Source organism: Corvus moneduloides, chromosome 6, assembly GCF_009650955.1.
Source record: "Corvus moneduloides isolate bCorMon1 chromosome 6, bCorMon1.pri, whole genome shotgun sequence".
NCBI classification, from domain to species: domain Eukaryota; kingdom Metazoa; phylum Chordata; class Aves; order Passeriformes; family Corvidae; genus Corvus; species Corvus moneduloides.
Window position 1 is genome coordinate 12,623,930 of NC_045481.1, and position 144,179 is coordinate 12,768,108.

Consider the following 144,179-nt stretch of genomic DNA (forward strand, 5'->3'; position numbering starts at 1 on the left):
GAGTCAGGAGCAGCGTCCTTGAAGGAACTGAGCTGGAAGGGAACACAATTTAGGGCTGGAGCATGCGCGTGTGCACACGTGTGTGTGCTCTCAGTGTGTTACAGCCGATGCCAGCTGTGGCCCTTGGCTTTGCAGCTCAGCCGTCCTCAGTGAGCGTGGACAGACACTGTCATTTGTCTGTCGAAGAGAATACTGTTATTTGATCATTTTCAATTAAGATGTGAGTAGTTGCCTGAGACATGAGCAATGACGCTAACATTCATATTTTGCTCCACTCTTTATGAACAGGAATGTGTAATTTGGGTGCAATATACAAGCACTCCCCGGCCAGGCATCCACACTTCCGCGATCTGTAATTGTCAACAGGAATAATGAAACTGCAGAGGCTGATACTGAACCTAGAAACTGATGAATTTCCCTGTTTGAGTTCCGTCGTGCAAGTTAAAATAGTAAAAATAATAATAACAACGATGCTAATTTGTTACTATGGATATACCCTATTTAAATAAAATAAGGTAGGAAGAAGGTAGAGGGAAAAAGAACAAGAATGAATGGGTTGCCGCTCTCTTCTGATGTTCAGATTCGGATTTTCATGATTCACAAGAGACAGACTGGAATGTTTCTGTCATGAGTTCAAGCTGAAGATTTCATTGCAACATTCAGAGCTTAGAGGCCTTTGTTATTTTAAACAATCTAAAGATTTCAAATCCTCTTAAAATCATCTGAGAAGGGAAAGAGAAGAAATTGGTTGAAACTTGCACTTGAAAGCAGAGGAGAGCTGTATCAATCCCAAATTTCAGCTCGTGTAAGTTTTGAGGAACACCTATGGAGGGAGGAGGGGTTCTTTGTCCCTACCACATGCCAGCCAACTTGCACGTGAATCTCCCATGCAAGACCGTGTTATGCATTTCCATAATGGACCAAGTTTTAAAAGTACTTCTTCTGACAAAAATAGCCCTCAATTTCTATGAGGTTTTCAGGGATATATATTTTTTTGGGATGAATTTAGTTCTGGTTCACAAAACTTAGCTTACTGCACCAAGCAATGATGGCATTTGTTTTCCAAAGGCACAAACAATCCTTGGATTGAAGTCGTTAGAAAAGATGTGCCAGCTTTTTTTAAAAAAGCCTCCCCAGCAACAGCGGGTTTTGCCCATCTTCCTTCAAATTTTTTTTCTTGTCCTAAAGCGGGTGCTGTGTGGATGCACAAATGGCATTCATAGTGGGATGGAGTACATGTAGCAGATGGGATGCTTGACTCCTTTTTGTGTTGGATGCTTGTAAAGCATGTTCTCCTCTACCTTTGCCTATTGGCATGTGCACACAGGTGCAGGTGGTCCTTTGCAGGATGAGAGAAGGTGCTGGACAGAATTGTTACCTTTTAGTAGAACTCTCAAGTTACAATTGTAGGGGCAGGTTTGGCTCTCACTGCAATCCCTGAGGTCCTGCAAGTAATTTCAGTGGGGACACAACTGGATCTCTACTGTCAGAGAGTCTGAAGCTTAAAAGAAAGAAAACATGGACCGATCTTGCACTTTATGTGGTTTAAAAAAAGCCCCAAAATAAAAACAGCGTTTTTCTTCTGTTCTGGCTTGCTGGTTCCATGAGGGGGGTTTGCCTTTTTTTTTTTTTTTTTTTTTTGAGAGGTGGTATTGTTTTGCTTTTATCTAGTTTTATTGAAAATAGGTGTAGGGGAAAACTCAGCCCCAGCATTTTGACTGTTATCTAGTACATTTAACACTTGGAAAGAGTTAGAAAGATGAGGGACTCTGTGTGAATTGAAAAAAATACCACCAAAAAAAGCCAGCAAAAGAACTCACAGACCACTGACTGAGGAAGGGACTCCAAGGAAGGCTTAGAATGTAAATGTTGAGAAAAATCTCATTTTCTAAATTCACTCAGAGAAACATCAGCAAGTCACAGCCACCAAAAATAAGGGGACACCAAATGTCTTGAAAACACAGCAAAATCTTCATCTCTTTTGCCTCACTCCAAAAAGTCTTGGGAATGGTGCAGGGGATAATACATTATCCTCTTAAGCCTTCATTTCACTGCACTCTCAAATACACCAGTGTCATGGAAGAGAAAATCAAGTGAATAAATATTGCAATTTATATATATTTGAATAGATAACAAGAACAATTTTACTGTTTGCCATAAATGAAAACCCCACCAAATCATTCCTCTAATTGAGGTTCTGAAGCTCTGTTTATGGTTGCAAAGTGATTTGATACAAAAAAATTACACATTTTGAGTTATTATATCGCCCAGAAATTTGATGCCACTTAACTATGTAATTTTCAGAAATGATATAAAACCACTGCAGAAAAATATTCAGGGAAGCCCAAAAGACCTCTTTTTATCTGTTTTTATGGGTCTAAAATGAGAACTCGCAGAGATCCTTGCTCTGTATGTGAAGGCTGAACTGCCACCTCGGGAGCTTTATTAATATGTATGTAAATATGATCTGGTTAGATCCTGTGTTTCTGTGCCGTTTCACAAGGTGGAGCGGCTAACTAAGCCGAACAGATCAACGCCCTGTGTTTATTTTCTTTTTTTTCCCCTCCCAAGCAGCAACATTTAAAGATTCAAAGAGAATGAGGACAGCAGCCTCATTTATGTCAAGATTGTCTCAAACCTCCTTCCTTCCTTCCTTCCTTCCTTCCTTCCTTCCTTCCCTCTCTTCTGTCCCCCCACCCTGCCCCAACTCCCAGACCTGTATCAAAACCAATTTACTTCTAACTTAGCATAAGCTTTCACATTAAAGACTTAGGAGAAACCAAAATCACATCACACAGAATCTGCAACTACAATTTTTCTTCCACTGAAAAGTTACTTGACCAAATAGGGAGAAAGTGGAAATGCATTCAAAATATGTCCAAGTGGCACATCAAGATTATCCTCCATGAGAATATTGGGACTTCCTCTTTACGCTGAAGCCGCAGTTGTTTATGCATCTACATCCATGCCAAATTTTACCTAAACACATTAAAAAAAGAAGAAAAGAAAAGTAAAAAAAGAGAGAAACCCAGAAGCTGAGCATGTGTGCTGAGAGGTCTTGACTCAGCATGCCTTGTTGTACATAGGATAAAATGGAATATTTGACATCAGATGAGCTTGTTTTTCCCTACGATAAGGACAGTGTTTCTGTATGAGAACTCCTCAAATCCCTTATACATTATGAAGACAGGAAAGATTATTATCTTAATACAAGATATGTAGCGCAAGAGAGTGCTTTCTCCCCTCTAATCTAAAACAAGGGGCCATAGTACTTCTAAAGCTAGTGAAAAACTTGTTTTCTTCTTGCAGATTATGCTCCCATTTTGCTTGGACTTTTTTTCTTTCTTTGGTGATATTTTTGTGGCGTTTTTTGGGTGTTTTTTTGTTGTCGTGGGGAGCTGCGGCCGCAAGTTTGCAGGCTGGTGGCAGAGGCCGGAGCTGAGCCGCAGCTCCAGGACAGCGGAGCGTAGACCTGGGGGGGCTCAGCCCCCTTTGCCGGCGGCGAACGCCCAGCACGGCCGCGCAGACCGGGACAAAGCGGGGCGATGCCGGGGCCGCCGTCGCCCGGGCAGCCCCCAGGGACCCAGGGCCCTCTCAAGGGGCTGCTGCGGCGGGTGAGGGAGAGACAGAAACGCGGGGCCAGCTGCAGATGGAGGCAGGTCGAGGGATAGGTCAAGGTTAGAAAGAGCCTGCTATTGATCTGGCTTTGAACGCGAGACAGGGAGAGCAGAGAGACTAAAGGGGGAGCTGTGAGACAAGACATTAACAGCTTTCAGTGCTAATGATCACAAGTGCCAGACAGGGGAGGAAAGAGAAGACTGAGAAATCACTTTGGAATTTTTTTTCCTCTATTGGGATGTATTTTCGTCGTCGTCGTTGGAGGCAGGCTGGGGGCTCAACCCCCGAAGCCCTGCCAGCAGCTGGAGGGGCGGGAGGGGATTGCGGTGGCCCCGCTGCCCCGGGCAGCTGGGGAGTCCGCCTGGTCAATCATTGCCGGCCCTTATCTCCTGCTCTCAGTGCCCACTGGAAGACACTGGTTAATCAACAGATGATGCCCAGTAACTTCCCGATAAGCCGCGCTCCCAAGGGGTGCAGCTTCCAGCAGCTCGCCCAAGAACGGCGGCGGCCGCCGGCGGCCGGACTTTGCACCCCTCGCCAGCCCCGTGCCCACGGCCGCAGCCCCGCGGCGTGGCCTGGGGACGGGCCGCGCTGAGCGCAGCAGCACAGCCACACAAAGCCTGTCGGCCTCGCCAGCCGCGAGCAGAGCGGGATCAAAGCGGGGAGAGCAGTGCGGGCAACCCCATCCCCGCTGATCGGCCCGGGCGCCTTCCCGCGGGGGCGGAGGTCAGCGAGGGGAGCCCCTTCTCCCCCCCCAGTTCCCCCGCCTTGGTGCCGCATCCTTCACCCCGACTCGGACGCGGCTGCCCCGCAGGGCAGGACTGGGGGCTCCCCCTTGGGCCCCGGGGCGATGGGCCCGTCCCTCCCCGCCCGGCGGCGGGGCCCCTGCTATCACCACGGTCATTTTCCTTTGCAGGACCCCGCAGAACAAACCAAACACACAGGGCGAACAATCGCAGCAGTTTAAGCGCCGTTAATGGTCTTGTACGTGTTTGTCGAGCGTTAGTAGAGGCGGAGGGCCGAGCCCGGGCACGGAGGGCAGTGCCAGGCTGGCCCGGCGCCCACCGGCAGGGGCTGGGGTGCCCGCCGCCCTCGGCGCTCGCCGGGCCGGGCTGCAGGGTCTGGCAGCGCCGGAACGAGAGCTGTGAGCGGGCGGGCGGGCGTGGGGAGGGAGAGGCAGATTTCCTGGAGGAGGCGAGAGCGATGCTGTTTAGCCAAATTCTTCTCAAAGCTGATTAAGGGCACCGAGATGAATTCTGGTCCCCTCAAGGCTCTCATGCGATTTAATACGAAAAATACTCATTTAATGAGGAAAGTAAATGACACGAGTGCAGCGCGGGTCTCCAAGTGGGCTCCGGGTACGGACTGGTTACTTGGGTTTCTGCTCCATCTGCCTCCGAGCCCCCAGGCCTCCCCTCTCCCCGTTCCCCTCGCCCTGGCCAGACCTGGTGCTGAAAAGCTATTTGCACCGAACTGTTTACTTATCGGGGGAGGAGGGAGAGAGAGAAACAATCGCAGGAGATGGGCTGGGAGAGAGGAGGTAGAGGGGGAAAAGTTGGTTTCCAAGAATGTTCCAAGTTAGAAACGCACGCAGTTGAGGGCATTTACCTGCGTGTGAAATAGGAGGACAAGTGCACTGGGATGCGGTTCCTGGGAACTCGGCGTCTCTCCGTTCGTGGCTGAGACTTAATTCCTCCAAGGAAAAATAGTCTCTGCCAGGATTTTAAGGGAAGGGGGGTAGGGGGTTGGGAGAAGGTCGGAGCGTGTGTGCGTGTGCGGATCGAGTGTGCGCGCGTGTCCCGCTACCATCGCACTTCGGGTAGGGAGAGAGGAGGGGGAAAAAATCCCTCTCCCCAACCCACACAGATATTTGTGTTGTTGTAAAACTGTTTGAAGAAATGCAGGGGGAACGCGCTCGCCGCCGAGGAGCTGCGGCGGCGCCTGGAGGGAAGGAAGAGCAGCCCGCGACCCCTGGAGAGCCTCCGCTCCTGGGCACGGACGGCGGGAGCACGACCCAGCGCCGAGCCCGGGCGGCGGAGAGAGGCGGCCGCGATGAGCAGCGGCGAGGCGGCGGCACGGGCGGGCAGCGCGGGACCGGCGGGCAGCGCCGCCGCCTCCCCCAGCGCCCCCGCGGACCCCGGCAGCCGCCCCCGCCCGAGCCGCCCCCGCTGCGGCCGGCGCCGAGCTCGGGGAAGTTTGGCCGTGCGTGAGGATGCAGATTTATTCCTTCCCCCCGCTCTTTCCCTGGCCGCCGGCGCTCCGCGCACTGAAAGCGGCGCTGCACAAAGCCCGGAGCGGCGGCGAGCCCTGCGTGTGCCGTAGTTGGTGTGTGTGCGGTGTGTGTGCGTGTGCGGTGTGTGCGGTGTGTGCGAGTGGCGTTTCTTGTTCTCTTGCAGGGTACAATGTTAAAAAGCCACCGCTAGTCGCCCCCAGTGCTCCTACTCTCTGGGTCTTTTTGTCTCTAGTGCAGATTAAACGTCACGTCCGCACTTGAACTTGAATTTTATCCCATTGTACAGAGGCAGCCCCAGCCATAGAGAGACAGAGCGCTCCCAGAGAACCAGGACTCCGCCATCTTCACATTGCAATATATAATAGTAATAGCCAGCACCAGCCCAGCTGCACTGGGGGCTTCCTTCCTTCCAGTCCCAGTGCCAGGCGAGGGGGGAAGAGTGCAAAGTGGTGCAGGAGCACTGGCAATCCAAAAGCACCAGGGCAAAGCAGTGCCACTTGAACTGGGAAAGAGGAGACACAGTTTCGGCTACCCCTTTTCAAAAAAATTCTCTCTATATATCTACCCAGCAAGGGTCAATCTCTGAGAAACATTTTTTTTTGGCGATTTTTTTTTTGTGTGGGGGCTTTCCCAATTCTAGTACTTTTCTTCTTTTTTTTTTAACTACTGTTTTTTTTCTTTTCTTTTATTTTTTTATTTTTTTCTTTTTTCTTTTTTTTTTTTTTTTTACCCTCCTGGTGGAAAAGCTCACTTGCCAATTTGCCAAGCACTCTGGAAAGAGGGAAAGAGAAAAGTGTCACTGGCGGTGCATATCCTCCTAAGTTCAAGAAGAGATCTGGAAGTCCAAGTGGCAGAAGCAGTGGAGAAAAGACAGTGTGTGAAAGAGAAAGAGAAAAAAGAGCGAGAAAGAGCTTTTCCTGATGATGATGATGACGATGATGATTTTTCATTGAGAGGGAATCCCATCCAGTGCACCACAGCAGCAACAAAAAGGAGGCTTTTTTTCGTTTTTGATTTTTTTTGAAAGAAGAACTCGATAAAGAAGAAGAAGAATAAAGAGGAAAAAAAAAAGAGGAGGAGGATCGGCCCCCAACACATCCCCCCAAACCAGTGCAGCTCTCCAGGCGATGCCAGTGTAAATGCCAGGGCAATGTCCCGTCGCAAGCAGGGAAACCCGCAGCACTTGTCACAAAGAGAGATTATCACACGTAAGTTTGAACTTGGAACCAGACCGAGCCGAAATCGAGAAGCAAAATTAGGGAAGGGGAGGAAGCGGTTGGGGGGGGGGGGGGGGAACTCCAGGAGCAACCAAAGCTGGTAAATGACTTCAGAGAGAGGGAGAGGAGAAGGGAATTAAAGAGGGGAGGGGGGTGTGTGGCTGGGGGGGATGGGCTGGGGGTGGAGGGGGGGAGAAGCCCGAAGTTTGCTGTGCGTTTTTGCAGCGGTGCGGAGGTGAGGCGGGCAGGCAGGCGGGAGGGCAGGCGGCATGGAGCGGGGAAGGAGCTGCCGGCGGGCAGAGCGCGGCGTGGGGCGGCGCGGGGCTCTCCCGGGGAGCGGCTGCATGTGCGGGGGGCGGCGGAGCGGGGCGCGCTGCTCCGGGCCGGGCCGGGCCGCCCCGCCAGGGCTCCGCTGCTCCTCGTTCCTTGCTTCGGGGGCAGCACGGAGCGGTGGGAAAAGTTGGCCGAGAGCCTTGCCTCGGCGTGACAGCCGGGCCGCGGAGGGGGGGGCGGATCAAGGTGGGCAGCAAGGGAGGGAGAAGCGGAACGGCCGGAGGGACTTAGCGGGAAGCACATGGAGACGGCGGGCCGGCGGCGGCGGGGCCGAGCCCCCTGGCACTGGAGCGCGGGGCAGGTAGAGGGCCAGCTGCGCCCTGCCCGCCCCAGGTGCATCGCCGGCGGGGAAAGAGAACACTACTCCGAAGCGCGGGGCAAGGCAGAACCAGCTCAGCTGAGGCTAGAGGCAGGGCAGGGGCTGCCGAGGGGCCGGGTGCGGGCGGCAGTGTCTGTCGGTGGCGGAGGGCACGAAGAAAGCCGAGGCGGGGGCCGGGGATGGAGTGCACGAAATACGGGCCGGGCAGCTGCACCGGCTCGCCTGCGGGGCAGGAGCAGAGGCTGCACTTTGCTGAAGCTCACATTGTAAGTGAAAATACACACATATCCAACCCAGCCCCCCCCCCCCCCCAAAAAAAAAAAAAAAAAAAGAAAGGAAAAAATAAAGCGAGGGGAGGGAAGGAGGCATTCCCCCTCCCCCAGCACCAGAATCCCCCTCCTCCCCGTTCCCACCCCTAAAGCTCTGGTAGAGGGGCAAGTGCCTGCAGGCAGAGTAGGGGGCAGGTCCCCGAGTGGGAGCCCCGCTCCGCCGCTCCGCCGCTCCCGTCCCCGGGGGCTTGTGCCGCGAGGCGGGGGGGAAATGTGGGGGCGCCTCCCGGGGCGCGCAGCCCCCAGCGCTCCGCGCTCCTCCGACGCCTCCGGGGCACGGGGAAGGGGGAGGTCAAGGGGGTCTCCATTTCCCTCCTATAGCATAGGGCCAGTTTGGGGGGGTAGTAAGAAAATATCGGGCACGACGTGGACCCGCACCCGGGAAGCCCGGTCGGACCCCTGCCCCCCCCTGCCCCGCAAGACGAGTCCGCAAGTTGTGCTGCGGGGGGCGGCGGCTCGCACGGAGCCAGCCCGGGGCTGAGCCTGAGCCTCGGCGGATCCGAATATTTATGTTGAGATTTTAAAAAATTTAAATAAATAAATAAAATATTTCCCCGGCTTCTCTCCCCTCCCCTGAAAGCCAAGAATAGGAGCCATCTGCCAGGAGCATTTGGTGCTTGCGAGCTCCTCTCTTTCTTTGTTACCGGTGATAAATTTCTGTTTGTAAGATTTCCTTGGGAATCGAGATATATATATGTATATAATTTTTCCACCTCCTTTGGGATTTTCTTTTCATAGCGGAGGGTTGTTGGGGGACGGTTTGAGTTCCGAAATATAAATTTCTCTCTCTGTTTCTCTATTCCTATTTAAAATATATATATATATATACATATATATACTCTTTTTTTTTTTTTTTTTAATGTGCGTCTTTATTTCTTAAAAAGTACCCTCACCCACCCCACCCCCAGCCCATCAGCTGGTGGAACCTTGATGAAGATGCATCTGGTATTCAGCTTTTTCTGAGGGGGTTGTTTTTTAATTCATTGTTATTTTGGAGCCAGATTTGCATCACCATAAAAGGTGGATTCCCCCCTTCCTCAACTCCCTCCCCTTCGTTAATTGCATTTTTTATTTTAACCATCCGGTTTGGAAAATGTCTTACTGTTTTTGTTGGTGGCTTCTTATTCCCCCCCCCCCCCCTTTTTTTTTTTTTAAATTTTCTTTTTAAAAGAAAAAGCATCAACAGCCACCTAAATCGCCCTGTGTAATTTCTCCCACTTGTTTTCTGTCTCACTAGCGAGGAGATGTGGGATATTGATAGGGGGTGTGTGGAAAATCTGTTTTGTTGCGCACGTCTGAATTTGTTTCAATGAGTGAAACATTTCTTTTCTCGCTGCTCTTGCTGCTGAGGGGGGGGGAGGTGGGGTGCAGAAGAGAGCCAGGTAGGTTTGTTATTCCAATTCGATCTCCTTTTCCTACCGCTTTACTTGAAGGTAAATAATGAGGCAGGAGAGCATTCAAAGGTGCCGAGGAGCTGCGTGTACAATGGGTTTAGCGGGAAGGCTGGGGGAGGAATGGAGAGCAGAGCAGTACGAGCTTCCCTCCCTCCCCTCTTGTATTTATCTATCTCTCCATCCTGAGGAAGCTGGCGGAGAAATCAGGCTGCATACTGAACAGTGGCAGAAAAAAATGAAGGTATCCAGGGGAGGAGGTGGTGGGAGGCGGGGGGCGGGGGGGAGCTGCGTTGGGCTGGGGTTGGGGCTGGGGAGCAGAAGCACAGGCATTTCAGCCCACAGGTCTGAGCCTCAGCTGTAGGTTTGCAGGAGAGGGGGTCGAAGACTGTGCACTCCTTGGGAAGTGTCATTCATGGGGAAAAAGCAGCCAGGCAGAGTGTCCTCTCTAAAGGGGAGTTTGGAAAGCAGCGGGCAATAGAATAGGAATCCAAAGGACTTACAACAAAATAGAGTCAACCCCATGCCAAGCCCCCAAAGCCAGGATGAATTGATACTATTCTCAGAAATCTTGCGTTTATGTCGTGTTTAGCTTGGGCTTTTTTCTCTCTGTCTCCCTTTTTAGCATCTGTCAGGAGAGTTGCATTTCAGGATGGATTGGAGGTCTTTGCCAGGCAAGGAAAGAGAGATGGGGAGAGAGACAGAGAGGGAGAAGGGTCTTCTGACACTGTTCAGCTGGACTTTATTTGGTTTCATGCACTTGGTGTTTGGAGAAAGGTTTAGATTCTGAGTGTAAGACAAACAAACTCAAAAAGGAGAGAAAGTGCAGTGTAGTTGTGCTCCAGAGTTGCAGCATCTCATTAGCACAGTGGTCTTTAGGACTGCAAAACGGAGTGGCCTGCTTGTTCTTACCAGGCTCACCCAGGCAGCCTTCTAACTGTGTACGTGCAGGACAAAAAAAAAGAGATGAAACACACAAAGAGAAGAGTGCAACTCTGGACCTTTCTTCACTGGTGGTGGACAGAGCAAACTTGGTGGCCAAGCTCATTTAAATCAGTGGACAATGCAAAAACCCCGATTATATAAAGAAATGGAGGCTGAAGTGTTGAGCTGCTCTGTGCAAAGAAACCTTATTTTGATTTGATTCAAATTGCTGATTTTCCAGCTTAAGATCTTCCATTTTTAACTTAAGAAATCTGTTTTCAAACTAGCCCTGCATTTTGCATTTGAAGGAAATATGAAAGGCAAGAGCATGTGAAAAGCTCGTTGGTAGCAGTTTTGCAGAAGGCGGCAAAGCAAGAACATTTATGTAGGGCAGCAGTAAAGATTGAGAAGGAAAGGCACAGGAAAATCATACAATTCCAGGTAGGGAACCAGGTTTCCCAAGGCAGCTCTTCAGTACCTGGTCAACAGGTTTCCTAGGAAGAGCAGTAATTTCCTGTATCACTTTGTTTTGTACGTAGTCATTAAAAATCATAACAAAAACCCCTATGATTTTTTGCATGTCAAAGTTTTGCAAATTGCTTCAAGGAGCTTCTGTTAAAATGCATTTAGATTTAGTGCAATTAACGCACTTTCCCTGCAGAACAAAACCCACACCAATGTAATCAACTCTAATACAAAGAGAATGTAAGCTGTGACTGAAGAATTAGAGAGGAAATTACTATTATTTTAAGGATGGATGACTTTTTCATAATACCTGCATGGTTGTGCACAGAAAAGCTTAACGTGCTTTTAAAAGACATTACTTGTGTTTACTTTAAACAGGACAGGGAAAAAAAACGGTTGTATGCTGTCGACTTCCAGGTTGTCTTTCATTTAAATGTATTTGTATTGGACTTAAAAGATAAATAAAAAAAAATACTGGCACAATTTCATAGTTTCTGGTCTTTTAAAATATTTTTAAATACTGGTGCAGAGTAACTAGGTTGTGGCTGTGGGTTGTTCTGTCCTTTTTGGTTGATGTGTCTGGTGGCTTAAATAGATATACAGCGGGTGAGAAACCATTGTGCAGTTTTTGCTGGTCGGCAGATGCAGAGCATATTTTGTCAGGCTTACTTAAATACTGAGAAATAAAACTCTTCAAGATTTTACAAACTGGCTGCCTTTAATAGGAATGGCAGGAGCCCTTGTTTTGCACAAAATGTGTGTTTCTCTGCAGAACAAAGGTTTTTCTTGTGGCATATTTGGCAATAATTATGACTTAGAGGAGTGTGCGGTCGAAGAAGTAGCACAAATTTTTGATATCATTTATGGACTCTGGTTGACTTCAGCTGCTCTTCCCACGGCTGAGTTCGCTGCGAGCAAACCTCTCTGCTTCAAAAATACCTCGCACACGATGTTAGTTTGTCTCCCACATTTCCTACCTGGATCTCTTTGCTCTTTGTGTTGTTTGTTGATGGAAAATACTTTCCAAAATAAACTTCGCTGGCTGCCGGCGCCTGCCGTGTGCCCCAGCCGCCAGTGGCGGGGGTTGGCGACTAGGGGGAGCTCCCAGCCCGTGCGATGGCCGCGCTGGCCCCGCCGCGGGACGCGCGGGATGCGCCGCCGGAGCCCGCACCGCCGCGCCCGGCGCGCACCGCGCTGCGAAATGTGCTCGGCACAAAGTTGTAGTATTGATTTTCATGCGAAGATCTATACAGAGCTAGCCGAGAGAGGCTGACAGAGAGACAAATCTATTTTTAACTAAATCGCCGCTGATTAATTGACTCGGGCGGACAGGAGTTTTTAATTAAAATTAGTTTTTAACGGTGCTTTTTATCGTCAACAGACAATGTTTAAATTCTCGATTTGTTGTTGTCAGATAATGATCGTGGTAATGATACCTGTACATGAGTGAGCTCCAGTGTGGTGGGGAGCAGGGGGAACCCACAGAGATCCATATGTTTGTTCCAGTGGATGTGCGAGGACAGAGTGAAGAAGCTGGAGTTGTAGGACAAGATGTGTGCAGCAACAAAGCAGACACACCTGTACAGAAATTGGCTTAGATTATGTATCAGAAAGCCACACATACCCCTGCTGAGAGGATTTGATATGAAATAGTTTACTGTATTTTGATCCTCAGGTCCTTAGAGCAAACTATCTGCAGTTCCTGCAAATGAAAATAAGCATTCTTTTGTTTTCTAGAGAAATAAACACAAAATCACATCCGTCATGTAGAAGTTGCTGCTGAGCAGCTCACAGGCTTCTCCAATGGGCTTGTGCTATTCTCTGCTGCAGTCGGCTTGTGTGTCGTGGACGGACTTTAGCAGGATGCTCTCCTGCCCAAATGTATAATTTAGTGGCATACACATGGGAAGCTTTGGATGTCTGTTTCACCCATCCTGAGAAGTCCATCAAGTTACAGCACTATTAACATAGCAGAAGCATCTTATTTTTAGGGTGCAATATGTGGATGGAGGTTATCCTGTGACAGGAAAGTGCGCTTTATTCTAACCTTCAAGAGAAGTAAATTAGGTCAGACAAAGGATCAGGGCTGTCATCAGCTGTACAAAAACCCTTCACTCTTGGGTAGAGAGGACCAGTAATTTATCTGATGATTTCTCTACTTCATTTAATGTTTGAATTGAGCTAGTTGGAAGCATATAGACAGCAGCCAGCTCATTTGACAGACTGGTAAGCTGAAGAGCACAGTGCCTGGGCCATTGCTGATGCTACTGTTGCACAGCCATGGGGAAAACCTTCCTTTCTCCCCTCCCAAAACCTCAGACTTCACTTACTGTGGCTTTCCTTCCATCGCATGACTGTTAACTTTTTCAAGAGAAACAGCTATCCTTCTCTTCTCCTCCCCTTCGCCTCTGCCCACCGAGTGCACACACACCCACGTTCCCCTTCCTCTTGCTCCCTCCTCTGACTCCCACCCTTCCCACTACCCCAGGCTGAAGCCTGGTGGAAAAGTGTCCCTGCAGAGACCTGCTACCCCAAAATGGCTCTCAGCCTCCTTGCCAGAGCATTTCCTACTCTTTGGTTGCAGCCGGTTTCTCTAGGGTTGCAGTGCAGTTGTTGGTTGAATTTAGTCTGCCTTTGGTACCGTCCAGAGAAAGCATGTGGAAAAATAAAGAGTGGTTTGGGTTTACCCACATGCTTTAAAGTTAGCAATGCCACTAAAGCACTTGGTGAAGCATCAGCATCGTCTGTAGACGGCTTTATATGTATGTATCTTTTTAATGAGGGAGGGAAAAGGCATCAATAACTGCATGCATTGATAAATGCATGATTCATTCAGCTGCTCGTACTATAGCACCTTCCTCCTCGGTGTTTATTTACTTTTTAAAATGTATCTGGGCAGGCTACACACCATTTCTCGGCACTCAGTTGCAGCCTCAGAGGCAGTTGTGTGTTCAGCTCCTGAACATCAGTTAAATTTTCTCACTGTCTGCCCTCCTTCTCAAAAAGCTGTTTCTTGCTCAGTACTGTAGACCTTTGCTGGAGCTTTAAGTAGCAGCTTGTTTCTTTTCTTTTCTTTTTTTTTAAAATTTTTTTTCAAAGGATATATAAAAAATGCCTAAAGCAGGCTATTCGAAAACAAATTAAAGTAGAGGGACACACTTCATGCATTGCAGGCACGCGCCAGTAGAAGGGGGTTAGAAGAATATAATCATTTTACTGGCAAAAGTGACACCAGATCGGGGATTTGATTAATGGTGCAGCATTCACAGGGACTTAGTTCTGTATTTTTGACATATGCAAGTCTTTTGTGTAGTTGCCTCAGCGCAAGAAATTCCGTTTTGTTTTTTTCCTGGAGCAGCTGATAATTTGTGTGTGTGCTGGATATGCCCAAGGTACTTTCCAAAGACTAAGCACTAGACAGCACAGTACAAAAAAGGAATCCAAAGTTAAGAGAGAAGAAAAAAACATACTGGTTTACTTAACTTTTTTATGACCCCTTTTACTAAGCCACTGGAAGAAGCCATAAATTCGCTGAATGTTATAATGAATATGCTTCAATGAAAGTAAAAAAAAACAAGGCTTAAGAAAATTGTGTATGAGCAACAGCGTGCCATAAACAATTGAAAAATGCAGTCTCTTTTGAGCCTGATATTTAAGAAAAGAACAGAGCTGTTGTGTGTTTAATACATGCTCAGAACTAATTACTTAATTTTGATCATGCCTTTTAAATCCTTGGGTAAGGATCTCTGCTTCCAATATTCTTTTCTATGCCAGATGAAAGCCTGTACCCAAATACCGCTCCTTCTCCTTTTGTGGCACCGAGCACTCCTTTCTCTCCTTGGTTGTCGTTTAGTTTTAAATAAAACAAATGTATTCACTGGGGAACAAAGAATGCTTTTATATCACATCATCACATCCCATTTTATCTGCAGAGATTTACAGCTTCTGCAGTCTATAGAAGAGCCTATGCATTTTCCGCTTTCAAAAGCAGTAAATATTTTTTTATGAATCTACAGTTTACTTAAGAGGAGACACACTACTCCCTTCCGTAACACTGTACATAGTTTCTGAAGAAATAACCTCTGAGAAGTGTTGGAGATTTGTGCAGATTCTTGGATATTCTTGTCTTTTGTCCTGTTTGGGTCCGGCGTGGTTATTGTGTCATTTTCCTTCTTCTTTTCCCTAAATCCTGATGTGTTGACTGGCTCTTTGTGGCAGTGCTCGGGCTTGTTCTGTCTCAGGTGTGTACAGAGGGGTAAACTGCTTTCTGAGAGATCCGGTCTACTTCTGCAAAAGGTGTCTGAGGTACCAGTGCTGCAGGATAGTCCTACGACTCGCAGCCCTCTGCGGGTGCTGAAGCGTTGGAGTGACCGGGTCATTTCTCGCACCCTCCCTGCCCCGCCGTGTCCCGGTCCCGTTGCGGTCCCAGCGGGGGCGGCCGGCTCCCTCCTGCCCGCCGGGGCCCCCGGCACCTGCCGCGCTGCGCCGCCGGCCGCCCGGCACGTGGCCGCGGGTGACAGGACGGCGGCGGCTCGGCGGCTGCACCGAGGCCACGCTCGCACGGAGCGGCAGAGCCTCGCCTGCCGCTGCTCCGGCTGCCTTTGTGCACTTTGCACACGCCGGAGAGTCGCAGGGCAAGTGAGGCAGAGTGAGGTCCCCTTGTGTTTCTGGAGCTTCTCCGTCAAGTTGCCTCTTTTGGCCAACTCAGCCTCAGAGTTGCATTTAGGAAAAATTTAAATACTACAAACAATTGTTTTGCAGTCTTCAGAATAATTAAAAATTGGTGTCAGATAAGCGGTGCCTAGCACCACTGAGTGTGATGCTGATGCAATATGTAGGCATAATCTCAACTCTGCACCTTGTGGCTGCAGGGAGCTGCTGGGAGGCTCTGGAAGCAGGTTATTGATAAACTTTGACGGCAAGGAGCCGCATCGCCCACTTTGAGCAGCGTTAGTCTTTGCGCAGCAAGGATCCTGACACCGATCTTGGTGATAACCCAGCCAGAGAGCGTGTGATTCGAGCTATTTCCGTTAAGCATGTTGATGTTACAGTAAATGTGACATGTGGGTGTTGATTGAAGGGACATCATTTTCAGGCCTGCTTTGGGCCAACACCCTGAAGAGCAAGTCAGTCCTCTGTGCTCGCTCCCCAACTAGGCTGAGCTCTCTCTGGCTGTGCCTTCAAGACAGCAGGGACTGCGTGAGGAGAACAGTGCACTTAATGTGCTGCAACACATTTCTGGGCAGTTTCCTGTGCCTGGCCATCACGAACTGAGTCCCCATGGTGGACCCTGGGCACCCCCAGCTTGTCCCAGAGAAGGGTGGTCCCTGGGGTAGCCTGTGCCTTGTCCCCCAGGTGGGCACAAGGGTGGGCAGTGGCTGTGGCAGGGTGCCAGAGCAGGCAGGGCACCCAGCAGCGGCTCTGCAGTGAAGGTACTGGCAGCACTCACCTTCACCAGCCCGTTATTGATTTGTGCAGAAACCAGCCATGGGGGGGAAGTTTCACACACAGCAGTTTGGCCCAACACCAAAATGTTTCCTCTTCACCCTTTCTTTGCCTCATTTTGATACTGTGGAACAAGAAAAATGAGGAAGAGAATAGGCTGGCAACTTCTAGATCCGTTCTTACCCTGGTTCTGCAGTGCAATAAAAAGGCAAGAAAAAAAAAGACGGCTGTCTGGACCCAGCCTCACCCAAACTCTGTGAACAAGCATCCATAGTTCTGTCCTTTGAGGCCTTGGAAATGCTTTTTAGCAAAACAGTCTTTTCCACGATTAGTGGGTAAGATTTTGAGACAACTGACAGGCAGAAAGTAGTTAGCGTGTGCATTCAATTTAATACTGGGCATGAGAGCATTGTTTGCATGGGACACATATGCTCTAATGATGTCACCACGCTGGAGTAGGAGTGCTGGTGGCTTTGTGACAGTGCCTTTATGGAATTAAGGGGTTTGTCCACTGTATTTTGGTGTGGTAGGCAGCCAGAGATCTTGGAGATGCTGCTTAGAGTCCAGTCAGCAAGTGTAATGCTTTTTTAAGTAAAGCAAATGATTCAGACTGTCCGGTTGCATTAATTTCACAAAGCCATTGTATAACAACTGTGTCACTCATGTCCCCAAAGACTGCCCGTCGCCAACTCACTGGGCTCCCTAGGCAGGCAGTGCCAAGGCAATCCTCTGCATAGGAATCTCTGGATGTAGGGAAAATACTGGGCGTACCTTAGCACACCTGAAAGAACCAGGGCATGAGTCCTGGCTGGAGACAGCTCATTTGGTTTTTTTTACTTTTTCCATGTAAGTGACATGAGATGTTTTCCATTCTCCTATTTTGTGTGGCTTAATTTCTTCGTCTTAAAAAATATAAATTAATTTAAAATAAATGCTGGTGAAGAAACACCCTCCTACCTCTAAACCCAGCTACCAACAACAGCAATAAAACCACAGAGTTAAATTCAAATAATGTGAAGCTACTCATTTTAAACCCACAGACAGAAGCAGAGTCAGAACTCTAGATTGAGACTGGCCTAAATTGCCCCACTGGTATTAAAGGGCTCCTTAAACAGCCTGAGATCTTGGCTGTTGTATTAACCAGGCATGACCCGATGTGTTATGGGCTGGACTTGCAGGCTTTTTTCTCTTTTCCTTTGTGGGTTTTAAATCTCTCCTGTAATGTTACTTGAATGTAGGTTTTTAATGGCTTAATTGAGTTGTCAATAGGAAGCGTTTTCTTTCTTGCTTTTTTTTTTTATTTTGAGTAAAAAAATAAATGCAAATTGACATGGATAAAATGCATTTGAAGATCTATTCAGTATTTTGTTTTTCATTCTTTTATATGTGTTTTCCATGTTGTGAATAAGGGGATGTAATATAGCTTCTGCATTGTTGGGTGAATAGCTGGTCTCATGATTGATGATTTATTAAGCTCAAATCAGAAATAGAGTTGAGTAAAAAAAATCTTTTGATAGTTTGAAACCCAATTACTACTGATCATGAGGGCTCAGCGTACCAAGAAAACGAAAAGCTGATTTTCGGTGATGTGACGACTGCCAAAATATGAAGGAATACCAGATGTTATTTTAAAAAAAGTGCCATTGCGGAGTCCTTGGAAAGAGAGAGTGAGCGAGTGTAAGCGAATAGGCATATGTGGATTTAACTAATATTCAAATGAAGCGTAGAACTGAAAAGAAAGAATTCATAACAGTTTAGCTGTTTAAACCTCCTTCATGTTTCCACAGACGCCTGGTCAGGACCCTTATCAAATGCAGAAATTTTGCTACTTTTTCTGAAGAGCACGATCTATATCATAGGCAAAAAAAATTATAAATCCTCACAACAAAAAGACAATAAATTTGAGATCAGTGCTTTTCTTTTTATTTGTTACATATATATAAATGCTAAAATTCAGCCTTCGTAATGTAAGACACAGATTTTAATCAAAAGGCTTTACAGGAATGTTAGTGAAACTAGTAACAAGCATTTTTCCCCTCTGCCACCTTTTATTCTTACGACCCTTCATTCAGTTCCTGTTTTTGCGTAGTCTTTTCCAGCTCTTTGTCCCATCTCCTGCGTGTGTATCTTCGTGCCTGTGTGTGCCTCTCTGTATGGTTTTTTTTTAATATTTTGACACACTGCTCCCCCTTAATAGGAATTCTGGCTACAAATAGCATGCACATTTCTAAAAGACCCTTTTCACAGTCCTTTTCTTTTGGCTCTAAAATGATGTATATGTAATTGGTAATTAAAGGTGCAAGCTCTCTTCAATATAAACAATATTGCTCAATGTTAGATCATTAAAGGGAACCGCAGCACTAAATAATTACCTTTTGCATCGTGACACGCTGTTCGCAGGCATCCGCTCCCTTCCCAGCAGTGCCTTTTCAGCACAGAGCTATAGTTACATTTTTACTAAGGCAAGGATGCATCTTCTTATGATATAAATTGATTAATTAATTGCTTACTATTGTCTTCAAACTCCTTTTAAACTTAGATTAAGGGGAAAAAGGTAATTAATGATTTTCAGAATGAGTGAGTTGGGAATCATAAGCCTTCTTGTGCCCATCGTCTGCTCTAGCAGGATGGTCCATGCTTGGACACTTCTCTGGGGTCCCTGTCCTTTTCTGTGGTCACTGGTGCTGCTGCTGCTCTCCGCTTTGCTGCTAGGGAGCTCTGATGCGACTTGTAATACAGCTGGTTGATATGCTGATCAGTTATTTATTCTGGAAGGCAAAAATGGGAACGATTCTTTTTCTAAACTACCTTTTTTCAAGGCGTAAACATTTTTGTTGCCAGGCAATGCATTCCACCTTCTACCTCTTGCCCCTTTTCTATGTGTTTCTTTTTTTTTTCACAATTGCTGAAAACTGGGACAAAAATCCTTTTGTTTTCAGACTGGAGAAGAGTCCAGATCTGAATTACAACATCTGTTTATCACAGTCTTACTTCTTTGAGATATTTGTGTTACTTACTTTCCCCAGGAAATCTATGAGGAAACTGCTAGGGCTAATAGAGAACATTTTTCCTCCTATTCCTTTAATCCTGATTCGATTAGAGGTCTCAGTCACTGATTTACATACTGTTAGTTCCTCTGTTTTGTTCAGCCCAAATCCTATAGTCCTTGCAGAGGCAAACCAGCCTTAGGCAAAAGTCAGTGGAAATTTTGCCTGAGCAAAGTCCAAGGTTTGTATGATTTGTCAGTTACATGGCAGAACAAGAGAAAACAAACCAAAAAACCATGTTTTGCCCCAGAAATGGATTGTGATCCACAATTATTTTATAGTGTAAAAATTCTCTTCTAAATACCAATTTAAAACATACTGGGTTTTATTAATTGTGAAATGAGAAGTTAACATATTTCCTAGAAACTGATTCAGGTCATTCAGAAATTCTTTTCCAGTCTTTGGGGGTAAAAGTAGGAAATTCAACAGGTCTGTGGATAAGATTTAAACAAAAGCCCTTTTATTAGCCTATATAGCAATGGCAGGGTTATTTGGCATTGGAAAAATAGAGTGGAATATTTCAGGCTCAGCCAATATTCCAGTATGTTAAATAAGTGCCTCATTCCCTTTCCCACTGTACACACTTTTGAAACCCCTTAACTGCTCATGAGACCATATCCTGCTTATGATAGTCTTGCAAATAGTTTGTTGTAATTTCTGCTAATGGGTGGTCATTTAATCTTGCCGGTAACTGAATTGGGACAAGGTGGTACTGATTTTGTATGTAACAGGGAGCCTGGTCCTGCTAGTTTGGTGCATAAAAGCTTTCCCCATCTCTCTGAAAAAGAAGGAAAGACTTGGGTGCATAAGCTTTGCTGGTTGGGGCCTTGGCCAGATGGCTGGGAGACGCGGTGGGAATGAGAAGGTGGGATAAAAAGAGAGGAACTATTTCAGAATGTGACTTGGGGCTCGAACGCGTGCAAAATGGCTCTTTGCTGATATCCTTGCAGTGCTGGCAGCAGTGGGAAGGAGCTGTCAAGAAAGCTATGCCAGGTCAGCCTTTCCATTTTGTTTCAGGCAGGCTTGGTTGCAAAATATATTGAAATCATTCTGGGAGAGCTGAAAAGCTGAAAAATAAAAGAAAGATCTAATCAGCCTTGGCTTCTTTGAGGGGGGGTGGGGGGAGGCTGGGCCTCTGGTGATGCATCCTTCAGAGTCTGTGAACACTCAAAGCAATCTCTTTCTCTTCTCCCTCGTCCCTTTCCTCCCTTTTTCTCCTTGTCCATGCAAAGCAGAGGCTGACCATGTGGAACCGGCACTGGCCGACGAGGATGAGAGCCTGGCAATAGCAGACCCAGGCGGCATCAGCATCGCCGCAGGTGGGACAGACCCCGACTTGTTAACCTGTGGACAGTGTCAGATGAACTTCCCGCTGGGAGACATCTTGGTTTTTATAGAGCACAAGAGAAAACAGTGCAATGGCACTGGTGGTGTCTGCTACGAAAAGAGCATGGATAAGAGCAGCCCTCCTCCCTCCTCACGCGCCGAGCTCAGGAAAGTGTCAGAGCCAGTGGAAATCGGGATCCAAGTCACACCCGATGAAGAAGACCGTCTTCTCACGCCTACAAAAGGAATTTGCCCCAAGCAGGAGAACATTGCAGGTACAGCACGTTTTACACTCAATCAACTTGCCTAGGTAATCTTTTAACTAGAGTCCTCTACAAAGTGCCATGAAACAGGCTTCAGCAACATGTCTTCATAGGAGCCATCCATCTGGAGGGTCCTCATGGCTATGCAGGGCTCACCATCCCCTGTTTAATTCATTGTAGCTGTCTGTGCAGGGCCAGCTGCTGGAGAAAGGGGCCTCTCAGGTCCCTGGGAGAGCTGAAGGGCAGCCTGTACATCAAGGAAAAAGCAGGAAGTTGGGGTCAGAAGACATTTCAGGAGCATCCTTAAGCAAGGAGCAGTGGCAGAGGGATAGTGAACTTTGGTGACAGGCTCTGTTCAGTCCTGTTCCAGATACTCTTTGTCACATGCAGACTCACTGGGAAGGACCACATCCTGACCCTACTGAAGTCAGTGGAAAATCCTCTTCCCATGGACTGTTAGTGGGAAGAAGATTTTTTTTGTGAGGGCTAAAGCAGGGGTTCATCAAGTCCCTCATTTTTCCTTCTCTGTGGTGGATGTCAGCTTCCTGGCCTGCACTGCTGCCTGTGCTGCCTGTCCTGGGTCTCCTTAGATGGCTTGGGTTGGGTGGGCAGCACCTCCATTCTCAAGCTTACCCCAAACAGAGGACACAGGAGCACAGGCTGGCCTGGGTGAGCAAATTGCAGGCATTTCTTTTTCTAAAACTCTCATACGTGGGGCAGTTAACATTCATTCGTGGACCTCCCCTGCTCAGATGTGGGTAGGCAGGTGATGATTATCCACCTGGGTGAGGTGATCTGAAGTGGTTCCTGCAGAGTGCCTGGCATGGGGTGTTTCTCCCCTCTGCAGTGGTGAAAGGATGACTCTCCTCCCTGCTAGTGAGTGGGGGTTTTATGTTACACAGCAGGATCTCCCCTCAAACGGGCCTTTTTTGTTCAAACTGACTGCATCCCATACAGAAGACCAATGGCAATTTGTCTTTGCTGCCACTATCCTGATTTCTCTAGGAATTGTCCTAAGGGATTAGATCTGACAGTCCAGGATCCCGCCTGTAGTAGAGATGCTCCCATGAGTGGATCCCCAGAAGACCAGCAAGAGGCTCCTATCTTTACAATTGAAGCTTTTAGTGTTGGAGGTCTCTGAGTCAGTCCCCAGCATCTCTGACAGGCTTGGGCATCACATAAATGAGGGTGTTGCCTTTAAAATGCTGCAGTCTTCAGACCTCCTGTCTTTTAGGACAGGGCATAGGATGCCCATTGACTACACTGTTTTCTTCTAGGAATCTTTTTTTTGGGTGCAGCCACCACCCTGACATGGGACAGCTGGTAGCTTTGGGAGCATTAGCTGTGGCAGGCCTGTGCTGTAGCATTGTAAGCAAATCTACCATAAGATCTGATCCCATGTTTTCCTCATACTTTTTCAGCTCTTTTCATCCTTTTGCAGTTGTGAATGCATTTCTTGGTAGAGATGACTACATCGTGGTGTAGCAGATTTGAGGGCTAGATTTCCTTTCCATTTGGTAGGAGCAGAGGAGAAGTATTCAGGACCTTCCCTAGTCTGCTGAAGGCTGCCTGAGTGGTGCTGAGCACTCCCAATAGCCGTTGATCTCTGTGCAAGCTGTGCAAGTCCTCAGCCCCTTGCAGACGGTGTGCAGTGCTTAGTAAGGTTGGTTTAGGAGAGCTCTGCTGCAGCTGCAGTCCGGAGCTCATCTCTTACTAATCTCTGCCCAGGTTCAGTCCATAGTACCTCAATGGCTATTCCCAGAGCAGAGGGGGCTGTCCCATCCCAGCTTCTGGGGGGTCAGCAACAACAAAACCAAAGCTTTTGCCATGCAGAAAATCTGCTGGGGTAAGAGGGGGTGAAGGAGATGTTCACATGTGGAAAAGGCATGAAAAAAAATTAAAAGCCAATCTGGAGCACCTAATCTCTTTCAGGCTAAACTGAATATCAAATGAAAAATATGTAGGAAAGATTTTGAATTGAGAAAAATAAAAGGGTTTATCATTCGATTGGCATTTTCTCATCAGTGCATGGAGATAGGGACATCCACTAAATAGTGCCATAATAATGCTTTCTCAATTAGGAGCCCAGCTCTGAGATAAAAAGGTGCAGTGTCCTTCCATATTTTTTTTAATAGCAGCGGATAGTTTTCAATAGTAGGATAAAAGCCTCACATTACAGCCATGGAGGGTAGCCATGAAAAACCCACAGAAGTCATTCACTGGAAAGGCTTTAGTGGGATATACCAAACCCCTTATTTATATTTCAATAGAAAGGCTTTCTGCATTAGCCAAGAAAATCAGAATCTGCATTTAACATTAAAGGTATTTCCCAGTGAGCGGCTGTAGAGCATTGTTGTTAGATTTGTTAAAAAAAGAGACTAAATACGATTTCATAAAAGGGAAACTTAATCTCTAAGGCAGCTTTCTCCTACCCTGCCACCCCCTCCCTTTACTTTTTTTTTTTTTTTCTAATAATGCAACAGCCTACAGTATTTTTACTTTATATGTGACGAAAGATATTCTTAGCCTTTCTGTACTGCGACAGGAAGAATGAATTTCTTTATTCCACCAAGAAATATGTAAAATAATCCCTTAGAAGTATGGGGAGATATGTTTGTTCAAAGCATTTAAAATGTTATTTTAATCAAAGGCACAAAACACTCTACATGCTGTGTCAGCTAAAGGAGACCATTACATTTTAACAGCAAATCATGTTCTTTTTCCTCCTCCTAGCCAGCCCCCCCGCTTTGAAACTAACTTTTTTTTATTAAATAAAAAGGCGAAAAAGATTAAAGAATAAAAAAAAAAACTTCAGTGGCTCAAATGTATAAAGTAATTTAATATGGTGGAAGCATTAATTATTTTAGCTTAATTGAATTCTGAGGACTGCAGTAGTTGCAGTTTTGTAGACAAGCTCTGTTTATTATTTCTTTGTGTAGATTAACAGTAAAGGAAACATAGATAACTTTCAGTTATTTATTGTAAAATAAATGTGTCAATTCATGTGTAAAGCAAGCTGTTCAAAGATAATTGAGTCTTTATATTTGAAGAGGGAAACCAGAAATCACCCACTCGCCACTCCGGCTCTCTGAAATATGCTGCCACCACTGCTGTCCTCAAAGAGGTTTCAGCTCCTCTCCTTGATCTTGTGTTGTTTTTGCAGACCTTCTTATTTGGTCAGAATGATTTGTACAGCCTTCTGTGGTGTGACTAAGCCACCAAACCTTACGGCTGCCCATGGCTGAATGCTCTGAGGGTATGTCAAGTGCTGAGCCTGGCTCTGCCATTGTACCTCTCGTAGCTCTGGGTGTGAGGATATTGGGATGCAGAACTGCGCCGAGTATTCATCCTGGCACAGGGTGCTCCTGAGGTCTTTCTTTCTCTGTTTCTTTTTGTTTGTTTTTTTTTTTTTTTAACTTTCTTTGTAGCTCTTCTTGCCCCGGTCACTGAATGCCTGTTGACCACACAACAGACCTTGTGCTGCTTTGAGGGAGGCTTTGAGGCAGAACTCAGGAGTCCATGAGAATTTTTATGTATGCAACACAAATATCCAACTGACATTTCTATATTACAGCGCAGACAAAGGCAACTTTGTCTCTGCAATAAGCTTTTAAAGATCTTCTGATAATGAAATCTGTCATCTTTCCCTGACTGGTGACTTGCAAATCCAAGTTTCTGAAGGTGCTTTCATTTAGTTACCACTGTCTGTAAGATATGTGGTAGCATGTTAGCTGGCACTGGGAGGACGTGACTTGCTTAGGAACAGTCTGCCCTGTAAAGATTTTTTTTTTCCGAATTGGCTGACCTGTTTGAAAATCAGTTCTGCCTCTTGTACAGAGGGTGTGATAGTATCGAAGAGATGTACCAGATTGTCGCACAGCAAAACATAGCCAGGCCAATGAGTTGGCGAGCAGTTATTGGTCACTGCTTCTTTTATTTCACTGCTGGCAGGTATTTTGGAAAAAAATAGACCACTGCTGCATTTTACACCTCTTTTTATCTTTCATGTTTATCAGATCTTGGGCATAACCAGGTGACCTGTCCTGGCTGAAGAATGACCTGGGAAGCTGCTCCCACTGTCTTTTGACTGATGGTGTCTCATCTCCTCCCCATGGCCCTGAGAATCCTTTCAGGATTCTCTGGAACTACCCAAGTTAAAGTACCAGTCAGCTAGTCAGCTTGATTTTAATGCTGAGTGGTTTCATAGAACCCCAGCAGAGAGAAGGGAGCCTCTGTGGGGCAGGCACCACTTGGACCAGACCTTCTCCAGATTCACTGGCAGGTCTGCATCTTGAGGCCAGCAGGCCCTCACAAACACGTAACTACAGCAGCAGCAGAGGTTCATTAAGATGGTGAGATAATTTTTGCAAAGATAGTGCTAGGAAAGGGGAGGGAGTTGATTGGAATTCCTCATTCATCCTGTCCCAGCTACCAGTGCTGGGCTCCATACATTGTACTAGATGCACATCATGAAAAAAGGCTCCCTGTCAGAGGCAGGATTTAACTGTAACCCCTGCTCCATGAATGTTCATTTCAGGCTTTTGAATGGTAAAACTGCCAGTGAGAGAAACTAAATAACTCGCATGTGCTGGAAGCCAGAGATAAACACCGCTGCAGGTTGCCATGAAATGGGCTATTTGATATATTTAGAATTGTTATTTTTCTCCAAATTAAGATTAGTTAAATCCATGTGTGTTGTGTGAGTGATTGTTAACTCAATGGCATGGATTATCCTTTTTTCAAATCATGACAGCTAATTATTATTGCTGTCTACCCTGAGACATTCACTTACAATGTACCATTATGGACCCGTGCACCCATATTAACTGCAGGACTCAGACAGCCGTCGTGATGCCTTCACACGTGAGGGGAGGGAAACGCGAGCTGAAACAACCCAAGTACTGTGACAGCGACATCAGGCAGGTTGGGAAGAGGTATTCTGAAGCTGAACTGGCACAGGGCTTGGTGGCCATCCCCTTCCCAAGGCTGTCATGGCACCAGGTGCTGCTACTAGAACCTCCCTGGGGCAATGGGTCTTGCAGGAGTGACTTGTAAAAGTGAGGCCAGGAGAAACGAGTACGTGAAGAAAAAAGGCTTCTAGAAGTATGTGGTAACAATGCCAGAGAAACTCAGCTGCAATCCTTTTCATGAGGCTTTTCCAGGCTTGTTTCTTCCCTCGAATCTGCTAGGGTTTTCCTGAGTGCAGAGGAGTTACCTGGTCACCTCCTCCTACTCCTTTGCTACTTCACCAGGTATTTAGCAACACATTTTGCTAATTGGTGTTGCTGAGCAGTAAGGGGAGGACACATGACACAAGGAAGGTGTCAACTGAGAGTGCCCTGAGAGTGGGTTAACGAGCAAACCTCCTGCCCCTGGGACCTTGTTGAGGTCCTTGCTGGGGTGTGGAGAGAAAAACAAGCAGGGTGATCTCACCAAGAGCCCTGCTGGCACCCAGGGCTGGGGGTGGGGGGCATGCTTGGGGAGCTTGGCTCTCCTCTGGGGACCGGGCACCCCCCAGCCCATGGGAGCAGTCCACAGTGCCAGCTGCCCTCCCCTGGTTTGCTGAGGCTTCAAGCTTGAAAAAGGGCTGCTGAAATGTTGATGGCTTAAAGTTTTAAGGCTGTTGGTGGAGGCCAGCATGGGGGTCTCCAAGGAACATGATTGTGCCCCTGTGGGAGATCCTAAGAGAGGGCAATTCCACCTTCAGGGCTGCAGCCACAGGGTAATGGTTGCAGTGTCTCTCGCCAAGGCAGCAGCACGGACCCTGCTAATCCTGGCAAGAGTTAAAGGTGAGAAACCTTCCAGTTACAAAACCTTTCCTTCCCCTCGCTTGAACTCCACCACACCCTGGGGCCCCTCTGCTCAGACCCAGCCCAAGGCCACCAACCGCCCTCTCCCTGCTGCCACCTCAGCTTGTCCCCAGCTATGTCCTGCCTAGGGTCTGGCCCTGCCATGCACCAAGGCTTTCCCAGCATCTGCCAGTAAAGAGTGAAATTAATCACAGTGAGTTTTAAAAGCAGTTTTTAAAAAATGCTGAGGATATTTTGCCCTCAATTCTCACTGCCAATCTTAGCTTTTTGTTTTGTTCCTCTCACCATCCTGTTTTTCAAAGTTATCTTCTGTGCCCTGTATGTGGTTAGCAGCATCTCTGTGAGGCTGTAGTAGTGGTGGGGGGTCCAGTTTACCCTTCTGTGCCCCAGTTTCACGGGGGGTAACTCCCCTGAAACCAGCAGGACCATGCCAGATTGATCGGATGGCGCAAGTGGGGACCTGCCCCTGAGCGCATGGTGTGCTGTACTGAGAAACAGGAGCTTGCTGCTGTTATTTTCTCCCTCTCTAATCTCTCCTAGTTATAGTCATCTTCAGTTTTATGAGTGACAATGCTGGGTAAAACCTTTTCGACAGAAGTGCCATTTTGCAGGCTGATGAGAAGGGATTTAAGAAGGTCATTCAGTACACATGGCCAGAGTCTTCTTGCTCTGGGGTGAATGCATGTGAGGAGTCACTCTTTAAGAGCAAAACTTGCTTGTTTGTACCACGTTGGCACTGCTGTTAGCCTCTTTTAATTCAGTGGAAGAACTCTGGACTTACTCAGAGTTAGAACCCACTAAAAATGTCACCCAACAAAGTGGCTTTTTGCCTTTCTTTAATTTCTTTTGTGAAAGTACTTAGGCCATGTGTCCAGAAACTGTATGCATATCTGGTTATAATTACCATGGAAAGACTGGTAGATTTTTATAGGCAACAGTAACGGTGAATGGTGAAAAGGCACTGTTCAACCAGCCATTACTCATTTTTCTTGACAACTTTGTGAGCAACTGTTAAGAGCAAAGTAAAAGAGGTGCCCAACCATCTTGTGGATTGCTTTGGCATTTATGTGGATGCGACTAATAGCAATACGCTTGTGCTTGGTGGAGTGTTGACTGCAAGAAAGGAACTCGTATGTGTTTGCAGGGGAATTTTGGATTGGGCTGTAGCTAAAGGAAAGCCGGGTGTGTGGAAGTACTATAAAAGACAAAAGCTGTCTCCAATGATGTCCTTCTCCAGCAGTGGATAAATACATAAAGACACAGAAATGGTTCCTTTGCTTGAGCAGGACAGAAGTGTTGCTATAGCATGAGGTTGCCTCCCTTCATGCGTTTTCCATGGATTGTTTTTCTTTCTCAGCCGGTGTTTGAACTGTGCTGCCTATACACACAGTGACCAAATCGGCTGTGACATAAAGGTTGAACCTTTCTAGGTTTTTTCTGAGATTGGAACATTTTTCTATCATAACTGGAGAAAAAAACCCCTGTGAAGTAATCATACTTTTTGTACAAGAAAGGCTTGGATTTCTATGTCATGTCACATAACTTCAAAGGGCATAGATTTGGGGCTGACTTTCAGCACTGGCTTCGGAGGCTGAGTGGGAAGATGGGAACCTGGAGGGTAGGAAATAGAAGAGAGAGGCCAGGTATAGAAATAAAACCATGTTTCTCAGCAGAAAACCCTGGAAGCCAGGAGAAACTGGGTAACTCTTGTCTTGGGAGATACGTGTGCTCTCTCCAATGAGAGCATCCTTTTCAGCATGGTTTCTTTTCCCCATTCCCTCCCACCCTCCAAATGGTAATTGGTGGGCTGTGCAGTAGAAATGTTATAAAAAAAAAAAGGAGAAGAAAAACTGGGTGGGTGGGGTATCTAGGGATTTGGTGTCTAAGCTCAGGAGTTAAGCCGGAAATCCCAGAGATGTAATGAAAACAAAACGGACTTTTCACTCGCGCTGTGGCATTCTGGCAGTGAGAACGCTTTCGTGAGCCAATGTTTTCATTGTAGGTTTTCTCGAGAGAAGTAGTGGAAATGAATCGTTAACCCCTTAACAGGAATGAATGTGGTTGCTGCAGTGAGGAGAGGAGAGCCGTCTTGGCTCCCAGTTGCTGTGTTGCAGAGCTCGGGGGTGTGTGTATGCTTGTGTGTAGTGGGGAAGGTGGGGTTAGATACCGCTTGTAAGGAGTTTAATAATGTTAATGGCAGATGTGAAGTGGTTACTTAGCGGTTGTTGTTTTTTTCTCTTTGCATGTGCGCCTTTGCAGAAAGATTCGAGTGTGATCAGCAGAAACCGCTGTTAAGCCCAACGGTTCTTAAACTCGCTCCTTCTTCTGGCATTTAGTAGCATATTTCTTGAGTGAGAAAAGGGGGGACGCTGCTCACCGGTCCCTCGGCAGAGTCATAAAAGCTGCAGATGGAAAAGACCTACCAAGTAGCAGATCCCAGTTTTCTTGGAAAGTGGAAGTACAGGATGTGTGTCTGTAGCAGGCATGCTACGTATATAGCTTTAAATGTCCAGCAGTCTTGGATGGTGTGCAGCCTTACAGGAGTCAGCCCCTTCTTTAAAATTAAGGGAGTTTGGAGAGGAAGAGAGCTGGGAGTGATTAATCTAATTTACCTTAACAGCCACTTTTGGTGAAAAGATTTTGTATCCTTGTCCTCCATGCTCTGATTAGGCTGCATCTTATTTCACTGTTTTATTTCGCCTTTTGATTGCTGCTGGCACTTACCCTATTTCTCTCTCCATTCTCTCATTAGGATATTTTATCTGCATGTATTCTTGCAAGCGGTATAGAGCATCAGCCCCTCTGCTCTAGCTAAAGAGCATCTCATCCACCCTTTAGCATCTCCGAAGAGCAATTAAAATCATTATAGACCTTCTTCCAGCTGCCCTAGATCCTCCAGTCCAGCCCTTGCATGCAGGTTGTGGGACTCTTGGTGCTGTGCAGACTTCGGATGTAATTGCATAGCTGCTGCAAAGGGCTGTGTCTCTGCAGCTGACCTTGCTCAGTGCATCTGGCCTCTGAATAGATGTTTGCCTTCTTTCTTCCCACTTTGACAGCTCCCCCCCTCTGCACTCCAGCCCCTCACTCTGCTCCAGCCTGCTCCTTGTCTGCTCATGCTGGGAAAGCACGGCGGCAGCAAGGTATTTGTGGCTGAGACTGCCTTGGCAGTGAGGAAAGCTTGAGGAGAGCATCGGCTCTCCCGCACACCCCTGTTTGAAGAGGGGAAAAATAAGAAAGGAAAAAGATGCTGTTGAATAAATGATGGTTCTACATGTTTTTTATACCACACTCCTTTTGTAATGGTCATTTAAACAAGGTGGAGAGGTGGGGGAGGAGAGAACAGATGAGACTGCAGACAAGGATTAAACAGCCCTCTTCCTCTTTTAAGACATTTATTATTTTCAGAGTCAAACCTGTTGTCAGCTAATGTAACTGTAAAATTCCTCTGAATTATTGCTGAGGTGCTCTGAAGTATTCTATTAGAGCTGATGTACTTATGTGCAGGCAAAACTCAGATTTGAATTTAGCACCTACTTGTTTTATTTTCTTTATTGAACCAACTTCTGGTTCATTTTTTCCTTTCAAGACCCACTTTTTGTTTCCCGTTTTCTAGACTGCCTTATTACTAGCTCATAAAAAGAGTTAGAAACTGAAGGGAAGTTTCCTGAGCAAGAAGGAGTTTTTTTTCTTTTGTTTTATTTTTTCCTCCCCCCCTATGTCTTGGCCTGGCGCCAACCTGTCTTTCAACAAGTAGAGAGCCATTCCAAGTTGAAATTTATAGAGCAGAGTCCAGGTTCAAGGGCTGAAGCCCGCCAACAGCTCCAGCCTCTTTGTTACTGATTAATTCTGCAAGCGGTTCAGCTGGTTTGCTCACTTCTGCCCGCTCTTCACAGCACCGCAGCGCTTCCGAGCCGGCTGCCGCTGCTTCGCCCTCCCCTCCTTTTCAGCAGGGCTTTATCCCCTCATTGTATAGCATGCCCCCCAAATGCATTTTAACCCCATGCAGTTCAAGCTGCATTGAGTTGACTTTCTAGCAAAAATTACAAAACATCCTTTCCCTCTTTCCTCCATTTTTTCCCCCTCCTTTTTTACTTTTTTTTTTTACTTCTTTTTTTTCCCCCTACAGCTGATTTTAAATGTCTGGAGATTCCCATTTCCCTTCAGTTCATATTAATGATTGCTTCTTGGCATCGGTTGGAACCCAAGTTCCCAGGTTTTAATTACTTTACTCAAATGCACACAGTGGAGCAAAATAGTTTCTTTCAGCTTTACCTGCAAAGGATGTTTCCTGTCTCAGTGAGGGGGTTTTCCTCATGGAGGGATTTGAACGGCAGAAGTTTTCAAGTGGTCTCAATATGGGGCCCCACAAGAGTGAGTGTGGGAGGTGAGGGGGTGAAAGAGCAGTAAGAGAAAAGAGAGAGAAAAAAAACCAAACAAAAACCTAAACCAAAATAGATTTTGGGAAAGTACCTTGAAATGAGGATGGTCCCAATCCTGCAACAAATTGGATGTCAAAGCACAACCTTATTGACGTCAGTGGGGGTTTTGCCATTGGCTTCGGCGCAGGCCGGATTCCATCCTCAGCCTGCACTGAGCTGTAGGTACGCCAACAGTGCTCTGCAGTCAGCGGGATTACTGATGTGCAGAAAGTTAAGCATGTCTGTAAGCGTTGGCAGGATTAAGATCTGTGCTGGTATTTTCAGACCAAGTGAAATGCATGTAGGAGTTTTTTAAAGAAGAAAGTGCATGGGAGTTTAAAAAAAAGGGAGAATATAGCCGAGCCTGCCATTTTTAAGTGCCTTGGGGAAAAACCTGGGTTGCTATTAAAAATATCGGAGGACTAATGTGTTACTAATTGTGACACAATTAACTTCTTAAAAGTATTTGATTGTGAGTCCCGAGAAAACAAAAAGATGGAGATGAACAGCTAGAAATTCAGGCCTGTGTTTCAGTTAAAACATTTCTATTAACTAGGAATAAAAGCAAGCCTAGAGGTTCAGTTTACCATGCATCTTGGTTACTTTGTTCCTAGAAGTCTACTTTTTGTGGGTTATTGAAAGAATTAAAAAAACAACATCAAGGAAAAGAAGCTCAAACCCAGTAGCTGTCTGAGACCCCTGTATGTGGCTTTACCACACAGCTCTTAAATTCCTGTTTAAACATTTCTCAAGAGCTGTTTCTCAGGAAGTTAAAATATGTGCTGTTTGTCTCTAGCAGATTAAAAGTTTACCTTTAATGTGACAGCTTCTCAAATCTAGTGTTGGAAACATGCCTCTATTTTATGGTATTATGAAACAGGTCTGGAGCAGAAACAACATATTTAAGTAAGAGAGAATGAGATAGAATTTGTGGGTTTCTTTCTTTAATGGTTTATAAGCAGAAACCTCTTGTCTGTCTGTCTCTGAAACTTTTGTTCATACAAGTGGCCAGCACATGTAAACCACACTTTGAAATTTAACAGTTAACCTTAAAAAGCATTAAGTTCAGCAAAATGGCTCTCCTTTCTTTTTTTCTATTTGTAATCTACAGACAGCTCTTTGTAATGATCTGGCAGAGGACTCTAAAGTTGGTTGGTTTTTTTTTCTCCAAAACATTCGTAATTTCAGCAGTAGAAAACTGAAGCACACCCGAGCTCTGAGAAGGCTCTTTGACATCTGCCTCTGCCTGTGTGCTGATTCCCTGGGGTCCCATTTATAACAATCTAACAAGATAGAATCTGCCTTTGAGTATCAGTAAATATGGCTAAAGATCACAAAACTGTACTCATAATTGTTCAAGACTAAAAGGCAGAATATAGTGTTTGATTAATGCTTATGCTACAGGGCCTTTTTGCAAGAAAGAAGTTAAAACAGTAAGCCCCAAAACTCCCTTAAAAAACCCCTGAGCCCCCACTCCAGCTTCCAGACTCCTCTGGAGGAAGTTATCCTCATCATGCCAAGTTCATCATCTAAGATGATGGACGTTATTTTTGATTTTGAAGCTGATTGAGGATTCCTGATTGGAGCTGATTCTCCAAAGGGATGCACAATGGTTTTCTGTTAGCAGTGCTAGTACACAGGAGCAAAATCTTTACTGGCCTCCAGAAGCACCCATCCCTTCAGGGGATTTTGACAGTGCATTGTCTTGGACTGGCCTCATCCTTACCCTGTCTGCTCTGTGGCTGAGGAAAAACATCCTCAATCCGCAATGCTCCCTATCTAACAATTAACATCCACTAGAAATAATTCGGCAAGGGGAAGTCATGGATGCAGTGGTGGTCAGAGACCCCTAGCAAAGGCACCTGCTTGTTTTGGAAGAACTGATGAGCTGGATTGATGAAGCCTGTGGGCTGGGGCCTTGAGGCTGTTTGGGTTAGGGTTTTTCCGGGCAGCCGGCAGCTTGTAACAGACGTTACCTGGGTGGGGCAATTCACCGGTTGACCTCACTCCCTCTGGGGGAAGCTTGGGAACCGCTATTGTCTTCACTTTTGGGAGACTTCCCTGCTATCTGGAAAGGTTTACTTCCTTGAGAGATAGATGGATCTGTTTCCATCTATCTCTCAAGATAGAAGTAAGGTCTAGAAGTTGCAGAGATGACAGTGGAAATGCACAAAGAGATGATGTGGGGGAGAGTCGGTGCTAGTCTGCATTCAGGGCTGGTCCCTCTCAGAGGCTCCTGCCAGAGCAGGTCCTGGAAGGTGCCAGTGGTGGGGCTGGGTGCTGGCCAGGGTGCCTGGGGGATGCGCTGAGAGAGGGGTTGTGACTTTTGCAGTGAAAACCCCATGATTTGGGGAATGGGGAAAGGGTACAGAGGGAAAACCTGGAAGATGTGCGTATGCTCCAGTGATTGTTTCTCACTGCGGAAGCTGTGGCCTTGAGGGTGAGACAGTTACTGCGGTGCGCAGAGAACTGTGCTAGCAGAAGTACCACCCCAGTGTGCCATGACGGGAGAACCTTGGCACTTCTAGAATCACGCTTAAATACTTCTGCTTCCCACCCTCCTGTCCCTATGCTTCTCCCAGCCCTGGCTGTGTGATGACAGTGCAGAGCAGAGCCTAAACCCTGTAACCCTTCTGTAGGACAAGTTGGTGTGGTTTGATGGGTGAAGTGCAGAAGACCATCAGCCCTTTCTCCCATCCTGCAGCCCCAGCTTTGTTCCCGGGAGCTGAACAAGTCCAGGAATTTTTAGTGCTAGTTGCTCTTGCTTTTAACTCTCCCGTCTCTGCCAGCACCAGCTTTAAGATGCCCACAGGAGATATGCACCCTCATTTCTCAGATGAGGCAGAAAAGATGTGAATGGGTTTATTTTCCAAAGTGCCCAGCTGCATCCGGCAGGGAATTGGGCCAGCCTGCAGCACTCAGCACCCTTCTGGATAAGGCCACAGGTACTACTGTCCAAAATTGCAGCGGGGAGCAGGGGAGGGCAGCAGGTCTGTGGCTGGGAGAACTGTCCTCTGGTTCATTGCTCACAGCCCTACCTGTTTGTATGTGCGTGGGTATTTTTGAACAAGCCCTGATCCCTTTGAGTCTCTGTGCTGTTCCCCCCATCCCCAAACTCCTTGGCAAAGAGTTTGGATTAAACAAAAATGAAGTCACAGGCCAGGCATCGGGGAAGGCAGTGGTGTCTCCCATCCCCTCTCACAGCCTGCACTGATTGGTGCGGATGGGTGGAGGATGTGAGGCTTCATGCCACTTCCTGGGGCCTCGGCAGCATTGCCACTGTGGGCACAGTGCCAGGAGATGGCCTCTCCCTCATAAATAAAGGATCTAAGGAAATTTCACTTGTGAACATGTCATATGGCCCTTTCTCGTGTGGGTAGTCGTGAACCCCAGAGCTGGGTGGCTCAGGTGAGACCCTGTCTGAGTTTGGCTGGTGCCCTCACCTCCACTCTGGGTGTTGGTTCCAGAGGAGCTGGGACTCCTCTGTGCTGTATTCCTGCAACTGGGTGCTGAGGAAGAGAAGGAGGCAGGGAGAAAAGGGCGGGGGGGGAGGGGAAAAGAGAAAAGATCTGTGACAAAATCATGCGACACCCACGTAAATATTGTTTGTATGAATTGGGTCCTTCATCTTTTGTTAGCAGCAGCTTGTTAATTAACAGCAGATTAGTGCTGCTTTCTTCTGACACATGAATATATTTTGGGCTAGAAAATACTTGTACTCCATAAAACTGTGTGACTGAACAATTCAGAAAGTACCAGCGGAGCGCCGTAATGGATTCCCTTTTCATCCCCTCCCCCCTTCCTCCTCCTCCTCCTGCTCTAAACGCAAGCAGATTTCTGCAGTCTAGTGCAGAAGAGACATGTTAAACACAGCTAAATAAATCATGTTTACTCTTGGCGTTCTTGGTAGTGAAAAATCTGTTGGCTGTTTTTACTTCCTTATTTCTCAGCATTTGCTTCCTACCTGTTTTTGAGCCTGTGCCCAGAAATAGTAGTTTTGTCAAACGAGTAGATTATGCCAACCAGCAGTTCCCTCTGCCAAGGAAGCTGCTGGATCACAAAACCTGGTGACTTCTTTCTTAGAGTGACACTGAGATTCCCACTCTTCCTCCCCCCCACTCCCTATTAGAATATATAATAAAAGTATTAAAATCTGGAGAAGGAGAAAATGTAACCAGATCCTGGCACTTAAGAGCCCAGATTAAGGAAAGTTGAACTTCTGTTCCAGAAGCCCTTCTTTAAGCTGTTTGTGGAGGTGAAAGTGCTGGAGATAGCAATAATAGGAACCAGACATTTTCCCTTTCCCGTTATCATTCCATGTCCCATCCCACCCCCCCCCCCTCCCCCCCCCCCCCCCCCAAATGGGAGTGGGTTTTCTTTTACAGTTTTTCTGGTTTCTTTTTTTTTTTTTCCTTCCCTCTACAGAGAACTTTACAGCTGGAAAGGAGAGGTAACTAAGCCGTTATTTAACCAAATTGGCTCTGCTGTTGCAGGCAGAGGGTGAACTCTAGTTTTTGGTCTGAATTCTGCTCCTGACCCTGCATACTTGGGTGGCCCTGCTCGAGTGAGGGGCTGAGCTTCCTTTGCAAGATGGAGTAAATGCAAGTGTGAAAAAGCAATGCACAGTGCATGTATATATATATACACACACACAAATATATATATAAACCAAATATATATAGTGTGGCACATTTGCTGTCATCAGCAGAGTTGTGTTGAGTGGAGGGGAGTGTAGCCCAAAAGATAAATAACTCAATTTTCACAGAATCCTGGGTATTAAGTGCTCCTCTTTGACCCCAGGTGACAACTTTTGAGCCTGAACCCATATTCCTCACTGCTGTTATCCCAGGTGTCAGTGATCCCAGATGTTACTGTAATATGGATTATGAGCCTGGTGGACTCTCCCTGTTTAGTTTTAAAATTAGAAAAAAGATCCGTTTTCCCATCAGAGCTTTGCATGTATTTACTCTTTGATCACATTGGAAGGGCCTTATCCTGTCTCCAGAGAAGCTTTAGTTCTGCTTTCAGTGGTAACAGGGATCTGGCCCGTGCTGAATATTAGCATTTTAATGGCTTACTTAAAACCCCATTGCTGGTACACTCACAGGGCTCCCGGCAGGAGAAGAGTCCAGCTCTGGGGTTTTGCAAAGCGATGTTGCAGGCTGCAGTGCCTGCTGAAGGAGAGGAGCCGGGATAGCCCATTTGTCATAGATTATTAGTATTGTCAATAATAACATGTCTACAGAAGCCAAATTAATTCCTTCTTCCACTTAGTACTAAGTCCAAGAAATGCCAGATCAGTTTCAGAACAGGGGGAAAAATAAACAGAATCAAAGTTTGTATATTATGATCCCTCTGAATTTCTGGTGGGAATACTCTGTGATAGAAATGATATTTCCATAGAGGCACTGGCTGCCAGTTTGCTTAATTACATTAAATAGTGGTATAAACCTCTGCAGAACATAAACCTCTGTTACAGCCAGTCATTAGAATATTGAATCATAAGGAATAATGATACCAGTGCTAACGGGTTACAACAATCTTTATTATATTAGTGACTGAAGTGTTATTTAAAAAATAAGGTTTGTTGTAGTGGTTTAGGTGTGCATGCATATTTTCTCTGATCACCTATTAAGAGACTGAAGACTGGATTTGAATTTATTACAGGCAAATAAAGGGCTTGCTTCAAGGAAGAACTACTAGATCGCTGCTTATGATTTTACAATTTGATTCCACTTGTCCTGAAGGAAGGTTCATAATGCTTACTGCGGAAATACCATCTACATCTAGAAAATTAGGGTTAAAAGGATGACTTTGTTGAAACTAATTACAGGCTGGTTCAGCTTTTTAGTTGGTGACATTTTAGAGATTTTGCTCGTAACACAAGAGGTTATAGAAAGATTTGGTTAGACTGTGATATACAGCAATAAGCTGTCATTTGAGTATATTGACATTTTCATCAGATACAAAAAAGTCTACTCAGCTTTATTTTACTGTGGTGATAGTTATGAATTTAATATTGCTTCCTCATCCTAACCATGGATTTTTGAAGGAATTCTCTTGCCTCACCTTGTTTGTACAGTATGTCTGGTTTTTTTATACACTTTCCTGGCTAAGTGTATTCAGCTTCCGTTTCGAGCAGACTTGATAATAAGCCTTTTTGTGTCTTATGCTTTTATGTTATGGAGAAAGATGCTATTCTGTACAAATAATGGGTAAATTGAGAGGTACAGGAAAATCTGGTCCAGAAAATATATACCTCAGAAAAAAATTCTTTATGTAGAATGGTTCTTGGTTTCTTGTACTTTGCTCTTAGTTTTGTGTCAGAGTGAAAGGATTACAGGGTTATTATTATACTGCACTTGTGTTTTACCTCTCCTGGTGCAGGGTTAGGTTATCCTGTCTAATTAGTGCTTGTGACTGGGCAAATTCTGTTTGGATCCAAGTCTTTGGGTAAAACTTCATTGTTCTCTTTAGCAGGGGGACTGGGCACAAGTTTCCAGCATGCTTCCTTGTACAAATGAAACTGGTTCACTATTCCCTTTTTTTGACTTACATTATAGTCTGAACTAAATTCCTGGTTGCTGGTTTATTTATCTGCTTTCTTTCATTATTTAAAGCTAGTTAATTTCCTAGCCTCTTTTCCATTCAGAGAGCATTATTTGCTTAGTTGTGCTGGTGTCCAGTGAACTGAAGACTGGCTCTCTAGATCCTCAGTGTTCTTCTCATTTGCTGGATTGTTTTACCATCTCTAGATGATCGGTCTGCTCGTTTAATTTGACAGATTCCGTTATCAGACTTGGGGCCACTCGTACACAATAGCTGGAGTAGTTTTCCCCTGAGAGATCCAAAACTCAAAGGGAACCTTCATTTTAAAAATATCTGCTGCTCCCTCCCTCCTTCCCTCCCCAGTCGCTCGCTCTGCTTTGCTTTTTCAAGTTTTATTGGTGTTAGTGAATTGCTCTTCTAAGTGTGAAAGTGCTCCATGCACAAGGAAAAATTTGAAAATTGTAAGTGTGCCTATTAATGCCCCCCCTCCCCCCACTTATTTTAGAGTTGCATTACTTTAAATCTGATGTGTGCATTCACACTAGGCAGGTAGACTATTTTCCACATAGAAATTCAGCACTTACAAAGTGTCTACACTTACATTGCTTTTGGCTAGGGGTGAGCCAAAAAACCAGAAGCTGTGATTCTCTCCCAAAGCTAATTGTTTCTGTATATTAAGTTTGTCCATCTGTGCTGTGCAGGGACATGGCATCACCTGATGGTTCTCCTTTGCATTTCCAGCAGTGAAGCAGTTAACAGTGCTGCTGCTTAATATATTGCTGTTACAGAGTCTTTTTAGTTTCCAGGACATTTAACTAAATCAGGTGGATGTCATTAGCCGATTTTCACAGATGGGGAGACTGAGGCACAGAGGGGCAGAGTGACTTCATCTGCTTCTTTTTCCTCAAGTTCCCTCCCATTCCAGGAATTGCTTTTGCTGCCAAACAGCTGAAGAACTGCTAAAGCCTCATTTTGCCTAATTCCATCAAGTTTTTTTAAATTATTATTATTTTTTATTGTGAGAGATAGGGACAAAATTTAAAACTATGAGTAGAGAGCAAACTTCAGAGTGAGGCAGTTACTTACCCAAGCAGCAAATCCTGCTGTTCTCTTTTCCAGAGGCCATATTCAGCCTGAGGATATATGTTTGCAATGCAGCATCTGCCAGTGTGTGAGTGGGACTGTTCTGAATGGCCAAGGCAGGGAGGTCCACTGATGTTAATGACTCCTGCTTATCTGTGGCTCTTCCCTGGCCACTTCAGTTCCTTCATTTTAACCTCCTGACCATCCTCTTGCGGCCAAGCCCTCTGGTTATTTGTAGTGGCATTTCTTGTTCTAGCTGCATAAATACATAATTTTGCCCTTTGGAAGCAGCTTTTTCCATCCACTGAGTTCCTTTATTAATTTCAGGGCCTGTTAAATTGCTACAATTTATATTGTAGTAGTTATATGTTTCAATTACATCAGAAATATTTGCTGGTAGATAGAAATATTCATGATATAATCAGGACTAAAATTTTTAGTTCCCACAAGGATTTTTACAACCATTGAAACTCCCCAGGACTTAATTACAAGAGTTAGGGAAAAAACTTGGGAAAATTGATGAACTGTTTATTGTCTACCCTTTATGCCTTTTGGAAAAAACCCCAAACCCTCCACAAATCAGGATGATATATTATTATTGTTATTGTTGTTGTTGTTGTTGTTGTTGTTATTATTATTATTATTATTATTATTATTTGTTGGTTTATTGTGGTAGCTTCTGGACATTGCAGCTCAGATCAGGCCGCCCTTGTGTTAGATACTCTGCATCCCCAGAGTGAGAGCTGGGCTCTACTTGAGAGCTTGTTGGGGCTGAACAGACCAGACGGGCAGTCAGTGGGAAGCTGAGCTCCAGGAGAGAATGTGCCATAGCCTGGGTGGCTCATGCCCTGGGGTGTGCACCCCAGCCCCCTTCCCAGCCCAGTGGTCTGCAAACCACCCTCCCGAGATGAGGAAACTCGCTGGTTTCCTGTGTTATATTTTTAGCACATCTGCTGATATGTCATATATACTCATGCCTTATGAAGGTTTTAGGCCAAATACTGCCCTGTTTTCCCATGCTCTTGCTCCCAGTTGCTCTCATAGCAAAGGGATGTGGTCCTCCTGGGACAAAGGCTTGTGTTGGTGGGGTGGGCAGAGGGCACAACAGGGGGAGGTGATGAAGGCTGCCTTGGGGTAGGCGAGAGTCCTTTTTCTTGTCTGTTTAATTGGAGTGAGCCAAGATGTTTCAGTTTTTCTCTTTTCATAGCACAGACAAGGGGTGAGGAGCAAGTTTAGATGAACATCAGGTGGGAGAGAGGCACAGGTAGTCCTGCAGGAGCCACTGTGGAGACCTGGCTCATAGGGATGCTGCCAGTGCTGCCACGTGGCACCTGGATACCCCTGGGGACCACCCACCCTGGCCCCTGAGTGACACCAGTGACAATCTACACCACTTTTTTCTAAAAGAGGGATTTTGGCACTGCAAAAACAGTCCTGCAGGCATAGTGTGGGCTACTTCTGTGAATTCACATGGTCTCAAGGTAAGCAAAATTCTCCACAGCCTGCCCTTAGTGTCCAAGCCTCCAAGATGTCATACACAAATATGTGGGTGACATCACATGGATTTTTACACGGTGAGACAAATTGCATGCACTTTAGATATATTGGGATATTATTAACCACACGGGGTGTTCCAAACTCAGTTTATTTATCTTTGTAAAGTACTTCCAGATCTTTGCGTGGAAGACACTAGAGAAATGAAAAGATTATTATTATTATTGTTATTATTGTTGTTGTTATTATTATTACAGCATCTAACTACTGACAGGCAATCACAGCTGCACGCTCAATTTAAGCCACTCAAATTTAGGGGCTGATTTTTGCAATATGGACTCAATGCTTTTCCCCATTGACTCCATATGCAGAAATGTGTGTTCACCTGCCCTGCAGAAGTTATTCTCCAGAAATATGTAAATGGGGTACTTTTAAAGAAGAAATGAAAATATGGCATAAATTTGAAGTATTCACATTCGCGTGGTAGAATTCAACGGCCGTTTAAGAAGGGCTTCAAAGCAACCAACTGTAGGAGCTGGTAGTTGCTCCTCTGTCATTAAAAAAGAAAATGCACTGATTAAAATAAAGCCAAGGAATCTTGTAGACAAGATTCATTTATGGTGTTCAGGGGTCTGACACGAGCTGCAAACAGCCCAGGAAATGGAGATCTGAGTTTCACAGTCAAACGTTTTAATCAGTACGATTGTGCACAGCCACTGCCGCGTGTGTGTTATGTAATATCATGCTTCACCCGCCCACACGCACCCAGAGACAACAGACATCTTCGAAAGGTCTTGGCATTATTCAGAGCAAAGACTCCCAGCAATACCCCAGCATGGTGTTTAACCTTATCTTTACTTACATTTAGGCTTTTTTTTTTTTTCTCTCCTTCCTTTCCTTTTTCCCCCCTGTTCTTTCCTGTGGTACATCGATAGTGAGTATTTTTGTATCTCCAAAAATGGAGCAGATATAGGGGAAAAAAATCCCATTAGCTATATAATGTGTTTTCATGACAGCTTTGAATGTTCTGATCATGTCCATTTTTTGCATTTTGTAGCATTGTCCTTATGCTTTACTGTAATTATTTTTGTTTTAAGTATAGTTGAAATTTTACATTCTGAAGACACCAATTAATTATTAAGTGGTACTTAGCCTATGCTTTCTTTAGATTTTTAAATAAGAAATAATTAACCAGAGTTTTTAAAGGTCTGCAGAAAAGGCAAACAGGCCTGTGAAACCCCAGGATCTAATAACAAAAAGGTGAGTTGGTTTTCCAGTGCCCTAAGAGTTTGAAGATATCCTTACTCTGAGTAACAGAAAGAGCTCAACTACATTTCATTCTGGTATAATGTAGCCCTGAAGTTAACTGTTTTTCAAAGAAAGACAAAAAAAAATTAGCTGGCTGCTAATTAGATGTATTTTAACTGCAAAGTCATTTTAGCAGCTAATATTGTTACTATGTGCTTCAGTGTGAATCCTTAGTGAAGCTATTAAACTGTGAGAACCTGAACTTATCAGACATTTTATAATGTGACTGAATTTTTGTATCCTTGTTCAGAAATCTGTGGGGAGTGGAGGACCTTTCTGGCTCAGACATGGAAAACACATTTTTTATCAACTGATTACCAGGGTGGGCAGCTGAGACCTCCTTGCACCCTCCTTTTCAGTTTTTTTCTTGCTTTCTTTTCCCTGGCAATAATATTTCTTCTTTCTGTTGCACTCTTTCCTCTCCCAGACAGCAGTCAAGCCCTGCAGTGTGCCCTTTATCCAAGGAAAGGGATTTAACAGCAGGGACTGGTCTTGGTTATTTCAGGATACTTACGTCTCCTGCCTGTTGTATACAACAAGTTGGCGATTCTCAGTAGCCAGGAGGCTCTCAGCATCAGGCAGGCTCCTGCTTTTGCAAAGCAATAGCCCATAGCAGACGGTGGGCTTAACCATCATTTTCCTATCTGTTTCTCACCCAGGATTCTTACTTTGTAATTGCTGGGTTGGGTTTCTCAGGGTTTGGGTATTTCCCCCCATCTTATTGCATCGGTTGATTTTATTCTCCTTTGCTCTCTAAAACAAAGTGACTGATACAATATCCAAACTGATGAAAAAGAAGGTGATTTTTTTCCCCTTTATTTGCTCAGATTTGAATTAGGTTATCTGCCTATCTTGTTTATGAAATTTTGTGCTGTCTTTTCTGCACAGACTGTGACTCCCAAATCTTCCACAGCTCCATTTCCATATTCCTGCGTGCTTGTTCTTTGTTAATCACTTGGCAAGCGCTTATTTGAATATTAAAAATTTCTTTAATCATCAAAGGCAGGAGCACAGCTTCATGAATATTCATATTTTTTCCCTCCTCAGACTGGATTCTAGTTCATTACCCTGCAGTAAAGCCAAACAGTCATCAATCGCGCTCATTACAGCCGCTGGCGTTTTGATTGGCTGCCTGCTGCTGGTAGCCTGCGTCCCCCATCCTCCCGCTCTCCTCCATGAGCTGTCGTGTACCTGCCAACAACAACAACAACAAAAAAAAAATATCAACAATGCAAGAATAAATTTCTCCGGTTGAAAAACAACTTTGCAAACTTGTCAAGCAGTCCTCATCACTTTTTTTTTTTTTTTGGTTTTACACCAAAAAATTAAAAAAAAAATTAGAAGGGAGAAACTTGAGCTTTAGAGATGAATATTTGTCAAGAGAGTTGACGTAAGTTTCATTTGCATAATGACTTTGTACTTCTGCATTAATAAAATTTGCATATGAAGCCATGTTAATTACTCCTGATCATGCTTTTTGCATTCATGCATAGTAATTTTCTCCGACTTGTGAGAATTAATGTCTTGGCATGGGGGGAGGAAGGGGGGGAGTTGGGGTACTGTCAAATTTCTGTGCCAGTGCCCCTCACTCACACTCTTTCTCCTCCTTGCTCACCATGTCGCCGTTCTTGATCTATGACTCATTTATGCATTATCATTCGAAATTCTTGGGAGAAAGAAATGTATCAATTCAAAGGGAATCCTTGTCTGCCAAAATGAAAAAATCTCTGAGCAAAATACAACAGGAAATCTCTTCCTGCCCTCCTTCTTCTCTACCCGGTGCAACTTTTGCATTTCCAGCTTCAGCAAAGTTTTAGTCTAAGCATCATAATCAGTGTGGGGAAACTGCTCCCAAACCGCTGTGCTGGGGGGAGAGGTGAAGGCTGGTGTGCAGGTGTGTCTGGCCGAGTGCTGGACTCTGGGTGTGGGTGTGTACACTAGTGTGTCTGCCCACACCATGGAGTCGTTCTGCCTTTCCTGGGGGATGCCGTGTGCATCTGCCCCTCGCAGGGTGTGCGGGCAGTGCTCTGCTGGCTGCTGCTGGAAGCGTTTGTGCATGTGTGTTTCTGTATGTGTATGTGTGTGCTTGTGTGCGTTTGCTTCCCCAGCTCTGTTGGTGTCTGCATAAAGAGACATGGCAGAAAGACAATACTGTCAGCTGAGAACAGTCCACAGGAGAGGGTGTGATACAGATAAGACAACTTGTTTTAGAAAAAGCTTGGAAAAAATCTGTTGAAGAGATTAGTGGATAGATTTGTCTATCATTTTTGGGAGTGTCTGCTCAAACCTGCTGCAATGGTTCATGTAAAACCCATCTCAGAACATCTGCAGTATTTTCCCTGAACATGACGGGCACAGGGCAGGGATGAGGCTTCAGCCTGCACTCCAAATTTGTAGCCGTACACTGTTTGAGCAGATGTTTTTTCTTTTTATTGAAAGAGAGTTTTTTAATAATGGAGCTGAGCTTTATTCTCTAACCAGCTATTGATTGGACTTTGTGTCACCAGACAGGCACAGAGAAACACACAGAAAAACTTGGTTCGTGCCTTGTTAAGTGCTCACACGTCTGCCTGTGCACCTGCCAGTGTGCCGGTACACAGATACACACCCAGGCACCCACCCAGCCAAACACTCGGCACCCCTGGGACACACCAGCTACATGTGGCTGCTATTACATGTGACATCGGATGTAAAGCCAGGTCTCCTAATTTAAGATTGCTTCCCCTGGTCTAAGCCATGCTGAGGTGGGACATTGTGAATGCTGCTTTGGCTCCATCTTTGTGTTTTGCTCAGGGACTTTTCTGCATGTGTGCCACAGGAGCATGGTGTTTTACATACACCATATCATATGGCCAGCCATGCCTAGGCTCAGGGAGAGGGGCAACAAAAGGATGCAATTTATGCCTTGATTGTGGCTTTTGTCAGGTTCATCTAGGCTTTTATGTTCATTTTCCATCTGGGGTCATGTCCAATTTACCTTATTTTCTTCTTTGCAAGTTTAAAAATAGCAGAGAGAAAAAAAATTACTTTTAGTGGTGCATGGGAGTCAACATCACCTGTGAGCTACTGCCATGTATAGGCTCTGAGGATATGCTGAGCCTGTTTAAAGCACAAGAACAAAATCTTCCTTTACCATCAGCAATGCAGATGCTTTATTTACATGGTGACAGTCCCTGTGCGTGTTTCACACTCATGCTATGTGCAAAACTCCCCTTCTCATCCGTGCAGAATGAATGCAGAATATATAATTGAGATCTGCAGTGCAGGTGAGTGATTTCCCAGTGCTGACCCAAGAGGAAAATCGAGCCTCACACATCGTGTCAGGGATGTCCAAGCGAAACAATGCTGCATGTGTGTGCCTGCTCTCCCCATCCAGATGGGATATTTGCCTCTAAGATTGCCCTGCAGTTCTTGCGGTTTGCTTTCCCGTTAGTGCTGACTGTGGCTGTGCCCTTTGTGGCAGTCAGGGGCTCGCAGGTGTGTTTTCTCTTTGAAACCTCTGTGCAATGTGATGTGGTCGATCGGATGTAGAATTCCAGAGATCAGCTCCACTCCCGTGCCTGTTGCTGTGTGGGCTGAGCAAAAAACTCTCAGCACCACCTTAAGATTGTATGTATGCATGTATGTATGTATGTATGTATGTATCTCTATATTTTTATGTTTGTTCATTTTGTGTTTGTCTGTCACCTGTAACAGTTAAGTTGAAGAGCCTCCATCTTCATTTTCAGCTTTAAATAGACCCTTTATGGGATAAAAATCACACACAGGATCCCACAGAGAGGAGCTGAAGAGATGAAATGGGAATATGTTCCTAGCAGATACAAGTTGAGTATTTTTGAACTCAACTGTTATTTGTTCTATAGCTATGAAGAGGTATCGTGTACCTAATGGTGGACCCCTCCTTTTCTCCCTGCCTTTTCTTGAGGCCACTGGATATGATTTCCATCTTCATGATTTTCCACTTGATCTGATTCTGTAGGACTGTCCTGATTAGTAACAAAGAAGTGAACCTTGAAGTGGTAGTAAAGAGGCGGACGAATCACCTGATTTGACTTTGACTGTAGGGGCAGACTCAAGTCTCCTGGTCTGGCAGCTGCATGATATTTGTCTCTTAGTGCTGGACTCAGGACTGGTGGTGGTAATCCCTGATCATCTGCCAGAATCTCTCTAGGTCCACTTTTCTTCTCCCTTGCCAACACTTTTGTGATGCTAGGTTAACAATTTTTAGATTTCCTCACATATACATCAAATCATAGAATCACAGAATGGTTTGTGTTGGAACAGACCCCCCTGCCATGGTCAGGGACACCTAAAAGACCCATTCAACCTAGTCTTGAGCACAGCTTCTCTGGGCAACTTGTTCCAGTCTCTCACCACCCTCACAGTAAAGAATTTCTTTCTAAAACCTAATCTACACCTATCTCTGTCAGTGTAATGCCATTGTCCCTTGACCTATCACTACATATCTTGTAAAAAGTTCCTTACTGGCTGCCTTGTCAGCCCCCTTCAGGTACTAGAAGGCTTCTATAAGGTTACCCCAGAGACTCTCTTCTCCAGGCTGAGGACAAGAAAAAGACCTTCTGAGTGACAGGTTCAGTTCCAGCCATTCACTGGCATCTGGTTCACACAGTCCTTCTGGTAAAATTGTTAGGTACCTTGTTAAAACAGATTGCTGTTTTGCCCCCAGTACCTCTTTTGGGAAGCTTACAGGATCTCTTTGACCAGATGGTGAGAAACCTCCTATTTGAGACCTTTATTCCCTTTCCACACCAGAGATGTGCTTACTAAGACCTGGGAGGACCTCCCTGTACCCACTTGGTAAGAGCTTTTTGCATTTTCTTGCACACCTCAGGGCTGTGCAGATTGCATTAAATTCATTGCCAGTAGACATGTGGGACACAATAGGGCTAGAGAGGAGGCTGTTACTCTCAAGGTAGTGCTGTGTGCCAGGGCCCACCGACCTCCACATTAAAGCCCCATGCAGAGGAGTCGGATGGTGCATTTGGTGGGCTTCATATAGTTTCTCTGTGTGATTATCTCCTTCAAAACCCGTAGTAAGGCATCATGATATATATAGGGCCAAGTGGCTGCAAGACCTGTGCCCTTAGTCATGGTGGGACCACAGACACAGCTCAGTATAACCTGAGATGTAGCTGCCCTGTGGTTCTACTCTAAATCTCCATTTCAAGCTCATGACTTTCCAAGCAATGACAAGTGCCCAGGCAGCTCAACACAGCCTAGCTATTTTTATTGTATTAGGAATACAAGATACAATTGTTGAGTCATTGGAGGGAATCTGTATTATTATTTGCTTATTCCATGAAAAAAGCAAACATTATTTACATCTGTTACAGTGGCAGTAGGGTGGTACCTACACACATAGAAATCCATGTCCAACATCAGTTTCCACATGCATAGTGCACTGTCTTGCCAAAAATGCAATGTAGGTATGATCTGGATAGCAGTTATCATTACCTGCTTGTATAGTACTTCCAGAGAGATCAAAGAGTTACAAAAGTCAAACGACAGAGCTCCCAAAATAAAAAAAAGTCCTTCCTTGTCCCACAAGCCACAGAGATGGCTTCTATTTAAAACCAGTCCTCACAAAAGAGCACAAATTTCATCCTCGATGCTTGAAGCTCAAGTATTTACACAGGGAATTTAGACTCTTCACTTGTGGTTTTGGCAAAAGCTTCACACAAATGTTTTGCACTGGTGGTCTCTTAGCCATTTAAGATAAACGCCAAAATCAAATGCAGTCCTTGCAGACTGGAGCGCTGGATGCTGTGCCAAGGATGAAGTATCCCCATTTGCCTCACATGTGTAGCTGTCAGATCAACATGCACGCCTGGTTTCCAAATAGGGACTCTCAAGGTGGAGAGACTCCCTTGGAATATGTTGCATGTTTAGGGTCACAAGGAGCATGGATAAATATTCTTCCTTGCTGCCACAGTGTGGGTTCCTTTAGCAAATGTTGTTTTTTCTAAGGTTGGAGGGAACACAGATAAATATTTCTTCTTGCTGCCATGGTGTTTGCCTCTATCTGCAAGGTGCACACTCATGCACAGTCAGAGATGCCACCATTTAGAAAGAAAGCATTTGCCAGAAGGTACCCCACAATTAGCACACATATTTCCTGATCTAAATACAGGGGAAACTGTGGTTTCTGATCTACCACTGTGCGGTAACTATTGGCAAATGCCAGCTTTTTAATGGCGACTGCTCCACCACATATCTTCATTTAGAAACTGGCCTTGATTAGTAGCTACCCTTTAGTTAATAACTCAGTGGCAGGCATAGTATCAAATGGAGAGGTTAGGATTCCCAATGGATAGAAAGTGTGCCTTTCACTCAGCTTCCCTTTAAACTCTGCTAATTTGTGCCAGCCAAAAACAGGACTCCTACGTGATTTTATGTGTGTCTGTGTCTGTATTTGTGCAGGTATATGTCGATATTTAAGACTTGTAGCTTAGTTTTTCAAAGTCACAGAGTTCAGTTTGGCCTAGTGCCAGGAGGAGCAAGCATTTCCAGTGGAGCAGGAGAAAACTCTTAAATACAGCTTTTAAATGGCAGGTGATTCCTAGAGGGGTTAAAAATAAATAATACGGTTAGAGGTTACAGTATCATCTTTTAGCTACCAGGAAAAAGGTTGTTCCCTTCCTCGCAGGATCAGTAGGGAATCAGCCTGCATAATCGGGGCATGCAAAATGCACAACTGGCTGCAGCTCAAGCGGGAAGGCAGCGCATGGCCGCCAAGGCTTCCTTCTGGGAGCTCGGCTCCTGGCACCTCACTGAAGCCATTTGAGCTCTAAGTCACCTCACTTTGTCCGGGCTGGTGTGTGGAGCGTGCTTCAGCAGTGGCTCAGCAGAAAGCCTGCCCAGTTTTGTGTCAGCTCAGTGCATTAACACAGCCATAAAACAATTATCCCCCTTTTGATTTGGTCCCTGAGCAAGTGCTGGTGGCGACGCCGCTGCCTCCGGCTCTTCTCTGTGCCAGGGCTGGCCATCCCCCACCTTCACCCCGCTCCATGCCCACACAGGCCCCCAGCCTGGGTTCACGGGTCCTCCAGGTCTCTTCTTATTCTTCCCCCACGGCAAGAGCCTGCCATCCTCAGCTGGACCCAGAGAGGGGTTCAGACCAAGCGTGTTGTGCGTTAGGCAGCCAGCCCCCACTTCGCTTGTTTGATGCCTCCTCTGTCCCTCCAAACTTAGATCCGACTGACAGTTTTTTCTATTGTTTTTTCTCCAGGGCCGTCCAGGCCTGCAAACCTGCCGGGGGCTCCCATAGCTGCCTCCTCCCACCCTCACACATCCGTGATCACGTCACCTCTCCGCGCACTGGCCTCCCTCCCGCCCTGCCTTAGCCTGCCCTGCTGTGGTGCACGTGCAGTCTCAGTTGGCGGGACTCAGACTGAGATTCAGACTGAGACGTCAGGCACATTTGGATGTCATTGTCAGTTGTCAGGTAATAGAAATACTTTTTTTTTTGTTGCTATCTGAAGGTCAGTAGTGCTGCCAAGTGATGTCGTCTTTGCTGTGGGAGAGCTGCCTTTGCTGGGTCGCATGGGGAAGGCAGAGAAAATGCCCCAACCCCCCCCCACTTCCCTACCTCCTTCCGTCTCCACCCTGGAAGAGGATGGGGAGTGGGAAAGGGCATATGACTCCCTCCATTTCCCCATCCTACCTGCCCACTCTCTGTTGTCACCTGCGGCCACTGCCAGACCGCTGTGCCATGTTGTGAACAAATGTCTGAGACTCCTCACAGAATGTGATACCCCAGTATCAAGATTTCATCTCTCTAGGCTGTTTATTTTAAGCTTAATTGGATAACATTTAACATCTGAGGTATTTTTATTTTCTTCTTTTTTGCCCTTCCTTCTCAATTATTCATATTAAAGGCTCTCCTCCGCATCCATGTGCACGCAGGATGTATGTGCTCCATGCTATTTTCTCCCTTGCTTTGAGAAAATGCTCCTTGGTAACTCACCATGCATCCCTGGCCTCTACCCCATCAGCTTTTCTTTTCCTCTATTCCTTTTGGATGTCTGACTTTTGTCACCACAAGGAGGGGAAAGTGATGTGAAAATGAAGGCACACCAAGCTAGCCAAAGAGAACACGGACATATTGTCACCAGACCACATAATTTCAGACCCAGAGATCTCTTTGAAATCAGTGGGTGTTTCTGAGCATGGCTCAGTTGCAAGACTAGGTCTATGTTGAACTGTGGGCTGGCGAGGTGAAAATGGGGAGGGTTTAAAAGAAAATACAGATGTGGCAAAATCCACAAATGTTTATGGAGTCTCACTGTGGTGGGCCAAACCCCACAGCTCTCATTCATGATAATGTGCATGTAGTTTTAATAGGGAGTTCCCTAAATGTTGCTGGATAAGTAAAGTGTGAGGACCAAAGGATTTAGAGAGACAGCAATGACTGTCAGGAGTAAAGCCTTTGGGAAATGGCTCCTCATTTTCTCCCTGAAACTGGCAAAACTTTGTTGTGCTAGCTTTTTCCTTCTGCAAGCAGTGGTGTACCACCTGGCTACAGTATGCTGTATATCATGAGAATGCTCCTGTAGATCTCTCATTGATGTAATAAAGCAAGATATAAAGTTTTGCAAGAAACTTAAATTTGTATCTTGGAAATCCTGCATCTTGAGAGATAAAATATTCTCAGGAGGAGGCTAAGAGCACTCTGCAGGGTGCTGCGTAGATCCTGGGTGAAGTTCAGGGCACACAGAGAAGGCTCCCATGCAGCCTGGAAGATGCTCAGCCTTCACCTATCTGCTTGCACTGGGGCACAGGCTCTGGGCTTGTAGCAATGTGCTGTGTGGTGAGGTGCTGTCAGTAAATTAGGGGTCTGGTTAAATTTTCTATCCAAGCTGCTGTATGCAGTGTGGCAGGGGTTCAAACTCTGCTTTATCAGCCTTGGCAGATTGACCAACTGGCCTGAGATGGGTGTCCAGACCAGCTCTTGCAGATGGTGAGCGTTGGATCAGAAAGTCAGAAAGCTTCCCTATGCCCTGCCTTTCTCTCCTCCCAGGAAGCAGTAAACCAAATTGGAACTGGTCTCATGTTTTGCTGTCCTCTGTCTTAACTGGTGTAGTATGTGCACACGAGCCTTTGGGAGACAGGTAGTTGTAACACTGAACTGGATGCCCTGGTTCCCTCTTGCTTCTGATGCCAGTAGCTAATGGGAATGGAAGCAAGTACAACTAAAAATAGAAAAGGAAGGAAGGAAAAACTTAATAAAGAATGTGGGGAAGGTGAGGCTTTTGTACTTTGCGTATTTGGAGTTCTCACTTTGGAGTTCTGTGCTGTGAGTTTTCAGAATTGCCTGTTTGCTGGGAGAGTGCTGCCAGCTCTGTGGAGAGAGAGCTGCTATCATGGCTTCCTGTAATTACTGCTGCAGTCGGCGACACTTAGAGAATAGGTTTTATCAAAGTGCATGTTACATGTTTATGACAGTAGTTGGTCAAGGTCTGCTTAAAAGAAACATTTTCTTCCCTTGAAAAAGGAGATTATGTCTACTTAACCCTTTCTTATCTCCCATAATAGTCACTGTATGTGAGCCTAGGCATGGCTTAAACCCCATGGCAAGGGTTATGGGATCTTTCTGTCCCCCAAAATGTTTTGTGGAAATGAAAGAAAAGTGAGTTCTTTGTGTTGATTAATAATCTAGCGACAATCCCTCCATTGTGCCCTCTTTTTTAATATAGACATTTACAACAGTCACTTGCTCCAGCTTTAGAGATCAGCTTGTCTCTCTGACTTGATTAGCCTTTTATTCTGTCAGCCCTGTTCTTGCTTCTGAGGAATTGGTTACTTCTTTGAACAAAAGCCATCAGCAGTTCCCGCCTCCCCTCATCCTTCATAATTTCTTACCTTTCCTGTTTTTCAGCATTTATTTAATTCAGTACCTGGGGATTTTCCATGCAGTTCTCAAGCAGACTGCAGCTCTGATGGCTTGAAGTTGCAGGTGCTCCAAAATCTTTGCTGGGCACTCACAAACCGGGCCCTCAAGAGTACCTCAGAGCAGTTTGTGCTGGAGAATCCAAACGACTGGCTACTGGTGGGATTTGGGGTACATATATGTGAAAAACGGCATTTGGAAATCTCCGACCTAGATAAGAGTGGTTGTCTGGGATGCTGAGTAGTGTTCAGTCATGCGCAGAGCAAGTTGTGCTGCCTCATCCAGAGCTGTTAGGGATCTTTAGAAAACGTGCTGCTGATAGTTTCAATCCCAGCAAATGGTGCTGGGAGGTCTGCTTGGATGTCCACTCTGCTGCTCAGCCAGTGCTGATCGTGGTCCCTGTGTCTTTGTTCAATTCTTTGTGTTCAGGGCACCCCAGGACGAGGAATTTGCAAGTAAAGGTCTATGCTTTTTCATGTGATTTAAAAAAAAATCTCTACCACTGGTTCAATCTCTCTCAGTCTATTTATTTTTTTATATATTTTGCCCCAGAAGCTTTTGTCAGTTGAATTGGGTTCTCCCGTTCAAATGTTTTTAGTGCCTATTTAATTAGAAGTTGGAATAGAGTAATGAAATTCACAGGGTTGTGTAGCTTGGATCTAAAATATAAATGGGCAAAGCATTCATTTTGCTTTACCCCTTGCCAGATTAGGGTGCTTTTTTTGAGCCTGCTTTTTATTTCATTTCAATGAATTGCAACTGCTCAGAGTAACTGTAAAACGCACAGAGTTTTTTTTGCATAACAGAGACATGCAAATGATTGTTGAGAGACATAATTATGTAAAGAAAAGTATATGCCTGTGTGCATGCATACATACACTGCAATGCTTTTTGTGGGGCTACTTTTTCACAATACATCTTCATAAGGCTCTTTTTATGATGCTGATTTATTAATATTGTACATTAAGGCTTAAATTGTCAAAGCTGCCTAAGAGATTTGGATGCCCATTTCCCATTAAAGTTAACGAGAAATGAGCATTGAAAGTCTCAGTGCAGAAGTGCATGGCAGTTTACAGTGTGCTCTCCAAAGAAAAACATCCCTGCCTTGAAGATACTATGGTGCAAAAGCCCCAGGAAGAAGATCGTAGTCAGCCTAAGACAAAGGGGATTGTAATGGCACAGAGAATAACTTATCCCCTGTGCCTGCATTCAGATGCATACTTGATCCAAATTCTTTGGACCTGGGCCTATGAGTGAGGGTTTTATATACCCCTGTAAAGATAATTAACTCTGTCCAATACACATATATTAATCTAACCAGTGAAACTGCTTCCTTCCCACACGTAGGCTGATGGAAGGAGGTGGAAAGCAATTACGATGCTTAGTTGCATGTATAAAAACAGCAAGTAGGCATGGACAGCAGTGATAAGTGGAGAGGGCTGTGAAATTTAAGGTCTAAAACAGAGGAAGGCATGGGGCCATATCTCAGAAGAGAGGAACAAGCTCCTGCTAATTCAAGGAATCAGCTGTGTTAGTCATTAGGACATTCTGAAAATCACAGTCATCTTGTAAAGTTAATATCAATTTACTTGGCTACTGAAATTCTACTTACTGCTTCATTTAACTAGTCTGGTGTTTTCTTGGCAGAGGTTAAGGTGACAGTAAAGATAAAAGCAGTCCCTGTAAGTAAATCATAGGTTTTAAAAGAATACTTTTCCCTCCATCTATTATATCACCATATTAATTTTATGTTGGTTTTATAAGTGGAGTCAGCCAATGAGAAGAGCTAGATTAGACCACCCTGCTGTAAAAAACTTGATGCAATTATTACAGTCTGTCTAGAAAGAAGTATTATTTCAAAAACTTTTATGTTAATGATATGGTATGCACTCGGTGCATTTCTTACTTGAGCAAGAAGCAAGCTTTTGTTCACTCCAGACTGGGTTTTGTTAACACAGGAGGATCAATGGAAAACAAAACAGTAATCAGAGCAGAGAATGCAAACTCATCCAGCAAAAACCTTCTAACTCATCATGTCCCAGGACAACGGTTGATACGCTACTTTTCATTTTTTGCTGAGTGGAGTCTCAAAAAAAACCCAAAAACCACTTGATTTCCCTTCAGCAGTGGGTGCTGTTTTGAGAAGAGAAAGAGGAATTTGGTATAATTTTTGAAGGACAGACAAAGGTCCATAGTTTCCCCAAACCCCTTTGTAAATGACTCTTTTCATTTTTCTGCATAAAGAAGAGGTTTGCATAAAATACTGGGTAATGTTCAGGAAAGATGTCCCTATTAGTCATGGTTACATGTATTTATTTATTTTAGTGAAATATTTAATGCATGCTATGGTAGAATCGACTTTGTGGACAGTACTTACAGAGTGCAGGGATGTGCAAGAGATGTATACACTAAAAAGAGTAATGCATCAGTCTGAGTGCACACATCCATCTTTACACCTATCTCTTGATCTATGTGTTCATTCATCTGTCCAAGTATTAAAATCATATGTGACCTGCTGTCTATGCAGCTCCCTGTCTCACTAGTTATTAAAATCAGATCCAAACTCAAAATAGATGGATCTAACACAGACTGATTTTTTTGACTGAATAGTGTGTCAAGAGGCAGCAAAGAGACCTCAAGATTGCAGAGATGACTAAAATGAGGGTGCTGCATGGGGCAGGGTTGCTGGCAATGTGTGCTTGGCTGCGGCTTTGTTCTAGACAGAGGGCTGATCACTATAACTTTGTAAGTCCTAATTATGTCAAGTTAAGAACCAGCAGGAGCAATAGTGATATTTAAAGGTGCTTTAAAGTGGATGCTTACCATTTCCAGACATCCCAGCAAAAAAGAAAAGCCCCTTAATTGCAATATTAATGGATGGAACTGAATCTGGTAGTCTTGGGACAAAAAGGTTCAAGGCAACGTTGCCTGCAGTAAGGACAATGGTTCCAACATTGAGAGAGTTAACTCAATCGCATACCACTACACTGAGCCCGAGAGTCTGAACTCTTCAAACGCTCCAAATGGAGAGCTAAATCAAAGAATCCTGTTTCAAATCCATCCAAGATGTTGCTGTTTTTCTCCTCTGACAGGAGAAGCATTTGGAAGTGCAGTTTCTTTCTTTTTTTATAGCTGTCTTAAAAAGGAGTTTGGATGTTTAGCACAGCTGGTGCTCATTACATTATGCACTATCAATAAAATAGCATGTGTAATTAATTTTTAATGCAGTGCTGTATGCAGCGCTTTAAAGCAGTTACTGTATGGGGAGAGCCGACACCGGTCACTGACATCAGAAATATTGAAATAGAGGGCTAGATTTTGCATTTTTAAAGGATGCATGTGAGAGTGGGGGAAGGGTAATTCCCAGCCAGCAATTCTCTGGCCACAATCAAATTTAAAAATATAGGAACAAGATGGATGAAGGTGATTTTATAATTTGCTTATTGGAATAAATGAATTTATGTCCTTTTGAAGTTTGCTGAGCGATGGCTGGATTAGGAGTAGGTGACTTCAGAGCATAGGTAAGAACCAGGAGAGCACACAGCAACAGATCCATATTTGTTAAAGCCCAAACAGGCTTTGGTATCTGGTGGGAGATGAGGCAAAAAGGGAGCTTATAGGAAAGCAAGGGAAGGACAATTTCTATCTCATTAAACAGGTTTTTTGTTTTATTGCAGGGCTTCATTCTTGTGCCTTGTTGTGCCTTGTTGTTCCCATCAGTAATCACCCCCATTTTTTCCCCTTGATTCACTAAACATTTTGGAGTATTGGTAGTCTGGAAGGGAGAGAGTAGCTTGGTTACAAAGAGGCACCACTGATGACATGGTTTGTGCTGCTCTGACAGAAGACACAAACAAATTAGAGTCTTCTTTTTTCATGATGTTTGTGCACAAGACACCAGCATAAGTGAAGACTGCTTTAATTAGGCACAATAGGTAAGGTTTGGGCACCACCATGACTCTCAGCAGCCATTATGTCCAGGAACACCTTGGTTGACTGAAGGAGGAGCAGACCTCTTTTTGAAGTTGCAGTGTGGTGTATGTTCATGCTCAGCAAAGGGACAGGAGTGGCTTTCATGTTTCTGCAGCAGAGTAACCACAAGGGATGGCATGCAGGATGGGACCAGCCTCTTCCCTGCTGCCACTGTTTTCCCATCCATTTTCAGAGACTTGAATGCTTCTTGGTGAACACTTCCTAAAAAGAGAAGAAATCAACTGCAGGAAGAGAAGGAAGGAAGCAATCACCTAAAAAGCGACAAAATTAGGGGTAGTGCTTGTCAGGTGCCTTCCCTTTTGGTTGGGCAATGCACCAGCTTCCTAAGAGCTGATTTACTTTTTTTTATACACATGCACAAGGCATAAATGTTTGCAATTATTCTTTCTTTCTCTCAGCAAATTGCCATTCATTTGTACATAACATATGCTAAACAGTTCACTTGTACAGCCTCACCTGGCATATTCAGGATGGAGTTTCCTCCTGCCCCTTCAGCAGTAGCTTTTTGTCATCACTTTTCTTCTCGCTTTCTGTCAGATTTGTGCGGATGTGTTTGTGTGCCTGAGCCAGGAAGTGAATTGGCCTGTTCGGTTTGTGAGAACAGAGATAAATCTCTCGTGCACAAATACAATGCTCAGTGTCAAAGGAAGTAGGACAAGCTATGGTGTATGGCGTAGGTAGTTGTGATGAGAACTGCTCTTTAGTTCACAAGCCAGAGTGGGAAAGGTGGAGGGAACAATGAGGTGTTGTACATTTTGTAGTGAAATCACTTAATTTTATTTTATTTGCTTTAGAAGAATTGGATCATTTATTCCTGGGGTGGCTCAGGTTTAGGCCAGAGAACTGCAAAAAATTACCATGTGTCCCTCCAGAGCTGTCTAATTCAGAGGACCTCTGCTCCTTTGTCTTCTGAGTGCTTCATAAAAGTAGATGAAAGGCAGGGTTCTGTGCTCAGAGAGGATGCTTTATGTTCAGAATGTGATTTGAGCCAAAGAAGCCATGCTGATGCATCTCATGTGTGTCCCACTGGGCTCCTGTGTTGTGCATGTTGGTCCTTCTTTCTGCTGGGAAGTAAACAGCTGAGCAACTATTAGCAACTTACCTTTTTATGCTGTTTGCCTTCTTTTGGACAGGCTTTTTCCAGGCAGTTTAGAGGTACGTACAGAAATCTGGTAGGCTAGTGTATGGTACATGCCTTTGGTATCTTTATTTTCCTCTTGTTTTTGTCTAAATCAAACCATTTCTCTGGGTCCCCGTTCCAGGTAATGTAACTTGCCATAGCACAGGCTAGGTAAGCCAGGTTCAGTGAGACACTAAAACATGCACTTGGAAGGAAGCAGGCAAAAATCCCACATAGAGAAGGCTTACATTTTTTATGAATTCAGCTGTATGAGTCAGAGGTCCTGGGACTTCAGGAATGAGGTTAATGCAGGCACTAAGCAAGACGATGGGGAGACACAGCCGCTGGAATCATGCTATGAAATGGTGCTTTCTAAATTGCTGTCTTTGCTATTCACGTAAAGGATGTCTGGTTAGAGAAGAGCTGGTTTGTACAATGTACCTGCAGCTTTTATTCTTGCTTAAACCTCACCTGGCTATTTGAAGCCAACTGTAAATGTATTATTTTCAGAACATCCCCTGGCAATATGAGAGGAGCATCTCGTCCTTCCTGTGTGTCAGGCCGTCTCCTTACATGTCCTGTATTGACCTAGATTTTTTCACGTGAGACACGGATCTAAACCTGGTCCCTATATCTCTTCCATGGCTGCATGACATACGTGGTGCTTCCAGGGCATGCTGTACCATGCCAACAGTCCGTGGAGAGATGGGTTAGGGGCTGCCTGGGGATGCTTGGCTGACCATCTTCCTGTGAGGTGTTTTCTGACTTCAGTGGTGTTATACTGTTCTGTGAGCTGCGAACCTGGTCTGTGGAAATCCAGGACGTACAGAGATTTAAGTAAGAGTCAGAGTATTGTTGGGAAATACATATAATTTAAAACCGTCCATGGTGATCATGGACTCTTCTAAGACATCAGCACCAGAGCCTTCTGCCTGCAGGGGAATAATTTTTTTCAGTTTGCATCTTCTAACAGAGTTTTGGGTTATTTTCTCATCACTTCTGGTTGAATAGGAAGAGAGTAAGTTAATTTATTATGGCACAGACAGGCTTATAATATAAAGTATGTCCAAAAATTAGATCTGAGTGTTTATGGCTTGATTAATCCAAATATTTCATAAAAATATGTGAACTGTTGATTAAACTGGGAACAGGATCATTGTGGTCATACAGTGAGGATAAGATTAGTGAGTAATTTTACCTTCCTGTAAAGCCTTATTAAAAAAAAAAAAAGTCATTCTTTCTCTATTTTTATCATTTTCTCTTCAAAAGGAACTAATTTGTCCATTGTAAATTTGAGGTAGAATCTTAAAAGCTCCACAGTCTATTGAAGCCAAACACTTCATTATCATTATCAATAGATACATAGAATAGTTGTAAAACAATCCTGTGAGATTGCTGTAAACTCCTTCCCAAATTCCTTCACACTTTCCCTTCCCATTTTCCATGAAGAGTGCTGTGAAATCTGCACCCATGCTGCCCCTGCCTCTATCACCACTGTCGCCGTTCATTAGTGCAGCTGAGCACACTCATAAATGTCTGAGCTCTTCCCATATTTAGAGCTCTCTAGCCAGCAAATCTTCCCTTCTGCTCTCCCCTTTTTGAGAAAAAACCCAACAGTCAGGGTTTGAGGTGGGCACTTGAGGTATAATTTTAATTCAGTGACCTGGTATCATCCAGAGCTATAAGGGAGAGCAAGAGTGTGGGAGAGAGTACCATCACTGCTTAAATAATTTGCTCCTTGCCCTTTCTGTCTAAGTTTTTCAGGCTGTGTCTTGTGATTATAAACTGAGATTTCTTAAATTTGTATTCTCCTTAATAGGTAAAGATGAGCGAAAGCTGTTTTTCACTTTCTCTTCACTCTTTCTTCACAGATGTCTTTGCTCTCTGGGACTGGCTGGCACTGCTGGGGAGGTATTTCCCAGGGGATTTCATTGCCCCAGGGTTAGATTTCCCCATCTACACAGCAGCATGGAGCTGTATTGCATATAGCTCCCTCCCAGCAAGTCTCAGTGAGTCACCATCCTGCTTGCTGGCTGTCTGCTGGGAACAGGATGCTCTGTCCTAGGCCACCCTGGCCATGGAGCTTCTGCCCATCTGCATCTTTCCTTTCCCCTGCTCTGCCCTAGACATTCATATTTCTTTCTGATTTTATATATAACATTTCACCTTTTCCATCAGGTAGGTCCTTCATTCATTGCTGTCACTGCCAGTGGTCCCTGCAGACATAATTACAGCCCTTTTTTTTCTAAAACACAAGACCAAAATGATATTTGTTCTTTTTAGTGTTTTTTAACTTCACGATTTTAAAAATGGAAATGACTTCTGAAAATAAACACAGTTTGCAATGTACAGACTTACTGAGCCAGCATGAATTTCCTTAATAAACTGGGGTATGTGTGTGTGTGTGTGCATGTGTGTGTTTTTCTCCCTTAAACCTTGGAATAAGAGTGCTGTCTCTTTAAATCCTAACTCAAACTTTACTGGCGATTTTACAGAGCCTGGTTTCATTTATAGTGGAGCCAGACTTGCTGTGTGAGAGCCGTCCGCATGCTGGAATTAGTCTTAAGCTCGCTTCTGTGGAGTTGCCAAATTCCATGTTTGTGTTTTATTTAGAATTCTTTTCACGGCCAGTCGAATCTGTTCAGGCACACATAGGCAGTGTTGCGCCCCATGGAGAAAATAAGCAAGTTTGCGTTTTCTTTGGCATAGGCCATGGCCACAAAAGACTGCGGTCTAAAGAAACATTTTTTAAAAGCTATTTTAACCCATAACAGATGTATAAAGTAGGCACACACATGCCAGCTTCCTTAGTTTTAATTAAAAAATAATTATGGCTTTAATGGGATGCTAGTGACAAATTTGGATGAATGGTGGGTGACATTATCTCAAGGCTTGCTTCAACTTATAAATTAGTGCGTTTCTCTTGGCCAGTGGTACAGATGAAATTAAATGAAGGAGCAGATTAATATTTCTTAAAGTTACATTGAACCAAATGAAAAATCCAATCAAATAAAAAAACATGGCCTCTTCTTTCCTCTCTTCGTCAGATCCCCATTTGCATGACAGAACACAGAGGAAAGGTTATTTTCTCTGCCTGATAATTGATCTGGCCAACGACAAACTGGACTTAGGTTTTCAGGGTGCCTGTCCCTTTTGTAATTTTGCATTGGTAGCCACATTGCCAAATTACTGTGATTAATGTCAGCAGGTTCTTCCATTTATAACCACATCTAACCAGCTAACATGGTACCTCCGAGCCAGGAAATCTTAAATATAAACCCAACCCGACATGTTGCATGTTGCAATGGTTCTCTCTCCATACCTTGGCTAACTGGCGGCGCTGCTGGCTGTGATTCCCACATCTTTAGGCTATTTTCAATTTGGGGCTTTCAAGGCTCACCAGAACTGGGCTAGATGCACAGGCTTGCACAGGTAACAACAGTTTATATTTATGAAGAAATAAACAAAAGAGTAATAAACTTGTAATGAGCTAACCCCAGATGGTATCTCTGCTGTTATTAGTCAGGTGTATGTAGAGTTGAGGAAGGCAGATTGAAGGATCAGCATGAGAGGCTCTGGATATTGAAGGAGCAGTCAGATGGGTTCACTGGAAAGTGTCTTCCTCCTTCCCATGCAAGCCTCCATCTCACCCATAGACACCCTGAATAGGTGCTGAGAACAAAGGCAATAAAGCAGTGCAGCTTTTCAAGGCCTGCAGGGGAATCACATTTCCTCCAGACCTGTTTGTCCCACCCTAGTGCTCTCCAGCAGCAAAGCCAGCCCAGCGTGGGATGGGGCTTTCTGGATGAGAGCAGATGATCGGCTTTACGACCTATGGCACCAGCAGATGAGGATCATTTTGGTTTTGGATGGCAAAACCCTGTTTCCTGTTCTCCAACATATTCTTTCATGAAACTTCTCATCTGCTTAACATTTAGCTTCCATTGTAAAAGAAAACCCTGGAATGCTGCTGATACATGTAATCTAGATGGTGAGAATTCTTCACTTAGGCAGTGCTAGTTTTTTCTGATGGATATGTTGAACTGTTTCCTTAGTAAATAGTAAAAGCGACTTTTGGAAAAAAGCAGATTAAGGAAAGAGGGAGAGAGTATCAGGTGCTTGGTGGGTAGATGTGTACCTTCCCCACGATCAGTCCATTCAACTTGTGACTTACAAATGTTTTGCTATTAATTTCCATGCAAATGTGGCAGGGTCCCCCACCTTGCTTGCTTAAACCTGTCTGCCATGTTAAGCTGGGGAAATTCAGCAAGAGGAAGTAGCTTTGCTTGGTTTGGGCCAAGTCTGTAGAATTTGAGCTCCTCAGGGCAATCCATTTGATCCCTCAGGGACTGCAGTGTCTCTTCTTGGTGTGCAGGATGTCCATTGCCTGAAGCTGAACCAAGCCAGTCTCTCTAAAGATACAATTCTTAGGCTTTGTTTAACTGCAGCAAAAGAAAGATTTTCCTTTGTCGATTGAGTGAGGATTTCTGTGGTAACATTTCCCTGAGCTTGAATTCCTCATGAGTGAAAATGAAGCTCCAGCATTAAAAACATGAGTCATGCAGTGCACATGAGACTAATTTTTGCATTCCTGGAATTTTTGGAAGGGAAACATTACATTCATGATAATCCTTTCAATTATACCTTATTGCTAAAATAATCCATGAGGCATTCTGCAGTAGAGCCCTCTGCTATTTGGTTACAGTTGAGACTTTGAAAATAGCACCTGAAAGCTTTTAGACTCCTGTGTGTCAATATCTTAATTTTCTTTTTATGTTGAGGCACACAGGATGGTCTGCCATCCTTTTATTTACTCCTTAGGATTTTTTTGTTTAATAAATAAGGCTAATTTGATTTGTTCTGATCTGTCTCAAGTATCTAATTGCTGCTGTAGAGAATGATTAATGTCCAGTTGAAAGGATTCCATATCTATAAATGAGAACTGAAAGCAGATGTTAGTTTGATGAACGTGTGCTGCCTATTCCTTGCCTGCACTGGCTCAGAGAGCGGGCTGCTGAGAGACTGCTATCTATCAAAAGAGAGATGTTAGATGCCAAACACAGTTCAGAGTCACACACCTATGATGAGCAGAGTGAACAGTTAACAAATAAAGTATCCCAGGTAGGTTTTTCTCTGCTTGTGAAATATCTATACATGAGACAGTGTTATCCTCAAATTGTCAGAAGTACTTGACAAGCTCCAGTTTGGGGGAAGGCACTGTGAATTGATGACAAGAAGGACTTTGTCTCTGAGTTTTCACTCAATGAGTAGTGTTGGTATGCTGTCCAAGGGCAGGTAAGTTCAGTTTCTAGTGCATTGTGTGCACAGTGCTGATTCTGAAGTTAACTCAACCCCTGAAAAACCACCCGACAAAACCAAACCAAAGCTCATACTGGTGTCTTTGCTATTGGTGGTCTGGCTAGGTGCTCAGGCATTTCTGGCAAGCCAGGCCAAATGCTTTTCAGAGTTTGCTAGCTTGAGCTCATGCAGATCTGTGGAGAGCAGACACTAAAAGGAACAAAAGACTGAATTGCCTGGGCATGAGATCAGGTTTTGTATCATCCAGGCAACTTTGACATACACTGCACAAAATAAGTGCAACAGCTTTTTAGATAAAAGCAGGTACAGACAGGATCTTTTCACATGGGCTCTCCAGTTTAGTAAAGATGCTTTACAGCCTTTTCACAAAGTGGTGCTCTCTTGTGCTCACAGGGCTGCTGGAGTTCACCTTCCCAGCCAGTGTGTAACAGCAGGTTAGCAGCCAGTGCATGGAGGAGGAGACATTTTGGCCATGGGCAGGAAATTCTGATAACGGCAGTAGGATTGTCAGTGTTTCCAAAAAATAGAGAACGCTTTCTTTGTAAAGCCTCTTTTAAAACTATTTCCATTAGTTTTAAAATGCTCACCAGTATTACTGTGAGCAAAAGAGAAAACATAACAGATTTAGTCACTTTGATTTTTTTTTTGTGTGTGTGTGTGTGAAATAGCCTTTGCATTTTCACTTTTTGTTAAAGTGCTGTTCAGGTAATTTCTGTGACAAGAAAACTATTTCACAGATGGACAGACGGAGATGTAAAGACCAACATAACTCTTCCTTGATGTTGATAAATCAGGCTGACCTGGGATGTGTGGATGGCAGGAGAGGGAAAGAGAGAGAGGAGGGGAGATGGAGGATAAAAGAGACAGAGAAAGGATTTGGAGTCATGGAGAAGGACAGGTGCTGGCATCCCAGAGCTCTGTCTATGTCAGCTTTTGTACTGTAGTCATGTCAAAATTACAGCAAAGAAGAGTACTTCCAGTGTGACCTCCTGTTCCCCTGGAACCTCAGTAGGACTCTACATACAGCAGCCAGGTGAGAACAGAGAAAAGACTGTCTTTTCAAGCTGGTTTTTTCATTTGGGGTGTAACTATAAAAACACTAATTCCAAATATAACTATTAAAATCCTTGTGTTTTTTTTAAAGACAGTATTGAACTGAGCAGTGAGACTTTCAATTAAAGTAACTATACTTTACTGGTGTAAAACCTAGCTATTCAGAGTGTTCTTGTTGATTTTCCCTGACCTATATCTACCTGACTGTTTTATGATGTAAACAATTCCCAGCTGATATATGTCACAAAATTACTGGAAATCAGAAAGTGGACCAAAATAAAGTAAATGGTAACTCTCTCCCTGTCAGGGCATACTTTCAAGTATTCTAAAAAACAAAATCTGCTTTTTGTCGTCCTTTACTTCTCTTGCTTTCCCCCCCCTCGTCCTAGCTCTTATTTTCTTGTAGGGAGGAAATGGAATTGGTGCAAATATGAGTATCCTAAATTAAGCTGGTGAGTTACTCATGCAGCTGTTATCATTATTGGTCAGCCTGTAGTGCACAGCAAACTTCATTTCTGTGGAGAAGAGTCAGGACTGAAGTCAAGAGAAGGGGCACAGCTGACCATGCAGTCAGGAATATACGTTGCAATTTCTTTTTATCTGGTCTCCTGTCTGGTTGCTTCTACATCTTTATGTGGAGTAGGAGAAACATATCTTTGAGAAAATGTTTAAAGGGAGGTATCTTCTATAACATGGTGACTTTCCTCATTGCAGTGAACTCAGCCCGCGGAATGAGCTGTGAGTGTGTAATTTTTGCAGGACAGGGCTTGTCTGCAGTATTTTATTGTTTCTGGAAGTGGTCACTTGAGCAAGTACACATGTGCTATGAATAAGTATTGGTTTTCTCTGGCTGCTTCTTAGCAGGTTTTCCTCTGAATAAAGGTGTGCCTGGCCCTGGGCATAATGTGGAACTCCCTCATGTTGGCAGTGGGAATGTGTGATGGGGTTGGGAACTTCATGTGGTGCTCATAGCTCAGTGCACACCTCAGGCTTAGCATCAGGAATCTCATGTTTGCTTTGCATGGACAAATACTCTGTTGGCCTTACACAACTGCAGGCATGGCTTTAAGGTTTAACCATGCGTCTAAAATCAAAGGAAAACACCGCACAGGGAGTGTTCCTTGGAAAAAGCAGCTGTAGGAGACCAACAACAGGCTCTCTTTACAGGTGGGAGAAAATAAAACATTCTTGTCCAGGGGTCGCCAGTGATCCCAATGTAAAGGACCCTGAATCTGGCTAAAATAGGAAAATCCAGGTTGAAAAATATTGTGAGAAGATTTGAGAATTTGCTGTATGCTTTTATTGTTATCCAGTGTAAAGCATTGATAAGAGAAGATGATTCTTGCATATCCTGTCCTATTCCCTACTGCTTGGGAAATCTAAATCCCCAAGACTTTGTTGAATTTTCCCTGTGATCTTGGAAAAGTTCTTTAATTTCTCCATGGGAAGCCTCCTACAAACTCAGTAAGGAATTCCAACTCTTCACTCTTGGATGGGAATAATATGAGGATAAAGATGTGGAAGTTTCTGAGGTGCTCAAATACTAAAATAATAAAAAGCTACAGAAGTATATAAAATGAATGCATATAATTGAGGCTAATTTTTCATGAATTGCTCGTCCAGGGTTTTACTGGATGTGATGTAAATGAGTCTGAGGGCCATTGATAGTGATTGATGTTTATCCAACTGTTACTGTGTTTAAAATACTCACAAATGTATACGAGGTACTGCTGTTACTCCTCTCTGTGAAAACAGTGGATCAAATTGTGCTCTCAGGTACAGCAGCTCAAGACCATTGCAAATTAAGCCACTGGAAATCAATGGGGTTGCACATTTGTAACTGAGATCAGAATTTGCCTTGGCCTTGTGAGGTGCTCTGTGTGTTAATTCTTGCATCTGAAACTGGAAGAAATGGCTTTTTTATTACAGCAGTGCTTGAAGAGACCCCAGGAAAGTGAGATGTATATATTAGAGGCTGCCAACAGCTAGTGGCAGTTTCGGCCTAATAAACTGGAAGTAAATAACTTGGTGATTAGCTGGAATTGGCAGGCCACTTAAACACGGCACTGACTGGGTACATGGTTTTCCCTGTTCACACCTTAATACTATATAACAGCATGGGTGGATGCCTGGAAGATATATGAGCCTCAGAAGAACTTGTTCTGAATCTACGTTGTTACTTCTATTTGTGAATAATCTTAATGATAACAACAACAACAACAAGTACTTAGCTAGAACTTTTCATTCCAAGGAGCCCAGAGCACTTCTAATTTGAAGAGTGAGTAAAAAATAAACAGTGAAATCCAAGTCATTACAGCAGGGGTAGTTTTGTAGTTCAAGGGATGAACTAGGAAGACAGCAGAAATTGGGTTTTCTTGCTGCTGCCCCCACCACACCATCTCTCTGTGAACTGTGGCTGTAGTGGGGATATGTGAGGCTTAATCTCAGGCAAACAGTTGTGTGGATAAAGCAAGCAGTGCAAGAACCTGAACAGGATTATTGTGAATAGACTTGTATGTTCAGAGAAATTGAACCCATGGAGATCCACTCTAAGAAGAAATATGATCAAATAGTGAGGGAATAAACGAACTCTTTCAGGGCAGGACACAGATGAAGTCTGTGGAAGTTATCTGGAGAATCAGTTGCTATTGATTCAGTAAGCATTAGGTCAGGTTGCTTGCTCCCTGACTGCCATTAAGTTGTATTTCAGGAAAGAACAGGGCATTTTGGCAGGACAATAAGAGAAAGTCTGGCACAGTCCATTCATTCATTTTTGCAATTGTCATGCTCTTGTCTCACTTCTCTCACTTCTTACATTTTTATACTGTAAAGAGCAAGAAAAGATTCTGGTGCAGTTGTCATTTGCCACCTTTTTGAGTCCTACTTTAAATTCTAATGCACAGGCTTACTTTAATATTTTGTTTCTCCACTGGATTACTTTATTTTTTCCTCTGCAGTAATGAGGTTCCTGCTGCAAGGAGGAATTCCCCTCTCCTGTGTGATAAAATGACCAGGCTGGGTTAGCATTGTGTTCCCAAAGAGAAAGGATAAAAAAATACTCAAACAGTGCCAGGTTCTCTGACAGAATTAATACCTCACAGTATTGTGTCATTCCTGCAGCCTCTTCTTTTCAGTTACCCATCCCTCTTAGTCATTTCATTAGTCATTATTTTTGGAAAGGGGTGTAGCAAACTGGTTTGATTGGAAAGCACCAGGGTAAAGTGTCCAGCTTTGTTACTTATAGAGGCCATCATGTTGACATGTAGATTTCTAAGGATTTAGGCTATGTATGGGTCAGAAAGTGTAGTGCTTCTTGATTGCTCTGCTCTCTGAAGTATAGAACTTTGGTGGTTTAGAAGTGGAACGATAATCCTCAAAAATGCTGCAACATGCCTGAGATTGTGTAGCATAGTTCATCTTTGTGGTTTCTCCTAATCAGCCCTCACAGGTGTGTATGACCATTATACAGGCAAGAAAAAAACAAAGGGCCTGGGCACAAACTTGGTTAATAAGTTCCCAGCCTCGAGAAATCTGGCCTGGTCACGTTGCTACATGAACAAAAGGCATAAAATAAATTTACTGTTGAAAGTGCTTTTCTTTGGGTTTGGATTAGGCCCATAATCCAGGTCAGCAGTTATCAAATGATCTCGTAGAAGGTATTTTGGCCCAAGGTAGTCAGAATTGAAATGCATGACAGAAGTACATCTACAATTTTTGTTTAGGTGTGGAGATACTGAAGCATTTCTGATCAAATAATGGGTTTTAACTTTTACTGTAATTGAGAACATGTGAAATTAATTAAAAAACAAAAAAGAGGGGAGCTGAAAGATTTAAGTGCAATTAATTTTATTTTGTTGAGATTAAGTATTTAATACCTGGAACCTGCTAGGAAGGCAAACCAGGGTTGGCTCTAAGAGTGTGAATTTTCAGGTTTTGAAGAAGCCAAGAATCCATAATGGCTTCTTTATGTGAGTTTTCTTCATTTCTTCAACCTCCTGGGCGAAAGTCAGGTCTGTGTGAAGGTAGGTGTGCGCAGTATTTTGCAAGCAGACATGAGCTTGCTCTGCCCATGCTTCAAGCCAACTGGACCCCAGCCAACCTGCAGCGGAAGCTGTACAGCTGTGTGCGCGAGGATGTTGAGCCCCAGCCCTGTTCCTCTGCAGGGCTGGTTAGCTCGGGTTTGAAGTTTTACTAACCACAGCTACATGTCCTCTGCATTGGTGCTGGCTTGTGCCTGGCCAGGCTGGAGTGCAGGCAGGGTGAGCCTTTGTCAGCCTGCCAGGTGCCATGTAGACATACCCTTCCTCACCCTAGGTAGCAGTTTCTCAGGCACTCAATTTTCGTTGAAGTCAGCATGAGCAAACGTTAGTCATCTTGAGTAGTGGTTGCCAAAGGAGGTCCTTTGTGTAACACATGGATTAGCAATGTAGGCAACTGACTTTGCATTACTAATGTTTGGTCTGCTTTCTCCCAGGCCTTTCCTCTTTCTTGGTCACTGTCAACCCCCTTTCCTGCTGGCTGCTCCAGCTCTGTATTTGCATCTGACTGAAGTGATACAGTTGTCAGCCCTGAAGAAGTCTCTAGATTTTATTGCTACCCTCCCTCAGGCGACGCAGTTTACCACCAGCCCTGAGAGGCTGGTTTGGAGTCTCTTGAAGTTGTTGAGATCTCGATAGTGCTTTATGGTGATATTGCCCTCTCTCTTCACCTTGAAGAAGGGAGTGGTGATTTAGCCAGAAGCGAACAAGCGACTTCAGCACTCTGGTGCTTCTTCCCTAGGGAGTATAATAAAAGTTTCACCCTATAGGGTACAAACTATGCTTTATTGAGTAAAAACAAAGAGTAAAAAAGAAATTGGTGTAGGCTCATGTTTCCAAGTTGTCTGAGCTTTGATTGGTCTCTGTAATTCAAGGAATTGTAGGTGTATATTTTATGCTTCCTATCTGTTACTAATTCATTAATATTCCTTCCTTGGCTTCTCACTGTGGAAACCTGAACTTCATAGTGATATAAAAGCTTGAAATTGCCCAGAAAAATTAATCTTCTTTCACTTTTTCAGGTACTAGCACTAGTGTTCTGAAAAAACCCCACATGATCTGCATGTGAAACTGTGGTCTGTTAAACCCACCAGAAACTTCATGGTGACTTCTGTAGGTTTTTCATGAGGATTTGCATCCTAAGAATTGAGAATAGCAAATGTTCACTTTGCAAAATTATTAAGGTCTGAAATAGTGTTTTTTTTTCTACTGGAATGAAACCCAAGCGTAGCGATTTGTGAGAAACTAAGCTTTGTTCTTAGTTTGTTAGGCAAACCCACAATATTTTATATCTGATGACTTCTGGGTAAGTATCAATAGTATTTCAGCATTTTTCTCCCAGACGATTTGTAGACTGACAAGAGGAGTTGAACGTCAGGCTCAGGACCACTTAGCAACTCTTTTTCTCTCAGTCTTTCTGATGAAGCTTCACTGAAACTCAGCTCTTAACGCAGGTCATATTAACTGTCAAGAATCTTTGGTAAAAGTGTTCTGAACAGCTCTAGTTCATGATCTTCAAACTTGTTTTAACTTTAACCATGTCAGATCTGTAAGATAGGATCTGTGGTGTTCTGTGAGAAGAAGAGGGCTTTACACGTTGACTACATTGCTTGGCTGGTACGGTTATCATCAAAGGGCTTTTTCAATGTGATAGACATAAGAAATGCCTTCCAATTTTCTCTTCCATGTCCTGAGTATCCCAGCTATATTACAAATAGGATATGAAAGTCCAGACATGGGTCACTCAGCCCTGGCGTGTTATGGATGCCCTCCTAGATCCGTGTGGAAAGTGATGGAAACATACCTTGTAGGGGGGATGCACTTCGCAGTTGGAGAGATGTAACCTAATTTGTCAGCTATCACAAAACACTCATTTCATTTCCATTGCTACAGTTTTGTCTAGTGCTGTTCAAGCCCTGCAGGGTCCAGTTCACAAGGTTTTATGTGAACTGAACCCTGCTCTCAGGTTGAGGAAGGGTGGGTGGAGAAACAAACCTTTCAAGATTGCTTAGAGGGATGAATCAGAGAAATTCACACCTTCAGAACTCCTCATCGTCTTCCTCTACTCACAGGAGCACTGAGCCCTTTTGTACTCTTTACTCAGGACTTTGAAATGATTCTGGTAATACTTTCCCTCTACTTGCATTTCTGTCTTTGCTGAGTCACTCAAATGCTATACACTGCTTTCCTTTGGGGCCCTGGGTACTGCCACTAATTAGCTCTTGTATTGCTATAATGTGCATTCAGTATCTTCCCCATGCTGTAGGTTACCTTGCTGGTGATTTGATCTTCTCTTGGCAATTCACATGTGGAATCTGTCTCTCTACCCAAATTCATGAAAAGTGTGGGTTATATTTTGTAGAAAATACAGTAGGATACAGTTCTGCTCAAGCTGCTGAGACTACTCACTGTTGTAATATTGTGGCACGTTAAGGTTAATTGCAGCAGGATCCACATGCAAGAAAACCCCAGCCTAAAATCCAGTAGGCAAAATCATATTAATGTAACGTAGCCTTGACATGCCACATGCAAGGACTCAGTAGCATTTTTAATTCACAGCTGTGCACCTCTCAGTGTCCCCTTCTTTAGCATTCATAATAATTTCCAACTTCATTTCGGTGTGTTGGCTGTATTCTGTTCTTGCTTGGACCCAGTTGGTTACCAGGAATTAAATTCTTGTAATGGCAAAACATTTCAAAGATGAGATAATAAAATAACAGGATTTTGTGTATGCTTCCAATTACCTTAATGAGTTTATATATTTTTACTTTGGCTGTAGAGATGTTTTAATGTGGCTCCTCAGCCTGGCACAAACTGCCTTTCTTGCTACTTCCTGTAAGTATCCTAAGAAGAAAGCCTATAGCGTGATTTACCTGCATGGTCCAGCTCACTTTTCTCACAGTGACAGTGTAATTTCTCTGTTTAAGTGCAGTACAGAACATGTGGCTTTGAACATGTGGATTTTGGTGAAAGACAAACATATCCCCTCTCCCTTGATGCTAGAAATAGCAACAGCACTGAGCAGTCAAAATATTTCAGTCTCTTGTTCTAACTGTATTTGAGAGTGCCTGTGTTTCATGTCCTGTTATGATTGCAGCAAAGAATCCCCCATTCTTGATAGGTTTTTTTGGTGCTTTTTGCAAAGATGAGAGTGAAGAAGTAAGGGGGAGCTCTTCCACAACAAATATCGCTGCATGCTCTGGGATCTTTTGGAAAGAAACCTTTTCTTATTTTTTAAATTTATCTTCCAACCGTCCTTGTTATTAAGATATTCATTTTTATAAAGGGATGTTAAATAATTAAGCCTGTGTAAGGGGCAACATCAACAAATGCTGGAATATATTTAAATAATGAAGAACATCTTTAATTTGTACATGTAAAATAATTGTGGGCCTATGGCAGGTTAAGTATTCATATTTATTAAAATGTACTTGCCTCTGCTTTAGAGGAAGGAGGTTGTCGTTTCATATACTCTCCTTCAGCCTGAGTCACTTCAAGACTTCCACCTCTTCAGTCAAAAAGAATCAATTATGCATTGTGGTTACTTTCCCCCAAAATGCTTTGATTGCCTCATTTTGTTTTAGCTGAGAGCACTCAAGTCATTCCTCTTTATACAGGAGGGAAGAGGGGTGTGGAAATTACCCAGTCTGTAACCAAATAACCTGGCCTTTAGTGAGGATTCCTAGTGATTCAGAATATTGACAGCAATCAGGAGTCTCAGGCTGTTGAAACTTCCCCTCTAATTGAACTGGGAAAGGTAAACCAGTTTCAGTGCTCCGCACGCTGTAATTGCAATAATTTAATTTAGCTATTTAACCTGTAATTCAGTGGTATTTATTAAAGAGCATAGGAGAAAATGAGGCCATTAGGAGCCAGAGATGAATACATTGAAATGAAAATGAACACTTCTAACTGCTAGTTGACCTTCGTTTTGTAGCAGTTTTTATTAGGCTGGTCACGGTAATTACTGGGACGTGAATCACGAAGAAAAGTGAATAATTCTGTAATGAACATTTTTATTCATTATCTCACATTTTCAGGAATCAGAAAAGTATCATATAAAAGTATCTCCAGTGTTCTCCTTTTGTTTGTTTTTCGACAAATAATGGTTTGTGGACAATAGCCTGGTGCAAAGCATCACTCCAGAGTGAGAATTTGAGTAACGCTGAATTGATGGGCCTGCGGTGTTCCGAATGCAGCATGTGCGACTGTGGAACATGCTCAGGGAAACTGAGAGGTTTGTAAGTCAAGCAGGAATCATATTAGTAAACACAGGACATGCTGGTCACCCCTGTTAACACCTAGGAGGACATATTTTGGGTCAAAACCTGAGATATTGAAACTTCCCAGGGATTTGCTCTGGGCTCTCTGGGCTTGAGTTCTTTTACCCTGGCTCCTGCCAAGGGGCAGTCCTTTTAGGAATGGGTCCTTCTGATCATCAGTGACCTGTTTTGGGGAGCACAGCTGGCATCTGTGGAGGCTTCCAGCTGGTTTTTGTAAGACAGGAGTGAGGCATCTCCCAACACCACTGTGTGAGCAGCAGAGCATCCTCCATTCCTCTTCTGCTTTAGCCCACACCGGCATTTCCAGACTAGCTCTGGAGCACCCAAGCTGCCTCCCCAGGGTTTGCCTCAGAGGAGAAAGGGTAGAGGGAGAGCAGGAGTGGGTGGCTCTGCTGTTTGCATGGCTGCTCTAGGACTGGCATCGCTGTGGGGAGCAGGGGAGCGGATCAGCACCCTGCGAGGAGGTGGGCACCCACACACTGCCCGGCACGGGTGACCATGTGCGTGTCACACGATCTGCCGGGTGTCCTGCCGCCGCAGCCCTGCCGGCCGTATTGTTTCATTAAATCTGCTTCTTTGCTGCAGCAAATTGTTCGGAGTTAGTGCCCAGCAAGGAGGAGAATGGGCAGCGCTTTGGAAGTTGTGCTGTTGTTGATATTCTGTTCTCTGCTCTTGAATACCCTCGTGTATCGTTCTTTTTATTCCTCTTGTTTTCTTACTAGTTTTATTAAACATGTCAGCCTCTACAGGGAGCTGGCCTCCTTCACTCCCATAGCTCACAAGATCTGGAGGGAATTTTAATTTGGTTTTGTGTTTTTATTTATCTTTTTAAATAATTAAAAAAAAAATCTCTATTTTTCTAAATTACTACCTGATACAGTGAGATGTAAGTTCAGAAAGACCAGAGTAGTGAGCAGGCTTACTACTCAAATCCCTGCACCTTATTTACACTATTACAGCCACTGTAATTCTAACACAGATGAAGAGGGTGAATTTATTGATTGTAATTACTCACCCTGAAGATGTTGCTAATAATTCCAGGTTTGAAGCTCTTCGTGCTGGAGATGATCTCTGCTAAGCGTACTTTTCTCTGCTTAAAAGTGGCCAATAAACCTACACTAAGAAGCAGTGATTAAAAACTCCATCTGCACTAGCCTCTTGATTTCCTGAAGTGTATATTTTCTTACTTGAAGCTCTTTGTTTTTCAGCCTGACTTCGAAATAAGATAGGTTTCATTAAGTTTTAAAGTGTCAAGCACATTCCCAAGATAGTTTTCCTAATTTCTTTTGCTCTCTTCACTTTAAGGCAGATCTCAGTCCCTGTGGCAAATCTCTCATTGGGACTGACATTGACTTGAGGTTTGGTATTCAAATGGCTGAGGCTATATTGTGTGGGTTTAAGGTGGTAAAGAACAGTGGAGTTGTAAGTGGTAAGATGTGAATACTTTCAACATTCACCTGGGGTCAGAAATTGAACGTAACTTAAAACCTGGGGCTGGAACCTGAATGTGCTTGGTTATGGAGAGGCACCAAGGTGCTGGGCTAAAGAAAAGGAATGTGATGTTTTCCAGCTGACTGATTTTCCTGCCATATCCCCTTATCTGCAAGCTACCTTTTACTGCTCAGCCTGGAATCCCAAACTGGTAAATATGCCACTGATTGCTCCAATTTCCTCTACCTGATACTGGTTTAAACTCTACATCACCAAAGAGGCTAGCCTTTATACTTGCTGAGGATTGGAAAGCACTCACTCCCTTGGAATTTGGCAGTGTGATCTTAGTGAGGCTTGCCAAGTCTTTTGTGGGGGGTTTAGTTACCTATGACTAGTTTTCTTTAGAATACTGCCACATTCTTTTGGGCCTCTGCGGCTAAATGGAGATGTACAGATGCGTGTCCGACCACCCCCATTCAGTGATCAGCCAGAAAACTTAATCTTGGGTCAATGTAATAGGGTTAAGTTTTATTACTAATAGTTTTCAACTGTGGTGGCTAGTTGGCAGTTACGGATGATTTGTGAATAGTGACACAGTATTATCAGGATAGTCCAGGATCTGAGAAGGTTTAATAAAGCTCAGAGGTTAAAAACAATTAGCAGTATCTGGGCTGCATTTCTTTTAAAAATATTTGCCTTGTTTATTCAAATGGCTAGAGCTGAATGTCCTTACTATAGACACTCTCTTGGCAAGGCAAGCGTTAAAAATCCTTACTGTACATTTTTCTACATCTACATCAAAGGTGTTGTAGTGGTGAGAGTTACAGGCATATGGGTACAAGCAGATATACATTCAACATATTCCTTTTATATTCAATATATATTTTATACACACACATCTATCTGCATGTGTGCATAAGTGGGCTGGCAATAAACCATTTTAGCGCTACATTTTTCTTTGGAAACAAACGCCAGCCAGTGATAATGGTTACTTTTTCTAGCATAGGATCTTTTTAAGCAATAGACTTTGCCACTGGGGATTGTACTATGAGATAATTGACCCACGTGAGTTATGTGTCCTGAGTCTAAAGCAAGGGCACACGTGGTGGCATCAAAATCAATTATCTCACAATGCATTCCCCAGTGGAAAGGGCTACTGCAGTTAGAATAGACCCATGAAAAAGATTTAGGTATTTTAAAATGTTTTCAGTGACTTAATTCTTATAAATAATGTTCTTGCATTATGCAAAACTAACCAAAACAATAACGGTGGATTAAACTGCACTAAGTGTACCTACTGATGTACTCTGGATGAGCACTTGCTCGCTGGGGATGAAATCTCATTGGGGTATCACTGATGGAGTATCACAATGGCTGTATTAACTGGGCTGCCTCCATTGCTGCTATGCAGGTGACTGTCAAGTAGATGCATCTTCATTTCCTCTGTGGTTGTCATCTGCTTGCGTGTGTCAGGGAGCAGCAGAAGTAATGAACAGAGCTGCCAAGCTCCGAGGACAAAATTCTACCTCCGCCAATCCTTGCAAACCCTTGCCAGGGTAAAACTATTTGGAGAGAGCAGAGGTATTTAACTCAGGGATGGTGTCTCCAGTCAGAGCCCGATCACCCAAATGATCATAGCTAAATTATCATGTACTGGAACTTTGAAACTCTTCAATTGCCCCGTTGCTTGGTTACAGGATCATTAGTCATCTATTCTGGTAGCAGGGTGAGAGGTGGGGGAACTGGAGGGAAGGGGGGAGAATATTACATGTGCTGTTGAAAATGCAATGAGCACATTCGATCATATCTAATTCCCATTTATATTACTGTGGACATCCCTACTGCCCAGCTGCCCTCTCAAAGACTCAGAGCTATGGGATTTTTTGATGCATGAATGAAGACTGGGAAGAGGGCCAGCATGCTGTTCATAGGCTTCTTCATCATTTATTACCTTCTAGTTTTAATTGTTTTCCTGCTTCTCCCGAGATATTTATCTAGGAGGAATTCTACTATGCAATGCAGACACGCGAGGTGGGAACTGAAGATTGCTTGTTAGCTCAGCGCACTGCACAGTAGATGGGTCTTAATAAAATAGGGAAGACTATTTACATGAATAGAAGAGGCCCATTTGTAAACCCTTTGTTACTGAAGTACACAAGTTTGACTCCTGTTTGTCCATTATAGAGGTGTGGATTATCTAATGATCACCACATAACTGCACTGTCTATCCATCTAGTAATGAAAATCAGATCTTTCCTTACACCATGCTGTTGCATGCTATTGTGTCTGCAGGGCTACATTTATCTCTGGTAAAAGGCTCTGGTAGATTTACAATAGGGCAAAAATTTGTTCTGCTTAGTTTCTGACTGGTAGTCAGTGGTGGAAAAATTAAACAGGATCTCCCATAAGACAGCTTGAGGACAGGATGTAAAACAAAGGGGAAGTTGGCGAAGGAGGGATGGATGATTTATAGGAAAGATATGAATGGACTGTGTGTTTCACATAGTGAGATTTGAAGGGAAGAATGCAGATCTCTCATTCCCTGCATCTTCAATGGAGCTCCACAGTGTTTTTCTTTGGGCAACTTTCAGATGTCACCCTCACCACCATTTGCCTTTGCTCATCAGAGCCTGGTGGCTTTGTCAGAGGCAGTTACCTTTTGCGGTCCTCATGGTGCTTCCCAGCCCTACCCTGTCCTTCTGGAACTGTGCATGCCATGGCCACAGCCTTTCCTCAGCACACGGCTGAAGTGTGCAGAGGAACCTGGTCTGCCTCCAGCTCCAAAACCCAGCACAAACACATTGGTGTACCCCCAAGAGAGGGAAAGCTGGCAGTGTAGAGCTGTGTGGAATATGGCTCCAGCCTTCGCTGGTTGTTGCTTTGTGTTGTCAGAGAACCCCACACTGCGCAGGGGATGTGACAAAACACTCCTTGTCTCTGAGGAAGGTCAGACCCATAGGCTGAAGCAGGAGTGACCACTTTGATTTAGGTACTCTTTGATTTGAAGAACAAAAAGATGCAAGTCCCATTCCATGCTTTGAGGGCTAGAGAATTAGGGGTGCTTTCATGCCGCTGTCCTATTTTAGTCTTCAGTAAGGCAAGGGTTACACATTACTCTAATTTCTTTTTTTTAACATAAGAGTGCAGTTGAGAACAACTGTGTGTGCCTTGGGGCTTGGAAGAATTGAAGGCTACTATATGTAGGGGATCTTCTTAGGTGAAGAAAGTGGCTTTAGAAACAGGCACCTTTGGTTTGACACCCCCAAAATTCTTTTATTATTTCTCCCAACACTTCAATTACCTTGAGTGTTTATCTCACCTCTTGGAGGAGTTGATTTTGTCTTCATGAAAGTTCATGTTATTCACTGCAGCAGTCAGGACTTCTTTGTTTGCCTCATACCTAGAGTTCCCTGTTATTTAATTGGGAGAATGTTTGTTGACTTAGATAGGTCTGCTGAGCAGAGTCCATGTTGCCAGGTTCAGCAGACAAAGCTATACACTAGATTCATCCATTCCTCATCCATCTTGACAAAGGGATAAATATTGACTCAAATGTTCAATCTTGTTTCCCTCCCATCCCCCTTCCCAGCAAAACCCAAAGTACATGTTTTATGGATATAGCCAATTGACCAAGCTTAGATAAAAATACCTTGTGCTTGTAGTTATGAAATGGCTTCAATTAGTCTGAGTAACAGGTCATCTTGCCTGAGACAGCACACATCATTAGTCTAAAAAGATGATAATATGCAATTTATAAATATATATCATATGTTTTTCCTAATGAGTTAGGAAAAAAACCTTTTACCATCATATATTTTTAATTATGTAATGAATGTTACCGTATGTGAATCAGCTTGATTTAAAAATACAAAAGAGTCGAAGTACCCTAATAATAAGTCTGTAGGTGTGTGTTGGAAAGGAGATGCATTCCGCGTGACTGATGAGATATTAACAGTTTTGACCTGATCTCTCAGTGACTGATACTGATAACACTCACTTCTAGAGCACACTGAGGCTCCCATACGGCACAGCCTCTGTTGAGGTTGGAGGGGGTGTGTGCAGCTCATCCTGGGTCCGGTGTTTCTAAATGGGGTGCTTGGATCAACCCGATTCATTTTTGTGAATCACAACTGTAAATTTAGAAAGCAGAAAATGCTTGTTTCATAATGCTGCCTCACTTTGGCAATGGGACATTATCATTGTGTACTCTGAAGTGCTCCTCCTCGTCTGAGATGTCGCTGTCTTGGGGCTTCTTGCAAGGATTTGCTGGCCTCAGAGTTAGGAAATGTTTTCCTGATAATCAGGCTACACTGTCAGTAGCCCAATTAAATCTCATTACTTCTTCTTATACCCCAGTGGGATCCCCAAACAATTCCTTGCTAGCCTCACTATCTGTCCCCTGTCAGACACTCCTGGATGATTATCTGGAGTCTCCAACCAAATTCTGGCTCTAAGTCAGCCTCACTGCTGTCTGCTTTGTGTGCTTCCAGGGCCCTTCTTCCTGCTTTGCATCCCATATCCCTCAATTGCATTTTTTTTGTAAATCTGGCGGGCCATGATGTTTTGGTTAGTGTGGAGTTAAGCATCTGCCTGAGTGATAAAGGCAAAACAGTGCAGATTGAAGGCAGTCAATCAACCCCTCTGTCACCCAGCTCTGTCTTCTGGTCTCAGGGGTAGAGAAGGGAAAGCTCTACATCCACGGACATTGACACTGAACTCTGGAAAAGAATCTTACTTCTCAGTTTTGTTCATGGACCAAATTCAGTCCTTAGTTTCACCATCCCAGGGTGTTCTTGAAGTCAGAATGTGATCCACAGCAAGACTAAATGGGAAACTTTTTTTTTCACAGAGCAAAGACCCAAGACTGCCTATGATTTTGTGCACCTTGCTAATTGGAGGGTGTTGTCAAATTGGAGGTAATTCAGAGAAGAACAACAAAAGCGATTAAAATGTTGACAGGAATTTTTCAAAAGGAAAGATGAAAAGAACTGAAAATATATGAGCAAGTTAAATAAGGAGCAGGTAGAAGAATTATGATTGAAGTGTCAAGGAACACTGGGGATGATTCAGTAGTGTGACAGCCCTTCCAGGCTCCATTTCCAGAAGGTTTGGAGTGAGGCTTCAAAGTCTGTGAAGCCAAAGAGACTTCAGTATCAGCCTGATGCTACACAGGTGCATTTTCAGAATGAGAGCTACAGCCATGAATAATAGGTAACTGAACTGTGTGTGAAATGAGCATCAGAAAAAAATTCCAGACCACGACTGATTTTCAGGTCGTAGAGTGTTCTTAAGAGGAGGAAAACTGCCAAGTTTCAGCAAAGTACTTACAAACCCATCTCCTAGCATTTGGTGAATATGTCATCTTTGTTTAAGCTTTGACAAGGCTAGGAGCAGGACAAGAAACTCTAGTCAATCAGGAATCAGGAGCAAACAAACTAAGGGAAGGATGGTCTGGAAAGGAGCTATCATGTCTGACTTGTGCCCAATCCCGAAATTTTCCATTTGTTGCTAGTTACAGTTTAGTCTCCTGTGGGATCAGTAAGGATTTGGTTAAAGTAAGAATTGTGTAAAAGCAGAGAGTGTGATTTTTCTGTCCATATCTCTAGACAGTACCTTGTGATGGTCTGCTGCTCTGACCCACTCAGGTTGCACTTGACAGTGCAAGTGTCCCTGTTAAATACCCCATGAATCAGGCAGCAGACCCAAAACTGATGTGGTTTCTTGTTCACAACAAATAGAGGTGTGGAACTCATTGCTGCAGGATGTGTTAGGGGCTAAAAATAGCAAACAGGTTCGGAAAAGGACTAGGCAAAATCCGGAAGATTTGGTGGGTGGTTTATAAAAATGCTAATCTGGTCTGGATCAAGTCCCGGCAGTGAAAAACTCTAAATCATTGATTGCTAGGAGCTGGGAGGTCTGGACAGGGTCTAGTTGTGAACTTTTTTCTACCTTGATTCACAAGCTTTGTCCCTAAGCTTCAGCTGGTGGCCATGATTGAAAATGGGGTCCTGCCTGTGGGCATGACCCAGACGGTTTCTGAACGAGAGCAGCAGTGTCTGGCTGATAGGATCTCACTGATTTCACTCTGTCCAGAAAGAGACCTCGAGATTCAGCCCAGGAGTCCATAATTTCTTCTGTGTGAAGCATCGTTTGGGTCTAGCCTGAACACCTTCTTCCACTAGTTTACCCAAAGGAGTCTCCCAGACAGATAATCCAGAATACTTCAGGGTATTGATTGTTTAAATTGGTTGCCACTCCAGTTTAGCTGACCTGTTTTAGCATACCTATATGAATGTACAGTCAGAAATTTCCTGATGCAGCCAGTTTTAAGCTGACAGAAATAGAGGCTACACTGGGGTTTGCGCTGGTTAAACGGAGTCCTTTTGATTAAACTGGTGCCAAATTCTGTGTGGACAAATCCTCATATTGTAACAAACCCACACATCCTCCCTTTCCTCTGACAATCATATCAGGCTGGTGAGTCCTATGGACCCAATCTAATAGAAATGGAATTTTTACCATGCAAATCTTATTACCTAAAGTGCCAATGAAACTAATGGGATTTTGGGTAGTAAAAAATACTCTGTATGTGATACATACTTTGGAATATAAATTCATGGGGTGGTGGGGAGGAACATAAGGAAAAGGAACTGTTTTTGCATGTAGTCCTTTGTGACTTTGGAGGACCTATTCCTCCCGACACCTCTCAGCTCCCACTTGATTTCAGTGGGACCAAAGTGATGTTTAATATCTCGCTGAAAACACTGAGCTCCTTGCAGAATTTGGTTTTGAAATTACACAACTAAATGTCTTGTTTGCTTTAGAACTCATTTAAGGGAGGGGAACAGAGATAAAAAATATTCCAAACACTCCACTCCAAGGACAGGCATATAGAGGCATATATATTTTTCCAAAGGGAACAATTTTTACTGTGGAGGTTGACTGAATGCATAAAGAACACAGGGAACATTTAGACATATTTTGACAATCTTTGGATTAAAAAAAAAAAAAAAAAGCTGAATCTATTTAGATAACACTTTCATTTAATCCCCTCCCCAATATACACACACGCATATATATATGCTAGTGTCCTCAGGCTTCCAACCTGTGTGGCAGCTCTCAGCCTGAGGACAGTGTCAACAGACAGATCTAAAGTTAATAACTGAAGTGTTGCAAACACGACATCCTTTAAAACTGTTTCCTGTAGTTCCTATGTGTTGTAATAACACAGCACATCTTGAGAAGGGTCCAACACCCCTTGTCATTACTTGGGCAGAATTCCTACTGATTTTTCTGGGTGCTTAGTTTATGTGTACATTCAGGCCTAAATATTTTGAAGTAAAATCTTTTTAATAAACTACAGCGTTGTGCTATTTTGATAGTGACGGTGATTACTCGGTGTCACTGAGTTTAATCCCAGTTGGCAGCTTAGCACCACACAGCCGCTTGCTCACTCCCCTCCAGTGGGGTGGGAGAGAGAATTGGGAGGGTAAAAGTAAGAAAACTTGCGAGTTGAGATAAGAACAGTCTAATGAAAAATTGTAATCAAAAGGAAAATAACAAAACCAGACAGAAGTAAAACCGAAGAAAAAATTTTGTGAATAAAAAGCACTACTTACATTGAACAGAATGATACCCAGACTACTGACAAGCAGCAGCCCCCAGCCAGCTTTTCCCATAATTCATATACTGAACATGAGGGCATATGGCATGGAATATGCCTTTGGTCAGCTGAGGTCAGCTGTCCTGGCTGTTTCCTCTCCCAGCTTCTTGTGCATACCCAGCCCCCCTCACTGGTGGGGCAGCATGAGGAGAAAAGTCCTTGACTTCGCTAAGCAACATCTAAAACATCAGTGTGTTATCCACATTATTCTCACTCTAAGTCCAAAACACAACTCCATACTAGGAAGAAAATTAACTCTATCCCAGCTGAAACCAAGACACTCGGTTTCCTGTCACTTTGGAAACAAAGATGCAATAAATGATACCGTTATTTTTGTATTTATTTTAATGAAATAGGCAGAAAAGGTGCTTCAGAAATACCGTTATTTTTGTATTTATTTTAATGAAATAGGCAGAAAAGGTACTTCAGAAAAGTGGGGGAAAGAGGAGGAGGTCAGATATAAACAACTGCAGTGTGATGTACGTTTTTGTGGCATTGATAGTTATTATTCCCAAAGAAAATAATGTCCTTTTTTATTCGCTTTTAACATTTCGCCCTTGGCATCTGTTCCATCCATTGTGGACTAACCTACACTCTGTTCTCTGACTATGGGTTAAAGCAAGCACTTACTGAAAAGCATTCTCTACTTAATTACTTTTCCTTCTTCTGGAAGCTGTTTTTTTATAGTCACATGTTAATTGTGTATTAGTAGGCCTTTCTGATTAGTTGAAAACATAATGAAACCTTTGTAAACAACAGGGAGAAAGAGGGAAAGAGGGAGGGAGGGAGCGGGAGCAGGGAAGAGAGGGACCCAGAGAAAGAGAGGTGTGAAGTGGGGGCTGGATTGGTGGGGAGGAGGTCGGCCAATTTTGAAAGGCAGAAATTATGCAAGTGGAAATTTCTGGTTTTTTGAATGACAACTTCCCTCGCCCAAATTAATCAACTTACTTAACGAGAAATGAGATGCATGGAGATGCAAATTGCTGTTGATCTCCAAAAGCAGGGTGGCAAAGGCAGCAAGTTGGAATGGTGTGGAGGGGGGCTGAGCCGCAGCTGTCCACTAACAAGTCAGTCCTATTTGTAAAGGGCACGGAGCTGAATAACGGTTTTGTTATTGGCTTTCTCTCTTTCTCAGCCGTAGGTAGAAATGCTGCATTTGTTTCCTGCTACTATCTCAGTGAGATAGATGTCCTCCTTTTTCATCTCTCCTGCCTGTTTGGTTTTCACAGTGGAGCCCTGTGTTCTCCATGCACCCCAGCCTCTCCATGATCAGGCAAAAAATTTGGACACACAAGGAACACAGGCTCAAGTGCAGGGTCTCAAACATGCAAGGTAATTCCATGAATTATTAATCTATCTGAACACCCCTCCAAAGGGCAGGAAAAAATTTAAAAAAACCCAGAAAGCCAAGCATGTAAACAGTACTTAGGGCCCAATTCAGTGATGCTCAGAGCCCAGCCTTGTACAGATCAGATTCAGTGAATCAGCTGAATCAGGCCCCCTTCTCGGAGGTGTTTTTTCTTTCCCTGGAAAGCTGTTCCTTAAACACAATTCACATTGGTTGTTTTTAAAAGGACTATCCTCTGTTTGCATCGCTGGATTTTGAACGGGCAGAGCCTCCCCCTCTCTGGTCCTCCGCCCCCACCCCCTTCTGTTGCTGCTTTAAAGAGCTGTGCTTATAGGGATTTTGCAGCTCTCTGTGTGTTATTAGAAAACGTGTGGCTGGGACGGTTAAAATGGGAGTGCTACTGTATGCAAGAGCAATGTTCACTGTAAGCAATCCAAGGAAATCCTGCCAAGGCAGTATATGAACAGCAGCCAAACAAAACACAGGCGCCTTTCCAGTGAAAACCAGCACACTTCTGCAAATAGAGGAAAAATTGACTTTCTGATTTGGAGTGTTTCTACAACTAAGAAGAATTACTACAGTGATTGTTCTAAAAATATTTTTCAGCAGCGTATTCTCCAAGGGGTTGGGATGCTTAGCATTGTTTAATTATGCTTCTCTTAGGTGATCGGTCTGGATTGTACAGAAATAAAATAGGAAGTTTTTAGGATTTTCTTTTTAGCCAACATCAGAATTATTTTTCTGCAGTGTTATAGTGCCATAAACCACCACCTATTTAAGGATCAAAAGTGGTATTTTTATCTTTGCACTTCAGGAAGTATGATTGGAGATTCATCTTTTGCAACTTCATAGTCATAGATTGCAATTTAACTGCTTTATCTAGAGCAACCCTCAAGATCCCTACTTCTGTAACTAATGGGTTTTATTTTTCATCTGAGTATTTTATACCTTCTCCTTCTCTTGCCCCTCCTTGTGCCCCCTCCCCATTTAGGCTGTTAAAGCTTCTGTTCATTTTGCTTCTTTGTTCATTCAGACTGGATTTTCCTTTGCAGGACTTCTGATTCCTGTAGGAACCCTTTAGTGTAGATGTGCCTGCAAACATTCTGGCACCCAAAAATTTCCATAATGATGGAAATTGAATGGGATTCCACAAATATGTGTATTTTCAAGAATAAGTATGTTATTAAAAATTGTTTTGTTAATCTCAACAAAAGAATTCTTAATAATGAAGTTTAAGAATGGAGTCAGTTTATCTAAACTGAGCTAAAGAAATAGGATAGACCTAGGGAGAACTGCTATTGTCCTTTTTTTATTTCCAAAAACCAACATAATATCAGCAGAAGAAAAAGCAACAGAATTGTCAAGGATTAATTTCAGTTTATGTATATCTTACATTTCAACTGTTTTTCCTTTTAACTAAAGATACAAAAGATACTTTACTATCTGTGTCTCTGTTTATTCCTCTAAAATATTTACAGCTGAGTTCTCCAGGCTTGTAGCTGCTGTGAAATCAGTTATCTTCCTTTAACTACACCACCACAACCATATTTATCCCTACATTGAAGAGAGTGTCTTGAGACTAACAAATCCCAATGTGGAAGAAGACCCGCTTCCAGAGCCTGTTGAAGCCAGTGGAAAGATTCATATTGACTTTGGTGGGCTTTGCATTGGGATATTAAACATTCATTTAATCTTTTTTTTTAATTTAACTAGTCATTCTCAAAGTGAGAGACCTCACTTTAAACAAATCTTGAAGTTGCCCTACTTTACTAATTAACTTGGGCTGTGTTTATCATTCACACAAAACTTCCAGTGGGGTGAAACTGTTGTATATACTTCTCCCATAGTAAGATCATGTGTTTGAAGGTCTAGTTTAAGTAGCTATGCAAGGATGGACCTCTCTGCCCTGTACTGAGCCCCTCTTCTCCTTTGTGCATAGTGCTGTACTCATAGCGAGTCTAACAGAGACCAAATCACATATGTATACATATATAAACACACACATATGCATACATGCACACACGCATTTATATATGTATATATACAAAAATAAAAGAAAGCTTGAAAATGTAATAATTTCTGCCTTCACTGTGAAGGATATCATCCTCTGTGTTCAAATTAGGACAGGGAAAGCATAGCATATGTCGTGTCAAGACACAGAGTGTAGTTCTGTATCTTTAAATGTTGATGCATAGCAGTGAAACCAGGTGAGATCTGGCCCCAGGTGCTGGCTGCTCCATGCATTGTTGAACAATTTTTAAAGGATGCAGATTGGGTGGTTGGAGGAGGAAAAAAGGATGTCTTTTTCTAAATACTTTTTTTTTTCCCCAGTAAAATATGTTTTAGGTTTAATGAAATTATTAAAAAAGTTATCGACTTAAGCTTCATACATTCTTCTAATAACAGCTCTGTATAATCTAGGCCTGACCTGGCTCTCCCTGATGAGCAGCACTGGTTGTCATGCAGCCCCAGCTATGCCAAACAGAGGGAAGATTTTGTTGAGACCATGCAACTCATTTCACTGGTGGTTGTATATATATGATGAATTAAGAATCCTTCACAGAATTATTCAGAAGGGAAAGCTTGGATGCTGAAGAGGTGCTCCAAGGACTGCTTCTGCTTTCCCTGCCTGCACATCCAGAGCCTACATGGCTGGAAAAACTGCTCCACAGCAAAGTCTTTTCCTTCATTCCTTTCAATGTAAATCCAGTTTTAAATCATTTTATGTTCAAGGTTCAAATTCTGTGGTCACCAGAGATGGGGCATTGAGGTAAATTTGCAGATAATTTGGGTAGTGGCCCATATTGAAGGTGTGTGGCTTCTAAACCTAATTAGAGGTGTAGTTTGTTGCAGGAAAAATTATTGATACACAAGGAAGATTTTATTCAGAGACATCTGTAGGTTGGCAGCTGTGCCAGCCATGTCTGTTCTTCTAAGTAACGGAAGCCACACAGCCAGGAATAGCAACGTTTTAGTGACAAGTGTTGAGAATATTAGTTGAATTGCACTATGAAAATATTTTCATTATTTTTATTATTACTGTTCTGCAAGCGGATTTGAGATACGTGCATGCCTATGTCTGCGAGCAGATGAGCTGGAGAGGGAGGGCTGTTATTTTTATTTTTTTCAATCACACCTCCTTAGCATTTTGTACATATCAGCATTCTAGCCGAGTGATTTGCTAATTGCACTGGAAGACCCACTTTAAATTCAGGAATACTGAAACTTTGAAACTGTAACATTTTGACTGGCGAGAATGACCAGTCTTCTTTTCTCTTTCGCAGTGAGCTAGTTGAAGGAAGCTGGCATTGTCGCAGAGTGAAAGCTCTGCAGAAGTGCCGCAGGTTTTTCATATGGAAATGTGAAATAATGGGGTGATTAAATAGAGCTGTATATTAAAGTACATCTGACATTAGAATTAGCATAATGTGCTCTAGCCCTAGGCTGAGTACTTTATTTGCCATCTGCGTCGGACCAAAATCCCCTGGGGAAGCGCTAAAATATTCTGAATAAACTCAGCCCGAGTTCTTATTGAGAGTAAAATACCATTTGTGGCACGTCGTATTGATTCGTCTTAATTGCGGTGCAGAAAAGAACATTCAGTTGCTGATGACTTTTGTACTCTGTGACAAGTCGGCTGGAGTTATTCTAACACTGCAGTTGGTTAACCTGAACAGACTGTCGTGCTCAGAGAAGGAGAAAACCTTATCTTCGGTAGCATAAACTATAGTATCATCTTCCGGCTTTACTCCTTTCTATCTCGATGGAGTGTCTTTTTATTTTTTTTTTTCTTTTTTATTATTCCCTGAAAATAGCAGCCAACGAACTGGAGGGAAAATGGGGCTTCATTGAATCAGTCCAAGGAAATTCACATTCTTACCTAGTTGTTCTCTGCGGTCCCCCTCCCTACACTTCCACCCCCATATCGTCTTAAAAAAAATCCGGGAACATCTGACCAGCTTTCATCTAAGGGAGTGAAAATCAGTGGAACTTGTCCTTGAGGATCCATCTCCGGAACCATTAGTTCAAGAGATTTATTATGTATATTCAGTAAAAAGCTGTGGCTTCTCCTGTGCATAAGCCCACAGTCTTATTTGGTTGTAATGGTTTGATTTTTGTCAACTCTCCACTCAAATAGGTTGCTGAATACCTTTGAAAAAGTGCTTATAACATGCATAAAAGATAAATATTTCATCTGAAGGAAAATACTTTGATGCTCCATGCAATTCTGTAACATTCATAAGGTCCAGTTTTTACCCTATAATTGCCTATCATTATACACAATTTACATATTCAAACATTCTCTACAAACCTTAGTCTAGCATGTTTTTATTACAAATTCAGATCAAGGGAATAACCTTTAACTTCAGAGACAAATGAGACAAATTTACAAGTGCATGTCTGCTGTTTTCTTGTGTTTTATAAATCCCTGCAGACCTGAACACTTTTGCTATAACGCCACTCAGAACAATATACATATATTACTACTTGTTTGTAGTGCTGCGGTAATGAGTCCCCTTTGTATTAGATAACCTATATAATTCAGCATCTAGGCCCTCCATAACGTCAATTATCTCCTCATAGCTAAATGTACATTCCATTAAAACAAGATTTACAGCCTTTACAATACTTCTTAGGCTTGAATGTGGAGATTTTGTGGATTTAAAGAAGCAGAGATGGGAGCTAGCATTTGTTAAAGAAGCAATGAATTAAAACAAAAATGCTATGTCTTTTACTAACTATGAATAGGCACCTAATACCCTTAAGAAATAGCTGTAGTAAAACAGACTGAAGTACTCCCGGGGAAAAAAAGAGGAAAATTTGTTTTCATCCTTTGGCTTTTTTTATTGTTTCCTAATTTACTCTTAGTTTTTCCATTATATGACATGGACAATTTCCTCCATGTATCCTCTGTTTAGTTCCTGTTCAGATTACTGAGAATTCTTGACTCTAAGATGAGAAAATGGCACCTTAGAAAAGTCTGTGGGAAAAAAAATTCCAGCACTTGCCAGTTTTCAAACAAAACTGCTTACAGGAAACTGATTTAAAGGGAAGCTGCTGGCATATTTCATATGTTGTAGAAAAGACTGACATTATTTCAAATGCATTTGAATACCTTATGCAAAGAAAAGGCCTAAAAGTGTCCTTGAGCAGTACAAGGGTTTTTCATGAGTGCTGTGAATGGGATCCTATATATTATACCATCAGCCACGGGTAGTCCTACGGTCTTTTAATCTCACAAGTGGGTATGGTGGCTCTCTGTATTGCATTCCCCATTTTAGCTGATAGTTTTCACTATTTTATGCAGCAGGTTTGTAAAACATCCGTTCAGTCTGTTAGTTGATGTTTTAGGTTCAAAGAAATTATCTAAAAGACACAAAGCTGTTTAGATGCTAAAGGTGGAGTTAGTTGAAACTGTTGTATCACAAAGGGCTAATTTAAAAGTTAACTCATTCACTATTGATCTCTTAATATTGATTTTCCTGTTTGCTCCTTACTTTTCACACTTCTCCCTTCCTCTGCTTTATAAATTGCCTTTGCATTTTAGATTTAACACCAATTAGGAAAAGGTGTTCAGAGATGACAAGCATGTTTTTTACCTTCCATTTAAATAGTTCTTCTGGGTAAAAATCCCTGTGTCACAAGTTCCAACTTTTGCTACGCATTTTTCTTTCCATTTCTGCACTAAGTAAAAGCATTTCTTATGCTTCTGTAGGCTGAACATTAACTTCCAGTAAGCCAGAAGCTCTTTTAAGGAATGAGAAATTGGACATCCAGAAGGAAGTTGCCCAAAATGCCTATTGACATTTTATACCTAAAAATATAATATTGCCATTTTGTAACACACTAGAAATTAAACTGAGCTGTGCATTTGGCTCATTTATGTGAGTCTGGCAGTACAGATCTGAGGTATGATTAAGTCTCACAGAAAATGGGACCATTGAACACAAGCTGCATCTTCAGCCAAAGGTCGCCTGTGTCCATTAAGACGCAGGAAGCATCTGTTTGTGTTATGCATGGCTGTAGTCTGCCTCCAGCCTCCTCCTTTTCTGTAAGTATAAATGCCAGAGAGGACATATAATATGCTTCTGGGGAAAGTTCAATGCAAAAAAAATAACGAATTGCAACTTGGTATATTCATATAAGTCTAGTTAAGATCCTTGTTAGTGACAACCTGGTGTAGTTTATCTGGAAAAATTCAAAATCTGTGCTGGTGATCATTGCAGCTACTTTGAATTCATAGCAGGGTAATTCAAATCAGAGTTTGGCAAGGTGTATCAGCTTGATATCTCTAAGACTTTCAGGGATTCATGCTCTTTGTTCTTGGAATTCTGAAAGGATTGACTGTAGATAGACAGTATGACTGTCTTCTCAGCTCTGTGATTGGTAATTAATCTCTTTGGTGTTCCCCTCATTTAATAAAATAGTTCATTTGGCAAAATAGATATTTATTATTACAAGAGTGAAAAACAGATTATTTGCAGTTCTGCCTAATAGAAAAAAAAACCACTGCTGAAATGGCATCAGAAGATAAAATAATTTCCCAAAAGTGGCACAGCACTTAATCCACCAAAACTGGAGTTTGACAGTTGGCTTTAGCACAAGAAGTATTAATAGCACATTGCTAATAGTAGTGCAATATTAATATATTTTAATATTTGTGTCAACCACTACTACTGTAGACATTTTCCAACAGGTAAAAAATGGTCTAAAGAATATTTACATCACTAATCAAACTCAGTGCAGGGAATGAGAGGGTCTTGTGGGGTGTGTAGGTTCTCTTGGCATAAAGCCTCTTGCATAATCTCTGTTGAGAACTAGCAGTCTCACTAGTCAAGGTAGAAAGAGGATGGGGAAAGCTGTAAAACATACAGGCAGTGTGTGGGAGAAGAATATTGCATGAAGTCGTGATTTTTCTTCTGTTGAGAATGGCACTGGAGGAGATAGGCTATCAAGAGGTACAGTAGGAAAAGAGAAGAGGTCCTTGTATGGGAGGAAATAGGATTCTGTTACTGAGAAGTAACACCTTGCGATTACGTCTTTCTTCAGACACCCCTGTTTTTCCATCCACCCCTTAAAAACATTTCATTTTTGTTTCCCTGTCACGTTCTTTCCTTTCACTGACTTCATCCTGAGATTCCCCATTTCCAGATGGTGACAGGCTCTGTGGCCCCTCATGCTTGGGCTTTTGCACCTAAACCTTCATCTGGTCTTCTTGACTGAGATGCACTTCAGGTTGGCTGAGCTTTACAGGAGACAAGGGCTGTTTATCTGAGTGTAGAATTGGAGGTGCGTAGGTTGTGAGACTGCAGGCGACTTGTTAAGTCATAAAATACCAACACTAGCTGCCAGTTGATGCTAACTTTATGAACTGTTGGTGATAGTCCCTGTAACCCTCAGCAGGATGTACTGCAAGATTCTCTTGAGCCCTTTCTTTAGATGAGGCAGTATAGGGAGGGATGAACTGTGTTAGCTCTGGGGATGTATAGAGGAGTTGTGCTTGTTTTTCATCTTCAGCTCTTGCTGCCATGAAAACAGAATTAATATGAAGAAAGGTGTAAAGAGATATGGGACGTTTGTGTTTGTTGTTTAAAGCTAGTGACTGGCATTGGACTGGCAGTGGTGATTCACACCCAGACTTGGACCCTACTTTGCATTTCTATCTTTTTTATTGAGACTGTCAGTCCTTCTGAAATGGAGGTAGCAAAACTTCCAAAGAGCTCAGTGAATGCAGGGAGGGAGGGTAAAACTCTAAGTATTGTGTGTGCTCGGATAATGTTTATTCTATTACAAACATAGGTGAGTAAACATTCTTGCTAACTTGGAAAATTTAAAGTTATAATATGGCTTATAAAACCCCTTCAGAATAAATACGTATATTAGAGATATTTTTGCAGACCCGATCAAGCATCAAGCATGAACTGATACAAGTCACATAGCAGATCCACACTGCAGACACCTGAAAAGCATTTGGCCCTTGTCTGGGTGATCTGTCAAACTACTTATAATGATATATTTTTTTCACCATGCAACACCAAATCTTTCCATTATTTAATGCCCTTCTCTTTAATGTCAGCTGGTCTTCTAAGGAGACTTGTTAAACTCATGTTCTCAATTATGGCATTTTAATTTAATAATAATTCAATTAAAGGTGTGTTTTTTATGGAGCATCCACGCTACCTTTATTGGTATTATTAGAGTAACCATCATAATAACAAGGAGTAATTATTTAAATGTTCATTAAAATCAAGTGGTGGAGAAGAGAGCAATATTGGTGGAAAGACTGTAGGAACCTGATACATGTCTGTTCCTGAGTGCTACAATAAAAGGTGTACTTTCTTTAAAGCTTGCAAGTTTCTACTTTTCCTGAACTTCTAAAGATGCAGTAAACCAGCATTAAAATTCCTTAACATTTTTATTGCTGATGTTGTAACTTTGTAAAAGGGAACCAGAAACATTATCTGGAAAATACTGCTAGAGGTAAAGAATTGCGGTGGTTATATGGACCTGACTGCAGGTCCTCATCGCAGTCCTGGCAGGGGTTATGGGTGGGTGTTTAAAATCAGACAGAGTTCATTCCCTGTTAACAGCTAATGGAATTACTCAGGCATGCTGAGGGGAGGATTCATAAGGCAGTGGATGTCACTGTAGCTCAGCAGAAAATAATGAATTCTCAACAGTTCTTATCTCACACTGATTATTGTTTGATGGTATCCAGAATAACTGAGGATATTTTGAGGGAAATTTTTATCTCCAGGGTAAAGGCGCTCAGCATTCAGGGTATATAGAAAGTTATGTACCAACTGGGCAAGGAAGATCTGCGTATCGCTAAATGATACAAGTCAGACTGCAGGGGACAGATAAGTCAGGGATTCAGGCTCACTGGTGCAGCGGGGTGGATGTCTATAGACCCAGCCTAGTCTTGTTCTGACCTGTGTTTTCTCACTGTCCTCTGTAAGGGCAAAATTTGGGAGGCAGGTTCTGAATCCAGCTTTGTTTAGCGCTGTTCATGAAAGAGAAAAAGGCTCATTATTGCTTTGACATTTTGAATGGAACATAATCTGTCAGGCACTAATGGAGGGAACACATTTTAATATTTCTGGAAAGGACCATCTTTTGTCATAATATGCAGAAAAGGCAAGAATGTTCAATAAGTTCATAGTTTATAATTACCTGCTTTGGGAGAAGACACTAGAGAGATTTTTAATCTCCAGATAAAAATATAGCAAGATCTAATGGTTGGGAACTGGACTCAGCAATTCGAATCGGAAAGAAGACAGCTTTTTTTTCATACTGAAAATAGTCAACATGGCCACAGACTACTCCAGTACAAAGTGAATTCTCCTTCAACATTTCCAAATCAAATTGGGAGAAAAGGGTGCTAAAAGACGTGAAGTGGTTCAGCTGCAAATCCCTGGGTTGGATGATAACTGTGAGGTGCAGACTAACTTCTTTCCTGTGTTTTGCACTTACATCTGGGTAGGACAATATATTAAGACCTGAAATTGCAGGAAGAAAGATTTAGATTAGGCACATGGGAAGTCTTAATGACAGTAAAGGAGAGAAAGAATGAGGTAGACTTTAAAAAGGTTGTAGACTCTCTATTTGGTGGCCTTTGAAGCAGGATATTGGAGCAGCTGGCATAGATATGAATACATTCATAGATATGGACATGTAGTGACAGGACAAAGAGGGAACTAAAAGAGAGTAGGTTTAGATCAAATATTAGGAAAAAATCTTTACTATGAGGTTGGTGAGGCACAGGAACAGATTACCCAGAGAAGTTACGGACATCCCATGCCTGGAAGTGTTCAAGGCTAGGCTGGATGGAAGTCTGAGCAACCTGGTCTAGTGAAGTGTCCCTGCCCATGTCAGGAGGGCTGGAACAAGATGAACTTTAAGGTTCCTTCCAACCCAAAGCATGACTCTATGATCCTTTGGGTCAGGAATTGGATGAGGTCGAACCTTAGGGTTTATCCCAGTCCTCTCATTCTTTAATTTCACAATCCCTCCTGAATACCTGTGTCTTAGTAGGATTCAGCCCTAAAAACCTCTATCATGTCTGAACTGGCAGTATGTGTTTGGCTTTACTGCAGCCTGGAAGCTACAATTGATTGCTCAGGAGTTGTGACCTAGATGTCTCATCTCTGTACATACAACACATCTACCAACTACTGTAAAGATAAAGAATTATACCTCAGCTGCTTGCCCTGAAATTCATGCCTAGTTACAGACTGTGGGATTGAAACCATGTGCAATTCATCCAACAGTATTAATGAAGTCTTGGCTTGTGTTTGACTCTAAGCACATGAATAATTTCATCACTATCCAACAGAGCACTTCAGCCTATGCTTAAGTTTCACTGATGTTGATTACTCACATGCTCAAAGTCAAGCACATGCTAAAGTGATAAAGACTGCATATGGCAAAGACTATATAGCTAGTTGTCATAAAGTGAGTATTTAGACAGACTTCAGTGCAGGTGGCAAGGGATTAAGATAGCCATATATCAAAAGTAGCCTTATAACAAAGACTTTTATAGTGTAGGTTCATTATTAAATATAAGGATCATTCTTGAGGAATACATGGCTGTTTCTGGGCATGTTTAAAATATTTAGCAAGTTTTTGAACAGAAAAATATTTGGAGTGAATCTTCAAAGACTTTTTGACATTTTTCTGTTCTTAAAAGTGAACATCTACACTGCTCAGGGCAACTTTTAGGCAAGATAACCATGAAGTGATAATATGGTAATTAATTTTTTTTTCTATTTTTTTTTTTAACAGGGAGTCTGGGGAGAGTCTTTTAGGGCTGTGAAAAAAATCAGTCAGAGATTGGTAGCCAGGTAGCCTGCAGTCAATTTTGCTGTTGTGTTGGGGTCTCCTGAAGAGGAGTGCTAAGGAACATAAAAGTTAAACAAAACAAAAAAGGGAGAGAACACTTATGACTGCTAGCTTATAAATCTTAGATCACTAATAGCACTAATTTTGTCTTTTTTAAAGAAAACTAAAAAGGAGGGGACTTACTTCCTCTTTTGAACTTCATGGAGGTGAAATTTTGGAGAACAAAACAAACCAAAACATCTTAGTTCCATGTAACATGTAGTAGCAAGCATCCCGCCAGCTGCCATTTTGAGGGTAATTTTTTAATCAGCCATTTCAGTTTTAGGTTGGCCTTGATCCTCAGCCTGCCCAGGAATTTTTCTTCTTACGTATGTGCCTTTTCTGAAGTAAACATGTTGCTGTTGTTGTCGCTTAATACACAGCTGCTTTCTTTCTCCTGTCAGTTCTTGAGCTAAGCAAAGAGAATGCATGTACATAGACAGGCACTCAGACACTTTATTTTCTGAGAGAAAAAAACTCCACAACAAAAAAGAGTGCATGCTGTGACTTTAAAAATGAAAGAATTGAACAGCTGTGGGTAATAAATCGATTAATTAGAGTGGATAAAGTGAAGGTGAAGGGTGCAGAGCACTCTTTAATTTGAAGATATATGACCTTGTAAGATGCTGCACTTCATTTGCTATTAGATCACACTTCTTAAGGGGCTTTATTAAAATCTATTCTAGGGTGAGCTGAGGTAAAACATATTGTTTAAAAAAGCTTTTGACAGAGTATGTTATATACTTTAGTCTGCTTCAGTGATTTCTGTCACTTTTTATACTACGCATGTTGCTGTGCAAGAAAAGTTAAAGGTCTAGACATTTTCATCATATTTCTGTAAGAAACAGAAATTTAAATATTTGAAGTAATAATGGGAGCATTTACTGCTGCTTTTGCTGCAAAGCTGACATAAAACTTCCTAACTGCCTCAGTGCTGAGTAGATTTTTAAGGGATAATGTATCAGTTTCTTTCCATGTTTGTATGTGGTTTTTATTAATGTCAATAGCAGTTATGGGCACTTTTTCCAAGCCAAGTGCAGTTCCCAAACTTGTTTTTTTTTTTCCAATAGCGACTGTTAGAGATTAATCAAACCAACTGTGTCTGGCCCATGCAGACACAGAGTGTGGGGCCCGGGCACAGGGGCCACTTCAGCCAGGCAGTAATGCCCACTGTATTGTATACATTTTTTACTGGCTGTGAAGAGATGGCTTCATTGAAATCGGGGTTCCAAGCTGCTATTCACAGCAATAGCCCTACTAAATCAATAACTGAGTGAGGAGCTGCAGCACATTTATCACCTACCTTTGTAAATAAATCTCAATCTGATACATGCTTTTTCCTTTATGCTGTTATGGATGTATATTGGGTGAAAAGATTAGATAAGCTGACAGGCTGATAGGTAGGCAGATAATCTTCTAGCCTCCTTGTCTAAGGTTTTGTAGGTTTTGTTAGCAGCAGTCATTCCTGCAACAGCCAGAAGAGGGGAATTCAGTCAGCTTCTCTTGATGTGCCCAAGTGTAAATTTTTTTGTGTGTGTGCGCTATGAGTCATTCCTCTTTACAAGGTAGTTTCAATAATATGGTTCCGTTCACCTTATAAACTTTCTTTTTCAAGCTCATGCAACAGGGTTTTGGGAATGGCAGCCCCCCTGTGTAGAAAGCGTCTGTTAGTTCAGCTTTGGATTTGAGCTCCTGTGGAGGGGCTGAATCAGGCATTGCTTAGGTCCTTGTTCCATCATGGGTCAGGCAGGAAGCTTGGTTCAGGTATAGAACTTTCAGGAAGTTTAGTGCCTTTAGGTTCAGTGGGGCCATTGCTAGAGAAAATACGTGCTATCATAAACAAACAAACAAGCAAGAAATTAATTTTAGATTTTCCAAAATGGGCAGGTTTCTTTCACAAAACATCCCCCTCATTTAAAAACAAACAACAAAACAAATCCCGCATCATGATTTTCAAGTTGACACATATTTATGAATTTATCAGAGTCTTGCAGAGGCATTGAAAAAAGGAAGGAGGGCAAGGAGGGAAGTGCTTTTTGCAGATAGCACATAGTTTATGTTGTGCCCAGGACCGGAATTTTCTAGCTAGCAAAATTATGACTGTGATGCAGACTTGTCCACACCTGTCCTTTATGTAAAGCTGAATCAAGGTTAAAGGAATGCTTTCCACCTTTATGCAGTCGTTCAAAGAGGCTAGAAAAGCAAACAGAACAATGTTTTTGGCTCTGGTGAGCATTTCTGCATTGGAGGGCAGGCTCAGGCTCAGAAATTCTTGGGACCCAGTTCAAGCACGGCCCGACATTTGTTACTGTTAATTGCAACTGTGCTGTCGGCTTTGATTACCGGATGTTTCATTTGAGTGGCTTCTTGGTGTTTTGGCAAAAAGAACGTCAGAGTGGTTTATGCAAGGGTATGTTTTCCAAGCTCCTGTTGACTTGAATAGGACTTTTGTGGCTAAATATCTACATAGTATTTTAAAAATGGAAGGGCTGGCATGACTTAACCATGTATAAATTAAATTCAGCAAGATCTCAGGGGACTGCTGCATGAAGTATATAAAATGAAAGAGTGAAAATGACACTGAAGGTCCTTACAGGTGCCTTGTAAAACCTACCACACTGCATTTTTCTTGGTTTTTGTCAGTAGTCATAAATCCCTTGAAACAAATTCCTTTTTGTGGAATAAACATATGAAAGGATTTGGATGCTTATACGTCATAAAGGAAGGTTTTATTTGCAAATTAGAGGATGTAAACCTATATAACACAAATACGTACATGTGATATTTGTCATACATACTAAGTGAATAAGTGTGGTGAGTAAATGTGCTGTTCAACAATTTATATCAGTCAATACGTTGCAATTAAATCCTTATTTCAGAAATGCCAAGGAGGAAATGTGTTAGCAAAATAAAGTGAATGCCAACTCTATTTAAATGTTCTCTGCTGTATTATTTTTTAAGTGTTCTTTCTGTTTTTTCTTTTATAGGTAAAGATGAGCCTTCAAGCTATATTTGCACAACATGCAAGCAGCCTTTTAATAGCGCTTGGTTCTTGCTTCAGCATGCCCAGAACACACATGGATTCCGCATCTACCTGGAAACAAGCCCTTCAAACAGTTCCCTTACTCCACGCATCACCATCCCTCCTCCTCTGGGACCGGAGACTGTTGCACAGTCCCCGCTGATGAATTTTCTTGGAGACAACAACCCTTTCAACCTTTTGCGCATGACAGGACCCATCTTGCGTGAACATCCTGGCTTTGGTGAGGGTCGGCTCCCAAACACGCCTCCACTGTTCAGCCCACCGCCTCGTCATCATCTGGATCCACATCGCCTTAGTGCCGAAGAAATGGGGTTAGTTGCCCAGCATCCCAGTGCCTTTGACAGAGTTATGCGTTTAAACCCCATGGCAATTGAGTCCCCAGCGATGGATTTCTCCAGAAGGCTTCGAGAGCTGGCAGGAAACAGTTCCACCCCTCCGCCAGTCTCACCCAGTCGCACCAACCCTATGCATCGTCTGTTGAATCCTTTTCAGCCGAGTCCTAAATCACCTTTTTTGAGCACCCCGCCACTGCCCCCCATGCCCCCCAGCAGCACTACGCCTCCCCAGCCTCAGGCCAAGAGCAAGTCCTGTGAATTTTGTGGGAAAACATTCAAGTTCCAGAGTAACCTTATCGTGCACCGGCGCAGTCACACAGGAGAAAAGCCCTACAAGTGTCAGCTCTGTGACCATGCTTGCTCCCAGGCCAGCAAGCTAAAACGCCACATGAAAACGCATATGCATAAAGCTGGCTCCATGACGGGCAGGTCAGATGATGGACTGTCTACCACTAGTTCCCCTGAGCCAGGCACGAGCGAGCTCACTGGAGAGGGACTGAAATCCAGTGAGGCAGATTTCAGGAATGAGAGCGATCCTTCCCTGGGCCATGACAATGAAGAGGAGGAAGAGGAGGAGGAGGAGGAAGAGGAGCTTGAGAATGAGAGCCGGCCAGAGTCGAGCTTCAGTATGGACTCAGAGCTGAGTCGTAACCGAGAAAACGGCTCCAAGTCGCTGCCAGACGAGAAATCCCTCGTCCTGGGAAAAGTCATTGAGAATGTAAGTCTAGGTGCCATTCAGCAATATAACGACATGTTAGCTGAAAAACAGAAGAGGAGTAGCTTCATGAAAAGGTCCTCTGACCAGCGAGACTTGTGTCCTCGAGACCTCTGTCAGAGAGATCCGGGTGACGAAGACTCAGTGGTAGGAGAGCTGGACCGCACTGAGGAAGGTACAGTCAATGGAAGAAACTTTGGCCCGGGTGAACCCTTCCCAAACTTGTTCCCCCGCAAGCCAACACCTATCACGAGCCCCAGTTTAAACAATTCCTCTAAAAGAATAAAGGTAGAGAAAGATTTGGACTTGCCACCAGCAACGATAATACCTTCTGAAAACGTTTACTCCCAGTGGCTGGTAGGGTATGCAGCATCGCGGCACTTCATGAAGGATCCGTTCCTCGGATTCACAGACTCCCGACAATCCCCCTTCGCGACCTCTTCCGAGCACTCATCGGAGAACGGGAGCCTGCGTTTCTCCACTCCACCAGGGGACATGCTGGACGGGGGGCTCTCAGGGCGCAGCGGCACGGCGAGTGGAGGCAGCACCCCCCACATCAGTGGACCCGGCCCCGGGCGACCCAGTTCGAAGGAAGGACGCAGGAGTGATACATGTGAGTACTGTGGCAAGGTCTTTAAGAACTGCAGCAATTTGACGGTTCACCGTCGGAGCCACACTGGAGAGCGGCCTTACAAATGCGAGCTCTGCAACTATGCATGTGCCCAGAGCAGTAAGCTGACGCGCCATATGAAAACGCATGGCCAGATAGGGAAGGAGGTCTACCGCTGCGACATTTGCCAGATGCCCTTCAGTGTTTACAGCACCCTGGAGAAACACATGAAAAAGTGGCATGGAGAACATTTGCTGACAAATGACGTCAAAATTGAGCAGGCAGAAAGAAGCTAAGGCCCCCCCCATCCCCCCCCCCTCCTGCCCCCCCCCCCCCACCTCCGCTAGGTTAAATTTCAGGGGTCTAGGTAACATTTTATTTGTACAGTTTAACTATTGCCAACTGAGAAAAGATGACCTAACTTGCCTCCGTAAACATAACTTAGCATAACTATGGTAGGTGCCAGACTTTGGCACTTAAATATAACCTGTGTCTACAAAGTTCTATTAAACCCGAGGGTTGATTAAGGCAGTAAAAATTGTGGAGCCTTTTAACTGTGCAATAATTTCTGTATTTATTGGGTTTTTGTAATTTTTTGGCATGTGCAGGTACTTTTTTTTATTCTTTCTGTTTAAATTTCTTTTAAATTTTGTTGGGTATCCCTTTTTAATTTTACCCAGTCATAGCCTGAGATTACTTGCATTGTAGAAGAGAAACATATCTTTTAAAATTATAATTTTTGGGCCGCTGCTTTGTTGAAATTTAAGCTAAGTGTGTGTAATTTCTTGTGAAGAAGCCAGCATTTGAACTGAAATTTTTCTTTTTTCTTTTCTTTTTTTTCTTTCTTTTTTTCTCTCTTTTTTCATTCTCTCTCTCTTCCTTCTCTTTCTCTCTTCTCTCTCTTCCTTCTCTTTCTCTCTTCTCTCTCTTTCTCTATTTCTCTCTTTCTCTCTCTCTCTTTCTCGCTTTCTTTCTTTCTTTCTTTCTTTCTTTCTTTCTTTCTTTCTTTCTTCCTATTTTTCTTTCCTCTTCTTAAATAACCTTGAAGATTAGGGAAAACAAAATTGTACAGCGGATAACAATCTTTAAAATTAGCACTTTCTTTTGAAATTGGATCAAATACGTAGCACTGACAATGTCGCTGACGATAGAGGCCTTTTCTAGATGGATTTCAGCACTAAGTTATGGCAACAAAAAAGACATAGATGCAGAAGGCTGCTACACTCAAAATCCAGAAACATTCTTAATTGTACATTACTATCAGATAGTTTCTTCTTGTTAAAAGCTATGGCAACATAATGATGCCAGTTTGTCACTTTCTGGAGTGTTTTTCCCTCCCTCTTACCCTCCTGTGACTCTTCCCAGAGACAATAAAAGTACATCTCAAGCATTTTAATATTATTTTCTAACCTCAGAGGAGCCAAATGCCATCATTTTTTTCTTTTCTTTTAAAACCACAAAATCATACATTTGAATTCAGGACGTCTACCTTAGTCCATATTTGCTGTAGTTAATTACTAGAAGATGGGAAAGTGTGAATTTCTCAATGAAAAGCCTCAACTCATAGGCATTTGGTTTATGAACAGAAATATTAGAACAATCTTAGATGCTGTACACTGATGTTATTATACAGAAGGGAAAAACTAAATTCTGGTTGATTTACCTGTCTTGGCAAGATTCTTTTCCTACTGAAGTCGGTAAGATTTTTTCCAACTTAATTAGGAACAGAATGGAATTGTATTCAGATAAAAGCATTACAACAGAGAAAAAGTAAAGCAAAGAAAAATGCACCTGCTCTACTTTCAAATTCCAAATTTTTTAAAGCCTTTTGCAACTAATATTAGCAAACAATAAATAATTATGGTTAGAGGTTTTAATTATGTTGACCCGCACTTTAAAGCTTTTGTTTGTGGTTAAGAGAAAAATGGCTTCTCAACAAGAAATTACATCATGTTCTACTTGGCCCAAAGGTGGGTTAAACTGTAAGGGAACAGCTGAGATTAAGTGTCAGTGTTGCTAAGCATGGCATTCACAATACTGGCACTATAAAGAAAAATAAATAAAAAATAATTTATTGGACAGTTTTTCTACTGCCATTCAATTTGACGTGAGTGCCTTGAAAACTGATCTTCCTATTTGAGTCTCTTGAGACAAATGCAAAATGTTTTTGTGAAAGGGAAAGACTTTTAAAAAAAAAGTAAAACAAGAAAAGTACATTCTTTAGAAAAAAAAGAGCCACATTTACTTAAAAAAAAAAAATTACTGGTTGAAGATAGTGGACATGAAAATGCCATAAGACCCAATCAAATGAAGATGTATACCCAGCACAACTTCGGACATACATTAGCTGAATTATTCTCAGCCTTTTTTTTTTTTTCAGGACAACGCTGCTTAGGAAATGGAATGGAAATGATTTACTGCTGAATTAAAACTCAAATGACACAAATTACAAGTTGCTATCATTGAATGAGAAAAAACAATTCAGGAACAACGGCTAATTTTTTTTTAAAAGTTAAATTTAGTGCACTCTGTCTTAAAATACGTTTACAGTATTGAATACATACAAGGGTAAAAAAGAAATTGTGTGTATGTGTGTTTGAGCAATCTTTTTTTTTTTTTCAAAGTTTGCTTAATAGGTTATTAAAAAAAATGCCATAATGGCCATGTGTATATTGTTTTCTTTTGGTGACGGGGTTTTAGTATATATTATATATATTAAAATTTCTTGATTACTGTAAAAGTGGACCAGTATTTGTAATAATGGAGAATGCCTGGGCATTTTACAAAACCAGAAAGAAAAAAAAAATTTTCTTTTTTCCTTGAAAATGTTGCAGTAAAATTTAAATGGTGGGTCTATAAATTTGTTCTTGTCACTGTAACTGTAAAGTCTTGAGTTTTAGTAAATTTTTTTCTGCCTTGGGTGTTGAATTTTTATTTCAAAAAATGTATAGAATCTTGTATTCGGGGATTAAAAGGTGATTGCTACACCATGTAGAAAAAGTATGTAGAAAAAAGTGCTTAATATTGTTATTGCTTTGCAGAAAAAAAAAAATCACGTTTCTGACCTGTACCTATTTTTCTCTTTTTTTCTCCCCTTCCCCCCCTCCCTTCCCCTTCTGGAATGGATATTGATATTGGTTGATTCATATGATGTAGGCACTTGCTGTATTTTTACTGAAGCTTGTAATTTTTTAACTGTATGCTTGTCCTTTTAAAGGGATTTAATGTACCTTTTTGTTAGTGAATTTGGAAATAAAAATAAAAACAAACAAACAGGCTGCCATAATATATTTTTTTAATTTGGCAGGATAAAATATTGCAAAAATAAAAAAAAATTTGTATGTGAAGTCCTTATTGTACAGGAAAAAAGGGGGTTGTTAGACGACCTTTGAGTAAAAGAAACAAAACAAAATAATTAAGTGCTTTTTTATTTTACTTTTTTTCTTGTTGTTGTTCACAAATAATTTTAGTTGTATATATTTTTTTTTTGTCAGAAATGGCCTACAAAAAAGTACTGTTCCCACAGGGCTCTAAATAACTTCAAAGTTGCCTGGACCCCTTGCATCAAGGTTTTACCAGGTATGGTTGAACCAGGCTGGATGGTTATTGCCTATTTGTGTGAAAAGAAATTCCGTTCCTGGAAAGGTGTCTGGGGTGACATCCCACAGCTTCCCTGCAGATTTGAGAGAGAGAGAGGAGATTTCTTCCCCTCCTTCCAAACAAGAAGATGCCCAATACATCTTCCCTCTCCTGGCCAATCCCCACTCATTGCTCCTCACACCCTACCACCGCCCTCTGGAAGAAAGTCTTTTTATAGCAAAAAGTGAGAGCTGCTGCATCCACTTTGACATAAAATGGTGAAATGGCCTGCTGTTGGTACAGCTGTAATCGGGTTGAAGTAAAATTAGTCCAGGCACAGCCCTCCTCTTCCCTGTCAGAACAGGACCGACTCCGTGTACAGGTCTTGCCAGTCCATGTTATTAGCTGCTTTGCTGCTGTTCACTTCTAATTGTACATTCCATAAATTTCTGAATGTTTCAGGGACTGGGATGAAATCCTGTACCTTTTGATGTCTCTCTTCTTTGCAGTTCTCCTTCTCTCTCTCTCTCACACTCCCTTTTGGGTCGAGGGGAAGACGTGGCAGAAGAGGCACTAATGCTTTAGAGAAGGGGAGGAGAAAATGATCACCTCTCTTGCAGAAAATGACGGTAAATCTTAAAACAAAAGCAAGAAAAAAATATATATTGCCATGCCAAATTCTTCTGCTTTCATCGGTGCAGAACCATTGGAGCAATTGGGGAGGCATGGGTGTGACAGTTGGGAGAATTTGGTCCCCCTAATTATCAGATAGATATATGCCTTCCTGGCTTGAACATTGCACCCTTAAGTCTTCTGGACAAATTCTATGTCTCAATTAAACTGATATAAATCAGGAATTATTCATTACTCTTAGTCCTGGATTACTCCAGCATAACTGAGGTTGGAATGTGGTCCCTTAAAGGCACATTTTCACTTTTTGGTGAAAATTCAGATCTCTGGCTTTTGTATAAATCCAGTCATGTCACAGCACTCAGAAGAATCTCTTGGACTTGCATCAGTGAAACGAAGATCAGAAGTTAACTGCACATTTTCAGTCCACAATTCATTGATTTAAGAAGGAATTTCACTTTTCATTTTAGTGTAAGTTGCTTAGAAGCTTCAGTCTCCCTGTTGTTTTTAATTATCCAGGATAGCTAACACCAGCAGTTGTCTAATTTTGTGACTTAGATCACTGAAACTAACAATAAGTCACCCAAAAGCACAAGGGTTGTGTTTCTGCAGACTGTAGTGATACTGAAATGGCCCTCCTTTTCTTCTTGCTTAGAAGAGCTGTAGTTTACCAGGCCATAAGCACAATATAACATGGACATAGCTAGAATGCCGCCGTAGTTCTTTTCACACTTTAAATAGTTTTACATTTTTTTAAAGGTTGAATTTATTACTTTCATTGTGTCTAGTCCTGCTGCCTTTGAAGTCCAGAGCAAAACTCCAGTCGACTCCCTTGGCAACAGGACAGGTGTGGGAACCTGGTTTTAGAAAGAAAAGTACCAATTTTTAAGGAAAGGGTCAAAAAATCAGCATTTCATCCCAGTCCTATGTAAAAGACAGTCCAAGGTTTTGTTTATCACAGGCAAACTCATTTTTATGGTGCTCTTTGTATTTTAGAACTGCAAAGCAAAGTAACGTTGATTTAAGTTGTTTGCATTTGTACCGGCAAGGCAAAATATTTTTATTACCTTTTTCTATTACTTATTGTATGAGCTTTTGTTGTTTACTTGGAGGTTTTGTCTTTTACTACAAGTTTGGAACTATTTATTATTGCTTGGTATTTGTGCTCTGTTTAAAAAACGAGAGCACTTTTTTTTTTATTATGGATAAAATGTTGAGATGGCTGGAGGTCATTTCAATATGGCTTAGTGAAATATTTATTGTTCCTTTTATTCTCTGTACAAGATTTTTGGCCTCTTTTTTTTCCCCTTATTGTCACAATGTTGAGTTCAGCATGTGTCTACCATTTCATTTGTACGCTCGTTCAAAACAACGTTTGTTCCAGTTTCAAGTTATAAAAATAAATTGGACATTTGACTTGATCTCCAAATCTTGTCTTTCCTGTTTTTTTGACATTGAGGGGTGGGAAGGGGAAAAAAGAAGGGGGCAGGGAGTAGAAGCCTCAGTACAGATGATAGAGGTCCTGCCATTTTTTCTATCAGTTCTCATGGAAGTCCATCAGGAGAGAAGTCTTGTTTGGGAAGGAGAACCTGAATGATGCTAAGCAGATGCTCAAGTCCTGCCTACATCCCTTGGACTTAAATAAAATGCAAGGTATTTCCTGAACAGGGGTCTTGAGAGAAAATGGTAGAATAATGCTTGGTACAGTCACATTTCTCATACAAAATTATGTTATGTTTGGGGCCATTATCTCAGTTTTCTGAAGGTGCTGAGAAGTGCTTTGCTCTTGTGTTTTTTCCCATCCCTCCCCATAAATGTAAACATATGGTGTATGCACTCAAATTTTTAACGTTCTGCTTTTTGGATGCCAATGCAAATAGGGAGAACACTTACCAATTCAACCAGGACCTGAATTTGGGCCACAGACTGTATTATGTGAGAAGCACCAAAATGTAACTGCAGCTAAACATCTGCTCCTCCCCCTCAGCTAGGGACAAAGACACACACAGCTAAAGGCAGAATTTTGCACAATTTGCAGTTTGAGGATAAGAGCTGATGGCTACAGGTAGTTCACTGTCCTGATGCTCTTTATCAAGCCAACCTGTTAGCTAACACATGGAAATCTTAAAGAAGAGAATTGTTATTCAAACCATTATTGGAAAGCATAGGAAAAATTTGGAGTGTTGGAGATCAGATTCTGGTTTCCTGGAGGCCCTGGTCCAACAAACCATGTAACAGGCTTTTGATTCAAAGCAGGCGGGTAATTGAAATTCATTTCAAAGGAACTGCTCCTGGACTTTAAAGTATTTGGCTCAACTCAGAAGTCAGGAGGGGAAGCTAAGTGGTGTGTGCTACAGAGGAGCTCCTACAGATGGTCCCTTCCTGATCTCAGGCTCCCTGAATCTACAATCTAAATTTAGGTATGTGTGTAAGTGCTTTGCTGGATCAAGACTTCAGAGTGATATAAAAGTTACAGGCTTTGAAAAGCTGCACTCATGAAAAACCAGTGAAAATGAAATCGGAACCCGACGCTGACAATTATATTGGGCAATAGTTCACGCTATAATTTCCCAAATGCCATGTTCATGTTGGATGCCTTCTGAAGTGAGCTGTAAAGGCTGTTACATTTTACTTCTAAGTTTCGTACAGTTTGCATTTGAATGGGGTGTTTTTGACACCCCATAAACATGACTTCACTCCAACTGAGCTTTACACCACCATGTCATTTTGTCAGCTGTAAAGATGCTGCAGGCCTTGCAGATGTTGATGTGGTGTTTGAAGATTTAGCGGTGGCAGTTACTGCTGTGCATGACAACTTCTGGCCAGGAGGGTATGGAGGTACAAGGGGTCTCTGTCTACTGCCTCTGCTAGGGAAAGTGATATCTGCCTGGCAAGGAGAATTCTGGACCTCCTGGAAGTTGTAATGCTGTAACTCATCACCACTGAAGCTGCTAGAGTTTTTCTGTCAGAGCCCTGATTACCCATACACATTGGCGTGAGGGAAAAAGTAGAATTAGGCGCTTTTGACAGAGAAAATGTGAGAAATCACACAAATAAAGCTGCAAACAACTAAATCCAAATGAGTCTCTTTGTGACATCCTTGGGATGGATACTCCTATTTCACACATGCTTGTGTAATCCAAGAAGTCCATTATAATTGGTAAAGGAAGAGGGCTTAAGAAAAAATTTTGTGAAATCCAAGTGAAACCAATGGAATTCAAACTTTGGTATGAAAGGAGAGGTGGTTAAACTCAGCGTTGTAATTATTATAATGAAAATCTATTATAAAGGTAATTCGATTTCTCAAGGTCCTTATTCTTCACACTGGTTGTACATCATATTACTTCTTTGGATTCAATAAATATTACATAAGTATTCCATGGACTTGAATCTGGTTTAGTGGTTTTATGTACATAAAACTTACATAAGTGATAGGAACATATAACAGAATAGCAGTGATCATTGAACTCCAAGACAATAACTGAGATTTTTCCATCAGAAAGTAGAGTCCAAGAGTTACATTTAGCCTACCAAAGGACAGAAAGATGCCATGTGATCTGTATGCCCTATTAACACAGCTTGAAAACTGAGCACCCAAAATGAAAGGCTTGTGAACAGACCAATAATTACACACAGAAATTATTCAGGAAATAATTCTGAATAATGAATATATTTGAGAAAATTGTGATCTATTTGCAGACAACTTGTAAGCAAAAAAGAAGCAACATTTGCCTAATAGTTGATTTGCTCTGAATTATTCTCCTAGCTCAGCTAAACACTGACCTTTAGCTACTCAATGACAACATACATTTCATTGTCTGGCAGATGACAGACCATTCTCTGGGATCACGCGTTAGAGATGGAAAAGACCTATTCACTCCATTTGCCAATGCTTTACCAATGCAAGATTATTTCTTTCAGTACATTTCCTAAACAAGCTGTTATGCAGAACAGAATCAAATGTAATTGTACACCTACCCATTGAAAAAAAATTGTCTGGTAAGAAAAGATTCTTCATCCAGTTTGTCACTGTCCATTTTCCCGTGGCTTTAACCACAGGAGATAACATGGTACTAAATTTATTGAGAGTGGACACACACTTCAGGGCTTTTTTTGGAGTTCAGTTTGAGGGTGAGACTAGTTAAAAATTTGTTCTGATTCTTCTACTTCCCATACTAATGAGGAGACCATTGCATTATGCAGACAAGGTATTGATTCACAGATTACTTCCTTTGCACAAGTTAGACAAGTTTCCTTGTATGTGTATCTTTTAAATTATTTCTTACTCTGTCAGGATATTTGTGATAAACTTCCGGTGCAAGTGAAGATCACTTGCATATTTTCGTATAGGGTTGGCAAGTGGCTGTGCTGATTATGGTAGATATCATAGGTATCATCAGAGAACACAAGAGCTAACGAGAATGTGAAAGAAAATAATGATGATTAAATTATTCCTGAAAACTGACTAGGAATCACAATACTGCAAAAAAATATACACATTCTTCTTCAAAAATGTTTTAAGCATAAAGAATAAATGTCCAATGAGCAAAAGGTTAGATGTGTGTGAGTGTGTAAAAACAATGTATACATCTCTCCATACCTAACTTAGATATCTGTGTACCTGTAGAAAGCTAGAGTATAGTACTGGTTTCATTTTAATTTCTCCTAATTAGCAGACAAATGTAACTGAGCTCCTTTTAGTCCACCACACTACATTCTTAAGATTGCCAAATGAAATGGATATTACAATGATAAATGAAGACCCCTTGCTTCCCCTCTAGAAATCACAATTGGAGCACCCATTGTGTGCGGGCAATGTCTATATTACATTCTACTAGACACTATTAAAATCTCTAAAATGCTGTTTTTCACTAGAAACCAACAGATCATAAAGCAAAGTTCAATGAATAGCCAAGATAATCTGGCACATGCTAAATTTCCACGGTAGCAAAGTACCACTAGGAGGTATGTTGATAATTCTTTCCTTCACCGTATTTATTAATTTGTATGTGAAGATGGATATAACTACATATGTGTTTGGAGGATGTGGGATTTCACTTATCATGTTAAATGGGTCTTCCCACCAGTGTGAGATGTAGAGAGACAAAGTGAAACAGATAAATTAGAAAAGTTGAGTAGACATGAAGCACAAAACAAAGAACTCAGAACAAGCTCTCCTCATTTAACTCTCTGTGATGTGATGGTGAGAAGAATTTTTGGATTGAGAAAAGAGGCCAAAGGAGTAGAGTCTTCATATGATATATGTCCAATGTGAACCAAGGAAAATTGATATTGATAGCAATCGTAGTTTCTATTCAGGATGTGGCTGAAGCAATCTAATTAGAATCCAGGCACTTATTACAGAATACTTTGAATTCTTAGCAATGATGTAACATAATGCATCTTCACAGAGAAAAACACCATTCCAGCAAAATACTCCCAAATGACTGACAGAACAAAATGACACAATTACAGAATTAGAAGAGGAGCAGTAAGGAGATGTTAAGAGATATAAACAAGGGAGAAAATCATGTTTCACATGGCAATAACGTTCAGATGAAAGGAATGTGTTGGAGGATCATTGATGAATCAGGACTGTTAGACATTTCAAAATACCTAAGTGAAATGGGATTTAAATCACATTTTAGAGGTAACTTGAGTTCTAAGACCCACTGATTTTTAACAAGCTTTACATTTCCAAATGACTATTGAAAATAAGGCAGTGGTCCAAAGCTGTTTTAGAAAAAGAATAGGCATAGATATTATTCTGCTCATATTCCAAGGGCTTAAAGTATTGCTTTTAATGTCTAAACATTTTAGAGAAATTGAAATGGCAGATTCATCCTGTTTCAGTTTGTGGCTTAACCTCATCTTTACTAAAAAGAGACATAACTCCTAACTCCCCATGTTTCCGGTGAAGAAACCCATCACTGTACCCAACAGATAACAGAAATTCAGGGTAAGCAGCACATGCCCAGGACAGTGTTTTAACCATTTCACTAGATATGAAAGGCTGCAGCATTATCTTCAGATCAATATGGCTTGTAAGTGTTCCAATAGTCCTATGAAACTCTTGAAATTACACCCTGGTAGATGCCTCTCTCTATCTGCAGGAGGCTGAAATTTATATCTGCAAGTTGACTTATTGCAAAGACTCTTGAAGTAATAGTATGAAATCGTAGCTATTTAAAATGCCCAATCTACAAGCGACGAAAAACATGAACTTTCTTGTTGAGGGAAACACATTTTTAGTCAAAAATTCATGTCTCTGCATGAAAAATGTTCTCTGATGGAAATGTTGCTATGTATGCACTAGTTTTGAAGTTTGATATGTGAAACATTTGCAGTTTACTCCTCTGCCATAGTTTATTCTTTCTATAAAAGAGTTGCAGTATAGCTCGCATGGGTGCTCCTAGTCCCCTCTAGTGCAAAGGCAGGTAGATTTACCAGTTCTCTGCTAACAGATCAAGCTAATCAGAGAAAATGAGAGGACTTTGGCAGTACAATTTCTATTGACACACCTTGTTCTACAATGTATGTTTGACAATGGCTGTAGAATGTCTTGTCCACCCATGACACTGGGATACTCCACATCAGATGTATGCAGAACACTGGTAATGACCAGTGGAGACGGGGCTGTGTCTGTGAAGATGGATTGTCTTCCCAGATATGGATTCTAAAAGCAGATTTTTTTTCCTTTTTTAGTAGCAAGTTAGAGAAATGAATTTTCTAATTCTGCTTTGTGGGGGAGCAAACTAATGTGGGATATGTGTTGATGTAACTCAGCATTGCTCTGTTGTGCCAAGGCAGAGAGGCATATTTACTTATCAGCTAAGAGTGATCTTCCAATTTCTGCTATCCAACTCATCTTGGTAAATGGTTTTAATATTGGATATATCTTTTTAAAAGAGTAACATGTTCTTCAGACTTTTTAAAGCAAGAGGTGTTTTAAACAAAGTTACCTGATTGCTTCGTGGTACTGAGCGTCAGTTTCCAATAAGTCAATCCTCAAAAAGAGCAGTAGAAAGCAGTAACTCTTGGCAAATTAGGTCTACTGTGCATGTCAGTAGGAACTTCTGTGATGTATGTGAATGATCAGCCAGCAGAATGAAGTAACTTTTTTTGTCATTTCAGTCTGATGTAACCTCTCAAGCAATTTTTCCCAGAAGTATATACTTGTCTTGATATGCAAAAACCTTGGGCAGAGAGTTCACATGATTTTCCATACTCAGACTGCTTCTTTTGTTAGCTGTTATTCAGATGTGATTTCATGTTACCACTTTAACCCTGGTGATGAATGATTCCTCAGTGTAAAATCAGTATGTTTCTCTTCACCATGCTGTTTTCCCACAGATGAGGTTTCAGTCTTTCTTCCTCTCTCCCAGCAAGACTGGACATTGATTTCTCCCTAAACAGCTGATGTGAACTAATTTGTGCAGGTAATTGTGTCTCAAGTGAAATTTCGTGATCTGTGAAACACTTCTGGCCCAGGGGTCTGGTGATCTGCTTCTGCAGTTCTCCCACACAAGAGCTGCTTAAGTGAAATAGGAGCTTAAAGAAGAAGGAATTCAGATCCTCTGAGCACAAAGGACACTAGAAAAACCTGCATACCTACAAATAAAGTGTTTTTCAGCTTGCCTCTGTATCTACCAGCCAAATAGCATGTCTCAGTTTGCTTGTATTACTTCACTCTCCCAATTTTCTTTTCAAGGTGCCTTTTCTGTTCAGGAAGAGGGAGACATAGAGCTTGAAGGGAGCAAAGTTGTCTTGGAGGAGCCATTCTCAAAACAGAGCAGGTTTTAAGGGGTCAGTACTGAGGGCAGTTCTGTGTAATTAAATTTAATTTCTTGACATCCTTAGGTGATGAACTGAAGGCAATTTATTATATTTGCACACCAAACCAGGTTTTGAAAGATCCACACTGTTTTGAAGGTTGATGGTGGTGTTCAAAGTAATCTTAATATTTGACTAATTTACTAACATCCATTGGTTAGAGGAAAGAAGAAGGGTATGAAGGATCATAAGTGACAGGGAGACAACAACATGCTCTTGCAAAGAAGGCAGATACCACCATGGCATGCATCAACGAGTGTAGCCTGGAGTGATGGGTACTCTACCCAGCATTGGTGAGGGCTTTAGACATCCAGCTATGGGTTCAGCACATACAAATCAAGAAAAATGAAGGCCAGTTTGAAGGTTGACCTAAAGGGAGCAAAGGAAACGGTGTATGTTTGATGAGGAAATACTGAAATAATTTGGATCGTTTGTCCAAATAAGAACAGAAGGAGCCAAAGCGAAGGAGGAAGATAACTCTTCTCAAGTAGGGAAGAGAATGTTGTAAACATGTTCTCCCCCTCTGTGGTTACCTATGATTCCATGGTATCTCAGAGAAGAAACAAATCCACTGCACCTTCACAAGGAATTTCACCTTATGCCACTCTCAGAACCTTGCCTTGGCAAACTTTTCCTTTCCTCACGAATCAGTGATCATGTCTTCCTTGAATGGCATCTTGAAAGAGCAAGGGGTTTTTTTTATGTTTACTAAACAAGGGAGTTCAATGGCAACCTTGCCTTCACCCAGGCTTCAAACATAAGACCTGCGGACCAGATTCAGACCTGGTGTAAGCTAATGCAACACAACCTTTGAAAGAGTTCTCCCTTCTTCCACCAGACCTGATTTTAGCCCTTAAATTAACTCAGAGAAAAATGCAAATTAGCCTAATTAAACATACAGTTCAAGCAATCAAGATACTGGTTTTGTACTATATTGATCTATTTTAAAACATCAACGTAGGACAGTTAAAAGCAAAGGGGGCAATTAATGTCTTTCCCTGGAAAGGTGTGAAAGGTACCTGTCAGGTTTCATTAAGTGTATTTATTCTTTCCTTTCAAATTGTCTCTGCTTTGAGCAGACCACTCGTCTGGGTTAATGGTGACAGAAGACAGCAGCAGTGCTGTAAGCATTCTACACAGCAAATGTAGCCTATTAGTGAAAGATGGGGAATCTTGAAAATGAATTACTGTATTGTTGATGCCTCTGAAATGCCCCATATGCTTATAACTGTCTCAGAAAAGCAGTGCTGACGCTTGCTACCTCTGCTTTTGGGAGAGACCTAATACCTTTGGGCAGCATGGATAAACAGTAAGAGAAAAAACTGTTATTATAATAGCTTTATGAAAGGGGATCTGAAGCACAGAAAGATTACCTTATTTGTTGAAGGTCATACAGAGAACTCTGTGAAGTAACCAGAAATTTCATGCAGCTCTCCTGAGTTCAGCTCTGGTGGGTTTTGATCTTATTCTTAAGTCCTAAGGGACATCCTTTGGGAGACATGTTTTTATGGCAAGTTACATCTCAAGGTGTGGGAAATTAGGTTTTCCACCAAAGAAGCTTTACCCAGAGCTTGCCTAAATCAGTGAAAAACATCCTGTTGATTTCAGTGGGCCAGCTTAAAATTTCAGGGAATAAGGCCATTCTCCACTTTCAGTGTGAGCACAGCATGACTGCATTAGACCACATGGGATCAGCCTGACCTTGGCCAGCCAAGGCACCTGCCCATAACCAGGAGAAGCTGATCTGCTGTGGAGAGTGAGAAGGAGATGGGGGGAGTTTTCCTACTGGACATGATGCAGTGGAAGGGATGGGGCTAGGGATAAAAGAAGGGAGAAGGGGCAATGGAAAAAGAGGAGGGTCTTTGTGTACTTCCCAGTAAAACCTGTGCTGTGCCTTGTGTGTGTTTCTGTCTGTTCCTCTGGAGCAAGTACTGCAGGGCTGTGATCACAGTCATACACTTTGCAAATAACCAACAAATGTGAGCAGCCATAGGTCTCTGAGTTGTGACCTTTGTTGGTGGAATAGATTTCCCTTGTGATGCTGAGATTTTTTGACAGCTGAGCCTGACTCTGAGTTTACGCGTTTTGTCAGGCCAGCATCTCTCAGGGTTTGTGGTTAGGGTGGCCTTGGTGACAGTTACTGTTTTCAGTTCAAGATGTGAAAGAGATGCTGGGCTACAGCAGTAATACTTTGGATATTTCTCCACCTGAAAATCTGCACAACTCTGAGTATGACATTTTCTTCTCAGTAGCTTTTAATGTTATATGGATTTTAAAGAAGTATAATTTATGTCAGTGCCATTTAATGATGCACCTTTAACCAAAGATAAAACACTACCCACATTGCTTCTGATTTAGCCTTTTTGGCCTGGTTGCTGCAGATCATTTTAGCAAGGGAAAGGTTGTCTGCAGTATGAATCCCCCAACCAGTGAAACTACTTTGTCTTAATTACCTCAGGACGAGAGAGTGCCCCTGAAGCAATCATCTTTGTTTGTTAACACACCCTATCTCCTGCGCTTCTTCCCATAAATAAAACATGACCAAGATTACAATGTCATGTTCCCGTGGACTCTAGACCCTGCTAACTGCTCAAGTAGAATGCACAAAAACATCCCACACCAACCCTGTGCATATCGGAGGGCATAGCAAAAGGATGTTTCTCATTCCTAAGCAACCACATGCATACTGGCTTCTAATATTAAACACGATGTTTGCTCGAATGCTAACAGGATGCATAAGACATACTCTTTCTCGCTTTTGTCGCGGGAAAACAGCAGATCTCAGGCCAGATCTGTAGGTGGCAAAAATCGGCAGAAACTCCAAGATCCAGCCCAAGTGTTTACCCTCTGCAGATTGCCTAATTGGAGCCCATACCCACCGTGTTAGCAATTACCGTGTAGCTGGTGGCAGAGGGTTGTAGGTGATGTTGAAAAGACGTAATGATTTACAAGTGCTTTGTCTTGGTTTACTCTTGCTTTTCTTTGTAAGGGTTTGTCCATTAGTGCTCTGCTACTGTTGGTGTTCTCCCCAGGCAGGGTAGCACTTGACTGCTTAGGCTAGGATAAATGAATACTATAAACAAATAGACTGGCCTCTTAAATATCTGTGAAGGGGTGGTAACAGGTACTAGCTGTTAAATACCTGTGAAATACTTCCCAGGCTTTGATTCTTAGAGGCAAAATGGAGGGTAGGGTCATTCCTGCACTGAATAATGTCTTAATCTGTGGTTGATCTTACTAAAATTAAGGGGCACTGTGGAGTTAAAGATGGTTTAATGGAGGTTAAGATAAGGGCAATGCGAAATCACCTCCTCTGAGATAGAGAAAGAGGGGAATGAAGCTACCCAAATAGCTCAGAGGAAGGCAGATCTTGCCGCTATCCCCTAAGGGGCTTTGACTTTTGGTGCAGTGGCAACCTGGACCGGTGTGATAAGGCAGTAGGGAAGATGGGTTGGTTGGAGATCTGGCATCTTCTGCCTATTCTGCTGGGCTGCTTCAGCATGATGTGGCTTCATAAGAGTGAAGGGGACCTATTCTGATCTTCTCTTTGTACAGAACATTTCTATTACAGAAATGCTGTTACACCTGCATTGCATTTCTACACGTATGTCAGGCCCAAATAAATTAATTTCAATGTACTCTCAAATCTTTCCTGCCTACTTTTTCTGAAAGAATTTGTGTTTTCTATTCTGCTTTCCTCTGTCACTAAAACCCCTCACATTAACATGGATACAAAACTGCCTTCCACTGGTCCTCAGATCAGCTACAAAGACCATTGGTGGTACTTCCTTTTTCAAGTGGTTCATCATGGTTCTTATTCTGAGAAGGTCTAAAGGGAAGATCCAACACATGGAAAGAGAACAATAAAGAAAATATCTCTTCAGACCATGAAAAAGATATTTGAGGTTTGTAAAAACATGTTTGTTGATAGGGATGGATGAAATGATGATGGCTAGGGAAGGTCAGAAATGATTTTTCACCCTACGTGCAAGTAAGCTGAAGCACTTCTCGATTCATCTTTATAAAGGTTTACACGCCTTAAAGGGAAGGCTTTTTAAGCTTGCAGAAAGGAAACCTGAGGATTCCTGAGTACACAGAAGCCATCTTTGGCCTAGGAAGTTGCTGAAGCACAAAGGGATGGAGACTGGAAGACTAGAGAAATGTTGTACATGCTGCCTTGATCTTAGATGCTTCATGTTCTCCTGGTTTTGGGCACTGCTGGAGAAAAAAGGTGCAGACCTTTGTTCTGATCCCACACGTTGCTGCTATGGCCATACTCAGGGGCTGACAATCAGATGTGGAAAGCTGGTGTTGTAGGCTGGTGTATGCACTTCATGACAGCTTGCTAAAATTTTCTGAAAAAATCGTCGGTGGCCTTCCTAATGGGGGCCATGCTATATGTTGGTAACTGTGATGCTGTATTTGCTCATTCAGAATATCTCTATGTCTGTGGCCCATATGATAAAAAAAAATTTTTTTTAAAAATCTCTGTGTCCAGTCATCTCTCAGCATCTTTACTTAGAGAATCAGTTGTGCCAGCTACCCTGGTATCCTTTGTGAGAGAGACAACTACCTCCTGCATGGGGAACCAACAGCTCTTTTTTATACAGGACACCAAACAGACATCAGAAACAGCACACCGCTGTCAGACAGGCTGTTGCATGGATTATCAAAGGCAGCTGCCTGCCAGTGCCTTGACCTACTGTACGCTTTGGTCAGGCCACGCATTTCATTCATTTGTGAATTCAGAGGTGCTTTTTGAAGGCAAAAACTCTTTTCTTGGCTAGTTGCTATAGACGCAGGACTCCAAGTCTCTGTAGAATACTTCAGTTCTTTTAATGATTTGTGCCCTGTCACTTACAGAGTTCTGTCTTTTTCCCAGCACTGCAATAAAATGTTATTTCCCTTTCTTGTGCTTTCTTTCTACTACCATACTTTCAAGTTTTGTTTTGTTTGTTCAGTATTGTCTTGATAAATTCCATGTTGTTCTTCCTGGTTTTCTCTCTCATCTTTGTCTTTATATCATTATTCTGATTTACAAAAACCTGCTTTATTTCTTGACTTTAAATCCCTATATCTGCCTTCTTATCTCTTGCAGTTGCCTTGTTTCCTCAGATACATCCCTGGCTTTTATCTGGCATCTCACAGCAACTTTCTGCTAAGTGTCTTCTTTCTTCATTTGTAGCACCACAGTTCAGGTGGGTTTTACTTTGAGATTTGCTGGCTTTCATTAGTCAGGATGGCACACTGGAAGTTATGTAAGCAATAAATATTTTTTATTTGAAATCTATCAGGTTAAAATGTGTAAAAAAGGAGGGAGTGAAAAAAGAAGGGTGGTCAAAGCAATAGAATAATCTCCAGTCAAAATTTACTGCTACTAGACAGCAACTTTGTTTTGCAGGGAAATAAAGGGGAAAAAACTGCCCAAAAGCAAACAAAAAAGCAAATCTCCATATTGCATAAAATCAGCGTGGCTGTAAGTCTTCACAGCTGAGGGTTTGGCCCTGGCTCTTAGCTCATTCATCTTGCTCAGAGACCTATCATCTGCAGAATATTTCAGTCATTTTGCAGCTGGGGAGAGGAACCTGTTGGGGCAGATCTGTGTGTCCGTGCAGAGGAGTGAGGATGTTGCGAACCCGCCTGTGCCCAGGTGTGCGGGTGGAGCTCCTCAGCTGCTCCCCGCTCCCACGGGCAGGGGCTCGGAGGGACGGCGGGGCTCTCAGGGGGAGGGCTAGAGGCAGCTGCTGGAAGAGATTGGTGGCAGACAGAGCTTTCCGCCCCGAGGAATGGGCAGGAGCAGGGCCTGTGTGCTGCCGGGGCTGTCTCTGAGCGGCTCAGCCTCTCAGGGCTGCTCCTGGGCTGACTCGCCGTCATCACCTACTGCTGTCCCAGGGCTGAGCCTGCGGCACGATCAGAGCCATAATTTGTTGATGAAAGGATCGCTTAATGTGGAAAGTCTGAGTTACTGACCTCTGAGTCCTGTTAATTAAAGTTTGGTAATCCAGGAGGGAGGAGAACCTGGAAAATCACACTTTGTCCTACGTAAATGTTGGTTACAGGAGGCCACTGCTGTTACATGCTGGCACTAAGGGAGACTCCAAACTGAACAGCGGAGTCAGCAGACAGAAATTGGCCTTGTAAATCGGAATTGCCAGTTTTTGTGACAATGAACAAAAATGCAATTTTTTAACCAAATGTATGTGTCATAACTTGGTGACCTCAGTGAATACGCCTTAATTAAGTCCTTTTGTTGCTTTTTACCCTTTTCCCGCAAGCAATTCCAAGTTTTTGAGAACAGCCAAACAAAGTCTGTTGTGATTATTGTGTATCTGACAGAACTGTGAATGACCCACAACTATAAAAACATAATATACCAGCTCCTGTCTTTGGCCTTTAGGCAGAACTAGCCTTAGCCATTATCGGGGTAATGAGAACTTCTCAGCTCTCAGTGTGATGTGGTGCAGTCATCCCTTTGGGTGAAGCTGCCTGTGAGTTGCTTAGCTGCTTGGAGCCTGCAGCCTTCCCCTGAAATCAGGAGAGCCAAGCTGATGCATATCAGATCCAGATTTGGCCCAAAGACATCTGCTTTTGTCTTGGGAAAGGGATAGTCTGTAAGTGTATCATTCAAGTTGGAAACCTGACCTAAAGGCATGTAGCAAAGGAGATTGTGGGAGCTGCAGGTGGGATGGAGATATGGAAGCCCTTCAAACGAGTTTGAATAAGAAGTTCAGAAAGCCTGGGTGATGTGGAAGATGCAAAATAGGGGATAGGCTAAAAGAAGCAAGGAGAGAACAAGGAATGCATGGGAATGAAATCCAGGCCAGGGAAATGATAGGAAGGCAATGAGAAAGAGCAGGGCTTTGTGGGAGGTGAGGGTCAGCAGAATGGTTAGGGGGGTTTCACTGCTGGGCACCTGAGTAGGAAGTGGGAAAACGGGGTAAGATCTGGAAATTGGAAGTACCCATTTCATTTGGGATAATAAGGCATGAGAGCACCAGGAGGTCCCAGCAAGGCAGGAACTGGTGTGATTTGAGGCACAGGGCTGGGGCTGGCGAGGTGTGCTTGAGTTTACACTGCAGAAGCAGAAGGAGAAAGGAGCTTGACTGAACAGGCAACTATTCTGCTTTTGCAGACCTACGGAGAATTTTCTAAACTCAAAAGAGGATCGCAGAGGCTCAGACCGTTGAAAATAACTAAGTGGATGATCTCATTTCATTATTTTTAACTCCATATACCATTGATAATTAATTTGTCTGTAACCATATTGATTTTCTGTCTCATGTTTTATTGTCAGTGTTTTGTTTGCAATATATAACTGGTAAAGTTACAATTAACCCATATTGCCCTGTCCAAACACATCTGAGCATGTTTAGAAGCACAACAGGATGGTTTGAACTGCTGCTTGCAATGTACAGTAAAATGCTCATGCCTGTACTAAAAAAATTATGAGAGGGGTGCTTTCATGGATGAAGGTCAAGCTAGGACTGAGGCCTGTTTAGGGAACATAGGGTAGAGTACATCTCATCATGAAATTATTCCCATTTAGCTCATATCTAGGACAAAAGGTTTGTGCAAAATATTTTTCTGTAGATTTTTACCTAACTGATTAGTGTTTCTAAGGGAATACTTATGCTCAAGCCAAATCAGGATATTTTACATTTCTTTGCATTCCTCTTTACATTCCTCTCTGATAACATTAAAAGCATTGATATGCATATGCTAAACATCTAAACATGAGATTCTCTGCTTTATTCTTGATGGCTTGACATTGTATTTATTGTCTTAAATATAAGCTTTCTTGCTTCTAGAACAATTAACTTTGTCTTGAATCTTCAGGATAACTAGTATGTGTGTTTACACACACACACATACACACACACACACACACACACACTCTTCATTTTCTTTGACTTATTTTTCAGTTGCACACTGTGAACCTCAGCCACCAGGTACAGCAGTTCCTTTGGGCAGTTTGCAACAGAATCACTGAAATGCCAAACCTAAACAAGCAGCAATGCCCTCCCGTGTGCCTTGGCTTCTGCATTGTTGGTTCTGCATGTCAGAATGGCTTTGCTTTGCCATCAAAATTCACAGGGTTGTCTGGAGACAGTCTAAGAGAAGCCCCTCCTAACCATGATGAGAGTACTCACAAACCCCTTGTCTTCTCAGCTGCTCAATCTCCTGCAACTGAGATATCCAGACCCTCCAAAATGTTTAATCCACCTGCAATATCCCTGGCTGCCCAAAACTATGCTTCCCAGCTGCCAACAGCTCTCACTACATCCTGGACAAGCTGACTAAACATCCTCCTTCCTCTCATGACGTATGCCAGCAATCATGGCCATACAGCGTTGTCACATCTTGCAACTGCTTCTCCTGAATTTTACGAAACATTATGGTCAGTAAGTCCTTAAATTCATTATTTGTCTGTAAGTCTGTGGTTAATGTTGGTGTGATTTGTGCTCATGCTGGCATGAGGAAACTGGCATAAGAGCCTGGACACCTGGGCGGATGAGTAGGCTCCTAGCTCTGAATCCCCAGGCTATGAACACACGGGAGGTTGGTCTTAGTCACCAGAGCTCTCTCCTGAAGTTAAATAGTGTGAACACTTGTTGCAGAAGTTGTTTTGTGTGCTAAATAAAAGCTACACTACTTTTTGTTGTTGTGGTTCATAATGTGGATCATTAGACTTAGTAATTTCTGATCAGAAATGGGACCAAGCCACAACTCTTCTCTTGAATTCTCTAGGAAACACCTGGGATTTATTCACTGAAGTTTCTAGAAAGATACATAAGTGGCATTCTGGTGGTGGACACTGATAGTTTTGCTCCTCTGGCTCAAGAGAGCACTCTTCCTTTTGGATAAAACTTGTCTGGGAGGGAAACAAAGCCTTAGGGTAGCTCTCCATCAGTTAAAACAAAAGCCTAAGAAGCTAAGGACTATCACAAGCCTCACAGTCTTCCACTCCAAATGTGAGGCATGCTTTGTGACCTTGCTTTATCCACTGTGCAGAAACATGTGCAGACAAAACCAGAAAAAATCCCAACAAACCCTAGGAAAACAAGAGGCCTGGCACCACATCCTCCTCCTCCATGGGGAGATGATGAGAGAACAAAGAACATGTGATGGATGTGAGACACATCACATATTCTGATGTCCTCAGATACTCAGCTGAGCAAGTATCTAAGTTTCAACAGGACAGAAAGATACCTGAATTTCTGCAGCAGATTTTAATAGAAAGTGAAGATGTTGTGGGGAGTGTTTCAGTGCCATGGTGCTCTTCTTGCAGTGAATGTTCACAGATTTCGTCGAATTTAGTAGTTAGTATAGACATATTTTCTTCTGGACATTTCATGGCATTCCTGACTTTATTAAAATCATGTGTTGTACTGCTGTCTTTTTTTTTTTTTTTTTTTTTTAAATATTTTATTCTTCCTTGTATGTAGAATGTCCTAGTTTGACTGCTGGTCCGGTGGCTATTTTCCAGGAAAACTGTTTTGTAACAGCTGGCACACGTTTCTCGACTTTAGCTCATAGACTATCAGAGTTGAAAGTCTGCCTGTAATCATGTAATGGAGACAGGACATGTTTTTAACTTACATAGTGAGACTGAAGCTATGACAGCAAATTTCACTTTTCTTACAGAGGAAGCTATAGGTAGGTAGAGGCAAAAAAAATAATTGTGACCAGAGGAAGAAGTTCTTCAGTTCTGCTCCCAGACTGAGTAACTGGAAGTCTGTAGGTGCATATTGTTGGTACTTGCTGTGATTTCTTGCCTGTGGAGGACAATTTTCATAGAGAAGGTTTAATAATAAACAAATCCAATACTTCCCGAAACCAGGAGCAGTTTTCAGTGGGGAAAACAAATTTCTTAGTTGCTTTTTGGAAGTGGGGTTTTGAAGACAATACCTCTGGGAATTAAACTTTAGAGAACCAACAGCCACTCTTTAACAATAGTCTCATGTAAATTACACATGGAAAATTGAAATGGTAAAGGGTTTTAGGAATTGCTGCCCATAACCATCAAATATATTAGATTCAATCTTCAGCCATAGTTATATTGCAGAGACAGTTGAATGTGATGCTTTTTACAAGTTCTGATCATAGAATCATAAAATGTGATTTTTCAGGAAAAGAATGGTTCATTGGCAAGAGATACATGTGAGTTATTCAGGGGAAAACAATTAATGTGTTTCTTTGTCCCTCTGAGTGTTGTCTCACTTGGTGGGGATTTGTGTAATGGGAAGCCCTGATGGGGTTGGCTATCAGAGCCTGTCTGTCCTCTTCACTTCCTTAGCTGGTCGTTCTCACATGATTTATATTGTTCCAAAAGTACAGGTCAAAATTTTGGGACACTTGCAGCAGCTCCCTTACCTCTCTTTCTGAATCTGAGCTGAAGCAAGGCAAATTCTGGCCTCAAAAGGCTGAGCTGGCTCTAGTTACTCTCGCACTTCAAGCTGTCCTTGCTGACAGGGGCTGAGAATCTGAGGCTTATCTCACCTGTGGCAATTTGCTGCTCTGCAGGCACAGCATGCATATCCAAATCTGCTTGCCTTGTTTGCTTGTACCAGGGTCCTCAGCCCCTCAGTTTTTTCTCTTGCATTTCATCCTCCCCTGCAGAAGGCAGCTTTCTGGATGCCATCTCTTACCAGATACCTGCTGAAATGAGACATGCTGTTCTAGCACAGATCCAGTCTGCCTAGAGTACAGATTCAATCTGGAATGCAGGCTCCAAGGCACATAATTAAAAAGGAAGTTGAAAATTATTTAAACATGAGTCTTAGCAGTGGAAAGCTGTAATCTGAATATGTGTTTTCACTCACTGCAAATATTTAGTGGCTGTAGATACACGGAATGAATCCATTGGCTTGGTTTCCTCTTGTAGGTGGGTGTATTGATATGGCGTGTGCGCTGCACACTCATTTGACAAGTAGGAGGACATAACCCTGCTGAGCTGCAAAAAATGGAACATCATAAACAGTGGGACAGTTGTCTGCCTTCTTGATGTCAGCATATTTGGATTCATTATCAGCTGGACTTATGTCAGATTTAATACTTTGTTAGCTGCGGTTGAGGGGAGTGTGGTTGGCTGAGGACACTGGCAGACCATTCATTTCTGCCCACAGTACAGCATACGGACGGGCTACGTGATTGTTCCAATGCTCAGCAGAAGCTGGTCTCAATCGAAAAGTTAATTCAAAATATTGGAATTTTCTGCAGTAGAAAATAAGAAATTAAGTGCTAAATTTTGGGTCACAGTGTACAAAAACACTGTAGGAAAAATAGCGTGCATTTTTCCTGCAGGTAAAAACCCAATAAACAACAAAACAAAGGCCCTCGGAAGCCAAAGGATCTGCTAGAGACAAATGTGAAGTTCCCTTTAAGGAAAAAAAAAGCAATAAGTCTGCACAGCACTAACAGGTAACACAGAAGGTGACAAGTAACATGTCTCTTCAGAACCTTAGACAATGTCTTCTCTTTTACACCTGTTGTCATTTCATTTGAAGGACATTAGTAGCTTCATCTTTACTCCACTCTTGGGAAGAAAGGAGAAGAGACAGCACCTAGAAGTTGTACTTCCCTGAAAGGATGTGTTAAGTGTTATCTGGTAAGCTAAAAAAGGTGAGCTAAAAGTGAACTGATGTCCTTGGTGTTTGATGTTCAAGCACAGAAAGAGAGAGCCAAAGTGGTGCATAGTTCAGCTTTTAGTCTGTACTACACATATAGTTAGTGTCCTCTGTCATAAGGCACTTCTTGAAAGAAGAGATTTTAAGGATATTATATATATATACATATAAAAGATACATAAACCTATCACATAAGTAGCCTATCAAAACACAATATCCCTTCTTGGGAAGCCACCTTTCCTGATGTGATTTTCACTGTACCTAAATTAGCAACATTAAATGTGGTTAGCAGAACTTTCTTATACACTTGAAATTCTCCTCAATTATATAACTTCACACTGTTTCACACCAAGTTCTTTCTTTGATAGCTTTTGTGAGCTTCCAGTTTGCTTGGAGAATTAGCGTGTTTTCTTCTGGGTTTAAGAGAGTTACTTTCTCATGCCAGTATTGTACAAAGCCTTGTGTTTACCTTGAAGGCATCTTGATGTTGGTGCCAATGCAATTTATTCTTGTGATGATAAGAGACTGGCTTGTACTTGGTTCTTCTGTTAGCAGGGTGTTTTGAAAGTCTGTTCTGATGTTTACTGGATGTTTTTCTGCTATGCTCCTTTCCACATCCTGCTGATTGAGTCTCAGTACCACCTTCATGTTAATGTCCTGAGTTTGTAATAAGTGTATGTCTGTGATTTTTGTGAGTAATATACCCAGCCACTGCTGTGTGACATGATTGAGGCTTTATCTCTTCAACACACGGATCTTCCTCACAAATATATTATTTCTCATGAGGATGCATTTGATCCCAACAGGGTCTCCTGATGGTAGTTTTGAGATGTTGCTAGTTCATCACCTACTGTATGCTTTGGGCTCTGGAAATCTCAATTTTCGTCTGACCTATCCTTTCACTGCTGGCTTTAATAAAGCTCTAACAACACAGGGACTATTGGCATGCATCTGGATATCAACCTTGTAAGATCATGTTTGTGAGAGATCCTCTGTTTTGTTTCTTGTAGAACTTTTCTGTAATAGGCTGGAAATATTTTCCTTTCTCTACTTGACCAGCTTTCACATTTCCTGGTAAATTGCTCAAACTCATTGCTAACAAACTGGTGTCTATTGTCTGAAATTGCACAGTGTGGGATAACATTCGTGATGAAATGCTTTACTGCTTTGTTTGTGATGGTCACTGTGGTAGTGTCTGACAGCTTGTCTTGGTGCCAGGAGGAAGGTTTTATATAAACAGTTTAGCATGACTGTATCCCTTGTTTTGACCAGATCGCTTTTTCTCAAGATGCTTCTCTCTGCAGTGCCCTGGCCAGACTCCAAGGCCGGGAATAATTTTCTCTCTATAAAAATCCCTCTCAAAGTTACAAACAGTCATGTCCTAAAGGCTCTTGAATTTAACTTGTCAGGTTAAGGAAATGTCAGCTTAAGATAATGAGGAGAAAGTGTGAGATGTTTATTCTCTTTTTTAATTTTTCTAAATTTTGAGGAAAATGAACTTCAGCTTTTAATAACTGCAGAACATTTTCAAATGGTGAATACATTTCTCCTTTTTTTTTGACATATCTTCTGTCTTAGGCAGTTGTCGGGGTGTGTATCTCACAAATCAATCTGCACTTCTATCATGAAAAAGATGTTGTGCTATTGAACTCTTACATCATTCTGTAAATCATGTTTTCCTATGTAATGAATTATCAATTTAAAATAGTTTTGTTGATTTGTTTAATAGACATTTTGTTCAAAAGTTTAATTTTTTTAAAAGTATTTTTTAAAAAAGTATTCACCAAAGAAAGGTCTCACTTTTAATTTCCTTTTTTAATTTCAGTTTTCACTGACTGAACAGAGATTTTCCTTCCATGCAAATCCTTTCAAAATAAGATTTTATCACTTTCTTACTGCATAACTAAAACTGCCCAATCATCTCCAATATTTGAGCAAAATGTTTGCAAAATGCCTGAAATGAAGAAGGAAGGTATGATTTATGAGCAAAATTTGGCTTGTATTTAAGTAAAGGTGCATGTTTATCAAGTCTGCATGGATTCCCAAGACACTGGAAATAAAAATCCCAAACAAATGCACATTGTCAGTTTCACGAGAACGAAAAGGGTAGTAGGAAATTTAAGTATGTATTGTGCTGCATGGAACAAAATAGTTAAAGGTTGACATGTTTTTTTTTGGAACAAGAAAAATGGAATTAGTGACAAGTCCCTTTGAGATCCTTTGGGATGGAAGATGGCACATAGTGGCAGGATGCACAGTATTTGCTGTATTATTATAATCTTTCTAATTGTTCAGAGAAATAAAATGTAGTTTGCTTGCCATCCTGTCCCTCAAATTTCCATCCCCTCTTAGAATATGCATTTGAACAGTATAAAATGATGTTTTGGCAGGCCCTGTTGAAGATAATTACACAGACACTTTATTTAGGTCAAAGCAACTGGGACTACAGTTTCTTCTTCCAAGTTCCTAGAGATTGTTATTTTTGCGGAGGGGTCATCTGCATAGCTTAGAAATGAAGAGGCCCTTGCATTGTATATGAGGCATAATTTTGTTTTTTCTCCCCCGTTTGCCTTTGATCTGCACAGAATGAGGAAAACCTCCTCCAGTTTGATTTCAGAATTACACGAATTCCGAGTTTGGAGAATCGCAGTGTTCTGGGAAGAAAGGGAGAGCTGGTTAATCCTCTGTAATGCTCTCTGGATGAAAGGAAGGAAGTACCTTAATAGCATGTTGCAACAACAAGTGTGCTGCGTGTGCGGGTGCACACGTGTGTACGAGTGCATGAACACTGATGGCCACTGGCTGGAGTTGGCAGAGAGAGCCCTGCTGATAAATAAAGTACTGATGGGTTGTCTTAGCCATTGCTGCTCTTGGAAAAAAAAACTTTCATAGGCTTTAGTTTGTAATACTCACGCAGTACTCAGGGGATTAGTGCTCTCCTTCTGGGGAAACATTTTGTAAACCACGTGTCATTTTTGTATACAGAGGAAGAGAACCTAATTTTGGGGTTCTCCAGGTTTACAAGGTAAATTTAAAAATTTGTAAAAGCCAGTCCCAGTCTATGTACTAAAAGTTGAAATTACTGATGCATCCTAAACAGCACATGAGGTTTGTTTTAAAATAAAATTGCCAGTAAGCTATGAGCCTTGTGTGATGTGTGAACATAAGAAATGCTATGGCAATTCACCTATCATCCAGTTCAGGGATGTTCTAGAAAAGATTCATTTGTCTCACACTTTTTTTTCAGGAGAAGGTAACAACCTAAGAGTGATGGGATGTCATATATGTTGATAGTTTCTAAATCATTTGAGGACTATGATCTCTTCATAGTTTTCCACTAACTGCATATCTTACGTGTTCTATATAAAATAATTAAATAATAGGACATCCTTTAGTCCCTGACATTACAGTAGATAATTCTCCTATAGGTCTATAGGCCCTATAGAATAACTATATTCTTATTCATATCTACAAAAGCAAAACCATGCATTTTATGTGCTTATTATTATATCTGTACTTGTAAAAATATAATGTCTTTATATGTTAGTTTAGATTATTCATTTATAAATATAATAAAGGGTCTGAAAAGCTTTTATTTTCTTGAGAATACAAGTGGAAAACTTTTTTTTTTTTTTTTAAATAACATCACAGAACTCCAAAAATCCTTCTGTAAAACTGCAGCTGTGTGGTGCTCTTTGGCTGATAGCCTGTGCAGTGGAGGGATGGCATCAGGCTCCTGCCGTTACTTACTAAATGATTCTCTCCTTGGCTTAGTGATTGGAGATACTCTTTGTTATCCTAGATATAATTTATATAGAATATCTTAATTTTTGAAAAATAAAGTAGGCTTTCTTTAATCAGAATCTGGAGAAATTTAGCATATAATTAAGTAAGGATATGTGGAGGTGTTTTTTTGAAAACATATGTACCCCAGGGATGCTGAGTTCCATAACATTTTATTTTATTTATTCTTTAAAATTGTTTTCCATTCTTATATTTCCTACATTATGATAGGTGTAGAAGTAGGGGGACTGTCAAAGACGAAAAGGAAAACAAGAAAAGGAAAAAAACGTTGCTAAGATGATAGAAGTTTGTACAGTCCTTTATTTACTCAATCAGAGGACTATATGGCAGTCCTGTGAAGTGGAATCATTTAATTAGGAGATGGTACAAGTATTCAACCGAAGTGCTACAGCTAAATTCTGTAATTGCCACATGGAGCATCAACTGTGTCTTCTTGTATGCTGTCTGCTCCTATAAGATTGCATCAGTATGATCCATTGTGCCATCAATATTGCTTCCCATTTTCAGTGGGAACTCCAGTGAGACTGTGCAACCTAGTCAGACTCCTGAATAATTTGGAGTTGAGTAGGATAAAATAGGATCAATTATTAAAAATATTATTAAGTGTTATCTACCAAAATTGATTTCTGATAGCACTCATTTAGCAGCTTTGATCAAAGTATCCCATGATCCAGAGAGACTCTTTTTTTAGATGGCAAATGAAATTCAATGGTGGTAACTGCAAAATAGTTACACAGAGGGAAGAATCCCCCCTAAAATCCTTGTCTGCTCATGTCTATATATCTATATCTATATGTATATCTATATATATATCTTTATGGACAGGATGGTATAGCTGCCCAGAGATGTTTAAATAATTTCAGAGGGTTGTTCAGAAGGGTCAGTTCAAGAAATGCAAAGAGAAGATTAGGAATATTTAGGTAAAGAATAGTGAGAAAAATAAGAAGCATCGTTATGTTCTTATGCATGTTCATGGCATATCTGTATGTTAAATCCTGAATGCAATTATGGAGAAATGTGATGTGTTTTACCAGATGCAGGAATACCTTCCATACACTACGGACTGGAAAGAGTTGGACTTTTTAGCTTGGAAAGGAACTTCTGAGGTATATAATTAATATTGCAGAGAATGTCATTAGGGGAGGATTAGGCTCTGATTTTCAAAATTCAGTGAAATTACTAGGTTTAAAACAACAAAGCCTTCCTTTTTCTTGTGTAGTACATAATCAAAATGGAGAATAGGATATAGTGGAAGTGAAAAGCAAAAATGAGTTAAAAAAAAGAATTAGACATATTCATGAAATTCTGGTGGTGTTTGCTAAACCATATGTTTCAGAATAAACTCTGCTTCATGGGATCTTTGGAACTGATTGAGGGAGGTTTGGCAGGTAAACTGGAGACAAGGCCCAGCCTGGAGCTGCATCTTTGCCTCTTCCCCAAGCATCCATCACCGGGCTCACGCTGGGCAGATTGCTGTCTGATCCAGGTTGGGTTTTATGTTCTTGTGTGTCTGGTGCTCAGAAATCTTGCTTACATTTATTTTATATTTTTATTAGCCTTTTTTAACTACTCTGAGACCTTTTGTGTGGTGCTCTTCCCACCCTCTTTGTCCAGTCAAATGAATCTGGGAGACAGTCCCTGTACTAATGGGCTTGAATATAAAAACAAGCTGTGGGAGAGACCACAGGAGTCTGGAGCAATGACTTGCTCTTGCTCACACAAGCACAGAGAGCTAGTGAGGAACAGCTTTATCTATCTGTGGTGAATTCTTGACCTTGTTAAAATCAATGGCATAACTACCCTTGGCTCCCAAAAAGTTAGCTCTTCACCCTTTGTAATGAAAATTCTGTAGACATTAGTTACTGTATTCTGAATTATGATATATATTAGAATAGACTAGTCTGGGCTAGAAAAGTAATTAAAGAGTGCTCTTTCCAATTAATGGAGGCCTATTTACCTTACCTTCAGAAACTCTGAACTGCTTCCTTCACTGTATGTGATACTTATCACAAGCTGCTTTGGTGATTATCCAGTAAGGGGCTGCAACTCTGAGCTTACAGAGAGCTCTGAGAACCCAGGGGAGGCAACAGACAGCCCTTAAGAGACAGCACGCATCTAGAAAACACAGTTTTAAAATTAGTTCATCCATTTTTTTCACATGTATAAATTCCAGCCCTGTATGTTAGTGCTCTAAATCTCACTCTGTCTAAATTTTCTACCTGCATAAGTTAACTTCAGCATGGAAAACCCCTGGGGAATATAGCAGTGCCTGTGAAAGGGGGACCTGGATATTCTTGATTATGAGATGTATATCTCAAATAGAGGAAGAATGATTTTAATCCAGATTATGACATTTGTATTCTTTTCAAGTTAGTCTGCATAAGGGAAAACTTATTAACATCTCAAATCTATGGTAGAAAAATTATTTTCCATACTAAGATAAAAATCTTCAAGTTAATTTTAAGTGTTACATATTTGTTTTTTTCTCAGTTTGTTTTTTCTTTATGAGATTTCTCTTGTCCCAGTGCATTTCATGAATAATAATCTTCAGTCTTCAAAAGAACAATAGCACTTGGATTTTCTTCCACATTAACTGGACTACATTTTTTGAACACATGCTAGAGATTTAGAGCCACATCCTTGTGAAAACTGAATCAAAGGAGCTTTGCTGATTTACACAGTCTGAAGATTTTTCTCTGTGTTCTAGGCTTTGCTGCTAGCCCTAGATTTCATGCTACAAGAAACCATGAGAGTTTCCATCATCACTGTATAACTGGCTCTGTGCTTCCGAAAGCTGGGAGAAGGAGAAATACAAATGATCTGGAGAATATTAGTACTAGAAATTTGTTTAAATTTAGTAGTACAAAGTACAAAGTACTTCCCTTAGGAAAGAGTAACAAGAATTTCTGCAAGAAAAAAGGGGACTAATTTAAAATGAAGACAAATGCCTGCATCTCAACCATTGCAAACTAATATACAGAGTTGTGCCCAAGACATTGGTAATGATGTGGCTGTAAAAATGGCAAATGAAATCCCAGGTAAGACATGCCTAGTAGAAATAGCAAATTAATAATGATACTACACATGGCATAAAAAGAATCTCTATAATAGGGTGTCCACTGCAATTGCTCATTCTTATTGACTAAAGATTAATTTAAATGGGAGGAGACGTATACGTGATTCTACTGGGAAGAAGACAGGGAAGTAATCTGTCTCAGAAAAAGAGATGGAAAGATGTCAATAAGAGAAGCCAGCCTCTGCCCTCCTGCCTGAGAGCTTTATTTCTAGCTTCAAAACCAAAAATGGGAAAAAATACCCCAGACCACCATTTGATGATTAAACAATGGCTGAGAATTTCACGTAGACCCTAAAAACAATCACTTCCTATGTACTTTGAGATTTCACAGCTTGCTTTCTCACAGATGAATTTTAATATATCCGTCAGTCTTCTTTAGATAGGAAAAGTAGGATACAGTATGCAACACTGAAACTATTTCCTATCCGGTCTCCATATGGATACCGTCAGAGTTAACTGCTTCACATAAAAATATTCTTAGTGGGAGCATAACAGTATCCGCATGAGGATCCAGCAGGGGATTAAGTCTTCCTAACTGTAGGTGTCTAAGGTATGTCACATAAAATCCTACTTGTATCCAGAGGGCAATCAGATCTTAGGTGGGTTGGAACACCCTGGGGAGATGTCTCTCTCTTGACTAGGTGGTAGGATTTGGCACCTGGGTTTGGTGTCTCAGACAGTGTCTCTGTAGCATCTCATGGGTGAATCCTTGCCCTTTGTGCAGAATTACTGGTGTGCTGCAAATTCTCATCTCAATGTGAATTTATTCTAGATGAAGATGAAGCTAGCATCAAAGAACAAAATCAATGGTTGCTTTGTCACTGATTTGAAGGCAGGAGTATTGGATTTAAATTGCATTTCTACTCAGAATATGGCTTCTTAAAATGTATACTTTGCCATGAATCCCTTCCTCCCAGGGCAAAAAAATGTTAGTTAACTCACTCTAAGTTTCTTTACTGGTCGCTTCTACATGATTAATTCAAGCCTCTGAGGAAGAATTACTTCCAGGTTGACTTTTCTACCAGTTGGAATCTCTCCTGTCAGGATTATGAAGCTGTCTCCCACACTATTTAAAAATCTCTTTGATGTAACCTGTATCTTGCTCTAGCTGCACAGTAAATATCTGGGAAATTATACTCTCTAGTGGGGAGGGTATCCTGTGGTTACAAGTATCTTGAGAGTTGGTCCAAGAATTATTATTCTTCCTTTCCTCCAGTCTTGGTGATCTATAGCGTTTACCTCCTGTAGATTCCCCTTTGATTTTCATTCCTTTTGTCTTTGTCCAAGAACTTCACTACCCTATTCTCCATTTTCATATTGTCATCTGCTGGCATTGGAGATGTTTTTCACATACAAAACCATCCCTTCTCTGTCTCTTCCCGTTGCATCTCTTCTGTATAAATTGAACCTGTCGGTACTGATATTCTGGTTATGAGAATCATTTTACAAGGTTTCACTTGCACTCATATATTCCATTATTTAGTGATACTTCTAGTTCTTCTTGCTTGTTTCCCATACAGAATTTCCATTCACATAAAGCCACTTCATGACTTTAGTACTCTTATTATTCATCTCCGATTTCAGATCCTCAGCTTCTGTCTTTGTGTGTTAAAAGCACACACTTGATTCTTTGCATAAAGCTTCTCCGTTCAGAGTATTTTAAAGCCCACATAACAAGCCAATTTTGTACCTGAGAAGTTGTCACTCTCTGTTTTAGTGGAGACCATCTAAACAAGCAGCCATCTCTCATCACAGAAGATAGCCTAATGCTTTTTGATTCTAAAATCTTTTTCTCTGTGTTGCAGGAGGATACAGTGATCAGCATCTCATACCTGTCTTTGCTTTTCTTTGCCAATGCTTTGTATTGGAAGGCTCCGTGAAAAAAATCACCTGGGTTGATTTCACCTTTGTTTCTTTCCCTGTTTCTTTTCCTTGATCTCTGAGGAGGTCTTTCATCCTCTGTAAACAAAATTATAGCTGTTCCTTAAATCAGAGATTGCTTATCAGAAAAAAGCCCCTTCCTTCTAAAGAAATAAATAAATAGAACAAAACTAGATGAATATGAAACAAATATTTCACATTGCTGTAGTTATCAATATGCTAATGTCCGTGCTCTGCAGTATTACTGTGGAAATACTGCGGTATTACTGTGGAAACAGTGATGTAGGTTACTAAAAGAAAGATGATCTACTGTCAAATGGCTGCCAAAAAAGAAAGAGGGGTCAATTTCTTTATGAGCCTTCCTATTAAAAAGAACAGCAGAAAACTGAAATCCCGATCTGGTTCATATTGCTGCAGATTTTGAAACCTGAGCTCAAAACATCATAACAGAATTGCAGCCCAAACACTTTAGGAGACATTCTAAGGCTGCGCAGGGGCACTGAAAGGATAAGCAGAAATATTATTTGTATTTTAACAGATAAATGTCATTTAGCTGTTTTCCTGTTTTAACAAGGAATTTGAATGATGATTCCTGAGTTTCTCTGAGGTTGGTTCACTTAGCAGCACTCTGATATTTGTGAAATGCCAGCTTTCTATGAATATAGGAGTTTGGCAAAGAACGAGAGAACTATTCATTAAAATTCAAAAGTACATAAATGACAAATAAGGAAGTAATTTAGAGGATGTATTTGGCATGTGGGGTGTGGAAACCAACCAAGTAGCCTACTGAAACTTTGACTATTTTTGAAGTTATGTATTTAACTCATCTTTCTGATCCCAGGCTAGCTGGAGTCTGCAGAGGAAGTGCTTTCAGTCCTGTGAGAGGCACCAGGTGTGCTTTGTACTGAGGTCAAGTGTTGACTTGACATGGTGAGGCCAGGGTAAAGGCTGCCTGTGCTCCATGGGCTTCACAGAAAGTGACAACACTGACACAACCAAAGGACAAATAGGGTAAATACAGTGATGTACCCAAGAGCTCAGGTTTTTTTATCTGTTGTCACATGAGGCCAGGAATGGTTGTTGTCCAACTGATGGCAATTTTTCTCAGGAAGGGACAAAGACAGCACACTGTATCTTTCCACAAGGATTAGAAGAGCTTGTTTGTCTCTGCAGTGCACAGAGGTGGCCTGCCTTTGGATACCATCTTGAGCAGGGCAACTTGAGGAGAGGTTTTGCTTTGCCTGGGCTAAAAGCCTGGGATGCTGAATATTCATTGCTATTTGTACTTGGAATAGATGAAACTTATACTGGGATCACCTGTACATGTCAACTGCACTGTCAGCACATAGAAACAGAGTGATTTCCACTCAAGCTAATGTTGTCTACGAGACAAAACACATCTCAGAGACGTCAAAGCCTCCTTTGCACGAGCGATTTTCTTTGCATGCCACAATGATTGTGCAGACTGCATTACAGATCTGTGTTGCTGCCTGGAGTTTGCAAACATGCCTTAGCTCCCTTTTCACAGGGAGTTGCTTGCATGGGAAAAAGCTAATGAGTTCAGAGGCAAGGTTTGAAAACATATAGTGCCATGAAAAAATATTGCAGAAGGTCTCAACCCTACTCACAAAGAAAGAGATATATCAATCTGTTACTCCCTCTAATAAGCTGAATGGTACACAGTAAAGCCAGGAATTACCTTTACTAGCTTGTGAGCCATTTTAAGGTGCACAAATGGCACGGTAACTTCATTGTTCACAATGGTAATTAAGTCACTACATTATCTCATCACAGTGAGTCATTTAACTGGCATCACTGTTGCAAGATGGGAAAATTTACCAAGGTGGAAAATTATGGGTCAGATTAACTCTTAGTGTAGCATTCAGAAGTATTATGCCCTGAATACATTTGGCCCACCCTTTATAAATTAGATTGTGTTTAATGTGCTTTGGAGAGGAGATGAATCAGACCTGCTGCTGGGGGAAAAAAAAAGGAAGAAAAAATCTGTCTCATGCTTTTAGATTGCCCATTCCTTCGGGCAAAAGGCAGTTGAAGTTGTGGAAATTATCCCTTGTTTTTCCAGAAAAGGCCTACCTGCAGCTTCAGCAGCAGATCACCAAGAGAGTGTATCTTCTGTACCAGGTCATGGGAGTTCAGTGCAGAGTTGTACAGTAGAAAGAGCATGCCTGCAGTCTCTTAAAGACATCAGACTGCTGCAAGTCAGCCATACACATGGCCCTGAAGGGATATCTACAAGGTACTTAAAGCTATAAGATCACACAGAAAGGTCTGAGACAGGAATTGAGTCTAAAATATACAATTACATTTGAAAAGTGTTTTAAAACAGGCCATGAATATCTGTTTTAGAAAAGCCCCTGTAATTGAATTTTTCTTTTGACTGGTAATTTTTTTTCCTAAAGAAAGAAAGAAGGAAAACAGAAACTGTTGGTACTGTAATATTTTTCAGTGATGACTCGCATTATCCCTGAGTGACAGCTCCTTAATTCAATTGCAGGAAAATATGGACATCATGCCCAGGTAAACACTCATTAACTTTTCTTGGCAGCCCTTCTTAAATTTAAGGAAAAAAAAAAATGGCACTCCAAGTTGCTGCCAAATTTTGCAGCTCTGATCTTGTCCTGACTCTAATCCCAAGGAGCGTTTACCAGGTTTCTTTTCCGAGAACACTGACGTGCTCAAAGCAAAGTGGATGCCACTGTCTCTGGCAGGGTTGGAGCGCTGGTGGCCCCACAGTGGTGGCAATCCCATCTGGGAAGCAAGTGGAGCAAAACCCCTCAGTGGGTGGGGAGTGCTGCTTTCAGATTTTATTTTTGCAGAAAGAGTTAAGCTTTTGGAGATGAGGGTTCAGGGGAGGAGAGTGTGAGCCTGTTTAACTTGTTTTTCTCTCCCCCAGCTCTGCCCAAGTTTACAGTCTGTGGCGCTATCTGTAGGGCTTCAGACAGCAATAAAAGGGAGGCAGAGAGGTTCTCTGACAAAAGCCTGAAACCCTGGTATCTCTTTTGTTTTCACCCTAGTCTATGGCCACTGACATTACTCCCTTACACCATGGATGGGTAATAAGCCCCCTTCTCAGGAATAGAAAAGCTCTTATACATTTTAATGTGACCTTAGACAGTGCTTTTCAGAAATCACAGGCACATCTGACTACACTTGAGGTTGAATTGAGCTAATGGCATTCACCTCATCTTTAGATGCAAAATTGGAAGATAAAAAGACCTTGATGTGAAAAGGAAAGGGGGGTTGTGGGGAGCGGGGGTGGGGGGAAGAGAAGCAGATTAGAGATATTGCTTAAAAATCTTATGATTGCTAGTTGATAACGAAATGTCTCCTTCTCTTTCTAAAAACCCTATGGGCTTGCAAGATGTCCTTGCGCTTTTATTTTTAATGATAGAATCTTTTTATTCCCTGGCCAAGGAAATTTCAATGTTGCTGCATATGTGGCCAGGAGATACGTTGACCTTTAGCAAATCTTATTTTTAAAATCAGATGGAACAGTTATTGCAATATTCCAGCCCTGTAAGATTAAAAAAGAGCTTTCTTCCTCTGTAATCAGACGTGGATTAAATTTATTAGAGGTGCAGTATCTCTTTTTTAAATGACACTTGCCAGTCATACTGAATTCTAATAAGCCATTTGAAGATTTTGTATCCCCTTGCTTTTATTTTTTTTAAAGTCGTAACCAAGGCTTTATAAAAAGAGTGGGATAACTTATTTGACTAGCAAAGAAACTTGATGTTAACAGGAGAAGGGCAGCAGACAAAAGAAAGCAGCTGAAACATTAATGAATGATAATGCTGAGCAATGAAACATGCAAAGGAGCATGCAACATGGAAATTCAATGAGGAAAATATAATTTAAAGACCAAAGTAATTCTACTCAGTGAAAAGGTGCAAATGACACAGAAAAAGGCTTAAAAAAAATCAAGCATTGAGTTGGTTATAATAATTTCAATTTTATTTCTGAGCAGAACTGACTGCCTGTTGGGCACATGTGCACATTTGAGAGTGAGTCAATGCTATTTGAATGTGTTTTTATTTGCTAAGTACAAAGAGTTGCTTGGGGTTGTCCAAAATATAAGTAAAGCTGTAATCCTTTCTCTTGGGAGTGTACAGAATGACTAAATGAGTTTCTTGACAATGTTGTTGAAATTTTGGGAGTAAATTTGGGGAGTTATTCAGCAGCTTCTATGAAAATGAATATATCCAGAGTTTTTCTTGAAAATCATATAATTATTTAGGTTGGAAAATACCCTGAAGATCATTGAGTCCAGCTGTTAAACCAGTCCTGCCAAGTCCACCGCTAAACCATGTCCCTAATCTATTCTGGAGTAACCTGAGGCCATTTCCTCTTGATCTATTGCTTTTTACCTGGGAGTGAAGACTGATCCCCACCTGGCTGCAACCTCCTTTCAGGTGGCTGTAGAGAATGATAAGGTCCCCCCTAAGCCTCCTTTTCTCCATCTCCAGCCAGTCCTCATCAGACTTGTGCTCCAGACCCTTTACCAGCTCCATTGCCCTTCTCTGGACACTCTCCAGCCCCTCAATGTCCTTCCTGTAGTGAGGGGTCCAGAACAGAACACAGGATTTGAGGTGTGGTCTCACCAGTGCTGAGTACAGGGGGACAATCCCTGCCCTGGTCCTGCTGGCCACACTCTTGCTGATCAAGGCCAGGTGCCATTGGCCTTCTTGGCCACCTGGGCACAGCTGGCTCATGTTCAGCTGCTGTCACTAACACCCCCCAACTTCTTTTCCACTGGGCCCCTTTCCAGCCTGCAGCACTGCAGAGGTTGTCGTGATCCAAGTGCAGGACCTGGCACTTGGCCTTGTTTAACCTCATACCATTGATCCAGCCTGTCCAGATCCCTCTGCACAGCCTTCCTGCCCTCCAGGAGATCAACACTTCCACCCAACTTGGTGTAATCTGAAAACTGCCTGAGGGTGTCCTTGATCTCCTCATCCAGGTCATTGATAAAGATATTAAACAAGACAGGCCCCAACACTGATTCCCAGGGAACATCACTGGTGACCGATCTCCAGCTGGTTGTAATTCCAGTTGCTGATACTCTGTGGGCCTGGCCATCCAGCCAGTTTTTTAGCCAGGAAGGAATAGACCCATGCACACCATGGAAAGCCAGTTTCCCCAAGACAGTGCTGTGGGAAATCAGCTCCTGCAGTAGCCTTTGGTGGATCCCATCCAACACCATAGTCTTTTTTGTGTCTAAGTGGTGTAGCAGGTCGCTGACCAGTTCCTCTTGGATTATGGGGGTTTTATTCTTCTCTCCATCCCTGTCTATCAACTCAGGGGGCTGATTACTCAGAGAACAACTTATCTTACTATCAAAGACTGAAGAAAAGAAGGCATTAAGCAACTTATCCTTTCCCTCATCATTTGTCACTCTGTTTCCCCTCACATCTAGTAAAGGATGGAGGTTTCCCTTAGCCCTTGTTTAGTTGATAATGTATTTATGGAAATATTTTTAATTGTATTTCACTGCAGGAGTCAGATTAAGTTCTAGTTCTCTCTGTTCTTTACCTCTAAGTGAGGATGCAAAAACACTGATGGCGTAGAGAATGTAGAGTGCACAAGGACACTCAGCTAAGTTGTTAAGCCTATCCATCCTTTCAAAACAATTAGTAGAGTCCTAATTAGGAATCTGATCCATGCTCTCTGATTGTGCCTTGCAAGGCACAACCTATCTGACCTTCCCAGTCCCACTTAGCCAAAATCTTTGGCGGTTCTGAATGTGCTTTGCAGAGTCAGTCTGCATGTGTGATTATCGCAGTGGGAGTCTTCACAGTTCTGAAAAACCCACATCCCCAGCTCTTCCCAGCTGTACCCAGAGCCCTGGATCATGAGCAGTGCCACAGCCTCGGGGTCTGGCTGGGGCCCTCGGCTGGCATGGTGCTATGGGTGTACCAGGGTTACCGCCTGTCCACACCAGCATGGGGAGGAGATGTCCAGTGCCAGGCACTGTCAAAGCATCTTCCAGCATCCTACCCTGGACTTCCTAGTTCTCCTTCTGGTTTCTATCTCTTATTCCCCAGGAGATGCCCGTTATTGGAATTATATATGATAGTGTGATACATAGAGCCAAGTGTATCCCCAGGGTAACTTTGCTGACACTAGTAGATTAGCATGTGTGATAAATTTGGCCATTCCCATGATGCAAAAACTCTGCTTTTTATCCCTAAATAAACATTAATTAAAAATTTTACATGCATAAAATACATGAGAGGAAAAAAAATACCCAACTGCTCCTGCATTATTATAAGGAATACCACTTACAACAGTGAAAGCTAGGAAATTAAGTAATTCAAGCTAGTCTGGAAAATTGAAGCATCAATGCCAGCTAACAGGACCTGAGAATTAACTACCTGACTATAATTTGTTAGTCATATTATTCTCTTATGATTTTCATTATATGTAGGAAAACAGCACTACTTGAAATGTGTGATTTTTTTAAACAGAGATGCTATAGGAGCCTTAAGACTTGTAAATCAAAACCAGAAGACATCTGTCTTTCTTTTTCTTTCTTTCTCTTTCTTTCTTTCTTTCTTTCTTTCTTTCTTTCTTTCTTTCTTTCTTTCTTTCTTTCTTTCTTTCTTTCTTTCTTTCTTTCTTTCTTTCTTTCTTTCTTTCTTTCTTTCTTTCTTTCTTTCTTTCTTTCTTTCTTTCTTTCTTTCTTTCTTTCTTTCTTTCTTTCTTTCTTTCTTTCTTTCTTTCTTTCTTTCTTTCTTTCTTTCTTTCTTTCTTTTTCTTTCTCTCTCTCTCCTTTTCTCTCTTTCTGTCTTTTTCTATTTCTCTTTCTCTCTTTCTCTCTCTCTTTCTTTCTTTCTTTCTTTCTTTCTCCCATTTTTCCCTCTTTATCTTTCTTTTTCCTTTCTCCTCCCCTTCCCTTTCCTCCCTCCTCACTTCTGCTCCCCTCTTTTTTCCTTCTTTCTCCTTTTTTCTCTCCTCTCCTGTACCTGATGGCAGTCTCTAACATCAGGCCAGAGTTCTTGTCATAATTTTCTAAATAAAAATTATTATTATTAGAGGGTGGTCCATTATTTCCTATGTTTTAAAATGTATTTTAAATTGCTTTTATGATATTGTACAAGCCCCAAGCATTTCAGTGGGGGAGCACTTTATAAATAAAATTATTATTATTATGCTTAGTGCACATGTCAGCAAGTGTTCATAAGAAATAAGTGACTGGTACCCTTGCCCTCCAGAGACTGAGAGCCTTATTCCTTTAACTTGACTTTCACCGGCCTGAAGTCTGGGTAAGAATTAGAGTCACTTCTAATCTTGTTCTTCCTATTGGCACAAGAAAATGAGCTGTCATTGAGTAGCATTGGCAATGAAGAACCATTTTTATAATTCCTTCTACATCACATGCTATAACTACATTACCCCTTTTAATTTGAGGATGTAAAGTTGTCAAATGGGGAAAAAAAGAGTCCTTTAAAAATTCAATGGGACCTTCTGGAAGATTCATGTGTGTTGTGTGCATGGAAGTGTGGGAGGACTGGCAGAAAGGCAAAAATAATTTTAGATTGTGTTAAAAGTAAAGCTTAATAAGAAGTTTGGTGCAGTGCATGGAGAAGGTGGTGGTCCTAAGTTTCGATTTTTAAATCTACAATTCTTTATAGATAATTTTTTCCCTTTAGATGAACTTTAAAGAAAAATGATAATGTAAGCACTGCTAGTTACTCTAGGTTGGGATTTAAGATTACAGCATTTAGTAAGATTATATATTTGATGAACAAGGCGAGGTGGTGTGTGTCAGCCTTTGAAGGGGTTACCTCGCTTAGGAAGTGAGTATTAACAGCATCTCAGCCCTACCAAGATTAATGTCAGTGGAATCAAAACTGGCATTAGCAGAACACTGTTGTCAGGAAGCTCGCAACAGTTCAATAACTTTAACACACTGGGTAGATTTCAGTGTGTGTGTCAAAGACTAGTACTGCTTAAAAAGGCATGTGGCAAGTAGGCAGTTTTAATATAAAGATCATAAAAGATTTGAATACCAAATGTACAAGTGTTGAGTATTACTTGTGGGTACTTGGAAAAAACCCAACTTTTATTTCTTTTATTTCTGTGTCCCCCCCCACCTTTTTTTTTGTTTTTGTTTTTTGCCATGGATTTCCATCTATGAAGAATTAGTGCAGAGTTCTAATCCAACCTGTATATCTTCTCTTTCACATACATATATAGCTGTGAATGAACCTAATGAGGAAACGGGGTTTATTAGCTACTGATAATAGGAAGCATGTGAAGAGAGGGATGAAACTGCCTTTGTTGTTTTTGTTAAACATGATGCTGTATGTCTTGGGTTTGATTTTTATGTTTCTTTATTTTTCTGTCACTCACAATATTAAGCAATTCAAGCACCTTAAAAATCTGACTGTAAATGACCCTTTGTTAACTATAATGATTGTTTATAGTTCTGCACTGATCTGGAAAGCCAGAGGAACACTGGTGAAAGCCAGTGATTGGTATATATAAATGTACCTTTAAGGGCACTGAAAGAATTGCATATGAGGCCTGTCCTCTTTTCCACCTCCTTCCCTGAAGGGAGAAACAACACAAGCTTACACTTACAGTTAATATGTGTCCAAAGGCCAGTGCCGCCTTTTCAGCCCTGGTTTTACTAGTGGTGCACACTAGAAAATGCTTTATTTTTTGTTCTCATCAGACCTTTCGAGCTGAAAGCATCAGGCTGTGCTCTGTGTAAGGGCTCAGTTTTGTTCAGGTTCACACACAGGTGTGCACTGTGCCATTCTTATCATGAATTGGGAGGTGCAATTTGGCACAAACACTGCTGCTTCTTGGGAGGAACTCAGGATTAATCTCTATGGAAATGCAGTTTAGTTGCAGGTCAAATAGAGATAATATGTTGTGTCGCATAAAATTTAGGAGAGATAAATTTGGGGATGTTTGTGTCTTTTGGGGGGGGAAGAAAGAGATAGTTTTGGAGTAAAGGGTTAATTTGTCCGACTAATGTATGAGCTCTTAGAAAAGTAAAAGGAAATGATAAAACAGTATACTGTGCTTGTTTGTCTCTGTTACAGGCCTTTTTATAAATAAAGGAATTTGGCTGCAAATGATTTGAAGTAATATTTTAGCACAAGATTTAAACCACACACTATTATTATCCATTCCCATGATTTTCTCTCTATGTATCTAAAGATATTTTTTCTGTCCTTGCTGTTGTGGAAACACATTCCTTCTCACAACTTTGTCCTATATAAGTTACTAGAATTTAAAAACCTAAATTTGACTTATGGTCCTCTCTGATTCTTTAATAGCTACTTCTGCTCTGCAGTTTGCTACTGAAAATCCAGAATGACTGGGAAGGAAAGATAAATAAATATTAAAAAAATTATTTTCTTTAAATGTGTGAAGTGTTCCAATAATTTTAAACAGTTTAATTTAAATTTTAAACTGCAAATCTTCAACCTCTAATCACTTCTAAACTGAAGTGGTTTTAACCAAATGTGAAGTGCTGTAGAGTTTGAAATGATTATGCCTGGAGTAGATGGCTGGAAACTTTGGAGAGGGATGAAAACTATCTTTTTAAAATTTTTTTCTAAACATGCTCTTGTGCCGTGTTGAACCATTCCTGCTGAAGAAGGCGAGGGGCTGAGAGGGAATCTCTGCTAATTTGCAAGGCCAATATAGTGAAAGCATCAGAGCATTTGAAATTTTCAGAGGTAAAGCGTCTCGATGCCAGTGTGAGGCATCCTTAGAAAGCCCTTCCCAGCCCCAGAGCCCCAGCCGGGCCAGGCGTGTGCCGGGCTGTGGGTGCACGGCAGGGAGGGTGCGGAGGGTCTGCTGCCTCTGGTGCCCGGCGTTAAGGAAAGGCAGACCTCAGAGAGGCTCTGTGGAGAGGAAGGTATGTGTGCAGCAGGGGGATGGTTAACACTTCCAAATTTGCAGCTATGTTTTTAGGACTCTTTCCAGCATTAGTTTCTCTTCAACATTTTTATTTTAGGGCTTTCAGTCTTTGCATTATGTGTTTTTCCTGTTTGAGAGAGAGAGTAAGAAACTTAAACTAGAATTCAGAAGCTGGTCCAGGACTCGGCTCCAGCTGGAAAAACACATGTGCTGGCATTCAGCTCCTGTAAGCTCCTTTCTGACTATTTTGAATGCTGGCATTGTTACAATAGGCAGGGGAACAGCCATGATAGCCCAGGGTGACAAATTGCTCAGCCTTGTGCATATATGTTTTTGCCTGGCTGGTTTTTATTAGCATGTAAGCATCATCTGTGGACTGCGCATTCTTTCCCTTTCATTTTCATGACTCTGTCCAGTTCAGATGACTGACAGATTCACTACATGATTTCCAGCTTTTGATGATTAATTTTTTGACAGCGGTCCTTATCTTCTATTTAATATTGTTATGATGATTATAACAAAGGGCTGCACGTTGGGCAGTGTGGAAATCAGACTGGGTGCTGCCTCCTTAACTTATCCACTGATAACTTTGTGTTGATTTAGCAACAAAACAGAACATAACTTTATAGATTAAATGAGGAAAAAAGGGTGACAACTGCTGAATCTGATTGTTTGGGTTATTGTAAGAGGTAATTATTTTATCTCAATAGGTAGATATATTATGCCCTGCTCCTTCAAGGATTTTGCTACTTATTTAACTTTTCTCAGGCAAGTAATCCCATTGATTTAAGTGGGACTCTACATACGTGTGTGAGGGCCAGGTTCTTATAATGCAGAGAGGATGTAAATAAACATCAACTTTTCCCCCTTTGGTTAAAAGGAGACTCTTGTAAATGAATGAAAACAAATGAACAAACAGAAAACAGATGAAAGGGAAAACATCCCTTCTTCCTGAAAGAAAAATGTTACATGCATCACTTCAGATTTGGCAGGCTCTTGTCTCTTACAGTCTCTGTTTTGTTTGCTTAGAGATGGCTGAATTACTATTTTTGATACCACTTAGGACCATGTGCAAGCAAAGGGTTCTCGTCAAAGCCTCCCAGTGGGTCTGGACAAGATCTCTCAAGCACACTGCGTGCTCTCCAGCAGGGATGACAGGGAGCAGGGGCGAGGGGTAATTTTTGCTGTGAAGCCCCTCTTTTGCATAAGAATTTGCATGAAAGATATAAACACACTTTATGTTTGCAAATCAGGAATAGCTACTTATTGGGCATTTACAAAGGAGAAAGGCTCTGACTTCAAGCTTGCTTTCACTGCTGGTTCAAGAGCTTAAATCTCTCATCTTCCAAATGGTTATTAAATTATCCTTGCCTATTGCTCTAGGTGATTTTTGCAACATTTTGCTCTCGTTGGTGAAAGTAGAGGCTTGTAGAGGGACACTAGATGCAGAAGACTGATTTCTTTTCTACTCCAAGATTCACTTGGTAGGAGACTGATTCTTGAATTTCCTGGCTGTTCTTTCCCTGTGAGTTAGATGTTGCTTTGTTGCTGTGATTTGAAACAGCTGCTAAGGAAATCTTTGCCACTGAGGTTTGGGGACAAAATGGAGATTATATCCTCAGACACCCTCCAAGACATGTCTCCTTCCTTCTCTGCCTTGCAGGGAAGGAAGTGAGTCTGGCATTAGGAAATGCCTTTGGGAGTTTTATGTCAGTAGAAAATATTCCTTTGCTTTGAGAATCCAGTACTGGCAATCAATGGAGGCATGATATCCCCTCTCAATGCTGAAATGTAGTGAAGGGATTGAGTCAGGGCAGAATCCTGTATCCCTGTTTAGCAGATGTTCCTCTTTCATGCCTTGAGATTTTCCAATCAGTACATGTCATGGTTGGACTCAAGCATTACAAGATAAAATCAGTCCTTTCAGTGGGTGGAAAAGCAGTCATGAATGTGTGAAAACTGTCTGGGAACATCCACGCTCTTCATTAAGGTCTTTCTGTATATTGAGGCTTATGGAAAATCTCCTGCCATCTCCTCTGAACTTTGGATCAGACTTATAGATGGATTTCTGAGATCAGCAGAGGTCTTGTTACAGGTTGCTATCTTGGCTAAATGCTGGAGGCTGACCTATAATAGTATAAGGTGTGAGCTGAGGCGCCATAAGTTAAGAAGATGGGCTTTTATTTTTCTGGCTAAAGCAGACTCTCATATCCTACAGATGACTGCTGAGGAAGACGTTTAGCAGACTGTGCTCCTCTGTGAATCTGGTCAAAGCTTTTGTGCTGAAACATTTATTCTGTTAAAAATACACTTGTTTGCTGGCACCCAGTCGTTTCAAAAGAACAGGCCTATTCTAACACATCTTCCAAATGATTTCAAAACTGGACAGCAAAACAGATTTCCATCAAAACCAGCCTGGTTCCTCATTGCTCCCTCTCTGCTGTCCACCCTTTGGGCTGTCTGCGCTGGGGTGGTCCTGGTCTTCATCCCTGCTGCTGGTGGGACCCCCCTGTGGCCCAGCAGTGCCCTACAGCAGCCAGGGCCAAGCAGCTACCTTGGAGGCAGCAGGTTTTGGGGCTCCCAGGCACTCTGGCCTGTTTATGGGGTCATAGCTGAGCTGGAGGTTTCTGTGCTTGGGCTTCCTTTCATTCAGTACTTCTAGCCAAAGTATTTAAATAATTTACAGTGGTTTGTATTTTCATTTCCATATCCTGCTTTGAAACTTCCACTCTTCACTCCCATGTGTTGTTTTGATTCTTTCAAAACTGCAAAGTTTTGCTCAGAAAGATCACCCTGGAAGCCAGTTCTGGTCATGGTATGCACCTGGTTAACATGGCCTAAGAAGATGAAGTGAGAAATATGTGTGAGAACGTGGACTGGGAAATCAAGAGGGAAATTTTCTTGTGTCAGAAAATAGGTAAGTAGTACCTCACTCTGCAAACACTTACTGTGAAGTACTTATTTTAGGGGCAGTATAAACACCTAAGTGAGTCTGTGCCCTGGGAATAAATATATGACTTTGGACCATCCCTTTGTATAAGTCAATATTGCTCCCTCTGGGTAAACAGAGTAATGAACTTCACTTGTGGTGGATCTGGCTCTCTGTTTTGTGGGAGGCTTTTGCAGACTCTGACTTTCAGTGAGGTTTCACCCTTTCTCTAGGCGCTGCACTGGCAGTGCATCATCTCCTCCTGGCTTCTGCTTGGCCATAACATCTGACATTCCTGTCTCTGGGGCTGAGGAAGCTGGTGTTGGATAGGCACTGTGGGCAGGAGCAGCTCTTGGAAGCGTGGTGAAGGCACTTTCCATTGCTGTGCTTTTCTGACAGGGAGATTGAGTTTAATTTGCTGGCTAATCTCTGACGGTGAAATTCATTTCTGGTCTGTCTGTTTAGATTGCTGTGACACCCACCCATGCAGGCATCTGTGGCACCCTTTGGCTGCCAGGGCACTGGGTGGATTGGAGCAAGCAGGAGTGCTGGCTGCTAAGAGCTGCTCCCCTCCACAATGGCCCTGGTGCGATTTAAAGGGTCTGCTCAGACACACCGGCTTCCTGTGCAGAGCCCTAGTAAACTCATCACAGTGTCTGTAACTTTGGAGTCTAAGATTGCCTGAGTTTCATCCTTCCCTTCACAGATTTTAGCACATAAATCAATGTGGTTGTCCCAGCTCCTCTCCTTTGTTGTTTTATTTTTCATCTTAAGTTTTCTCACATCAGGGACAAGGATACCAACAGAAGAACAGAAGGGAAAAAGTGAACACTTTCTAGTCCTGCTCACATAGGACAACATTTCACACGTTCTATATCTTCCTCAGTATTTTGGCTTTGGTTTTATTAACTTTTAGTCACTTTCCTCGTTAACCTGATTGTTCATTTCTCAATATGCTCCTTTAACTACATACATACCTCACAAAAAATAGTGCAGAGAAGGCAAACTAATTTATTAGACAAGCAGAAGCACATGGCATTCCATATTGGGCAGATTTGTGATGAGCAATTAATATTTCTATTTTCTTCCTTCCCAGTTTAAATACAGTTTAAGTTGTTGATGTTAATATTATCAAACCAACATTTTTATATCATTTGCCAGGCTTGACAGAATTAAGTGGGTTTCTTTGAGTGATAATAGACATAATTAATTTTGTGTATAAGTTGCTTCACTGCCTTTGAAGTTAAGTAAAAAATGAGATGTTAAGACTGAATTAGTGATATTTAATTGGAACCGATTATAAAAAATAAACGAGATACATGGTAGTTTCATGAAATAGAAAAGAGTGTGTGTATAACTGCAGAAATTAACAATTTGTGGTTGAATGTTTTGCTTTAATAGCTGTGAGGGTGGCAGCAGTGATCATGAGCACAATGGAGAGAGGGAAGAGTGACACAGAAAGGGCAGGGCTGAGCTATTTGAACATGATTGACAAGAATAGTTACGTGGAATTTCTTTATAGGTCATGCAAACAGACCAAATGAAACCATTGCTCTTGGAGATAGTGCAAGTGTTTCATTTTACTTATTTCATCTTTTTTAGTC

General features: G+C 42.2%; 1 protein-coding gene across 5 annotated transcripts; it reads left to right on the top strand.

Annotated features, from left to right (window-relative positions):
* The first annotated feature begins 5,819 nt into the window (after window positions 1-5,819).
* BCL11B (BAF chromatin remodeling complex subunit BCL11B) lies at window positions 5,820-97,719 on the top strand. 5 transcript variants are annotated; one of them, XM_032112549.1, is made up of 4 exons: window positions 5,820-7,059; window positions 20,554-20,922; window positions 48,822-49,037; window positions 95,598-97,719. In XM_032112549.1, the coding sequence occupies exons 1-4, from the start codon at window positions 7,002-7,004 to the stop codon at window positions 97,607-97,609; spliced, it is 2,655 nt and encodes an 884-aa protein (XP_031968440.1). In that variant the 5' UTR covers window positions 5,820-7,001; the 3' UTR covers window positions 97,610-97,719. The 5 variants fall into 5 exon arrangements, with proteins under 5 accessions (XP_031968440.1, XP_031968442.1, XP_031968444.1 ...); XM_032112551.1 differs by having other exon boundaries at window positions 5,821-7,059; window positions 20,557-20,922; XM_032112552.1 differs by lacking the exon at window positions 5,820-7,059 and adding an exon at window positions 8,972-9,684 and having other exon boundaries at window positions 20,557-20,922.
* The last annotated feature ends 46,460 nt before the right edge of the window (window positions 97,720-144,179 follow it).

Coding starts and splice junctions, on each gene's coding strand:
- BCL11B (XM_032112549.1), top strand. CDS start 7,002: ATGTCCCGTCGCAAGCAGGGAAACCCGCAGCACTTGTCACAAAGAGAG. Junction 7,060..20,553: donor ACAAAGAGAGATTATCACAC/GTAAGTTTGAAC, acceptor GTCCATGCAAAG/CAGAGGCTGACCATGTGGAA. Junction 20,923..48,821: donor CAAGCAGGAGAACATTGCAG/GTACAGCACGTT, acceptor TTTTTTCTCCAG/GGCCGTCCAGGCCTGCAAAC.